Genomic DNA, 144,179 nt, shown 5'->3' on the forward strand with positions numbered 1-144,179 from the left:
AGAGTTTGTCACAAGCTTACAGTCTCAATTTGACAATTTTGAAAAGCAAGCATAAAAATTGGGAAGTGATGCTGGTGAGTCCTACCATGAAGAAATATCAAAATACTGTAAAGCAAAAATGTCCAGATGGCAAAAGTGACACTATACTTAGAGCAAGAAAGATATTCAAGATTGTGTGCTTTTTCCTCAACAAGCTAAGTTTGGAACTAAAAAGGAGAAGTGAATGTTATATTGAACTATCCATGAGGTTTGGCTTCCTTACATCCCTTGATCAAGTACAAAGTGGAGAGAAAATGAAAACATGCACTCAGAAATTACTTGATATTTACCCATATGATGTAAAGCCTGAGGGTTTTTTTTGTCAAAACGAATCAATTTTCAATATTTATAAGATATTGTGAAATGCATAATAAGAATGCTACTGAAATCATCAAATTTCTGCATGACAAAGATTTGAGTAATATGTTTAAAAATATTTTCACTGTGTTGAGACTGTATTTCAATATATACCCATTGTAAACTGTGAAGCAGAGAAACCTCTTATCTAAGCTTGCCTTAATAAAAAATTGTCTTTGGTCAACTATGGTAGGAAAAAAGCTTAATGCTCTTGCTATCATGTCAGTCGAATGGGATTTACTCTACATGCTTTCATTTAAGTAACTGAATTTGTGGCACTTAAAGCTCACAAGATGAAAATTTAAACTTGCAGCATTTCATTTGACTCACGCCTGGTCTACACTGACAAGCAAATTTGGCGGGACTTGACAAGAGTTACGCAAGCTACTCTGCGTAGCTTGCATAATTTACGTCGACTTCCTAAATTCCCTTCTGCGCGCCATCTCCACTATGCTGTGCCAACGGGAAATGCATACCCATCAACACAGCGCTACACTTTTTGGGGAGTTGGTTTTATTAAATCGACTTCTGGATCAATTGAGCAGATCTTCACTTCCACTCTATCAATCCGGATAAATTGATCTGACGGCAGCTAATTTGCCGCCATCAGTAAAGACATAACCTCAGTATTTTAATGTTTATACAGTCAGTATATAACTTGTTATCAGTTTTCTTTTTACATTTATTCAGTAATACACACGACTAGTTGATTGTCATAACCTGGGTACTTTTTCTGGCTTTCATTAATACCATGTTCATAAATAGAGGACCTCCAAAAAACATTTACCCTGGGCTTCTAATCTTATTAATCCACAGACAGATCTCAAAAGAATGTACAGCCTAAGAAAACTATATTCACCATATCATATCATTCTGCCATATCATAGATGTATAGGTCATATAGTCTTCATTCCTTGTCTCAAAGAAAGAAGAGATATAGAGCAACAATGAAGACTATCTGAACACCTCTAAGGTTTAGGGGAATGCACACATTCTTTTCTTCTTCACCTATCCAGATCTGGCAACTACTAATCTGTTACTCTTTCACATTTTACCAGGCAGAGGACTGATATTGTTCAACATATTTATGAGTGAACTGAGATGGAGAAAATGGAGGGTAGGTAATGTTTGCAGATGAGCCTTTGTTAGGACAGACAAGACAAGGAAAGAGTGATTCCAGAAGGACCCTGCTAAACTACCACAAATTCTTTGTAGCTGTGGCGACTTGTCACTGTTTAGGGTTACACACTTATATACGGCGCAGCCCTGTGTGTCACACAGATAAGTAGCTGGGACCAAAGCAGCTGGTGCTGGTCATGCAGAACCACTCTTCATTATCAGATTAATAATTTATTTCCACCATATGTTTCACGTCTGTGACATTACTGACCTGTGCTCCCTATTCAGCCAGTCATCTCATGCATTCATAAACAGTCATTGCCTTCTGAACAACACCAATTATCTCCATTGTTGCCCATAGCACCAGTTTTACTGAGATGAAAAAATGTAGACTGAGCATGTGACATACAAGTCCATGGGGATTAGCAATGATGTATATTATTTTCATGCTTCTGAGAGCACCGACATTGTGCCATTACTCACCGATAATCTATTTTTGTAGCATCTGAACCTCATTTGGGTGGAGAGTTTGTCCTCTAACCCAAACAATGAACTCCCCCACCCCCCATTTGCTCTCTTTATTTTCAAAGTTGTAGACATTTTTGAGATTTTTGAATTGATCTATCATTGTTCACCAGCTTCAACATATTGACCAATATTCCTCTTGCTTTAGATTTGCCGTATCACAGCTTTCATTTTACATTTGATGTGCTATGAGTCTCCCTCTGCATATGTGGCCATGTGGCATTTGATGATAGCACTTTACCAATTACTGCTCACAGCTGTAAGTCTTTCCCGATGGCATTTTCTTGATGTGTAGAACTTTACGTTCTTTTCCAGGGCATGCATCATATTGACTGTGTTATAAACAGGTTATTGAAATAATTAAATGACATGGCATCCCAATTTTGTCGACCATTTCTTGCAGATCTTTGCCACTTGCTTGACTTTTTTTTATAGCTGGGGAAGCATATGACGCTAAGATTAGAAAAATGAAGGCAAAATCCAAGAATGAACCACAGACAACAATTACTGATTGATTGTGAAGTAGCAAATATTGGCTTTGGGGTAAATGATCCCTGTAAGACATATGCCCCAGTATGCTGAAGTGGAGCACCTTTTACTGTAGCCCTTTATAGAGGTGGCAGATTTCTCCCCCCCTGCTCTTGCCCAGTACATATATACGGCAGAGCCATAACCCCCCTCCTACTTTTTTTGGATGCCAGATGTCCCCATTTGCTCTCCTGACCACAGGGACTGCACTTCTGCAGGGTCCTTACACAGGCCACAGGCAGGATGTGCACACCGTCTCTCACACAGCGCACATGTGAAATGGCCAAGTCAAATCTGTCTTTTTGTAGTCAAGAGGTGAGAAAGCATGAATGTGAGTCATGATGAGTTGGATGAGTTCATGCAGAATAAAAGGAAATCAGTGAAGATATGAATATCCAAAAATATAATTGTATCAAGAGACGATCAACTGATTATGTTATAAGGAAAATGCTTCACTACAGCAGTTAAAGTGGCATTATCTCAGATTTATCTAAATTAGTTTCTAACCCTATCATACATACTGTAATTGTTCTGTGTTTTTTATTATTATTCTGGTAGTTTTGAAAGACCAAGAAACAAGATTAAAAATACCTCTGTAAGGCAATTTTGTATAATCAGGGGGCCTAATTCCCTGTTGCTATGCTGGTGTAACAGAGGAGAGAATGAGGCCCAGTATACAAAGGCCGAAACTGAAGATGAATGCTATAGAAGGCTCCTACACTATAAGACAGTGTGATAGCCCTCATTACTGTGCTATCATAAGTACATCTCTCAATCTATAATATATTTTTTCCCACAACAACCCTGTGAGGAAGGGAAGTGCTATAATAACCATTTTAAATTACTTATCCATAGTCACACAGGACGTCTGAATAAGGGCATTTCTGGTTCGATTTCCAAATTCCAGGTTAATGCCCTAATTGTTACACCATCCTTCCTTTCCACAATGACCTTGTTCCAAAGCCCAAAGTGCTCAGTGGAATCTTTCCACTGATATCAATGGGCTTTGGCTCAGGACCAATGGTAGGAAGTGGAGTTGAAATGGAAAAAAAGTGTAAAAGGAAAGAGGGGAAAATGGTTCTTTAGAAAATTAGTAACACGATCAGTGCTGCAGCCTCTCCTACTACTAAATGTCTTCAAATGGTCTAGTGACAAATTTATTGCAAAGCACATCTCTTACCATGGAGCTAAGCACTACACCTATGGAAGAGGGCAGTGAGAATGAGTGGATGGTGGGAATGCAGTGAAGTAGCATTGTAATAGCTGGACCTACAAATTTACCCTAATTGTGAACTCAATTGTAAGAATTGTGAGTAACAGTACATAAAATGTCACAATAACCTATAGTAATAAATGATGATGGGAAAAGCTGCAAAGGGAGACAGCAAGACTGAAATAGTACAAACAAAAAGACGTACCTATATAATTCAAGGACTCTGTTAAGATCATGCCTCTAAACAAAAAATATAAGACTGGAAATCAATGGACCAAAATTGGTGTTTCAGAAATTAGGCCTAAATGGTGCACAAAATAATGAGGGGACAGGCTATTCCACCATCACTCCCTTTTGGGGTTCTGAAAAAGAAAAGACTTTGAGAGTAAAATCAACAAAAGAAGTAACTGTCTGCCAATAACTGCTTCAGTGAACTTTACCATTATGGCTGCTGCCACCCCCACCATCTCCTAGGACCCCAAGATCTACTCTAGCATGGTTGGACCTTCATCATGAGAAATGTCCTGACCAGAGTGAACCTCCAGCAGCTTCAGCTAAAGTCCACACACCACTTGGGATATTAGATTCTGTCCCACACACTGCTTTGGGTGTCCATTTTTCCCCCACCTTATGTCTTCTCTTTTCTATCCCTCTCCATTTTAATTCTGTCTAATATGAATCTGGCTTAGCTAGTTATGACAGCATCTTTTGCCCGTGACCAAAGAGGCAGCTCAAAGCAGTCCCCTAAGCAGCCCAATACTAGTACAAATTTGCCAGGTCTCGGAATGGCTAAGACCATGTGCCGTGCCTGTGTTTCTCCAGCAATGAGATTTCAAGTGAACATCAACACTAGAGACAGAAGCTGCATTTTTTTTCTTTGTTGTTCTTTTATTTCTCCTTTTGTGTGTGTTAGTCTGGTTTTGTCTTCTAGGAAATGGGATCAGACTTTAACAACAATAGCAACAATGGCAACTCCAGCCCATCTCAACTAACTTCTTTTCTTTTCCCTAAAAGGGACAGTAACCACCATCTCCAATACCATTTAAAGGACTGTCAAACAAGGGTTTGTTTGTTTTTCCTTCTGAAGACTCTACAGCTAAAGGGAAAGATAACAAGGGATGTTAAAATTAGTCTTATTTAATACTTTACATTTCAAATGTGTTAACTGTTTTTTACCTTCTTTTCTGTATTTTTAATAAATGGTTAAAAAGATTTTCAATTATGTGTTTTCTTTGGTGCTGATCAGGCTAATGTGTCTGTGTAGCAAACCCTGAACGCTGTTTAACACTGTTAACTGTAGAACAATGCCAAGTCCTGTTAACATATTTGGCTCTTTGGGCCCATTTATTTAATCTAAATTAATACAACAAGGTGGAGGCAGCAGTAAAGAGATGGGGGCAGGGAGGAAGCTGCTCCTTCCTCTCACTGCTCAAACTTCCCTTGGGCCCTAATTTTGTTGCTTTCTGAGCCATTATAGTATTCCTTTGCAATCTGCTTCCACAGTGTTCTCTACCTATTGGATATCACAGATCAAGTTAATTCCTTGGCCACTGTACTCATTATGGATCATATTAAGACCTGGTGTATCTACATGTAATTCTTCTAAATCTGACCCAATGGGATTGTTGTAAACTGCAACAGCAAGCAAAGCCTGTAGCCACAGTCTATCTGATTCACTTTCTCAGTAGTGTGCACCTTTAAATTATTACTGGTACTTAAGAAACTGGATGGGAAAATTAAAACTCCTGGCTGAGCTTTTAAAATGGAGTTAATGTTTAAAAACAGCCAAGATGCACCTGAGTAGTAAGCATGGTAGGTTGGGTAGAGCAAAAAAAGAGGTTTCCTCTGAAATTCGTCCACTTGCATTCAGGGAAGAAAATTGCAGTTTCAAGTTGCTTCCCTTGAACTTGGCTGCTTTTTCAGCAGCACTTTGTGTCCCTACACCGTTTTATGCTCCAAATTTAGTTTTTTACAAAAACTGAAATGAATTGAAAGTGGCTATTGGATGACAAACTGTTATTGGAAGGGCTGCCAAACTCAAGGGATAAAATGGAGATAAGAGTTTTAAAGAGTCCATCAAAATGGAACCTGTATTTAAATATTAAGATGGGGGAGTTCCTTTTTTCTCTTATCATTAGTAATCTTCTGAGAGTGGAGCAATTATTAGTCTCCTTTGTACTGCAATCTACGTGTAAAAGACATTGTACATTCTCTTCAAATAGGGAGCAGGTTACATTCAAAGGCCTATTTTTTTATAAGGCTAAGAACTTTGGGTGAAAATCATCAAGTTCACACTGAGACCTAAGGAAACCTATTGTGTCAAATTGGATTGGTTATGTTATTTTTTACTTATATATCATTAAAAACTATTCTGGTTTTATATTTGGGTCTACTCGCTCTGTGACCCTCATTTCTTTAGGTTCTTCTAGCTCAAAATGGTTTACTAGTATCATATGTAGCTAAAACACCTTTAAAAATCATTCATGGGCCAAGCTTGAAGAAAAAAATATTGTAACTAAACAAAGATACTAATGGATTAAGGTTCACTGTATCAAATTGTAAGGCTTAGAATGTTGCTTTCCTGAAAATACTTATGCACATCGCAATGAGCAATTTGCTCTTTGGCTGCTAGTTTCAGCTTAAAAACAACATAAGGAACATCCCATTTCAACAAATATTCCCCCCCCCCCCCCTAGTTCAAGAGCTGGAGGACAAGGGTTTTAATATCTGCTTTATATTATGTATATTACATATTACAAAAACAATCTTCGATATCACCAATAGTCCAAAAAGTCATTCCTTATCATCACTTATTACTTAATGTATTTCCATAAATTACCAGGAATGTATATTTCTTTGACGCACTATAACATTTCTTTTCCTCTTACATTTCTAGAACTGGAAAAATTGTATTTTGTTTAGCAAAGCAACTGAATTTATAATTATCTATCAAAACTCAGGTTGAAAGTTAGCTCACTTGCAGCGGTGCTATAGCTACATTAAACATGACCAAACAAGACATTCTCTTTTTAATGTGATAGTTCTCTATTAACATGCCATGAACTAGATGAATCACCGGTCTATAATTAAGCTATTGAAGGAATATATAAATGGATACATCAGATACATGTCTCAAAGCATTCTTTTCCAGAGTTTATTTTTGGAAACATAGCTGTTTAGAATTTAAGGATGATCATAAAAGCAGAGCATACTAGATTCAGAATAATCTCAATGAACAAATATTCTAGGATAGAAATAAGCAAACAACCAGAAGCAATTCCACACAGAATAGACTTCATACAATATTATTTGTAGGATTTTAAACCTGTCATTATGCTAGGTATTCTGTTTGGAAAAATAAATAGTCATGCAAAATCCCTTGAAGAAAGCTTTTAATTTCAATGGAAGATTATATCCAAATCACAAAGGAAGATAAGGCAACAAAATCTGTGCTCCCTGTTGAACACAAAATGCAAACACATCTAACAAGACCAGAAAAAATTTGTAGCTGATAATCACAGAATAAAGCTACAGTTCAGGAAAATTGCTTAAGTGTGTGCTTAAATCTCATTTGGAGTTAAGCACATACTTAAAATTAAACATATGTTTAAGTGGAGCTCTGAATTGGGACTTAATTAAGTTTAGTGTATTTTAAGAGGGTGAATACACAAGCAGAAAACAGACACTTTTAAACGAGAAAAAAAACTGCAAATAACACGGTAAAAATGGCTTCTCTAGCTGACCGAGATTTAATAAATAAATTAAGCCTTAGTTCATCATAGCACTTAAACTTGTGTTTAGAGTTAAACACAGACTTACATGTTTTGATGAACTAGAGCCTTAAATCTCAAAATGGATTTACATTTAAGAAAAGAGTGTAAGAGGGGAGAGATTGTACAGGAACAATCCTAAATTGTAGAGGGGATAACAGTACAATTATTTTGAGAAGTACTCATAACTACTTGGATCAAAAACCTCTTTGAAACTGACATGAACGCGTTCTTCACTTAACATATTTGAAAGGAACACCAAAGGGGCCAAACCTAAAGCAAGGTCTAATAGAATCTTCTCAGAAACTAGTGCCATGTGGGAGAAGGGTTCCATGGGATATAATAATCAGGTGGGTATGAGTGAGAGAGAGGGAAGGCAAGATACACAAACTGATAACACACAGAACAGAGACACAGAAGCAAAAAGTGAGAAAACCAAGCAGGACCCCGCGGATACACCATATGACCCTGGAAAAGCAAGTGAGTACATGCTTTTGGGTTTGGAGTTAACCAAAGATGCTTGGAGTTGTAAGCTAGAAACTGCTCTTTTTATTCTTGATTCCTCCTGCATTTGAAGAAACAGGACTTTTTACATTCTTCGTAAATAAACAAAATTGCATCAAAGAAAATACCAGACTCCATCAATTTGTGCTTCCAACTGAAACGTTCTGAGGGGCCCCAAAATTTATTTAGCTAACTCAGGTCAAAAAAGGGGCAACAATACTTTAAAATATAGGGTCTGATTCTCAGTTATACTAATGCCCCTTTACACCACTCTAGCAGCATTAAGGGGCCTTAGTATAAATGAGACTAAGCCCAGCAAAGGGGCTTAGTCTCAAAAAAATGCTGTCAGTTAAACAAATTACAGGAAATCAGAATCAGTCCTAAAAAAAAAAAAAACCAGCCAGGAGAAAAGATAAAATTTAATAAAAGGCCTTCACACACTGGGAAATGGAGAATAACTTATAACTCAGATAGGGTAAATCTCCAATATACTTTAAGATATTCTCTGTTAAGATATTCCTTAAGGTATATTGGGTATCTACCCTATCTGAGTTATAAGTTTTTATTAATGAAACAGGTTTCATTAAAAAAAATAGCACCAGAAAATTTTGTTAGTCCTAGACATGACACAGCTAAGAAATATATATTCTGTAGCAAGTAGTGTATAAATTCCTTAGGCTATCAAAGAATAAAGTCACAGGAACTTTCACATGAAAGATTTGGAACAGCTGCCTAGTCCATTTCAAGTTAAAATGCCGTCTCAGATGCCTCATTTTCTTACTCTCCCTCAGCAAAGCCTATTGTGCTATAAGACATCTTGCCCAAAAAGCTTTCTGAAAAAAATGTACGTTCTATCTAACCTGTATCTAATGTTGGGACCACTCACAAAAAGCACACAGTTGATCAGTCACCAAGATCTCAGTGTTAATCAACCATTCTAACCAGCAATCATTCTAAAAATGAATAATGTAGAATCACTAAGTTGGGAAATCCTTATGGAGAACCCGTTGTCCTGGTTAAGCAGCTGTCCGAGTTAAGAGGCTTTTCATTTTTTATGAAACCATGTATACATGAGACCAACTCAGACAAAAGAGATTATGCTCATTGCTGGCTCAGTTTTCCTGAAGTCTGTGTATGCATTTGTGTAACTAGCTTGGGCAGACAGTCAGAATGAGAGCCGCACAATCTCAAAGGTAGGAGGCTCTGTCTGGTTAAGCAGGAAGAAAGGAGTCATGTCTCCTTTATGGCTTCCCCCCTTCTTCCATTTGGGATGGAACAGTATTACCTGATCTGGGAATTAGCCAGAAGGGCTCAAGTAAGCCATTGGCTCCTGTGGACCAGGGAGAGAGTATATTCCTTGTCCTGCCACTAGAGGCCTCTTTCCCTCCTGGATCAGCAGTCCCGATCCTTGAGATCCAAGTGGGAGTGGATTTTGGGGGTCTGCTTTGGGCATTTAGCTAATCACTTTTTTGGCACCGATAAGGAATTTTTCCCTCCAGATTGATTAGGGCAGGGTGATTTATTTATTATTGTTATTGTTATTATTATTTTGCCTTCCTCACAGCAGCTCCCATAACCAGTGGAGTAGATCAGGAGGTAAGGGTCAAGTTGTTGCAACTTATCGTGACAGGTGTCCAGTGCAGATATTCATTTCAAATTGGGTCCAGTTCCCAGACAACCAGAGCTGGATGTGTACCTAGGGGGAAAGCATGCCCTTAAGAAGCTCGGGAACAGAGTTGGGGTTCTTAACCTCTGGTACAGTTAAAAAACTACCTCCTTTTCTCAGCCCCTAACCTTCATACTATAAGAGGATTGGGCAGTCCCAGAAATGGGCTGGGAGCAGTTTTGGTGGGATGGGAGGGAGCTGTTCGCAGCCCTCCCCAAATAGGTGGACACGACCTATAGAATTAGGGAATTAGAATAGGGGTGAAACCAACTGGCTTCTACAGAAAAAATATATTGGAATTGGAAAAGGTAGAGAAAAGGGCAACTAAAATTATTAGGGATATGGAAAAGCTTCCATATGAGAAGAGATTAATAAAACTGGGACTTTTCAGCTTGGAAAAGAGATGACTAAGGGAGGATATGATAGATGTCTATAAAATCATGACTGGTGTGAAGAAAGTAAATACGAAAGTGTTATTTACTCCTTCTCATAACACACAAACTAGGGGTCACCAAATAAAATTAATAGACAGCAGGTTTAAATCAAACAAAAGGAAGTATTTCTTCACACAACACACAGTCAACCTGTGGAACTCTTGGCCAGAGGATGTTGTGAAGACCAAGACTATAACAGGGTTCAAAAAAGAACTAGGTAAGTTCATGAAGGATAGGTCCATCAATGGCTATTAGCCAGGCTAGGCAGGGATTGCTGTTTGCCAGAGGCTGGGAATGGCCGATGGGATGGATCATTTGATGATTACCTGTTCTGTTCATTCCCTCTGAAGCACCTGGCATTGGCCACTGTCAGAAGACAGGATACAGGGCTAGCTGAACATTGGTCTGACCCACTATGGCTGTTCTTAAGTTCTTGTGCTCTGAAATCACTCTAAAAGCCTAATAGCAAACAAGAATCTTTCTGTGAGTATTTTTAACATTTCTATGTTAAATTCTATAGGAGGCTTAAAGATTCTATAAAGGTTATTTTCTATTAAATCATTAGGACTTTTGCACAAGGCTAGTGCTTTTCATTTGGTATCTCCTCAGCTGTTGGCTAACTCTGTCTTTATATATAGTCATAGAATCATAGAGTTGGAAGGGACCTCAGGAGGTCATCTAGTCCAACCCCCTGCTCAAAACAGGACTAACCTCAGCTAAATAATCCCAGCGAGGGTTTTGTCAAGCCGCAGCTTAAAAACCTCTAAAGATGGAGATTCCACCACCTCCCTAGGTAACCCATTCCACCACCCTCCTAGTGAAAAACGTTTTCCTAATGTCCTACCTAGATCTCCCCCACTTGTAGTCCAAACGATGTTGCCTGTTGAGGCACCATTTCTGCAAGCGGCTGCACACAAGGACTCTTCTACTTGCACGGAGGTCTTTAAAATCTTTGGTTCTCACATGGGTGCAAGAATTCAGTCTTATTGATCTCATTGAGCACATTCCAGTATGGGAGATTTATGTTTTTTCTCTGCATTCCTCAAAAATTCCAAGGAATGGAGGCCTAAACCCTTTAAGAACTTGAAGGATCAGTGCCTCTTTTGTCTGGACAATATTGGTAATTGTGACCCATCCGTGCCCAGGGTAGCCAACTGATAATGCCAAGGTCAGGGCAGGCTGCAAAAGGAGAGCAGATTCTCACCGCCCAGGTGGGTGACACTGAAGTCCGGCTTCCCAACCAGCCACAAACTGCTTCTGATTTCCCCACACTGGATATCAAGAAGCCAGTCCACAAATGCCCAGAGCCCCCTTTACTGCATTCCAGTTCCTGACTCCCAAATCAGCACTAGGTCCAGTAAAGAGACCAGTTACTAGAACTCTATGCTCTTTACTAAAAAGGTTCTCTCTGACCCCAAGGGGTCAGCCACAGCACTAGATCAATATAAGTTTAGATCTTACCTAAAATATCACGCTGCCAGCCAATCCTTTAGTATCTAAAACTAAAGGTTTATTGTAAAAAGAAAGAAAGAAACCATGAGAGAAATATTAAAGGGTTAAAGCAAATCACAGATATACAAATGATTAAAAGTCCATATACATCAGGTTTCTGGAAGAAATGTGGATTTGAAGGCTCGTATAGCTCCCTCTGGTTCATCTCCAGTACCTGGATGGGTCTAGGTCCTTCGGTTCAGTTGCAAGATGAATTGATCCAGAGGTTGGTGTGTGGCTGCAGATTGGACAGCAGCAAAGACAAAATGGATCCTGTGGTTTGATCTTATAAACCCCCTCCCCCGGCCATGCGGCCTGTGGACAGTCACAAGACCCAAACTGGAGTCCGGAGTCACATGGGCCAATCCTGGTGCCTCTTCAGGTGTGCCTGGGATCCATAGTCACATGGGCTGATCCTGATGACTCTTCAGGTGTGCTTGGGCCCTCCCATCTGTGAGTGCCTCAATGGGCCATTAAGCAGGCTACTGTCTTGCCACCTTTCTGTCTGGGGTGTGTCCCAGCCGTCCAAAATTGACATACAGAAATAGCAATACATCCATAACTTTCATTTTATATATAATACATGAACATAAGTATTAGTATCTTACTCAGCACGATATATTCTTTCTAACGGTACCTGACATGATGTATCTCACACGCATTATCATGATTCTGCCACACTGATGTCACACAATATACTAAATGCCCCCCCACGCAAGCCCGTGTGACAGTAATAACAAATATTTAACAAGAGTCATGATTTCTAACTGATTTTTGGTTTTTTTTGTTTGGTGACACAATTTGGCCAAGACTATTCTGCATAATTTAAATTAATATTGTCCATGTTTATGACTTAATTCATATATTTATATTAAGCAAGCTATAAAGGATTGGATGACAACATAAAACAAAAAAGCGCAGCATAAAACTGAAGTAGGAAGGAGGTTATGTTGCAAGCACTTTCAAGTCTGTTTGATTGGAAGGTCAACATGGCTATAGCGAATAGAAAGGACATATTGTGAGATATTACAGAGCAGGAGTGTTGTTATGTCAGTCTCTTTCATGCAGTTGAAGGGTCACTGATACCACTGTGGAAAAGAGCTAGTCATCTCTTACAATTTCTATATAAGACTGACTGACAGTATACACACTGCTGGACATCATGTCTGGTGTCAAAAGACTAGTGGAAATTCAAACTGCTTTTGCACTGTCATTTCAGAGATGGGGCAAGATAAAGCTACATGCAATTTTCATGAGGAACAGAAACTGGTACATATTGAATTGTAATAACATGCAATACTAACTAATAGCCATGTCTGAGGCTATAGGCAGGATTCTCCTCCCACACCAGTTTTATACCAGTGTAATTCCACAGATTTTATTGGAGTGACTGCTAATTTGCCCTGACATGCGTAGATGAGAGAAGAACCTAGGCCTATGAGAGTTGTGTACACAGGGCAACACAGGAAGAAACACTGTATATAAGCATTTTATCTAATTCACAGTGGGATATAGAACTTTGTTGTTGCCATCTTATTTCTATGTTATTTCAGCTCTGTATGGCACAACATTAGGATGAAGCTATTTTATTTAATTTATGGGCGCCTAGATGAGTTTTTTTCATTAATCCCCTTTCAACTACAAAGACACAGATTCTCCTCTCCACACACCAACATATAGATTCATAGACTTTAAGGCCAGAAGGGACCAACATGATCAGCTAGTCTGACCTTCTGTACATTACAGGCAACACAACCTCACTCACCTGCTCCTATAATAGACCCCTAACTTCTGGCTGAGTTACTGAAGTCTTCACATCATGGTTTAAAGACTTCAGGTTACAGAGAATCCATCATTTACACTGATTTAAATCTGCACGTGACATATGCTTCAAAGGAAGACAAAAAAATCCAGTGTCTCTGCCAATCTAATTCAGGGAAAAATTCCTTCCTGACCGCTTGTATGGCGGTCCTTTTGGCCTCTAACATTTCAGTAAGGCCCAACATCCAGGCAAGAATCCAGGAAAGAATATTCTGTAGTAACTCAGAGCCAGAGCCCCATCACCGGTCAGTGGAGATACTTGGTAGAACCAGTCGCATATTGGCAATGTAGTCTCACCATACCATCCCCTCCATAAAGTTATCAAACTCATAAGTAAATCCACTGGAGTTATATTGATGTAAGATTGGTGTGAGAGGAGAATTGGGCCCTACTCTTTCAGTTGTCCATAATACTTGATTGACTTTTAACTCTTAAGTCTTCTCATTTTGAAGTAGGAATTCATTTAAGAGTGATAATACATATGTATTTCAAATGGATCCAAGAGCAGATGAATATATATTTTGTATCTGACATGTTTCCGTTCCCTAATGTGGCTCAGAAACTCCATAGATTACTAATATAATGAGTATAGCTGGTTAGGAACCACATTAACATACCCCAAAATTTTGAAAGTTTTACTTTCTTTTTTTCCTATAAATATAGTAAGATATATAAACTGGCTTATGTACGTCAGAGAGAAACTTTTATACATAAAATATAAATACATAGATACATACACACACACACACACACACTTTGGGTGGTAACTTTTTTATTTGTTTCTGTAGGCAATTTGTAGCTGTTTTAAAGCTACTCAGATACTTGGAAAGTTACAAGAATGACTTGTAAAATGTATGTCAACTCTGAAGCTGCAAGTGTAAGATGTATACTCTATGTATTCTATCTAGCTCACAAAAACTATAAGTGAGGTTGCCATGTCACAGGCTTCAGCCCCGGTTGCATAGGACCCATGTTCCAGGTACATACTCGATTGGGCAGCCTGCACTGAAGCCCACACAAGGGTGTCCTCACTGCTGTCTTTAACACTGGTATGTCTTCATCAGCTGCAAATCTCACTTGTGGCACAAATGTGTGCACTGACGGATTCGTGGGTGGAGTGCAGGTGATGAGCTAAGCATATAAAATGAATGTATAAAAGAAATGTATGTTATGGTCATTGTGCCTGTGTATGCAATAGAACAAAATAGTCAAATATGTTCACTTCCATCCATTCATTAAAATAAAATTTAATACATAACGGATACATTATTCTCAAGTTTCCCTGCTGTAAAATAAAGCATTTTAAAAAATATTTCATGAGAATGAAATAATGCAAGGTTAATGCAAAACAGTGCTGCTTTATACTAAGTCAGCTAATTCCCATGAATGCATGCTTCTGAAAAAGGCAAAAAGAATGTCCAGGCAATCAATTGGCAATTACGTTGGCCCCATAATCAGCTGTATTTTGTACCTGCAATGTTTGTTCTGAGAGAATGCAGCTCCTCAAGGAACTGAATTCATAGTCACTGTAATCTAGTTATGTAGCCACTGGCAGTTTGGAAAGAAAAGGAATGAAGTTTATTCAAGAAATAAGAATATAAAATAAGAACATTTTTATGACTGCTTGATTTTATCATAGTCGCACTGGTGATAGCAAATGGCTTAACACAAGGAATGTTTAATTTAAAGAAACTTAGAATCATAGAAACTAGGGCAGAAAGGGACCTGGAGAGGTCATCAAGCCCAGCCCCCTGCACTGAGATAGGACCAAGTAAACTTAGACCATCCCTGACCATCCCTGGTGTTTGTCCTTCCTGTTCTTAGCACCTCCCCTGGCCCCCAAATGATGGGGATTCCATAACCTTCCCTCGGAATCCTATTCCAGGGTTTAATTGCCCTTATAGTTAGAATGTTCTCCCTAATATCTAACCTAAATCTCTCTTGTTGCACATTAAGCCTATTATTTCTTGTCCTCCCTCCAGAAGATGTGGAGAACAATTAATCATAGTCCTCTTTATAATACCTCTTAACTTATATGACAACTATCAGATTGCCCCCTTCAGTCTTCACTTTTCCAAAACTAAACATGCCCAGTTTTTTAAATCTTTCCTCATAAATCAACCTTTCTAAACCTTTTATCATTTTTGTTGCTCTCCTCTGGATTCTCTCCAGTTTATCCACATCTTTCTGAAAGTGCCCAGAATTGGACACAGTACTCCAAATGAAGCCTCACAAGTGCAGAGTAGAGTGGGACAATTGCCTCCTGTGCCTTATATACAATGATCTTGTTAATAAAAGTCCCAATATTATCCTTTTTTCACAATTTATATTAGTGTAAATATTAACAAGCACAAATTTAAACACATAGGTCCAAATTCTCTGCTGTCATCTCCATTTAAGTCAGTGGAGTTAGAGCAGGAGAAAATTTGGCCCCATTGGCCTGCTACCCAAGGTTTTCAGAACCCAAGCAATGATAACTTAACTGTTTCTCTCTAGGCAGTGTCAGGAATAAATCAATGGGAGCACAGCTCCTCCATCTGATAAATGATTGATACAAACAAGAGTGCTTTCACCTAAAACTACTTTTTATTATATCTGAAGCAGTAGGTTCACACCATTCCAAACCTCATAGTTACTCAAAAGTCCGAACTGGTTTAAAGGAATCAACAGCCAGGCTTCCATGGGCACTCCTTCAGTCTTGCTGCTGGGGAACTTAGGAGTCAAATCCTTGCCCAAAGAAAAACTCCCTCGGACTGCTCCAAAGTAAATACTTTTGCCTAATCTTTTTATACCTATCTTAAACAAAGCACATAACTCATAATAACGCTGCATGAATTAGAGTAGTCATCCCTAATGGGTCACCAATTCTCCTAATTTCAGAGAATCACTCATCTCTTATTATCAAAGGATTTCTAGTCATAACAAATCTAAAAAATTACATGTCACCTAAATCAAGGTCAACTGTCCAAACATTCCTTCTGTTTTCATGGAACATTAACTCCCTGTCCCAACACTTCTATTCTGAGTAGCAGAGCTGCAAACATGTAGCTACAAAGCCTTGCCTCTCAGGGCCTAAAATTATTTCTAGCTACAGTACATGAGATTTGGTTTTCAGCTGGCCGTGGCTGAACACACAAGATGGCTGACTGCAATATTGTCATATTCTGAAGTAAACGTGGGTTTGTCAAATTCAGAGACAATAGGCCCTAATTCTGCAGCTTCATACATTCAGGCAGACTCCTACATAAAGTAAAAAAAATGACAGAAGACAATTTGGTGCATAAAAGCCCTGAAACGCCTGCATCTGGATCTGTGTAGATGGATCCTTGTGCCTGCATGAAATGTCTTCTGAAGATTTTTTTTTTTATAGTTTGACTCTGTTTGACTTGAGCTCCGTGTGGTACATGGTCTCTTTGTTTAGAAGAGTTTGCAGGATTGGGGCCTAACTCAGGAAATGCAGGTTTTAGTAGGATCAGTGCCTTAGTAAAAACAGTAGGATCAGTCCTTAGCATAACTATTAGCCTTTTAGTGAAAGTCCTTTAAACAGTATCAACTCTAAAAGCAATATAATCATTTCATAATATACCAAGGCGATTTTTCAGCTATGTAGCCTTAACACTGTTATTTTTTAATTTCTACTCCTGTCCTGAAAATTTGCTTTCAGTGAGCCACTGCTGAAAACTTCACTCAATTTCAGCCATTTCAATTACATATGCAAAAATAAAACAGAACAAACCTCTTTTACAGAGAGAAACGTTTTTCCACTTTTCCTTAACTCAAAAATAGTGATTCTATTTTTTTCTGATTAAAAAAAAAAATCACCTCTGGTTTAACAGAAAAAGTAGGGAATATTTTGCCCACAAAGATTGTTTTTCAAAAAATTATGACTGTGTGAAAATAGAGGATTTTAATGATAACCATGTTGAGACTACATCATTATCTGCAAACACTTTAATAGAATTAAGATCGCAACTGTATAACAAAGTCTGGAAAGTTAAATTTAATGTTGCCATTCAACTCTTAACTTTTACTTGTGTGGAAAGGGAAGTAGACCACCATCTTTCTGACTAAGTTTTCCCATCTGAGTATAATACCTACTTACATCACAAAGGAAGGCTTAACTTCATTGGGATAGTAAATTAATGTTTAGACAAAGACTGATTCTAACTCGAATGAAGTTGAGGATAAAGCTCCCATTGACTTTAATAGGATAGGATCGGACTCACATTGCAGAAAACCTTCCAGTGGCCTCTGATCCCCAGTTTATTAAAATTATACCTTGAAGAAAGCTTTTTAAAAATATTGGTAACTCTGGCTGATCTCAAGAACAAGCATATGAGCTCCACTTTCCCATTAGTACTTCAGAAACCAAGAAATTGTTACAAATATACAGAGGTCTATTTATCTGAGACCATCCTCGGATTAAGTACGTACTTAAGTCACAGCATTTCATTTTGACCTAAACAGAAGCACTCGTTCAGAACTCCATTAACTTCTGTGAGATGCCACATATTGTAAGAGAATTCCTGTACAGATCAGATTGCATAGACATATGTTTAAAAAAACACAAAATGAGAGAAAAATAGACTGATTAGACCATTCATAAGTTGCTAAATAGTCTTTCTAGCATGCATAACAGCCAGCCAGTTTTTTGAGTTGTGAGATAACAAATAAAAAATTAGAAATATCTACTTTTATCTTAAACAGTTTTTTATATATATGTAAGAATGATTTTGTTTTCAGTAGAGACCTTCTATATCAAGTTGCAACTCTGCTTTTAACCTCCCCAAAATAGGGATTTATTAATAGAATGTGAACTATAACAGCAGGATCAGCTGTGTTGCTGCAATAATCAATAATGGGGTCTCTCATTCATTATTTTTTTATTCAGAAGCAGCAAATACCCTCCATTACATTTTTCAAATATATTTTGCTGACTCAGGCAACATACAGAAACAATCTTTTGTACAAAATTGATTAGTAGAATCCCTATAAGATGCTTCAGAGCCTGGGAAAAAGTCACCCTCACCAGTAAAATCTCATCATTTTGTCCTATTTTTAACCTCCATTCATGAGGACACCATGCTAGCTCTATTAACCCAATATCAGCTCTGTTATTTAACTTAGATCTATTTTATCATGAGCTCTAGGATGTAAAACTCAGCTATTTAACTAGCTTTTTATTACACTTGGCCTACTACTGCTTGCATGGAAGTAAATGAGAGTTTTTCCATTGCCTTTAATGAAGGCAGGACCGCACTAATTATAATTTTGCAATTTCCACATTAAAACAAAATAATAGTAACTCTATTAAAATGTATTACTTAACATTAGAACTCTTGCTGATAGGATTCCATAAAATAGAAGACTACATTTTCAAATAAGTAATGGACACATAATTGATAGTCAGATAAACCAACTTAAGCCATGCTTTCCCAGAACTATTAAAATCAGAATTCTCATAAGGTAAAACTAACCGCTTGGCAGACAGCCATCACCAGTTAAATCCCACTAATACCACAAACCTTTATTTTTGAAATGGTATATATCATCACAGTGTTATTGAGCATGTATGTATGTGCGTTTCTGTATGTGCATGTATACACAAGGTAGTATCTATTCTTTACTTCCTACTATTAAATTAAAAATGACAAGTGATTACACAAACTTCTCTGGGTAATTTTCCTAAACAAATAAAATGGTGTTGCTTAGCGATTCCAATTCATATGTTAAACAAAGGCATAAATTATCACTGTGTGTAGTGCTTTTAGACATCCATTCATCCGCTCCTCTATCTAGGCTCCAAACTGTTGCTTTTTAACCTTCTCTCTACCAGTGGGTTTAAAGCATTTGGCTATTAAAGGTATAACTCCAATTTAGTAAAGCACTTAAGCTTGGGCCTAACTTTAAGCTCATGCTTAAGTGCTTTGGTGAGTCAAGGTCTAAACATAATAGGTCCTCTCAGTATTTAGAATATATCCATCCATCCATCCCCGTGAGATACACCATGTTAAAGCTAAAGTTTTTAAATTTGGACGTCAAAAGTTGAATATCTAATTGGCTCAATTGTCATACATTATCTTCTCTCATTGTTGGCCTTACTTTTTAAATGATGCCCCATTGTTCATCTAGGGTTTGATCTAAAATGTACCGACATCAACTAGAGTCTTTCCATTTACTTCAGTGAGCCCATACTGATATTCCCTACTCGTGCAGAATTCTCAGAGTTTAACAGGAAAAGGAATGGAAGCAACCATCAACTTTTGCAGATGAATGTTTATTTAATAGGGACTGTGACTGGGTGACCCCACACTGACCCAGAAAGGGTTAAGCCCACACTATGGGTGGTGGAAGTCCTGCCCCACAGGCTATGCTGGGCATGCTCCAACTGCTGGCTCAGTATAAAAGAGAGCAGCCCAGCTCCTTCTTGGTGGATCAGCGAGGAGGAAGGATGCACGGTGGAGGCCCCAGCTAAAGAGTCACTGCAGCCCTTACCCAATGCTGCCCGAGACCCGAAGAACCAAGCAAGATCACCAGGGTATCCAGACCCCCACCAGAGTCAGAGTCTCAGGGAACTATGTGCACTAAGGAGCCCAGAAGCCCCAACGACCTGTGGACCTCCGTGCCAGGAGATGGAGTGGGAAGCAGTCCAAAAAGGGGGGGCAGCCGTGATGCCCAGAAAGAGTCAGCGTGTTGTGGGTGGATTGCCTGCCAACTCAGTGGAAAGCCATCTTGTCACTGCCAGGGCCCTGGGCTGGGACCCTGTGGAGTAGGGAGGGGCTGAGTTCCCTACCCCGGCCATAAAACACACACACACACACACACACACCCCAGTGGTGGCACCCCTGACTCTGGCCATTTGCCACACTGCCCTGAACCCCAGGTCAACCATACTGACTATGTCTGTTGGGCCCCGATCCCCAGGGCTACCATATTGACTCTGGCCATTGTGCCGCACAGCCCTTTTTCCCAGGGCTTCCATATGGACTCTGGCCATTGGGTTGCACTGCCCTATCCCCACGGCAGCCATATTGATTCAAGCCATTAAGCTATACTGTTTTGAGGTCAAGGACAGACAGAAGAACATGAACCATGGGGTTGCCACACTCCCTAATCTGCCCCCTATGGGGACTGGGTGGATGTACCCCATGACAGGGACAAATTAAGATCAGGAAAAACAGTTTAAACCCCTATTATTGTCTATTTTAATTTTTGTACAAACACTCTGCTATTATGCTATATGATATATACATAATAAATAAATAAATATTCATGCTGTCATAGTAATTAAAGAGTTACAGTCCTCCAATTCTACTATTTCACTTCCCCCATCAGGCTTCTAATGCCTTTTCACTATGGTATTTTTGAATCTTCTGTTTCAGAGGCCAGATTATTGCTGGAATGATTCCACCAAAGTCAACATGGCTATGTCAGCAAAGAATTTGATGGTAGGATTCTGGACACCAGGATATTCAGGTAGGGCAATTAGGTCGGTTTTATCCTTTGATTCAGAGAAAATACAACTAGTTTTAGATCTTTTTTGAGTTTCTAAAATTACCAGCCTTCTGCCATTTATCAAGTTCCATTTTACAAAATTTTTTACTAAAATGGATTCTTTAGAGATTATCAATAGATTGCACCATGCTATTCAGGCAGTCTATCTGCAGTGATGTATGTTCCATGTGGTTTTCCAAGAGCTGTTGCTTTGGAAGGAATAGATTTTGTTTTCATTTCCATACTCTGATACTCAGTCCAACTCATTAATTCATTAACTCTGGCATTTTTTGCATAGATTCCTTTGCTTCAGGGGAAATAGTGGCAATGGCAACTTTTGAATTTCCTCACTAGTGTGGATTTATCACTTGTAATCTTTCTTTTCAACATCATTGGACTATTTTAGAGAACAATAAATGCATTTTCTACTTTTTCCTGTTTACCTTCCAAACATTTCAGTCCACTGCTCTGATATTGGTCACAAATGAGGTCAACAAAGCTACATCAGAGATCTGTAAAAGTACAAATTCTATGGAGTTATGTTGATAGATATTGTACCTAGATGTCTGCTTGGCTCCCTCCAAATGGCTAAACTCCACCTGCCTTATCATTGTCCTCATTTTTGTTAAAGATTTCCATTGATGAGTTTTGTACTCTGGATATCATAGTTTGTGAATAAATACATATATATGCACACACAAAACACATATTGTCCTTTTGGGAGGGGTTAGCATTTACACGTGATGTCTGTATTTTTAAGTGGAAGAGGATGAACAAATCTGGAGGTGATCATTATAAGTATCTTATTCATATTCTGCTTTTGTTCAAGAAAAACAAATAGATTCAGGTAACTAAAAAAAATTATTTGAGAAGTACTAAAATGATAATTTTATCCAATATAATCACTCATATCCCCAGATTATCCTGAAGGAGCCCAAAAGCTTTATAATATTTACATCCTTCTTGCAGGATTCGAATTCAAAATGATCTTGACAAATTGCAGAATTGGTCTGAAATCAATAAAATGAAATTCAATAAAGATAACTGAAAATTACTTCACTTAGGAAGGATAAATCAAATGCACAATTATAAAATGAGGAATAACTAGCAAGGATGTAGTATTGCTGAAAAGGATCTGGGGGCTACAGTGGTTCACAAACTGAACGTGTCAACGTGATGCAGTTGCAAAAAAGACTAATATAATTTGGGTGTATTAACAGAAGTGTTGTATGTAAGACATGAGCAGTAATTGTCCACTCTACTCAGCATTGGTGAGGCTTCAGCTGGAATCCTGTGTCCAGTTCTGGGTGCCACACTTTAGGAAACATGTGGATACATTGGAGAGAGTCCAGAGGAAATAACAAACATGATAAAAGGTTTAAAAAGCCTGACCTATGAGGAAAGGTTAATAAAACTGGTAATTGTTTAGTCTTAAGAAAAGAAGACTGGGAGGGGGAGGACACCCCATAATGATCTTTAAATATAAAGACAATGGTAGTCAATTGTTCTCCAGGTCCACTGAATGTAGGACAAGAAGTGATGGGTTTCATCTGCAGCAAGGGAAATTTAGGTATATATTAGGAAAAAAATTCTAACTACGAGGATAGTTAAATTCTGAAATAGGCTTCCAAGGGAGGTTGTGGAATCATTGGATGTAAAAACAGGCAGGACAAACACCTGTCAGGGATGATCTAAGTTTACTTGGTCATGCCTCAGCACAGGGGGCTGGATTTGATGACTTCTCAAGGTTCCTTCATATTCAGTTTTGGGTCAAATATAACCCCCAGAACCTTTTCAGCAGTACTACCACCTAAACCGCTATTCCCATTTTGTAATTGTGCATTTGATTAATCCTTCCTAAGTGAAGTACTTTATACTGGTTTTTATTGAATTTCATCTTGTTGAATTCAAACTAATTCTCCAATTTGTCAAAGTCATTTTGAATTTTAAACCTGCCCCCAAAGTGCTTGCAACCCATCCCAGCCAGGTGCCATCTGCGAATTTTATAAGCATACTTTCTATTCCATTATCAAGTCAATTACAAAAATATTGAAGAGAACTGGACCCAGGACTTACTCTTGTGGGATCTCCCAATTTGACAGCAAACGATTGGTAACTACTTTTTGATTACAGTCTTTCAACCAGTTATGCACCCATCTTATAATAATTTTATTTAGACCACATTTCCCTAGTTTGCGTATAAGAATGTATGTATATATGTTTGTGTATATATAAAATACTATATATTATTGTATTTCAGGATGAAATTGACGCATTTAAACTAGTCATAAGCAAATGTTTTATTCAGTGTCCACTAATGCCCTTGCAAATACTGGAGACTTGGTTTTCACAGGGACAGGCCACCTGCAGCTCTCACTGAATTCAGACAGAATTGTTTATGCTTAACACCCTCTTAGATTCAATTCTTAGGTGTCTGAAATAGAAAAATTTAAGATTACCAAAATCAGTGGACTCTTCAGAAAATCTAGGCCTTAGTTATTTGGTCATTTGAACTTCAACTCTACATTTCCTGACTGTTAGTATTTAGGCCCCAAATCAGCAAAACTCTTAAGTATATACTTAACTCAGGTCCACTCCTATTCAGCAAAGAATCTCAATGTAAGAGCTTGTCTACAGGAGATGTTAGTCTGCAGCAAACCAAAATGTGACTCTACAGCGCACCAGCTTGCCATGCAGTAACGTTCTGGCTGGATCCTTTTACAGTGCAGTGAAAATCCCAAAGTATAGCTTGGCAACTACTATTTGAAAGTGTAGTAAGCCAAACTGCACTCTGACTCTTTCAAAGCACTGCAGTAATATCCACCTGGGATACCACTACTAAGTAAGCTGGTGCATTGTAGATTCACAGCATTGGCTTGTCATGCAGCATGTTCTATGCAGACAAGCCCCTACATGGTATCATTAATTTTATGACTCTCCATATATTTCTTTTTTTTTTCTAGTAGAGGAGATGTTTGTCCCATATCCCCTATACCTTCTTATGGTTATAAAGTAATCTTATGAGTATTATATTTCAGTAATGAACGAAGTAGATCTCATGTAACAGGTACAAATTAGAACTGCATTGATCTTGCCTACCATAACAGTTGCCATAAATCCTGATATTCACAATATGACACTACTTTGCAATTAATAAAATAATGCAGATTTTAAAGAAATATCAAAAGAGTAGAGTTGAGGTATAACAACATAATTCACCTAGAGCACTATTCACCAGCACACCCCAGGAAGGGTGTGAAGGAGACTAGAACAATTACAATATGAATCTGAGCACTGCAGAGAGCCAGTACAAGAATATCAGGTTTACTATGAAGATTTAATGATGCAAGAAATCATTATACTGAATAGCCATAATTTTTCATAAATATAAATATATTAACCAAATCATAATTATTGAGAAACTTACAAAATGCTTAGGAGCTCTGTTACAAAGAATGAATATATGGCCAGATGACATATTACTACATCTTGTTAAAATGTGGGATTCTGTCTGTTTTAAAAAGAAAAAAAAAATAAACATAGGCACACAGAGAACAAAGGAGGCAGTGGGATTATTGCCATTTAGGACTTTTTCAGTGTTCTCTTTAATTGTTGTGTTGAGCCTACATACCATATAGATAGACTTCTTACTAATAGCCAAGGTAGGATAGGCAAATAAGTATAGAGCAGACCACTTATTCTTTTTTTTTTTTCCCCAAGTGAGTTAGGTGCTAGGAAAAGATTAACAATGAGATAGCAGAACAACCTGTTAAGAGAGCCCAATGGAATTGCATTCACTGGTATTATTCAGTGCTGCTTTTAACACCCACCCCTCAGGAATTATTTAAGAATAACGAAATAAATTCTACTTTAATGCAACTGAGGTGTCTTGATGACCTTCAATAACACCCTTAGTAAGAAAATAAGTCTGTTACCCTAAGGCCCTGAGCCTGAAAAGACCTCCCATGTGTTTAGGGCTAGGCATCTGTATGCCTCCCACTGAATTTAATGGAGCTACACAAGTTCTTTAAGTTAAGCACATGCAGAAGCAGGGCCTGAGCAACTGGTCCTACAGACCACATGCATTCAAGTCCCTCTTCTAAAATCAACAGATTACTCATATGAGTAACAGTTCATGCTCTATGCTTGCTTATGCAATTATAATTTAGCTGTCATATAGTATTTGTTGAACCTTTAGAGGTTTGGTTGGTGTTTATATGCTTAATTATCTAACATACAATATTAATTGCATTTTTAAATAAATGCTACCGTAAGTAGAGAAGTTAATTTTAAATACCTTTTTTGTTATTCATTATCTCTCTGTGTGACTGTATCTGTATTTTTTGTAGCGGTTGTTAAATCTAAAATGTATAAGTCTTGAAAGGCAAATTTATATGTATTCATAATACTATGCAGTACATAATTAGATAAAAATAATGTGTCCAATAAAACATGTCTACTTTATCTGTCATTTTTGGATATTTATAACTGGAGCAACGAATTTAATACGGATCATTACTTTCCCAGAATTTTACCCATTAGCTACAGTTATTGTTTTATCCCAATACTTTCCCTTTTTGTCTTGTTTAAATTAAAAATATTTTCGAGTTAATAGAAGCACAGAAATGTAGATCTGAAAGAGTTCTCGAGAGGTAATCAAGCCCAATCCCTTGCACTCAGGCAGGATCAAATAAACATAGAGGACCCCTGACAGGTGTTTGTTCAGCCCATTCTTTACAATCTTCAGTTATGGGGATTCCACAGCCTTCCTTGGAACCTATTCCAGAACTTAACTGCCCTTATAGTTAGAAAGCTTTTCTCTAATATCTAACCTAAGTCTCCCTTGCTGCAGATAAAGCCCATTTCTTCTTGTCCTACCTTCAGTGGATATGGAGAACAAGTGATCACCATCCCCTTTATAACAGCCCTTTAACATATTTGAAGACTGTTATCAAATCCCCCCTCAGTCTTCTTTTCTCAAGACTAAATGTGCCCCGTTTTCTTAACCTTTTCTCATAGGTCAGGTTTTCTAAACCTTTTTATAATTTTTCTTGCTCTCCTCTAGACTCTCTCCAAAGTATCCACATCTTTCCAAAAGTGTGGCTTCCAGAACTGAACACAGTACTGCAGCTGAGGGCTCACCAGAGCTGAGTATACTGGACCGTTATCTCCTGTGTCTTACATACAACACACTTGTTAATAATTCTGGAATGACATTCACCTTTTTTTGTAGCTGCATCACATTGCTTACTCATATTCAGTTTGTGATCCACTATAACCCCAGATCCTTTTCAGCAGTACTACCACCTACCCAGTTATTTGATTTTTCTTTACTTTGCACTTACCTTTATTGAATTTCATTTTATTGATTTCAGTCCAATTTTCCAATTTGTCAGGGTCATTTTGAATTATAATATTGTCCTCCAAAGTGCTAGCAATCTCTCCCCTCTTGGTGTCATCTGCAGATTTTATAAGCATACTCCCCACTCCATTGTCTGAGCCATTAATGAAAATATTGAAAAGTACCAGAGTCAGGACTGACCTCCTGGGGACCGCCCTAGATACACTCTCCCAATCTGACAGTGAACCACTGATAACTACTCTCTGAGTACAGTCTTTCAACCAGTTGTGCACCTTGTAGTAATTTCACCTAGACCACATTTCCCTAATTCATTCAGATTATTCTAATATGTGCTCCGTGTATATTTTAAGATTATTCATTTTAACAGAAAAATACCAAATCCTAGAAAGCCAGAATGATGTATGAATCATTATATTGTCTTGCAGTATATTCCCATTACTATCAATGACAGACCATTTTTATTAAAAGCCAAGAGCATCTAAGTCTGTAAACATCTGCAAGTATCAATGGATTTTAAGAATTGGGGCATCTGTTTGTGTTACATTATAAGATTTCACATCACAATTTATTTAATCCCAGTCCTTAATTTGAACATAAAATTATTCTTCAACATAAATATACAAGCTAAAAAACTAGGCAAATGATACTAAGAGGGGCTGGTATATATTTAAATGTATAAAACAAAGTAAACAACAACTCAGTAATGAGAGGCCCCGGTACTTCTTTGTGTCTTTAAATAAATACATTATATTGGCCCATTTCAATCCGGAAATTTCCTTTTCCCTGCAATAATCCATCCTCTAGTTCAGAAAAAAATTCAAAACGCAGCAAAGCAAGCTCACACAACAGGACATTATTAATGAATTTATGCATTCTACACAGATTATGTTAAACTAATAGGCTATAGCTTTCTGACATTCTTATTTGATAGATGTTAGCACTATATGTGACTTGCATATTTTGGCCCTGATTCTACAAAACATACTCCTGTGCTTAACTTTACACATGTGAATAGTCTCAGTGAAATCAATGTAATTATTCATGTAGAGAAAGTTAAAGCACCTGCATATGTCTTTGCAGGATCATGGCCTTCATCAGGACAGATCACTACTAATATCTGGGCATAGACAACTTTTTTTATTTGAGGGTGTTACGACCCTGAGTCTCCTATGACCTGGTCTTGGTTACCTACTGCCACAACAAAGCGTGTCACTTCAAATTTTACCTCCTTTTGCTTCCTTGTTACAAGGACCCTGTCCCCAGAGTGGAAGGTCCCCTGAAAGGGACGATAGGTGTTCTTCAAAAGCTGCTAAAGAAACACCCCATTCACCACAGCTCCATTCCAGACTTAATTAAAGAACTCGTAATTTATAATTTACAATTCACACCTATGAATGAGTCCAGTACTCATCATCTGGAAGTGCCCATTGTCCTTTTCAAGCTCTGGACAGTCTTATTTCATACCCCTGTTTAAGCTACCTTTCATAAACCTTGGAGTCCAGTTGTTCTCCTAATCTAGTCTCACAGCCACCCTCTCAGCAGCCTGGACTTCTGCCCTTCCTGGCGGGGCAATCTGTGGAGACTAGAGAGACTTTTCTTGGCAAATTCAGCAAGACCAGACCAAACCATCTCCAGCTGGCAAGTCTGCACTCATTCCTTCAGCAGGCCTTCTTCCATTGCTGACTGTCAAGGCAACATTTTGGGGTGGGGCCAAGCAACCCAATGTGTGTTCACAGAATCCTTAGGTTTCAAACTCCTATTATTTCTGCCCACATATTGTACTACCCAGATACCATATACCTAAATTAATATAAATGCAACACATATCATGGCATTGCCCCTGGGGCAGGCAGGTAGAGTTAAAAATAATAATAGCTGCTGAATATCACTTCAACAAGTAGCTTTGTACCAAACTACATTATCTCACTTTTTTAAAAAAGTGGATGAAATGAACTTTTGTTCCAAACTCAAGTGTTTCCCTCATTTATTAATGCAATCTTTAAATCTGGAGGGAGGCAGTTGTCTAAAGCCATTCATATAGTCACAAAATACTAAAGTGGATGCAGACTAAATAGCACCATGACAAATTTACAATATATACATTTTGAAGTGTGGTTCGTAGTGTAGGGAATTATCTTAAAGGACTACATATTGTATCCTTTTTGCCTGAGATACATAGAATTGCCTTGTATAATCTCCCCAATTAACAAAAGGATTATTTTTATTTTATAAAGCTCAGTTGAGAAAATCCATCCTTGCCAGGAGAAGATCAGGATTTCACATTAATTAGGCTAGTTAGCAGCAAGTTTAACATTTTTCTTAATTATAACTACAAACACTTTGTGAAAACAAACACTAAAACTTCTGGTTAATACCATCCTAAATTAGCCTATTTTAAAAAAATACAAATAAGAAAACAGCATTCTTTCATGTTTTATTAAATAAGATATATTTATCTATGCTGTTTAATACTAAAATTTTGCAGAGTGAGATATTGAATCATGGAAGATTAGGGTTGGAAGGGACCTCAGGAGGTCATCTATTCCAATCCTCTGCTCAAAGCAGAACCAACCCCAACTAAATCATCCCAGCCAGGGCTTTGTCAAGCCACTTCTTAAAAATCTCTAAGGATGGAGATTCCACCACTTCCCTAGGTAACCCATTCCAGTGCTTCACCATCCTCCTAGCGAAAAACTTTTTCCTAATATCCAACCTAGACCACCCCCACTGCAACCTTGAGACCACTGCTCCTACTTCTGTCATCTACTACCATTGACAACAGCCTAGCTCCATCCTCCCTGGAACCCCCATTCAGGTAGTTAAAGGCTGCTATCAAATCCCCCTTCACTCTTCTCTTTTGCAGCCTAAATAAGCCCAGTTCTGTCAGCCTCTCCTCATAAGTCATGTGCTCCAGCCCCCTAATCATTTTTGTTGCCATCCGCTGAACTCTCTCCAATTTGTCCACAACCCTTCTGTAGCAGGGGGCCCAAAACTGGACACAATACTCCAAATGCGGCCTCACCAATGTGAATAGAGGGGAATAATCACTTCCCTCAATCTGCTGGCAATGCTCCTACTAATGCGGCCCAATATGCCGTTAGTCTTCTTGGCAATAAGGGCACACTGCTGACTCATATCCAGTTTCTTATCCACTGTAACCCCCAGGTCTTTTTCTGCAGAACTGCTGCCTAGGTCATTGGTCCCCAGTCTGTAGCTATGCATGGGATTCTTCCGTCCTAAATGGAGGACTCTGCACTTGTCCTTGTTGAACCTTATCAGATTTCTTTAGGTCACTCTGTATCCTATCCCTACCTTCCAGGATATCTACCACTCCCCCTAGTTTAGTGTCATCTGCAAACTTGCTGAGAATGCAATCCACCCCATCCTCCAGATCATTAATGAAGATGTTGAACAAAACCGGTCTCAGCACCAACCACTAGAGTACTCCCCTTATAACACTTGACAAAATTGTAAAAGCTTTATAATTAACATAGTTCTTTGGTTAAAAAAGCCCAGATATAATAATTATGCTAATATCGGGCATTGGGGAGGGGACATGTTCAAGTCTGGTCCCAACAGCACTATGTGGTGGCAGTACTCTGGGTTACATTGGCCAGCTGCGAGGGTCAATGGCCACCTCATCTAGAGGCTAGATACAATGGCTGGGGGAAAGGGAAAACCTTCTCCACCGTGTTCCAGCCCAGGGTCCAATGAAACAATCATTCAAAATGTGTGGCCTAGTGGGGGCAGGTGCCTGTAGCCTGCTCCCTGGACTATTTCCTACCCTGTCTTCTGTTCCTCTGGAAGTGTCACTGATTCACCTCTGAGACCCGCCTGGAGTTCTCGCTCTGTCTGTGCTACAAAGGGTCTCCCTCAGACAGTCGCTTTTCACCATCTTCGACCTCCGTGACTGAAAGACCTGGGGTGGCTTACCTGGGCACAGGTGCTCAGGGCCTCAGTGACTGCTCAACAGGAGCCTGCAACGCACAACTGCTCCCCTGCTCCATCCGCCCTGACTGAGCTAAGCTGCTCCCTTTTGAGCTCAGCCATCACTATGTGCATGCCCAGCAGGGGTGGCTGGGCAGGGTTTTCTGGGATCAGAGTTGCTCCTTAACCCTTTCCTCACCAGTGTGAGGTTTATACACCACATGACAGCCAGTATAATACCTAACTCCTACACTGCACTATTCATTAGTAGGTATCCAAGCACTTTACAAAAATAGGTCAGTACCATTATCCCTATTTTACAGATGTAAAATAAGCCCTTCTTTTATTTATATTGCCTGCAAACATCTTATATTTTGATATGGGCTTTACGATTAGGATTTGGTGTGATCAGTACTTGGATGGGAGACATAGAAGCAAAAGCCAAGGTCTGGTGATCCAGCAGCTCATATGCAACCCCTTTGAGCCACTGCTTTCAGTGCTACAGGATGGAAGTAGGTGGTCACATCCTGAAACAGGGTCTCTCTTGAAATTCTGAAATAGAACTGAGGCCTTGTCTACTTTTGGTCATTAAAGTCCCATAGCACTTTTCACAAGTTTGAGTATCAACACCTGGTCCTAACCAAATACCAACAGAAAAATTACATATTATATCCCAAAAACTCCTTGTGACTTGGTGCCTGGGATATATCACACTAGAATGCCACACTCAAGGCAGACAGCAAGAAACAGGGCAGACAATCCCCCAAAATTGGTGGTTTATTCTTTAATTAGATTCACCAAGCCAGTAACAAAAGAGCTTCTGTAGTACCACACTGGTTAACCAAAAGCCAAACACAGTCCCCTTTAGGCATTCCAGCCTTTGGCTCCCATCCAGGCATCCAAGTCTAACATAGTGAGAGGTTATTGACAACCCATTCACCATATGTGAGTTTCTTACTGATCCCAAAAGATCAGACACTAATCCCAAATTAATATGTATCTAAGAACTTACCCAGATATTGCCCTGTCAGCCAATCCTTAGTAAACTATCTAAAGATGTATTAATACAATAAGAGATTTATAAATGGTTAATAAATCATATACATAAAAATTATTGCAAAGTCCTTGTAGCAATGATGGAATAGATTGCTGGCTTGCAAAAGTCTCTGTGATCCCTTCTAAAAGATTGGAAGGTCTTTAGTCCATAGTTAGAGCAGAAAAGAGGCAAAATGGAGATGTCTTAGGTGTCTTTTATATCCTCTGCCACGTGCATGGAAATTTACTGTCCAAAACAAAGCCCACAGTCCAAGTCCATAGAAAGTTACTGGCTCAAAATGGAGTCCAGGATCACATATCTTAACACGTGCCCTTGCATGTTTACTGACCATGGTGGCAGTGGCCATTGGCTCCTCACTGCCTCAGGCATCCTCAAGAAGAGCTATCTGGAAGGAATAAGTTTTTTTCAATGGCCCATTGTGAGACTGGAGTGTTCTTGATGGGCCATCAACACATAGCTGTCTAGCCCTAAAGTAAATTCTATCTGTGGGTGTGTCACTCTGTCATATAACATATTTTTAAGATACTGGAGATAGCTAATATTCATAACTTTAGATATGAAAATGATACGATTTAACAAGGATAACCATACTTGATAGATTGTAACTTTTCCATTGATCCCTTACATGATGTACTTTGTACAAGATTTATTTTGCAATTGTGAAACAGTGGAAGCAACAATTATATAACAGATCGTCTTCCTTTTCATACCAGCATCACACTCCTTGTGTAGTTTCAGCTGGATACAGTGTTCTGCACTGTTGCATCACATTGCTTTTTAAAGGCTGTTGCATTTCACTTGTGGTTGAATAATCCTTATATAGAAAAAGTTTGGAATCTGTATGAAAGGTGCTATATAAATGTCAACTAGAATTTTATTGCATTTTTACAAATAAGGTCCTCGGGTAACAAGCATTGAGGCTTTTTCTTCTGATGTTAACAACCTTATCAAGCTAAGAAGTGAGAGAAATTAAGAATTAAGTACAGTCCCATCAGGAGCTCCCACACTACATCCTGCAAAATTTCATGGTTGATGAAAGTACAGTAAATTCTAATTTCCAATGGGAATAACAACATGTAGGTGTGCCACTGTACTTAACAAGGCTATAATCCCATCAAGGGCTTCTGGGGCATCATAAACTATAAGAGTGAAACTTGAGTGGTTTCTCATGCTACGACAGAATTCCAGCCTTAATTTATATTCATTTTGAAGGAGCCTTATTTAATATTACATATTGATCATGATTAATGCCCATGGAGCCATCGAAGCCTACTAGCTGTGTTCATTGCCTTTTAAAGACATTTTAAGTCAGTTATACAAATGACAGGCACCAGAAGTGCTCATGAAGGTTTTTTTGTTTGTTTTTTTTTTAAATATACGATGGTCCTGTATCACAACCAGTGGAACTGGAGACAGAGGGCCCATATTCCCTGTAGGGGCTGTTATTGATGAGACACCAATGGGAACACGTGGAGAAAAGCTAAAAGAAAATTGGTCATTTGAGCAGTCCATAACATTTAATAAAGTTCCACTTGTTCACCTTAAGCTGTATTCAGCTTCGCTCTTTGCTAATGAAACATGGTGGCAGCAGCTGAGCTGTGAGTTCTCTGAAATGCAGCAGCTGACAGTGTGAGCCATGGGCCTCAGGCTGAACCCCTCAGAGCCCTGGATTTTGCAAACACAAACTACACCAGAAATGGGCCCAGTGGAAGGAGGAGTTTGAGCTGTACACAGATGTGACCACACAGGAAGATGAAAACAGCAGGAAAGTAAAACTATTGTTTTATCTGACTGGAGAACAAGGTGGAGATGTCTTCAACCACTCTGAAACTCACCACTGCCTCAAGCCTCAGAGTGTCCTAAGAGGCCTGGGCACCTATTGCTCCCCAAAGCAAAATGAAACTGTGGAGCAACACAGGTTTTTCATTAGGGACCAATCCAAAGAGGAGGGCATAGACTCCTGTATTACCACTTTATGCACACCAAGGTCATACATGCAATTTTGTGGATTTGACAGATTCCCTGATTCAAGACAAATAGTACTTGGGATCACCATTGTGACAGCGGCTGTTCTAGGAAAGCAATCTCACGTTAGACAGATGCTTAGATATGAGGCTTGCAATTGCAGCCTCAAAAGAAATGATAAAGGCCGTAGGAGGCACAACACCCCCAGACCTACATGCAGTGGGAAATGAGATCAGGGTCTAGTGTTCCATATCCAAAGTAAGATGCTGTGGGTGACAGTGTATTTAGATAAAGGAAACTTGCTCCATACCACGATAGGATTGCAAGGAATATAAGAAGTTGAACCATTGTGCATTGCGTGCAAGCAGAAGATCCCAGAAAGATTCCTTCCGATTTGTACAAAAGGAGGATAGCACATCAGACAGCAGTGATGACATCATGGCTCCCTCCTTGAGTTCAAGATCATATCAGCTTCAAACTTCCGGGACAGAAAAGGAACAGGAGACAACCTCCATGTATGCAACCTCCATGTATGCAACAATGTTAACAGGAAAACACCCTATCTGATGTCAGATGGTTAGTGCAATCTCCTGCAATCTGATTCCTGAAGGTGAATTGGACTCAAACACACCCATTATAAAATCAGGCACAATCTAAGATTGTACAATAAGCATATAATGCAGCTTGTAGGAAAATGTGACCTAATAATAACTAATCTATAAAATAACAGAGGGGACCAATTGAAGTTTGTGATGGGGGATGGCAAGCACACAGACCCCTAATGGGAAATACAGACATACAAGCCATGGATAAGATCAGGGTGCAGCATCAGAATTGTATAGCTGCAGTGCAAGAAGCAAAAGGAGAAGTCCCATGGACAATGGAGATCATTTTAAAAGCATATGGGGATAGTTTGAAAGGCAACAGGTGCCTCAAAGGAAAGTTGCAATTGAAAGACTTCACAGCGAGACCTGGAAAATTTCAGTTTCACTATGTAATCCAGTATTCAAGGAGCTCAAAAGTCTGCAACACAGATGTATCATAGCACATGTAGAGGCCAGTACAGCCTAGGTAAGCAGCATGCTGGTGGTAAAGAAGCCACCAGGCAATTTACAAATCTGTATAGATCCAAAACCACTGTACAGGGCATTGAAAAGATGCCATTGTCCGATGCTCAGAATTGATGACATCTTGCCAGAACTTTCCAAAGCCAGAATCTTTACAGCCTGTGAAAATGATTAATGGGTTTTGGCATGTCAGCCTAGATAGAGTCCAGAATGCTGACAACCTTTGCAACCCCATTTGGTCACTATAGATCAGGGGTGTCCAAATGTGGCTCGCAAGTCACATGATGCTCTTTGACAGCTCAAGTAGAGCTCATGGAGAGCCCCCACACTCATCCCTCCCTTCTCCGCCTAACCAGCCTGGAAGGGAGTCAGAGCTTCTGCCCTGCAGTGACGAGGGAGGTCTTGGGGCTTCTACCCTGTGGTGGGGAGTGGGGTCTCAGGACTCAGGTTGTGCCTGCCAGAGCTTGAAGCCACCTGCCAGGGCTTGGAATCCCCAAGCCCCGGCAGGCGCCCCCATGGGATGGAAGCTATGAGCCACAGCAGGCAGCTCTGAGCCGCAGGGCAGAAGGCTCAAGACCCCACTCCCCCTCACAGGACAGAAGCCCTGGCAGGTGTCTCGACGTGCACAGGTGCAGGTGTGCAAGCACCAAGACCCCCCATAATCGCCACAACTCACACTCATCCCACCACTTCACTAGTCACTGCCAGCCTTGCTGCTGGGAGTAGGAGGTGAGAAGGGCAATCAGGTCTTGTCAGTGGTGGGAGGACAAAGCGCCAAGGGGAGGAGTCAATGGCTAGCTGCATGGAGAGGGGATGGGGCATGGGAGCTCATTTGGCTCTAAGGTCAAAGGTTCCTTCCCTCAGCCTACTTTGTTCTGCCCCAGCGCTGACTGTCTGAGTGTGACTGCAGAACCTGGATCGTGGGGAGGCAAGCCAAGTTTCAAACCCAGTCAGCAGGAGGGAAGCCAAGTGGCGAAAGAAAAGGGTGGGGAGGGAGGGAAGCCAAGCAGCAAAACGCAGCTGGCCATGGGGTAAAGGAGGGTGGGAATGGAAGCCCCAAGTGCCAGCGGGCACCTCCCAAGTGGCTGAAACCACAAGACACACACACACACACACCCTTCACCATATGGCAGAAGTCCCGAGATCCAGGATGGAGACCCACAAGGCCTCTAGCTCTAGCAGTAATTAGCTGTGAAATAGTAAGTAGGATGTTAATATTTTTAAAAATGCACATGTAAAAGTTGTGCGTCTTGCGGCTCTTGGACTTCACAAGATTATTGTATGCAGTGCCGAGGATCAGTAACTTTGGCCAGCCCTGCTATAGATGATTGTGCATGCCAATGAGAATAAGCCCAGTACCAGAAGTGTTCCAGAGAAGTCTCACCCAACTGCGGGAAGAACTGCCTGGGGTGAAAATAATTGCGGATGGTATCTCTTTGTAGGTGAAGTGAACAATGATACAGAAGCTGAACCAGACTATGACAGAGAACTGCAAGTTTTCTACAGTGATGCAGGGACAAGAACATAAAAATCAACCCAGAAAGCTTGAAATGACATACATTGAACATCTGGGCATTGACAGTGATCTTAGATGGCTTGAGAGTGCCCTTGTCTTAAGCGTGTGTTTATTGGCCGGGAATGAATATACAACTCTGCTTTCTGATAGAAGGGTATGACACCTGGCTGTTGTGTGATAACCGCCAAGAGACGGAGACTCTGTTACTATGTATCTGCCCATCGAACCATGAGAAAAAGTGGGAGCAGACTTATTCACCTTCAACGAAAAGCAATATTTGATTACTGTTCAAAATTTTGGGAAGTCAATGCCTACCTTATACAAGAAACAAGTCAGTGATTGACAAACTGAAGACTCACTTTTCAAGATGGTGAATATAAGATCCAGAATGCCCTAACAACAGACTCCAATTTGCATCAAAAAAATTCAAGGAATTTGCACATAAATAGGAGTTTGACCACCACACCTCTTCCCTGGCATACCTACAGAATAATGGTAAAGTGGAATCAGCTGTGAAACCAGCTAAGACAATCATACTAGGCTGTTTCTGCTGGTAAAGACTCCTTTCCAGCATTTTTGGCACTCAAGACTACCTCTAACAGGTGTATCAGAACAGTCCAGCCCAAGCACTGATGGGACAAAGAACCAAAACTTTGCTACCAATGAGGGAAAATCTGTTGCAGCCAGAAGGTATTGAGCGAAGGTATCATTTAAGAAAGCCTATGACACACTGGTGATTAATATAATTGAAAACTGTATGTATTAACACTACATAAGGAATTATGAATACTCGTTAACGTTATGTTTTATAATCTGTGGACCACAGAAAGGGAGAAACAGGTCTCTTCCCGACAGGAGGAAACATCGCAGCTATCTGCCAGTCACCAAAGAAATTAAGCAAGGTGTGACCAAAAACAATGGATGCCCCATTTACACAGAAATCAGCAGTAGGATAGGAAGACCACAGGAAGGGAAAACAACATAAGGTCATCCTACCTCCTGAAATAAAATCAATTTACTCTGAGATATATACTTTTCAAACGTTTACTGGACTATCAAAGGAGGGGCAGCTAACCTCTAAATTATCCATCGCTAGACAGACACAAGGGAACAGAGCTCTTGCAAGCTGAAACAGATGGGTCCTTCAGTCACAGCAAGGAGGGCTGAAGTCTCTGGAAACTGAATATAGATGAGAAACCATCTTGAACAAAGCCTATATCTTGCTAGATTAAGTTTCAGATTTTAGATGTATGTTTTTACTTCTATTTGCTTGTAGCCATTTCTAACTTGATCCATATTACTTAGCATCACTTAATCCATGTCCTATAGTTAACAAATTTGGTTTATTCTTGCTATAAACCAATTCCATACAGTGTTTCAATGGAAGCATAAATTTACCCTTGGTAAGTTAATAAGCTGTGATGTGCCTTTGTGTCTTTAGAGGAACAAATGAATCCTAGCATGTCTCTGAACAGTCCAGGAGAAAGCCGGACACTGCAGAGTAAACAGCTTTTGGAAAATTAGGAACTAGGATTGAGTGGGAAACACCTTGCTGGTGTAACCAAGGCTGGTGGAAGCCAGAGTGGGATTGGAGACAGGCTGCTGGGATCAGAGCTGCTGAACCAAGGCTGTTTAGCACACAGACACTTCAGGCCTGCTTGTAGGCTAGCTGTGAGCATCCCAGATTGGGAGCTTCAGCGGCAAAGCATTGTGAGGCACCCAGGGTTGCAAGGCAAGTGATGACATAACCCCTCAGTGGTCTGGATTGTACCTCATGATCTGTATTTCTGAGGTAACCCTTAACACCCTGTCCTCTGAAGCAACAGATGGAAGCATAACTGAAACTAGCAAGTCTGAAATATATTCACTTGTGTCCACAGAGGCAAGAGTACAGAATGTACAAAATGTGACTAATATTTCTGAGGTATCTTTCCTACAGAGCTGTCCTTTTTTTATTATTTGTGGGCTTAAGCAAGCAGCTTCATCTTTTTTAAGTTGTCAGGCTAAGAGACATACACTCTCATTGTTCTACTCATATACTGGGGTTCTGTTATTCTGAATAATTTTAAAAGCTAAGTCAGTGGCAGTTTTGATGAATTGTTGTCTTTTATCATGTAGCTCCTCTAAGATTTAAAGATTCTTATTTGATGGATGCAGGGTTTCTAGATTTCTCATTTCCAGCTGGATTTCTTTTATTTGATTTCTTTTACTTTTTTAGGTTTGTAAGTGTGAGAAAGGTGGAGTTGGTTGGTTGATGAACCTCAAATTATTTCCTAGTTCATGTTGTGAACTTTTTCTCTTCAATTTAAAAATCCATCTCCCGCCACCAACTAGAAAGATTCCAATTTTCAAGACAATGTTTTTTTCCCTATCTGAGAGAAAGGCAAATGTTTGCTATTACATAAAGCACTCTATTCCAAAATCTGGGTTGGCACAAACTGATGCCCTACAGCATGTATGCGTGTGCACACACACACAAAATTAATTTTCTTCTTTCCTCTCTTTGCACCTTATTTCACATTCTCTCCAAAATGGAATATGAATCTAACATTTCATTTATGATGTAAACCCAATATTTGAATTTCCCTAATAATTAAGCCTTTTAAAGTGTTTCCACTATCTCAGATGATGCTACTTTGCAGTCAATTTATTTTAATCTAGAGAGCATTATGGGGTTTTTTCATTGTAATTATTTGTTTCCTCAAGTTACTTGTATATATAGTGCCATTAAACAGAAACTTGTTGAAAAGGCAGATTCTTTTATGTTCCCTGGTGGGTTGCAGAATCAAGGGTGCTGATAACTAGAAAATAATCCAAGAGGTGAATTGAGATTATTTCACTGAGATAATGTGGAAACCCAATTTGCAGAGAAACAATATAAAGTGATATGAATATTGGTGTTATGTAGGAAAGAGTAAAATTAAAATCTCTCTTTTTTTTTCTTCCATCCTGACATCTATCAAAACATACAGCAAAACACCCTCTAGACTTTTCATGAAACTATTAAGTGATCTAATAGAAGGTAATGATATGGCACATTTGCCAGGCAGCAGTTAATAAAAGTAACTGGTTTTGTATAAGGGTTGAGATTCAGAAGGCTTTAGAATGAATTGATTGCAAAATCCAAAATTGTTAATATCTGGAACAAAGTACTGTACCAGGTTTGGGGTGAATGCTCCCCTATAAATTAGCAGAAGAAAATACTAGCAAATGGGAATTGGGCAGGAAGCATTGAATGAGAAACCAATAACTCTGTGGTACACTGTCCTCTTCCTCCAAGGAAACCCACAGTTTTGGACATCAGCAATCTGGGAAGTGTTAGCTGAAGTCCTATGTTATATAGTCCCCTCTGAGCATGTCAGATTCTCAGTATGAAATAATAGAGGTATTAAGACAGCTCCTCCACTAACTGATCCTCTGTCTTCTACTCACCACTTGTTATCTTGTTTTAAGGGAGTGGAAGAAGACCGTGAATTCAGGGAAGGAGAGCCAACAGCAGCACATCTGAAGCCATGCTCCCAAGAAGAGTGGAGGAAATAGAAGCACAGTCCCCCACGTGGTTGCCAGTGACTATAGTTACAGAGCCTGGTTTCTCCATAAAGACTAGAGTTTGCAGAGTTATCAGATGACATCTCCTCTCCACATGTGAGGATAGAAACCTTTCCTTGTGGAAGGGGAAGCTTTGCAAGGTAAATGTCACAGAACATCCAGTGCTGTTTTTCTTCTTCCATGGTTTTTAATTCACGAAGAGCTGATGAAGCCATTAGTTATAATTTTGATGTCAGTCCATTTCTGTTGTATTTTCAAGTAGTTTACATGATATTTATATGCTAGCTCCAAATTCCCGTCCGCTAATGGAGCCTTCCCTTTATTAGTTAGTCACCTTAATCAAGTGTATGTCTTGAAACATACAAACATCCAACCTAAATTTTGCTGAATTATTTTTTTTAACGTGGATTTCATCTTCTAACATTGTATATTATAACCTTAATTAGCTCTGTAAAAGTGTTATGTAGTACATTTTGCAATCCTGAATAATGGCGAGAGAAAGAATTAAATATTCTCTTGAGGTCAACAAAAGCTGAAAAATTCCTCATATGGTGCAGATGTGGCTGTGGAGAAACACAACAATATTTTGTGCCAGAGTCTCTATCTAATCAAATCAAAAGTAATTTCTTCATGAGCTACTCACCTCCCTCACTTTATTTTAGGACAGATTTTCACAATTGTATATATGCAACCATTGTATCCTCAACATGCAATTGCAGCAACTTCAGAGATATATAGTCATTGTGGATGTGCAACTGATCATTAACAAATGCGTTATCCATAATTGTATTTACCTTCATTGTAATTGTATGTGTTAATTGGGGTTCCAAACCAACATAATGCTTAAGGATGTGCTTAATTTCAAGACTATAGGTTAAGCACATGCTTAACTACTTTGCAGTATCAGGAACAAAGTGCACATTTACACAATCAAAAATGTGCAAGCATAGTTTTGAAAAGCTGGGCATATATGTCTCTTTTTAAGGTGATTTTTTTATTTCTTCTGGGAGTGGACAGCAAAAACCACTACCTAGCACTGATGATGAAATAAATATGGCATTTCAGTGTAGCTAGTGTTTGAAATTAGTTTGCCATACTGTGCCCTGAAAGACTATCTTAAAATACTCAGGTATAAAATTTATGCCATATTTTAGCATTGACTTTTTGATCAGAGCTTCTCCTTGATTTCAACGAGGTCTCATTAAACACAATTGGCATGAATTGGCCACCTGTATTAGATTTATTTTTAAAAAGCTAGCTAGTAAAAATTATTATTGTTATTAGCAACAAATTGTGTCCATATTGTGAGCAACAGAAGTAACAATTATCTAACCTATACAATAGAAGTAATTCCAATATGAAGACAGCATTTTAGATAAATATCAGTTCCTCAAGATCTAGAAGTATGCAGATTACACAGCATGAACCAGGATTATTTTCTGAAGAAGTAAAAAAAAAAAAATCTTTCAGAGCTCAGGATTTCTGCTGCGGGAGCCATCTTGTGGAGAAGAAATATTTTCCCTCTCTTCCCCCTAGGTAACTTAAAAAACAGATTTGCTTTCCCTGAATCAGGAAAATATTCACAGTATGTGGAGACAGCAGCCCTGAGTAATTCTCCATTTCACAGAGTCCTAAAAGAACAAACAAATTAGCCATATGTATCAGGCTCATTTTCTGTTTCTTTTTTTCCCCTAAATTAGTCCCTGGAGGTTTATTTCTTGGAGATCTCTAGTCAAGATCCCAGAACCATTGGTGGTGATCTGAAGTTTTGAAGTCAGTAAAAATTTCCCTCTTGGAAAAGATCTCAAGCACTGTTTAAAAATAAGTTTCCACTTGGGTAGGAATTGTAGGTAGGCTGTAGTACCAGCTTTTCTATCTGCCTAAGGAACTTGTATGGTTCCTATTACCGTTGTTTCTGAGTACATCATAATCTTTAAAGTACTTATCCTCACAACACACCTGCACTATGATCACACAGGAAATCTATGCCAGAGCATGAAACCAAACCCAGGTTTCCCAAGTCAGCACTCTAACTACTGGACCACACCTCTTTTCTAATATCAAGTTACACCATTTGACATTCTCGATACATTCCAGAAGTTTCAGCACAGAGAGCTGGGGAAAAATGTAGAACAATAGTTATAATAGATTTTTGATTTCCTCTCCCTGAAATTGTTTGTATAATTCTTTACCTATTTTAGAAATGTTACAATTTAGCTAGCTGCAGTTCTGGATCTTGGCCTGATATCAGTTGATGGTTTGGGCTGCGGGCCCCTATGCACTCACTTTATTTCAATAGGGTCTGGAGATGCTCCCTTTCTTCTAACAGGAAAGAAGTCATGTCAGTTCTTGCTGCCTTCCCTTAGGCCCATGCCTGATGCATACATTCTGTTCTTTTGTTCTTTCACTCTTGCCACTAAGTACCACTAAGTGCTCAGCTTTTGCAGTGAGCTTGTTCTAACCCCAGTTTCCATTAGTCATGTTGGGATTCAAAGTTGTTATTCAGTCTTCATATGCTGGGATCCACTCTTCTGAAAGAGTCAGTCTTATTGTCTAACTTCTATACTGCAGAGTTCATTTCTTTAATGATCTGAGCATTGTTAGCTTTCATTTCTGCCTTTACAAGCTGAACTGGTATCTCACTGCTGGCTGTCTGAGGACAGAACGATAGGCCTGCGGCTTCTCAAAGGAATTCAGCGAGGCTGGCAAGTCTTCCAGGAAATCAGTTTTCCTGTGCTCTAAGATTATTCTTTATTCCTAGCTTTTGTACTGGGTGTATCTACCCCATATTTCCTGCCTTTTGAAAATGGCAGAGACCAGTTTTTCATGGGAATTATTTCAAAAGAGGAAGCGGGTGACACCCTCCTCCATTAGTTAAAAGGAGCAGTTAACTTAGAAAATGTTTTTCTAGTTCCCTCAAAAAAATTATTATAAAGTATGTTTTCCATCAGATTTTCTCCAGACATATTATTTCTATAGGAAATAGTTACTTTATAGATACACAAATTACAAAAGGAATCAGAAATCAGCATAAAATCTAGAACCTATCTGACTTCCTTTTGTATCCCAGAAATTCCATTCTTTGGGATATCCAGATTTATGCATTCTAGGACACTGTAGCAAACCTGCAACTTACCAACAAGTTTTGAGAAACCTATGAAAAATGTTTTAATGATAAGTTTATTTACGTGCTGCTCCAAGTAACTTGACTGAAGAGGTAGAGAGCATTTGGCACATTTCTGTGTTCAATTCATCTTTTGTTTTTCTTTTTTGCAGTTCACTATGAAAGTTCAGATTGGTTCAGAAATGCATCACCAATCTTTGACTCCAATATCTTCTCCTGTATCTCTTCAACATGCCCACTCAGGTACCCCCATCTTTGATATCCTCATTCCATGGTCAACTCAAAGGCTTCAGTGCAAGGGGCAGCGATATATAATTCCCTCTAGGTGTCTCTGACCTACAAAACTAGAAGAGCAACCAATCTTCAAGAGCATTTATTGAGGCAGCAGAAAAAGAGCACAGATCTCAAGGCGACAATATCACCTCAGGCAAGGGGGCGTACTGAGGGTTAAAGGAGAAGGAAGACTTGAAAATATTAAGACAAGCATCCGAATTTTCAGGGACTTATATATATTCATTCTCAAAGCCATGTGAGGCTTATGCCTTTATTCTATGTTTCTTTTGTGACACTTTCATTGAATGTACCTTTCCAAACAAATCTAGCAAAAAGAGCTCTAAAGTACAGTAGAGGGGAATTCGGGCTTTCAAATCTAATGTTTAGTATTATAGTCATGTTACATTATAATTGATCAGCACTTAGTTCCTGTGACCTATGTATATACTGTAAAAAAAATAGTGTAGTTTGCCCGCACACAGGTCACTCTAAAGTACACTCTTGAATAGTTAAGGCTCAAAATTTGATCAGCTTTGCAATTATCTGGTGCACAAAGACCTCTGGATTATAAATATCTAGACTTCCTTTGTTGATGTTTTAAACTGAATAATTAAATGAAAACAATTATCACAGAAAATACATGGGGTCAAAGGGCCCGAATAGATTATTATTATACATGTAAACAAGCAATCACTTTCCAGTACTTATTATTTATATTGCAATGCTATCTAAAGGCACGGATGAGGATCAATACCCCAGTGTACGAGGCACTTTACAGACGCTCAGTAAAGACAATTCCTGCCCCAAAAGTTCACTCTCTCTCTCTCTCTGTCTATATCACATTCTGGACTTCCTCAGCCCAATTCACATGTTCCATGGTACTCATCACCATGGTAGGCCATCCACATTACAAAGATTTTCTCTTCTACTTAACTTCAGGACAAACTGACTCAGTCCCATCATTTATTCTAGTAAAAGAGCAACTAACTTTCCCTAACACTTTTCAGGTCCAGTTTCTGTTTGCCTTCTCACACTGTGTAGTACCTTATTCCACAACAAGTCCCACTGAAATAAACAGGAGCACTTTTCGGATAAGATGTTAGCTAATGTAAGCAAGAGTGTCAGAGTCCTGCTCTTATGCCAGTAGTTCCTTAACTTTCTATGTTTTATTTCAAAATCCTGATTTATACAAGTTAGCAAGATATAACAGGCCCACATATGCAGACATATAAATATACGTAGAAAGGATTTAAAAGACTATAAAAATAAAGTTCAGGGAGAAAAATTAAAATGAAAAACCCTCAGTCAGGCCCTAATTAAAAATATCAGCTAAATCATTTTTTTGGGTCCTGAGTTACAAGGGTCAGATCTTGAGGTGTTGTTAATGGAGCTACTTTGATTTACATTGCCTGAGCAACTGACCCTTGCTGTTTCCCCTCCATTGAGTTCACCTGCATAAAGGGCAGAATTGTAACCCCAGTTGTTTAATATGTTCTCATTTCTGATATGGGGGCAATCATCAATCAACCGTGCACGTTGTGATTGGGACAATTAGACCCACACCTGAACCATTGGTCCCCATGTTAAGCAACATCACCCCTCCATGCATCTGTTGTGAGGATGCTACAGCCAGAATGGTTGAGAAACCCATCACTCTACTAGACCTCTTCAACCACCTAAGAATGCGACTGTTGTTGAGGCCCCCATTGTGGGCCAATTTGTCCTGTCTAGATTGTTCTGCAACATCCATGTGGCATGAAGAAAGCTGCAGCTGACAACTGCAGAAACCAGTCTCTTCTAACTCACCTGGCCATGTGTGTAGCTGGCTTTGATATGGCACATTGCTCAAGGGTCCTTCTGAACTGATTTAGAATGGGCCAGGGTCAATAGGAAGCCAGCCTTCACACCTGGGATCAACAAAATCATCCCATCTGCCATTGTGGCCCAAGACAGACAATGCCACACATCACTGACGACTGCCTTGTAACCAGATTTGATAGTGGTCTAAGGGCTCTTCACTTTTCTGATGAGGCTGCCACAAACTGGCTTGGCCAGCTACACATCCGATGAGAAGGAGATTTCTGATATCTTTTCTTTCATAAATTTTCCACATTTGTTAGCTGAATTTGACTGTAGACACATATATAAATAGGTCAGTGTAAGGTGGCTTATTTCGACCTAACTTTGTAGCATAGACAAGGCCTGAGTCACCCCAATTTTAATTTAAAAAAAAAAATCTTTCCTGCACTGATTTAAGAGCAATATATATTAAAATATTAATCTGTTCTTTAAACTGAGCCCATAATTATCAGATAATGTTGCTGATTTTATTAAGACAAAGTTGTAATTTATGTAGGTCTCATTCAATAGCTTTTCACTGCTTAATAAAATCCTAGATCTCAATCTAGAAACTATTAACAGAATCACACTTGTACAACATATGAGCTGCAGTTACCCTGGGACCTATAGGACCAGTAAATGTCATTGCCATTAAGCCTGGCTCGATAGGACTACAGTGGAGTCTACCTAACATTATCGGGAATGAAGAGAGTTGAGTGATAGCAACAGATGAGGTGGCCTTCATGTTTCTAGACCAGATTTTATTCCATCAGGAGCAGATAGCTAAAATAAAGGGAGACTCTCATTTGCAAAGCCTGTAATCTACCCCATCACAATAAATAAAATAAGGACCGATGTAAAATAGAATTTTTCAGAATACTCTTCTAAGTGTATGATCCATGGTCAGATTGGCTGCTTTCCCCCACATTATGTTTAAACTACACCTAAATATTTTTTTTTCAGAAAGGACCGTAATAGAAGTGTAAGAAGGGGACATTAAGGACTGGAATTCAGACGTATACAAGATAATTGTTTAACTTGAAATGTTATGTCAATCAGAGAAAAAAGATGAATGGAGAAATATGGATTTGAAATATATAACAGGCAATGATCTCCAGTAGAGAGAAATCTTAGAAGATGAAGAATATCAAAATTCCTGAAATTGCAACAGTTTCCCAAATAACTTGGCTGAGTGTGCTAATGGACAAATGAGTGCCCCTGTTGTAAGCATAACTGAGTAGAGGCTTCATTTAACAATTAGCAGCATAGATCCTATTAACTGCCTTTGCAACCATAGGCAACAAGCTGCAATTGTCTCAGTTGCAGACCTTGAAAAGGATGAAGGGAATCACACTTTGATGGTTCCATTCTTTTTCCTTAGAGAGTGTGTGATGTTGGCTTATGTATCTTAAGGAGACTCACCTGGGTGGTGCCACTAGTTTCTCTTTAGTCATCTGTTTTAATCAGAATGTGTGTGAGGCTACTAGAAGAATGGTTTGGCCTGCAGCATCATCAGCTCCAACCATCAGCAGCCAGTCTGTCTGAGATTGGCTCAAACTCAATACTGTGAAAACTGAATTGATTCCCAGAAGGAGGAGAAATATCTTGATGATTTTGTTGAAATAGTACTCTAGTGAGGCAGGGTGCCAAACGTTATCAATGAGGGCTGCAACATAAGAATGCTCTTGACTCCCTAACTGATTCTGGATTTGCAAAGTGTCTTATCACTCACATTTGGTTAGACACTTTTGACCTTTATTACTATTATTATTTCTATTATTATGGTACTTCCTAGAGAGCCTAACTGAGATCAAGACCATATTGTCCATATACCTAGTAAAGACAGACTCTGTCTTGGAGATCTTTCAGTCTGAACAAATAAAACGGGCAAAGCATGCCAAAAGCTTTATCTTCTCCATTTTACAGATGAGGGATTGAGGCACAGAGAGGTGAAATGACTTGCCTAAGAACACACAAGAAATATGTGGCAGAGTCAGGACATAAATCCCAACCTGAGTTTTAATCCAGAGCCTTAACCACAAGACTACCCTTCCAAAAGAATTTCAGCTCCTTACCGTGGATCCAGTGTGGAGAGTACTAAGGAATGATTGATCACTGTAAAGTTTCCTACCACTTGAAGACTACTCAGAAACTACAGCTATTGCAGAAGGCCCCAGTGCTAGGAATAGCAAGCCACGTGAAGCATTTTTCAGTTGTTTCTCTCATGATTTCCCCATTTTCTTTCACTGTAATTCAAATGAATATGGAGTGCCTATGCTAACTGTAGGAGGTAGGAGTGCTGGAGGAAAAACATTCTTTGTGATGCTCCTTAAATCTAGGACTTGCTTCCATAGATAATCTGCCATAAGTCAAACAAACAATCTCTGTCACATTGCCACACTGAACAAATTCCAGGGTCACAGACCATCACTTAGAAAGATCTGCCCTAATATTGAAGTGAAGTGATTGGCTGATTTTTGTTTTTAGGTGAGAGCAGGAATTTATTTAATAGGCAATGGTTAATTTGTGACATTAAGAATGATTTTGTTGCTGTACGTGATTTCACAGTAGTGTGAGAGTCCTAGAAAAAGAAATGCTGCAATGTGCTCAGATATGCTAGAACCGGAAGTACTAAAGTGCTTCAAAACAGTGCCAGAAGAGTGTTCTGACACAACTCAAGCCCTGATTCAGAGGCATAGTTTCTACATAGGCTAATTAATTTAGATTAAAATGATTAAAAATCATCTTAAATCAGTCAAGTAGCTGGAGCTTTGCTTTGTAGTATGGTGATGTGCAATGAGTATGAAGGTTAGGGAAGAGGACAGAAAGAATATTAACAGGGAAATTAATAATTTTATGAGTGTCACAGAGGGGCTTGGGTGGTGATAATGACAGTGTGCATTTGTGAGATACAATGCCTGCTGAAAGTCATGGTTAATGGCTAATAGCAGATAATACCTAACACTTAAATAATGCTCTACAGCTTCAAAGCATTGTAGAAACATTAATTAATCAATCCTCAAGTTTTTAAGAATATCTATTTAGATAGGAAGATCCCTTGTGGCATGCGCTGGGCAGCAAAGGCTACACTGGCAGCTTTCAAAATATAACAAATTACAACAATACCACCCCCCTTATGAAGTAGATAACATATCTTAGAGGGGAAACTGAGGCACAGAGCAATTATGCGACTGTTAATTATGTGAATCACTGACAGAGCTATAATTAGATCTGAGGATTTCCTAGCTTCCAGTCCCATTTTCAGTTTGCTAGATCCAGCAGAGGGTCAATGTGATTTAGGGTCCTGAGGAAGAGAAGTATATCTAAAACATTCATGACTCTGATGTGTGTGTCATGGCAACATCATCAACAGAAGTGGTTAAATTGGGTGGGATTACTGAGTCATCATAAAATATTTTTTCCCTGTAATAGGGAATTGGAAAAGCCACCCTTGGCCTCCTGTGTACTGTGGCTAGATCATGAATAAGACGTTCTTTCACAGGATTCAGAAATAGCCAGTACATTTCTGAATGCCAGTTGGGTACTTTTCTGAAGATACCATCTGCTTCGTCAGATTCTCAGCCATCATTTAAATAAAAAGTAAGTTTCTAGTTGTTGTGGTTGTAAAGAAAATATTTAAATTCCTGAACTAAGGCCTTGTCTACACTGCAGAATTTTGTCGCCACAAGTTATGCCAGCATACAGCCACTGCTGTAATTAAACCCATGTTGCATGTCTTCACTATGCTCCTTGTATCAGTGGCATGCATTCACACTACCAGTTCTTGCATCGACACAGGGAGCAATGCACTGTGGGTAGCTATCCCACTGTGCAACTGCACACCGGGTGCTCTGGGAAGCAATGCCTCATGGGGCAGGCAGAGTGTCACACAGTGAAGGTTTCTGAATCCCATCATTCCCTGGGCATCCTGTCCGACTGACAGCTGCGTTTCAACTGCCCTGTCAGCCAAACTGACACTGCTGAACACAAACACGACAAGCCCACAGAAGTGTGTGAATGGGAGTGGGGGTAAGAGTGTGTGACAGGAAGGGAGTGAGTGAGTGAGAGAGAGACACAGAGACAGAATGTGCTGGGGGACAGTGAGTGTGTCCACATGCTGTCTCTTTAAGTTCAGATAGCAGCCGGAAGCAATCAATTCTGAGGCAGCAGCTGGTGCACAGACAGCTGGTGTCCCCCTGTTTCCCCATCCCATCTCAGTGGACACCTGTACACCAGTGGGAGAGTAAGGGACACCCTAACATCAGCCCCTGCCTCGCTCTGCACAGCACATCAGGAATCTCTTCCTCCTCCTCCCCCAGCAGCAGCCCACACTGCCTGCAGGCCTGCCATAGGAGAACAGGATTAATTCTCTCCTAGTTCTCCCACAGCCTCATCTCCCCACAGACCCAGGAGAATGATCCACCCCCTATGCTGTTGTCCAGGCAGGAGCCTGTTTGCTGCCAGGAGCCAGCCTGCTCAGCTGGGCAGTAGCAGTGTGAGCTTTCCAGGCTGAGCAATTTCAAAACTTCCTGGGGCTTTGAAAGGGGAGAGAGACTCATGACAGGGTTGTGAACTGCCCCTTTCATCTGAGGAAGGAATTAACTCAGATGTCCAGTGATGATCCTTAACAAGATCATCATTTAAACTATTTAATTACTCAAGTAAGAAAGGAAAGAGAGGGTCACAGTTCTGCACGATTTACTGTGAGTGACATCGAATTTTGGTGATTCAAGTGGATGCCATGTGGGAGATCGCAGCATTTTTCCCCCTCAGTCAAGGAGTCAAGCTAAAGGACCCCAGCAAAGCCTGTGATCATTTTCATGCCCCACTGATGGGAGTCAAGATCAAGGAACCCAGTGGAGCTCAGAGAGCACACACCTCCATATTTTAGGTTACTGCACAATCTGTTGTGAGCGACACCTCAATCTGGCATGTCCCATGGGTAGAGCTTGAAGAGAATCACTACCTTTTTTCCCATTCTGACCTCTGGTAATAAGATAAATGGCAATATCATATTTTAAGCATTAAGGTGTTCAAGTGGGATTTGAGCATATTAACATACTATACCAGTTACTGAGTACAGTCCAACTGGCAAGGTAAGCTGGGTGATATCATCTGCTGAATATATGTTTCATTATTTATATTAGAACTGGTTTCCCAGTGTTAGTAGTTGTGATGATGCTTTAGTTTTACACAGATTCTCTCAATATTCACTTACAACTTTATTACTGTGAACATTCCTGCCTTTAAAGTGGTTTGCTAGAACAATCATAGAAAGTAAGCACAAAAGGGGCACAAGCACAAATGAAATATGTTCATTTAAATGTCAGTGAATTTGTTATGCCATATTTGCCCCAATTTTAGTTCACATTAAAACTGAAGGATGGTCTTTTGATGAAGACACAAGGACTCAGAGTCAAGAGACCAGTGGTAAAACTCTGGCCCAAACTGGAGTCCATAGAAGTTCTAACACTGACTTCACTGGGGCCAGGATTTCACCTCTGGATTCTAGTCTCAATTTACTTGTACTATCTTGGCCAATTCGTTTTGCCTATCAGTGCCCCAGTTTCCTCATTTGTGACATGGGGATATTAATACAGAGCATACCTTCATCTCCCCTAAAGGCACTATTATATCAATTGCAAAGTATAACAACATTAGCTGTTAAATTAATTGAAATAGCATATAAATAACACTGAAGCAGTTTCTCCTAATTAAGATGAGTTCTGAGAATTTATTTGTGTGCTGACGGTCATTTACCCTTCCTCTTTGTATTTACTGATTTTTAAAATGTTCTCTTAAGTCCACCATCTGACTTCATACACAGAAATCTATAAAAACACAAAGCAATTGTATATTAATAAAATAAATAACTCTATTATATCCATGAGAGTTTAACTGAAATATTTTTCAAGGTGCCATTTCCCAGTCTTTAACAGAGATGCAAGGCATCCTTTCATGAATTCCAGGAGCAGAAACATTCTTTGCTATTGGAGCAACTGTTGCCTTTTCCACTGTCTCTTTCTGCGGCATTTGTTCACATGTTAAATAAGAAGAGTCTATCTTGAGTGCTCTTTCTGATTTGCCTTCAAATGGAGGAGGTGGAGAAAGATGCCATGATGTCTGTTACTTTGCATGCAAGAACCACTTTCATGTTAATAGTGCCTTGACCTGTGAAAGTAAGATGTGCATATTCCCTTTAAAAAGTGATTGCAGCAATCTTACTCACATGTATTCATCTCTGTTAAACATTCTGCATATTCTGGAGTCTATTCTCTAGGCAGCTTGAATGCCATTGAACAATGATTTTTTCTAATATATCATAATTATAGAAACACCTGTGCTAAATAACCTTATACTGAACCACTGTAAAATTTCCCAGAGTGTTCAACAGCCCTCCAAATTTTTCATCTCTGATGTGATGGGCACTGTGTTGTCATAGAGAACACAGAGGAGTTGTAGTTCAAGGCATTTTTTGAAAGAAAACTGTCCAGGTGTATCTGTACTATTTGACCGGTTTTGGTATAGTTAACCTTGTATTTAGAGAACACAATGGCAATTCTCAGACATGTGATAGAAGTGGCCAGGCCTGGTGGGTAGAGAAGGCAGGGGACCAGGTCTCTATGCCAACCAGAGTGCAGAAACAAGAGGTCAAATACCAGGAATCAGGCTGAGCCAGGAAGCCAGGAGGTCAGGGTCAGGAGACTAGCTGGAGATCAGGAACCACAGGATCCATTGTATCAAAGCAATGTGGTCAAGTTAGAGGAGGTCAAGTTAGTTTTGGATAAATTTGAGGGTGATAACCATAGCTGGCCAAAAAACAGCTTTCACCTGTGATGTGTGGTCTACAATATTATACACAAACTCTGCGTAGGATAAAAATCCCGGTGATAATTGATATAGCATTGCAAGTATTGTTCAAGAATTTGATTCACCCTCTGTCTGGCTGTTTGACTGGGGATGATAGGCAGATGAATGATGTGTGTGTGTGGACTCCCAGTAAGTGTTTGGTATCATGCCAGAACCGGGATATCATCACATGTTTGGGATGCCATGGAGATAGACTAAGTTTTATGCATAGGTGGGCGGTTTCCTCAACAAAAGGTAGACTGGTGGAAGGAATGAAGTGGACCATCTTGGTGAAGTGGTCTACCACAGTCAAAATTGTGATTCTGTTGGATGCTAATAGCTCCATGATTAAATCCAAGGTGATACCCACCCAGGGCCAAGATGGGATTTCCAGAAGTTGGAGAATACTCCAGGGTTTGTTGTGTGGTGTCTTGATGCAGGTGCACACACCATAGGAAGCAATGAATGCTGTGTACAGGGCTACCAGAAGAAATGGGATGCTAGTCTTTGGTAGGACATTTTGGGTGCTCTAAGACCTGAGGAGAGTCATGACATAACTGTAGTGCCACCACTCTTGCAGACCCTGTGGGAACATAAATATGGACTTTCACAAAGATAATTCCCTCCCGAGAGGCATGTGATTCTTTATGACAGCCAGTTCACTGGGTGGAATCCCTGAGTCAGAGGCAGAATAGATCAATGTGAGTAGATCCTGGTGGAGAGCTGCATTAAGGAAGTTTTTAGACTTGAGAACATATGCTGGTTCCTGGCTGAGGTCTTTTGTGTTAGTACCATATTCTCCCTTTTGGGGCAGAGCATTGGCTTTCCATTTTTCATCCCAGGTCGGTATGTAATGATACAGTTTAATCATAAGATGAACAAGGCCCACCGGAGCTGCCCTTGGTTCAGGGTTTCAGTCCTAAGCAACCACTTCAAGTTTTTATGGTCAGTAAACTCTTGGACCTGGGAATGAGCCCCTTTCTAAGTAATGTTGCCACTCCACAAAGCAGTCTTGATCACCAGAAGCTCTTTATCCAGAACCTTGTAGTACTGTTATGCGGGAGCAAGTTTTCAAGAGTAATAGGAGCACAGGTACAAAACTTTCTTGAACTTGTGTTTTTGAAGAGCAGGGCTGTAGAGAACCTTTCTGTTCCTCCCTCCATTCCCATAACCAATTATCCATGCAGCTAGCAAGGTTGATGAAGGCAGCCAGACCCTTGGGCATTTCCACAGAGGCCAGTTTATCTTTGTTCTCCTCCTGCAGACCCCATCAGAATTACTTCTCCTCATTCCACTCTGTGTCCACAGTGTGATGGTAGAAGTGCACCACATAAGAAGCAACAGTACCATGCCCCACCATAGTTTTCTTGAAGCATCTTCAACCCAAGGGGCACAATGTAGATTGTTGAAGATTGCTGATATAGATTGGAGGATGGCCAGACAGCACCAGTCTGTTACTCTTCAGCAAGGGAAAGATTCAGCCCAATGCCTCCCTGTCAGAAGAATGACCACCAAGCCCACCTTGGAGGTTTGGGGACACAACTGGAACAGCAGGTGGCATTGGCTCATGAAGCCCCAGAACCACTGGTAACTCCCATCAAATGATTCTGATAGGAGTATTGAGGATCCCCATTCAGGATAGGGCACTATGGGCTGTGTGTTCCAAGAGAAGCTGGCTTACTTGATCCTGCAGCAGTCAATTCTCTGAGGTCAGCTGCACCACTTGAACCTGCAGCACTCTGTGATCTGCCTGAAGGCGGATGGCTCATTTGAGTGAGTCTGGTACTTCTGGAGGCAGCTGTGGGCTGCTGGTCCCATACCTCTTGCACTGGGCCCACCTGTTTAGGGATTACCATATGGTCATTACAAAAAATTGTCAAGGCTGAGAAATAGGAAGCCAGGCCTAGTGGTATTCATAGGATGGGGTCCAGGTCCTCATGCTAGCGGGGATTCAGAACCAGTAAGTCAGGAGCTGAGTCACACAGAGAGAGTTAGATATCAGGAATCAGGCCAAGTCAGGAAACTAGGAGGTTAGAATCAGGAAGTAGTTAGCTCTGGGTGAGTGATCCAAAACAGGCACAGTTGTACAAATTACTTCCTGTTCCTCCTTCTGGCTTAAGTAGGGGAAGCAGGCCAATCAGAAGCCCCTGTGTTCTACCCATCAGGGTCCAGGGGTGGAGATTTCTATTGGAGCTGGGTTTCAAGGAGTCCCTGATTCTAGCTGATGCCAGTAAGGTGTCAGGAGGAAGATTGGAGTGTGATGAACCCCAGGCACCCTGTGGACCCAGGTTTTAGACCAAGGAGTCATGATAGCAATCACTTATAGCATCAAGTTGGTTCTACCCAAGCTAGGGACAAAATAGGTTTCACATCAACACTCAGTTGCGCAAGCTTCCAGTTCTTTTATGAGGCTTCACACATACTCTGTTCTTCACTGAGCTCTTGGATCCTGTATACATGGCAGCTCCTTCCTAAGTTGTATTATGTGCCAAAATTGCCTGCTAGAGTTTCTATTTCCTCTAGAAGGTTGACCAATGACTTTTGGGGCCTATCAAGTCCATTTCTAAGATTCTACTCATTTGAGGATTCCATTATATTTAAGAAAAATTCTGTGATAAACTTTCAGCCCAGTACTAGATCCACCTTTTCAGTGCTGCCTTCTGGATCAGAAAGGATGAGAAAAGGATACAGTAAAACCAAATCAAACCTAATAAACAAAAACCCACCATGCAAGCAAGCTAAGACTATCCCTGATCACTCCCTACATCCCCTGGTCCTCCTTACCAGCCATACACATCAGGGATAATTTCAGTTTGGTTGTGTGGTGGTTTTTTGTTGTTGCTGTTAGGTTGGTTTTTCTATGTGCTTTTCTAGTCCTTTTTTGTCTTGAAGGCAGCATTGAAAGAGTCAGTCTAGAACTAGGATTGAAAGTTTTTCACAGCAATTTTTCTTAGAACCTTAAGTTATCCACTATCCGTTCCACAGTCAGGCATAGCTGGTATTGGGACATATGAAACTTGCTCCCCATGCTCTGAACTTTCATATAAAATTAATCAGGTAAGATGAGGTCTGAGGATAAAGAATTTTCTCAATTATTTTCTCAAAACTCCTGACACTGATCCTCTGCCTAGTAGTGTGATCACAATGGAGAGAAACTGGGTCAGATTTGGAACAATGGGAGGGGAGAATTGTTTTGCAGGCCCATCCAAAATACTAATGCCAGCTCTGGAAGGTTAAAGGATAAACTGGCACAGACAGTTCCACTAACTCTGATTTATAGCTTTCTCAGGAGCACACTCAGAACTATTCCTGCGTCCCCAGCAAGGTTGCTCTGGCTTAGTTTTTCCTGCTAAGAGGGGTAACACAGCGTACAATACCGTCCTTCGAACCGCTTATTCATCGTAAAGACTAGTCCCAACATCAAGAAGGTTTATTCTGAAAACAGCATATAAAAACATGGGGTTACCTCCTGCTCCCTCTTCAAATTCAATGGCGAAAACTTCCGTTGGCTTCAACGTGTGCAGGATTTCACCCATGGACTACATGGTGCCTATAAGCAAATATGGGATTTTTATGACTCATAGAGCCTTCTCTGATTGCAAAAAACCACTGCCGAATGCCTCATATCAACTGATTGTGACTATTTTTCCTTCTTGGGGTGAGTGCCCACAACCCTTTAACATTTCTTTCTTTGTGGGTAAGAAATGAATCTGCATGAAATCAGGAGCCTTACTAAGAAGGTTCGCTTGCAGGGGCAGCAGGAACCAAAAATCTTAACTAGTGCCCAAATATGCTCTCCAGGACCACTTTGAGGCTATCACGTCTCGTCCTTTCTTGTCTTTTTGGAGACCACCTAGATGAAGGGAAATAGAACAGAAAGCTTCACTGTTAGTACCACTTGAAAATACATCTTGGGCTACTGTGGGATTCAGGAAGGGTTCAGAGGGCAGACTGTGTGGCGACAAGATGCAGCACTTCTATTAACCTCACAACCACTTAGCTCTATTCAGGCTTCTGAAAACATCTAGCCCATGCTTGGCCTGATCGGGAGCTTAATACAGCGGCAAAAAGCACTAGCCATTGTCAGATTCTTACGTAGCATCATTAGCATAGCCATTCTCATGCTAGTAATACAAAACCTACCTATGGAAGTGCCAGTCATAGGTCCATAGTTAAGATTGAATTTTGTGCTTAAAGCAGGGATTCAACAACTTTGTTACATGTGAATAAGCCTATCCTCTCCAAAAGTTAGAGCACTTACTCTTTAAATACAAAATTTTCTGTGAATTTACAACATATAAATCAGTTAATTAGTTTACAGGTGAAAATTAATTTTAAAATGGATCCTTTAAGAAACAGAGCACTCTGGGTCAGACCATTTAGCCCCTTTTCTTCCCATGCTGTCCTCCCGAATGATTTGGGTAACAGAATAAGACTCACTCTTCAAATTTCCCTTAGAGTTAAAATTCACTGATATCTAGTGTGTTGGCTATATAAATAACTGCACTGAATTCTGAGGCCCTTCTGCAAAATTTGAAAAAGTCCCACATTCCTTCAACGTGCATGAAACAGAAAACAGAAACGTCCCTGTCTTGGCTCTCAGTCATATTAAGGTTTATGCATGTGTTATGAGGTACGGAGTTGTTTTGACTTCATTTACTCAGTTTCAGTTCTGATGTGCTTTCTGTAATGATCATCTTATTAGGATGTGGGGGGAGCTGGTGGGGATATTTACATATATAAGGAAAGGAAGAGGCCCTATAAGGCTTTAATTCTACAAACCTCTCCCTAAAGGTCACTGAAGGTTTTGGCACTTTTGGATTAAAGAGTGATCTAGTGCCTGAACAACACTGCCTACAGAATGACATTCCCTACTCAAAAATCTTACTGTGGTACAAACCATAGTAGTTAGAGAAAGAGAGTACTGTGCTATGACAAAGCAGAGTTTCTTAAAACTGGATGTGTCATTTCTCCATTCTGTTTGCAGTCTTCTGAGAAAGCAACCTGAGGCTGACCCTAATCTGCACTGCAGCTTTTGCTTCACAGTCTCATGCTGCCCAGAAAAGCCAGAATCCACTTACTCAGTGGGCAGCCAGGAAAAGGTTGTTGCCCTGTATATCCTCTCTCACATTTCACTCAATTCAGGTATCCCCTTAAACATTTAGGTTTGCCCTATCCAGCATTTCCTTCAGTTTGTCAGTCTCTTTCCGGTACTAAGTTATCCACAGCTGTAGTCACTTTTTGAGGTTGACCATTCAAAAAAGAACTCTTACCTGCTTCATTCTTAATATAATGCTTTCTGTATAGTGTATGCCACCTAACCACTCCATCAACAGAGCTGGCTGAAATTTTTCCATTGTTTTGGGGGCGGTTTTTGACAGAAAATGGCTATGATAAAATGCAAACTTGGGGGGGGGGGGAATTGTTTTCATCAAAAACTTTTGGGATTTTTTGTTGGAAAAGAAACAACCACCCTATTTTTCCCAACAAAATAATTAAAAGAAAAAAAGAAAAGAAAAGTATCAATGAACTTTATGTTAAGTTTTCTCAAAAATATTTACAGAGAGAAAACCCTTCTTAATCAGGTTTACATATCATCTTTTCTGCTGTTATATCCTACTATGACCCATTCGCTTACCACAATCCCTAATACTATAGTTCTCTGAGCAAACCAAGTGTCTCCTTCCACTGAATCTTTGTTTCATTGAAAATAATGTATATATTTCCAGTCAATCTCATGTTATTTCCTGCCTACACAGCATGTTTCTGCTGTTTAGGTCCATTAGTATTTGTTCTCAGTCATCTATAATGTTTGCAACACTTCCAAATTTATTGCAGTGTTTGCTTCTTCTTCCAGATCATTAATAAAGATACTAAATAAAACTGCTCTTAACACCAATCCTTTAAGAAACCCATCGGGGGAAAAAAGCCCTACCATCACTTGAATTCCGTACCATGCTTTTGTTTACAGTCCTATGACAGTGCTCTGTGCCAATTGCACTATTTTTTTCAAATACGATTATAGAAAGCAATACTTGGCTGAGTTCTAGACATATTACCCTTGCACTCCCTTCAGGTACTAATTACATTATTTGATTAACAACAACAACAACAACAACAAAAGCTATCAAGTTTGTGTAGCCCAATTTATTATTTATAATTTCATTCTCTTCATTGCTGATGACTCCAGTCTGCTCTAGCTACTTAACAGAGTTTATCCTATCATATCTGTTCCATTTTCACAAGGGAATAAAGTAAAATTTGCTGGTTGATTATTTCCAGGATTCCGCTTGATTCTTTATTCCTCAAGAACTCTTGTGGTAGCAAACCTTAAAACCTTTTGCACTACCAATTTGCTGGTACTTGCTATGTTTGCAAATAGTTTTCAAAAGCAGTTACCAGTGACTTAGTATATCCAATATCTAATTCTCTTAACACTCTGGAACATAAAATAATATAATCTGGAACTGCTGATTTCTATGATCTATATCCAGTTTTTCCAAGGATTCCATTATCTGCTTTTTATCAACAGTTATGGTGACAAGTTCTTCATTGCTCCATAATTGCCTATATTCCTTTTCTCTTTCTTCTTAAAGATCAATTTTAAAAAAAGCAATTCTGTAGCTTAGCCACTTTAGAATAATCATTTATTTCATTTCCTTCCTCATTTATTAATGGAGCTACTACCTCACGCTTTTCCCCGACATATTTATAGAAGCCCCTTTTAAGCTCTTTACTGCTATGTTCAGCTTTAATTCATTCTGCTTTTTGTTACCCTTATCTCTTCCCTAGAAGCCTTAATTGACTCTATATACTTGTAAAGTTTACTTCCCCACTTCTCCATTTCCAATACCCTCAAATCTTTGAGCAGTCCCTCACAAAGCCAAATTGGCTGCCTCTACTAGTCATAATATATAACCTGCCTTGACTGTCTTACACAGGCACATATTCCAAAATGTTTGAATGAAGCCATAAAATGACTACACCTGGCAGAAATCAATAAGTATTTTATTTAGTAGAGCTCTACTGTGTATATAAATTGAGATCTTTTATTCTTGTTGGACAGTAATCTAAAAAAAATCTTTTTAAGAGTACTTTAAATGAATGGACATAATTTGATTCCTCATTTCCTTATTGTTCAATTTATGAGTTAGATTCTACAAGAAGAAAAACGTGTTTTCTTTGTGAAGCGAATTCAGACAATCCATTTCTACTTTCACACTACTCTGTATTCAGTTTTCTGCATTTGGCAACTGACCCTTCTACCAGTTTACAGATTCTTCATTGAGATCCACTTGCCCCAACAGACTCCAAATCTTTTTTTTAATATATTTTTCTTCACAGTTATTTTTCCATTCAGGTTATTAGGGATGTTAGGTGCCTTTCACACCTGATAAGTGATAATGTTTTGTGGGATCTGCATATGGTACATGAACTTATGTAGAAAGCAATTAATTCAGAAAACATCTGTGGACTTCAGAGACAAAAAAAGAATACTTCAGTTACACAACTGAATGGGAGATTTTCAATATCTTCAACTCATATGCTTTATTTATTTGACAAACAAGGTTTGGATAATGTGCATTTGTCTGCTGTGTGTACCACAGGGTTTTCTGTAGTGAGGGGAGACATTTCTGTGTGATATTACTGCATTTTAGTTGCAAATAACACTTTCAGAATATAGCTGAGTTCAAATAAGTTTAAGTGTCATAGAGAGAGATTTAATTTTGCAAGTTTTGTTCATTAACATGTCCTTGACAAAAAGATAATTAGCAAGATATATTTGTTTCTGTCATTGAGACAGATTGCTCACATACCTGTTCACATGTATACAAAAGACTTCAGCAAGAGAGGCAGATTTATGTAGGTTTTAGCCAGTCTAAGTCATGTTCCAGGTGCTATGCCCAGTTTGCTGTCAATTCTCTGGGTTTCTGGTGGAAATAACCTCTGTGTGTGTGTGTGTGTGTGTCTTGTTAATCCAGGGGAAGAAATATAATTACTTATTTATTAAGTGTGATGCCAGGCTGAAATTATGTTTAGAAGGCATTTCCAAGTGCCTGAAAGTAAGATATTGTAGAAATGTTACATTTTGATGTCGGTGAACTAAGTTTGTTTCTTTTTTTAAGGTTAAAATTATTAATGGTAATATGGTAATTTTGTTTTCATTATTTATCATTTCTGATTTTGCAAACAATAAAGAACCATAAGAAACAAGTTACTTTACAACAATTTCCACTGGCTTCCTTTTAAACCTTGACTATAAAGTAGCAATTGTGTTCAAACCATTAAAAATAGTCACAGGCCAAGATTTCTAAAAGATAGGTGCCTAAATAAAGATTCGAAAGCCTACAGAAATGGTCCTCTTTCAAAAAGTGCTGAGAGCAGGAGGGGTCAGGATCACATATTTAGGTGCCTAAACATGAATCTAGGAGCCTAACCTGAGGCACTCGTTTTTTAAATCTTTGTTCACAAAACTCCACATCACACAGCTACAGAGATTTGTAAATCATATGTGGCCTGATCAAATATACAATGAGAACAACAGAAAGACTTCCAGTAACTTCAGCTCGATGTCTAATTGGCAGCCAGTATCAGGTGAAGTGTCCCAGGGGTTGGGCTTGGCACCAGTTTTGTTCAACATCTTAATTAATGATCTGCAGGATGGGGCGGTTTGCACCCTCAGCAAATTCGCACGAACACTAAACTGGGAGTAGTGGTAGATAATCAGGAGGTTAGGGATAGGATACAGAGTGACCTAGACAAATTGGAAGATTGGGCCAAAAGAAATCTGATGAAGTTCAACAAGGACAAGTGCAGAGTCCTGCATTTAGGACAGAAGAATCCCATGCACTGCTTCAGGCTGGGGACCAACTGACTAAGCAGCAGTTCTGCAGACAAGGACCTTGGTGGACAAGAAGCTGGATATGAGTCAGCAGTGTGCCCTTGTTCCCGTGAAGGCTAACAGCATATTGGGCTTCATTAGTAGAAGCATTGCCAGCAGATTAAGGGAAGTGATTATTTCCCTCTATTTGGCACTGGTGAGGCCACACTTGGAGTATTGTGTCCAGTTTTGGGCCCCCCACTACAGAAAGGATGTGGACAAATTGGAGAGAGTCCAGCAGAGGGCAACAAAAATAATGAGGGAGCTGGGGCACACGACTTATGAGGAGAGGCTGACAGAACTGGGCTTATTTTGTCTGCAGAAGAGAAGAGTGAAGGGGGATATGATAGCAGCCTTCAACTACCTAAAAGGGAGAAGGAAGGAGCTAGGCTGTTCTCAGTGGTGGCAGATGGCAGAACAAGGAGTAATGGTCTCAAGTTGCAGTGGGGGAGGTCTAGGTTAGATATTAGGAAAAACTTTTTCACTAGGAGGGTGGTGAAGCACTGAAATGGGTTATCTAGGGAAGTGATAGAATCTCCATCCTTAGAAGTGTTTAAGGCCTGACTTGACAAAGCCCTGGATAGAATGATTTAGTTGGGGTTGGTCCTGCTTTGAGCAAGGGGTTGGACTAAATGACCTCTTGAGCTCCCTTCCAACCCTAATCTTCTATAATTTTATGAATGGGCATTGGATCAGTAGACTAACTTTTACAGCAGACAGGTAATCAAACCTGCAAAAGCCAGTTTTCTATGGTATGTGGGTCTTAAGTAAAGTTGGTTAAATAATGGATTTTTTTCAGAAGTTTTTATTTTTCTCTCAGGTTTGTTTGTTTGTTTGTGGGGGGGGGGGGTGGGGGGGCCGGGGACAGGGGGTTGCACTGTAACAATTCAGTGAATTTGACATAAATTCATTAAATGTTTTGCTTTTGTCAGATGGTTCCACCCCTCTCCCCTCCCCCCCCCCCCCCAAAAAGGCAAAATATTCTCCTTCTTCTAGTCCCAAGTGGATGAAGATCATGTTGATCCCCAGAGCCAGGAGATCATTTGTTATTATTCCTTGCACTGATATTCTATTGCAGGCATACAGGGAATACTTTATTCAAGGCCATGCATTATGTTTTTTAGTTAGATGAATGACAAGAAGGAGTAACTGCTCTGATATCTGAGAGCTAGAGGGTAAGGGGAGTTGGTCTGCTAGTGAATCTACAGATGTAAACAGAGAGATAAATGCTAAGGCTGTTACCTAATCACATACTCTCTAGCCATTAATATTTAAAACTTTAATTGAGCAAATTATACTGGCCCCCTAGCTACAGAGCAGACATGTACAACCTCATGCCAGTTCAAGTTCAGCAATGGAGAACTGGACACTATGGTTTTTAAATGTCTAGAAAATAAATTCTGTCCCTTAGAGGATTCATTTAGACACATGAGTTTAACAAACTTTGCTCCCCCCACCCTTTGGGAGAGTCCAGCATTATTCTTCACATAGCATGTGCCCACATCAGAATCACCAGTATCTTAAAATAGCTTGGCACACATTGGTCTCAACAAGAGCTATTCAAACTGAATTAAAATTCGTTGTTCATGGAAACATGCAAAGAACTAAATAACTGGCCTTTCCTGCCACCATGCCTCACAGACCAAATAAGGTTACATTATTAAATATGAAGTTGAAAATAGGTATCATTTGATCTGTCTTAATCACCTTTTTCTACAGCTAAAAGAAACATTAGCACCATATATTGAAAAAGTTGTATCAAAATTAATGAAATATTGCAACTCCCTTCTCTGTAGGAACACGCTTTCCAACTTTTATGCCATCTACTGAGATGCACCATTTCTGTTCAGAATACTCAGATTTACATCAGCTCAGCAGCCAATTTATAACCAGGTAGAACAAAAACTAGTAAGAGACATCATCTTATAGGATACATTGACAAGAATAAAAGGGAAACTGAAGAATTGTGGCAAACATCATGCACGTCTATCTAAGACAAAGAACAAGCAACTTTCTCATAGGAGAAATATTTAGCTGTGACAGGCACCAATTAACTTTAAATTCTCCACTCTGGCTAAATTGACTCTTTTATGAGTCTGCCGTCTTACAGATATTCCCATTGATTTAAATCCATTAATATTCATAACATAGGAAATAAATGGTTCAGTTGTCAAAAATATTTTATTGATCAAGTATTCAAAACCTTTGAAATGTATACACAAGAACTAGATTAAACAAATATAGCCTTCGTTCAGTATTTACAAATTGGCCATAGCAGCCATTAGATTTACTTTCTTATCACCAGAGGACGTAGTCAGACAGTGGGACAAATTCTGCCCTGTTACAATGACATCAGTGGTATTGTGTGGCTACAGTGGCTAGAAGAATTTAACTTATTAAATGCATACATTTGATAAACAATAGATGAATGCAACACATTACAGAACAAACAAAGAGGCAAATTTAAGGTTCTAAATGGGATAGAGAGATAGTGAGTGATGAAGAATTATATGGCAGCTGGTATATGGCAGCCAATGTATGGCTGGATCCCTTAATTTCCATATCTTTTTTAACATTTGGATTTTATGTGCAGAACATTTTTATGTGCAGAATCTTTGTATAGAAAACAATTTTTAGTGTGTGGAACCAGGAGTATTTAATGCATGGGAGCACTGGCATAGGCACCAGCAAACGGAGCTGTAAACAGAGGATTTTAAGTGGGAGCTTTTAAGGGGAGTTTGGGAGAGGGTTCTGTTTTGGAGTTTGTTTTTTCTTTTTCCTTGACAGGAGTTTAGGCGGGAAGGCTATGACAGATACAGAGGCTGCAGTGATAGTGACCCAAGGAATGGAAGAGACAATGAAGATGACTGTATGTAGAAGCTATGGGATATACATGATTCTGGAGCAGGTTCCTGAAAAAAGCTTCATTTGTATGAAATACCATCTGATAGAGCTGATGGAAGAGATGATCCGAGGTTTGGAGATGTAGGTGGAAATTAGGGTTGAGTCTCAAAGGGATTCTAGCAGATGATGGAGTGATGGCAAGAAGAGGCTGAAAGGAAAAGACAAGACTTGCAAATGCAAGTTGGACTGAAGAATTTTGAGAGGAGATGGCTGGGTGAGGAAAGTGGCCAGTGGAAGCACATGACTATGAGAACCAGGCAAAGGAAAAGGTTAGCTACTGAAGGAGAAATAGAGCACAGGAAGAGGTTCACTGAATTGGAAAATGAAGAAGAGGCACAGCAGGCAGTAACTGAAAGTGGGAGGGCAAAGAAGAAGAGAAGAGTGGCTAGTCCTATAAGAAGAGGGCAAGTTTATGGACAGGATGGTATGATGAGGCGCCACATTTCAGGAAAGATGTGGACAAACTGGAGAAAGTCTAGAGAAGAGCAATAAAAATGATTAACGATCTAGAAAACATGACCTCGGAGGCATGACTGAAAGAACTGGGTTTGTTTAGCCTAGAGAATAGAAGACTGAGAGGGGACATGATAACAGCTTTCAAGTACATAAAAGGTTTTTACAAGGAGGAGGAAGAAAAATTGTTCTTCTTAACCACTGAGGACAGGACAAGAAGCAATGGGCTTAAACTGCAACAAGGGAGGTTTAGGTTGAATATGAGGAAAAACTTTAACTGTCAGGGTGGTTAATCACTGGACTAAATTGCCTAAGGAGGTTGTGGAATCTCCATCATTGGAGATTTTTAAGAGCAGGTTAGACAAACACCTGCCAGGGATGATCTAGATATTACTTAGTTCTGCCATGAGTGAAAGGGACTGGACTAGACGACCTCTCGTGGGCCCTTCCAGCCCCATGATTCTATGAAACTGCCTACGATGGCATGTAGCCGATCTGTGACTGCTAGCAGCAAATATTTCCAATGGCCAGTGATGGGATGGGCTCTGAGTTACTACAAAGACTTCTTTCCCAGGTGTCCAGCTGGATTTGGCCACATGCTCAGCATTTAGCTGATCACCATATTTGGGGTCAGGAAGGAATTTTCCCCAGGTCACATTGGCAGAGACTCCAGGTAGTTTTCATCTTTCTCTGCAGCATGGAAAATGGGTCACTTGCATGTTTAAACTAATGTAAATGGTGGATTCTCTGTAACTTGAAGTCTTTAAATCGTGAAGAGGACATCAGTAACTCAGCTACAGTTTATGGATCTATTACAGGAATAGGTGGGTGAGAGTCTATGGCCTATGCAGGATGCCAAACTAGATGATCATGATGGTCCCTTCTAACGTTTGAGTTTATGAACTCCACTGAAAAACACTCTCACTCTTTATGCAAGGTTTGTTGCTTGGTAACAGCACAGCTGTCTGAATTTTATACTAGTGGGGTGCTAGTAGATTGGAACTTTCCATTATTTAAAAGGAGTTATAGAACAGTTCAAGTGGCTTCACTTTGGTCACAAGTCTGAAAAGTAATTAGAAACAAAACAAGAATTAACTGGCTACTTGACTGTATATCTGTAACTGTACCGAATGGATAGGGATATAATTTAAAGATGGTAATTAATGTCTTATAGTCATCATGCTGAAGTCCTCCCAGTAACCCAGAATGGATTATCAGTTACTAAGAACTAGCTGCTGCAAACATGCCCATGAGCAACTTTTTTAATGCAAGCAATTTTATTGTAGTCAGTGGAACTAACTTGCATGATTAAAGTTATTCACCTCAGTACTATTTGTAGGTTCAGGTATTCGGGCACCAAAGTCATATGCTTAAAATGCTTTGTTGAATTAAAGTCTAAATGACCTGTGCATGGCATAGTTCAGTATCTTCTGTTTATAAGTTCAAGAAAATGGTTGTAAGAAAAGATATTAGAAACTAAATTATATAATACAAGTAGCCTTATCTCTCCTTGTAACTGAGGACATCCATAATCCTCTCTCTTTAGTACATGAATGGTGTTTACCAGTCCTACATATTGCTATATCAAAATGTTGATTATTAATATACTGATGTGTTTTTTGTCCTGGCAGTAAATTTCATTTTGTCTGTGTAATAAAGACATCTTCTTGGGGAAAAAAGGTGTAAAGAAAGAAAGCTTATTTTTTGTGTGGATTACTGAACACCTTCCTTTTTAGGACCTAGTTTAGGAATAGTTGAAATATAACTTGGAACCTGAACATTAGTAGTATGTAGGGATAGGCCTTGCTATTTTCGTTTTCAACATTTCCCCTCATTGAATTTATTACAAGAAACAGATGGAATGAGACTATGAGAAGGTTTAAAACAAAATGATTGAAAGTAATTAAATTCCAGCTTGCTGTCTGTTCAATCTATTGAGTAGCCATAAATGGACATGTTTTATTTAAAAGGAAAATTTTAAATACATTTTGAAAAATAATGATTAATCAATACTACAAAGTTAACTTTAAGAACTCCCAATGTAATATTTCCAGTTAAATTGTTTGGCATGGATTAAAACAAATTCAACCAACTAGAAAAGTCCAGAGGAGAGCACCAAAAATTATTAAAGGTCTAGAAAACTTAACCTATAAGGAAAGATTGAAAAAACTGAGTTTTTTTAGTCTGGAGAAGAGAAGACTGGGGGGAGGCATGATTACAGTCTTCAAGTACATAAAAGATTGTTACAAGGAGGAGGGTGAAAATTTGTTTTCCTTAGCTCTGGGGATAGGACAAGAAGCAATAGGCTTAAATTGCAGCAAAGGAGGTTTCGACTGGACATTAGGAAAAGCTTCCTAACTGTCAGAGTAGTTAAGTACTGGAAAAAATTGCCAAGGGAGGTTGTGGAATCTCCGTCATCGGAGGTTTTTAAGAACTGGTTAGAATAACAGCTGTCAGGAATGGTCTAATTATTATTTAGTCCTGCCTTGAGTGTAGGGAACTGGACTAGATGACCTATTGAAATCCCTTCCATTCCTAGACTTCTATGATTATCCACTAAGCAATATTTGACTCAATTTAAAAACAAAAAACCTGAAGAACACAGTCACAGGATAAACATTTAAATCCACTATGTAGAGGGATTTTTTTAAAGAAGAAATCATACTATTGTATGAGCCAAAAATTAAATCACATTATTATAGAATTAATGTTGTGATTAGTCTACATAAATTAGAATTTGCACTATATGAAATGTTATAACGGTGAAAAATACCAAACATTTCATATTTAAATAGGACTGCGTAAATCAGCCCTTACTTGCAAACATATTCCTCACTCTCAGTGAAGACAAATTCCTGTGCATATAAATTACAGGATCAAGCTGCTAGTGATTGCTACAGTCCTGATTTACTGGAGCTTCCCTGTGTTCCAGTTCTTTAAAAATCTTGTCCTGTCCCACAGGCCAGCTACTGTTTAGCTAAAAATCAAAGCTGAATTTTCAAAGTAGTCAAGAAGATTTAGACACATATTCCATTGCAATTAATGTAAACCAAGTGTCTAACTCACTTAGAGTGCTTTGAAAAACTCAATCCAGGGTTTAGATAGTGAGAGCCAAATATTCAAATATGCCTCTAACATTATGCAGGCAAATTTTATACGTTTTCTAATTTGCATAACTAAAATACAGTTTTGGAGGCCAGTCTGTCATATATTTACACACTTGTGTGTATACAAGTGGATTTGTGCACAAAAATTCTGGTTGTAGTTTTAAAAATGTGGATTTTTTTTATAAAGGAATCAAAATCATTTAAAGATGTATGAGATTTATTCAATGCATCATACAATAAACTTATATATATTTGTATATATTGTATATAGTACAATTACTTTTAAACTAATTATTGGCATGATGCTGGAGAGAGGGAAGCATTAATGCTCCATTTGCAAGGGCTAGAAGGTCCAGCTTCTGATAAATTGAAACAAAGTGATATCGTCTGTATAAAACAGATGGGCTTGGGCTTGCAAAACCAGATATTGTTTTGTTTCTATATTCATGGCAGTTAGGATTTGGATACGAATAAATATGATTGCAGTTTAAAAAGTACTGATGGGTGTACTGCATTTATCAGATCATCAGCTCAGACTGGAGCTTAGTTATCACACTGACAAGGGGAAGTTGTAACAAAGTCAATAATATCACAGTGTATTTTTATTTTACATTAATTTTTTAAATATTTTCAGTGTCATGAAAGGCTGTTTAAATGGTGTAGTATCCACAAGACCCACCGTGAACAAAAAAGCAATTAGCCAGAGTCACAATGAACCAAAAAAAAAAAAAAAGAATGTATTTTACTCTTCAGCACTAGAGAGCAAGGAAGAACTAAATAGGGTAATCAGGGAATTATCATGTCTCTCTCCTGATACAGTTCTTTTTTCAAATGATTTTCTCAACCACATATTATACATATAAAAGAATGTCCTCTTCTTTCCAAGAGACATCTCTGTGAACATTAGCTATGATCTTATATACGTGGAATAGCACTTGTGCAAATGTTGTTATTTGAGTGAAGTTTCCAGAATCTGACCCTAAGGCTGTCCCTGTAACAAGCTTTGTGTGAATGGGCCATGATGCCCATGAAGAGCTCACTGCAAAATCAGGGCCTAAGGCCCCAATGTTACAGCAGATGATGGCCTCCTATTCCGATGCACGAGGTTCTCTGCTGCTTGGATGCCTTCTCCCATAGATATGCAGCCCAATCACTTATCACTGATCATCTGGACAGGCAGCCTGCCTGCCTTTGTTCTCCAAGACACTCTTCTCTTAGTGCTGTCTGTCTGCATTAGTCTCATTGGTGGCTCCAGCCCTTCAGGTCTGCTCCCAGTTTCCTCTTCACTTCTTATATCTCAGCAGCTCTTTTAAAGATCTTCCTCTTTCTTCCAAACTGCTTCTGTAAGCCTCCACGCTTTTCATTGCAAAGAAAGAGCCTGGAAGCTTGTAAAACCAGCTGGAAACAAGAAGGAAATCCAGCAATATTATTAGGAACTGAGGAACCTTTTGGAAAAGGAGGATCCTTCACAAGAAGGATGGGCTCCATCTAAACCAAAACAGAACTAGATTTCTGGGATGTAAAATTTTAAAAAATCATCGAGGGGGTTTCAACTAAGGGCTGAGGGAAAGCCAATAGGTGTGGAGGAACATACTGTTTAGGCAGTGGCATCCCTTAGAAGAGGATTTCTTAAAGGGAATACTCTATATCCTAGTAAAGAGGAGAGGATAGAAGTTGATAATGTACAGGTAGAAACTGAAGAAAAAAAGTCAGACAAGAGATTCCCATTCAATTATATCATATGAAAGCAGACAACTAAATATTGACAAACTGTAGAAATGCTTATTTACAAATACTAGAAGTTTATATACTAACATGGGTGAACTTGAGTGCCTGATATTAAAAAAGGATATTGTTATAATAGGCATCACAGAAATTTGGTGGAATGACGATAGTCAATGGAACAAAGTAATACCATATATAGAGGAATGACAGCATAGGTTGCACTGGTGGCGGGGGGGGGAGGGGGACACGACGACGGACGGACAGACGACGACGGACAACACACTATATGTGAAAGAAAGCATAGACTCAAATATAGTAAAAATCTTAAATGAATCAAACTGTACCATAAAATCTCTATGGATAGAAATTCCATGCTTGGAGTTATAAGAATATAGCAGTAGACATATACTACCAGCCACCTGACCAGGATGATGATGATGATGATTGTGAAATGTTCCTGGAGATTAGAGAGGCTATAATAAAAGGAAAACTCAATAATAATGGGGGATTTCAACTATCCCTATATTGACTGGGTATATGTCACCCCTTGATGGGATGCAGAGATAAAGTTACTAGACACTATTAACTTCAAAAAGGGGAACTACACAAAAATGAGAAAGCTAATTAAATGGAAATTTAAAGGTACCGTCACAAGACTGAAATGCTTGCAAGCTCCATGGAAACTATTTAAAAACACCATAAAAGAAGCTCAAAACTAAATGCGTACCCCTACTCCCAAAAAGCAAGCTGATCAAAAAAATGCTACCATAGCTAAAACAGCTGAGCAAAAGAACTGGTTAAAGGCAAAAAGGCAACCTTTAAAAATTGGATGTCAGATCCTACTGGGAAAAATAAAATGGCTCAAACTCAAGCAAGAAAAGCATAATTAAGCAGGCCAAAAAATAATTTCAAAGGCCATAACCAAAAGACACTAAAAATAAAAGCAAATTTTTTAAGTACATCAAAACCAGAAAGGCCACCATACAAGCAGTGGGTCCACTAGATGATCAATATGTTAAAGGAGTACTCAAGGAAGACAAGACCATTACAAAGAAACTAAACGAGTTCTTCTTCACTGTACACAATTGAGAGAGAGCCCCACAATTGAGCCATTCTTTTTAGGTGACAAATCTGAGGAAATGTCCCAGTTTGAGGTGTCAGTATAGGATATTTTGGATATATTTAACCATAATAAGTCATCAGGACCAGATGGTGTTCACCCAAGAGTTCTGAAGGAATTCATTCATGAATTAGCAGAACTACTTACTGTGGTATCTAACCTATCAGCCAATCAGCCTCTGTACAAGATGACTGAAAGACAGCTAATGTAACATCATATTTTAAAAGAGGCTGCAGAAGTGATCCTGGCAACTATAGTCTGATAAACCTAATTTCAGTACCTGGCATATTGGCTGAAACTACCATAAAGAACAAAATTATTAGACTCACAGATGAACACGATTTGCTGGGGAGAGTCAACCCTGCTTTTGTAAAGGAAAATCATGCCTCACCAATCTACTAGAATTCTTTGGGGGGTGGGGCGGTGTTCAACAAGCATGAGGTCAAGGATGATCCCGTTATTATTGTATATTAGAACTTTCTGAAAGACTTTGACAAGGTCCCTCAGCAAAGGCTCTCAAGCAAAGTAGGCAATCATGGGAGGAAAGGTCCACCCAGGAATTGTTGGGGGAAAATGTTAATGTACGTTTTATTATGTGAATAATTGTATAATTCCCCTGGGGCAGGATTGGGCCCGACTCCATCTCCATGATTCAAGATGAGGTCTAATCAGAACCTAAATGGCAAAGACTGGTTGGCAAGGTGCCATCAGGGCAGATTGTCCCAGCACCAGCTGAAAAAGGCAGGAAGTAACCTTGGTGCCGGGTGCACCACCTGAGAGGGTGGTGTGCAAAAGGTTTGGGGCCGGGTGCACAAGATTAGTGCCGTGTGCGCAACGTTGAGGCGGGAAAATCCCTAGCCTCTGATTGGTCCAGGACTGGAGGGACCAAAAGAAATAAAAGGACACTTAGCCCCTAAAGGCTTGCTGCCCAACCGAGTGGCAGCATGGGGAGGGTGCCTTTGCTTGTTGAATCCAGCTACAGACCAGGAAGAGAAGCCGCCAACTGCGGACCTGGGGCTGAAGCAGACGAGTTACGAACCAGGAGGAGAAGTAGACGTAGACCAGATCGAAAACCAACGGTCGGTGGTCTGAGCGAAGATCCAACAGTGAGCTTGAAAGAGACTTTTAGGGGAACCCAGGGTTGTTTTATTGGTCGTTGGGACCTGGGGTTTACCCCCATTAATATTCTTGAAGTTAGTGGTTTTACTTGTTTGTCACTCAATAAATTGTCACCTTTGTGTTTTGGAAAACCCTGAGAGTCTGTGATTCCTTGTAATCCACTCCGAACGGACATAGATATGGCAGGGTAAAGACCTTCAAATAGAAAGACCCTTTTTATTCTGTTTTACGGTAACAGGATCAGTAACTGGTTAAAAGACAGGAAACAAAGGGTAGGAATAAATGGTCAGTTTCACAATGGAAAGTGGAAAATAGGATCTGTACTGGGACCTGTGCTGTTCAACTTATTCATAAATGATTTGGAAAAAGGGGGTAAACAGTGAGGTGGCAAAGTTTCCAGACAATACCAAATTATTCAAGATATTTAAGTCCAAAGTGGACTGCAAAGAGTTACAAAGTGATCTTACAAAAGTGTAAAACTGGGCAACATAATGGAAGATGAATTTCAATGTTGATCAATACAAAGTAAGGCACATGGGAAAAAATAATCCCAAATATACAGATGAAATGATGAGGTCTAAATTAGCTGTTACCATACAAGAACAAGAAGTCAATGTGGGTAGTTTTCTGAAAATGTCTGTTCTATGTGCAGCAGGAGTCAAAAAAGCTAGCAGAATGTTAGGAATCATTAGGAAAGAGATAGATAAAAAAAATATCATAATGTTACTATACAAATCCATGGTAAGTCCACACCTTGAATACTGCACGCAGTTCTGGTCAACAAATCTTAAAAAAAAAGATATATTAGAATTGGAAACAGTACAGGGAAGGACAACAAAAATTATTAGGAGGTATGGAACAGCTTCCATGCAATGAGAGGTTAAAAAGACTGACTGTTCATTTTAGAAAAGAGATGACTAAGGGGACTGTGATAGAAGCCTATAAAAATCAGAAATGTTGTGAAGAAAATGAATGAGGAAGTATTATTTACCCCTTCACATAAGACAACTCAAAAACCAGGGGTCTCCCAATGAAAATAACAGGCAGCAAATTTAAAACAAACATAAAAGGAAGTAGTTCTTCACACAACACACGGTGAGCTTGTGGAACTCATTATATTCTTAACATGTGAACTTCCAGTTTTCTATAGACCACATGGTGACCTAAGGTAACCACTTGCTGAGGAAATAAACAAATGTTCCTCTGTATTTGCACTCGGTAAAGTAATTGGCAAGTCATTACTAGTTTCCGCTACAAATAATCTGTAAATAATAGGGCATACGAAAGTATGTGTAGACACATACTTGTATTCACTGTTCAATGATTGGGGCTTGACCTTGATAACTTCCATTGGGCAATACAAGTCAAGTCATGAATATCAGCTGAGAATATACACTAGGGGTATGTCTACACTGAAAATGTCTTGGGGATCGATGCTGTGGGATTGATTGAAGGGGCTGTGTAGACCCACTCAATCGATCCCAGAAGTGCTCTCCGGTCAACGTGATAAAACCACCTCCCCGAAAGGAGTAAGGCTGCGTCGACCGGAGGGCATCTCCAGTCGACGTAGAGCAGTGAAGACACTGCAGTACATCAACATAAGTACATTGACGGGAGATACGCAAGCTACGTCACGTAGCTTCTGTATCTTCCATAGACCACCACCACCAGTGTAGACCAGGCCTAGGCTTATTAATATTCTTAGCCATGTTTGTTCACTATCCTCATTCTATTTGGCAGGTTTAAAAAAAGAATCTCACTATATTTTGCATCTATTATTATTCTCTTTGATAGTATGCACTTCAGCTAAGTCACATGTGAGCAATTATGTTTTACCAAAGCCTTATTCAGTAAGGGCGTAACTGTGCAACCTTTGTTTGTATTGAAGAGTGCTTACTTGTATGAGTGGTTCTCAATGCATATAAAGATTGTACAACTCAGACCCTGAATTTTCCAAGCTCCTTTCATTTCCAGTTTCCTCTCTCTCTAATCAGACCTGCTGTATCCATTTGGTTTTTGTTTCTATATATTGCTGCTTTAGTAACATTTATAACTATTTCTGCATGTCAGCTCTTCTATACAAATTTAGGGCCAGATTCTGCCACCCTTACTCACACTGAGTAGTACCTCTATCCAGCAAAATTCCCACTTTCTTCAGTGAGATTCTGAGCAAGCCATGTACTGAAAATTAACACAAGCATCCTTTTTTCAAATACAAAAAAAATAAATTAAAAAAAATCATTTTTCCAGTGAGCAATGGTGTAAAACTGAAAAAGTTCTGTAGTTTTTAATGTTCTTTGTTAACAGATTGTAGTCCAGCCTCAATCAGTGGAAATTAAGTTTCAGTATTACCAGAAAACATCTACCTCATGTATTGCAGTAGTATAGAATTTATGCTGCATTTGCTCTAAAATACTGAACTTTTCAGTGGCCTGGAACAGATTTAGTAGCATAATAGATTGTCATATGTCAAATAGATCATTTTGTCTAGTAAAGTCACTATAGGTCAAGGTCACGGCAGCACATTTTCATTTCTCAGCAGTTCATCATGATAGGTTAAAGGAAACCTACGTATACTACACTTTTGGGAAATTGATTTACTGATTTCCCTCACTCTTCATTTGTCACGGGCATTATGAGATTGAGCTATGAAATTTTCACACAGATTGTAAAGAGAACTTTTGCACTTTGGTTTTACAAAGGGAAATCTTATGTAGGCAGAAACTGGGATGTGTTCAGCCTATATTTGTGTCTAGCACCTAAATAAGGGAATAAAGGAAATTCATCCTTGAAGAACAAAATATACTTACAGTAGCCATAGATGGGTTTGGAGAAGCAAACAATCCATGATGTAAGAGAGTTTCAAACTTACATTCTGCACTATAAATGAAAGATTTTAAATTACAAAAGTTAGGACAGCAAATAAGGTTTAGCTGTGCACAGCAGTCTATCAAATGTCTGTATTTTAAAGAAGCCTTATTGAGGGCACAGGAACAAACCATCTCAATGTGCAGAAAGGATAGCAAATACGGCAGGCGACCAGCTTGGCTTAAAGAAGTTTTCGGTGAGCTTAAACGCAAAAAGGAAGCTTACATGAAGTGGATGACCAGGGAGGAATATAAAAATACTACTCGAGCATGCAGGAGTGAAATCAGGAAAGCCAAAGCATAATTGGAGTTGCAGCTAGCAAGGGACGTATACGGTAACAGAAAGAGTTTCTAGAGGTATGTTAGCAACAAGAAGGTGGTCGGGGAAGTATGAGTCCCTTACTGAATGGGGGAGGCAATCTAGTGAAAGATGATGTTAAAAAAGCTGAAGTACTCAATGCTTTTTTTGCCTCTGTCTTCACAGACAAAGTCAGTTCTCAGATTACTGCACTGGTCAGCAAAGAATGGGGAGGAGATGAGCAGCCCTCAGTGCTGAAAGAACAGGTTTAGCACTATAAGCTGGACATGCACAAGTCCCTGGGGCCAGATGCAATGCTTCCGAGGGTGCTGAGGGAGTTGACTGATGTAATTGCAGAGCCATTAGCCATTATCTTTGAAAACTCATGGCGACTGGGGAGGTCCCAGATGACTGGAAAAAGGCAAATATAGTGCCCATCTTCAAAAAAGGGAAGGAGGAGGGTCTAGGGAACTACAGACCAGTCAGCCTCACCTCAGTCCCTGAAAAATTTATGGAGCAGTTCCTCAAGGAATCCATTCTGAGGAACTAGGAAGACAGGAAGGTGACCAGGAACAGTCAGCATGAATTCACCAAGGGCAAGTCATGTCTGACCAACCTGATTGCCTTCTGTGATGAGATGACTGGCTTTGTGCATGTGGGGAAAGCGGTGAACAAGAAATAGCTTGACTTTAGCAAAGTTTTTAATACAGTCTCCTACAGTATTCTTATCAGCAAGTTAAAGAAGTATGGTTGGTTGGATGAATGGCCTGTAAGATGGATAGAAAGTTGGCTAGATCATCAGGCTCAATGGGTAGTGATCAACAGCTCGATGTCTAGTTGGCAGCTAGTAACAAAAGGCGTGCTCCAGGGATCAGTCCTGGAGCCGGTTTTGTTCAACATCTTCATTAATGATCTGCAGGATGGAGTGGATTGCACCCTCAGCAAGTTTACAGATGACACTAAGCTGGGGGGAGTGGTAGATACCCTAGAAAGTAGGGATAGGATACAGAGTGAACTCGACAAATTGGAGGATTGATCCAAAAAAGATCTGATGAGGTTCAACAAGGACAAGTGCAGAGTTCTGCACTTAGGACAGAAGAATCCCACGCACTGTTACAGACTGGGGACTGATTGGCTAGACAGCAGTTCTGCAGAAAAGGACCTGGGGGTTACAGTGCACAAGAAGCTGGATGTGTGCCCTTATTGCCAAGAAGGCTAATGGCATATTGGGCTGCATTAGTAGGAGTATTGTCAGCAGATCGAAGGAAGTGATTATTTCCCTCTATTTGGCACTGGTGAGGCCACATTTTGAGTATTGTGTCCAGTTTTGGGCCCCCCACAACAGGAAGGATGTGGACAAATTGGAGAGAGTCCAGCAGAGGGCAACAAAAATGATTAAGGGACTGGAGCAGATGACTTATAAAAAAGGCTGAGGGAACTAGGATTGTTTAGTCTGCAGAAGAGAAGAATGAGGGGGGATTTGATAGTAGACTTTGACTACCTGAGAGGGGGGAATGGAGCTAGGCTGTTCTCACTGGTAGTAGATGAGACCATTGGTCCTCTGTCAAGTTGCATTGTGGGAGGTCTAGGTTAGATATTAGAAAAACTTTTTCATTAGGAGGGTGGTGAAGCACTGGAATGGGTTACCTAGAGAGGTGGTGGAATCTCCTCCTTAGAGGTTTTTATGGTGTGGCTTGACAAAGCCCTGGCAGGGATGATGTAGTTAAGCTTGGTCCTGCTTTGAGCAGGGATTTGGACTAGATGAATTTGTGATGTCCCTTCCAACCCTAATCTTCTATGATTCCTCCTCGCGCAATGAAGTCACTCTGTTATGTGTTGTATTCTTCAGATACATCATCGTTCGCAACCATCTGCAAAAACAATACATGCTTTTATTCTGGATTTGCTGAACAGTGCTATTTTGTGGAGTAGATAGAATATCAACAGTAGAGCTGGGTAAAATTTTTCAGAGAAGTGTGGTGGAGGTTTTTGTTAAAAAATGCAAATATGGGTCAACCAAAACATTTCATGGACTTGTGCCAAATTGTTTTCGTCCAACAACAACAAAAAAGAAGTCTGAAAAAACTGAAATATTGTCTTTTTCATTTTTAAAAAGAAATGATTCAATTTTTCAATTTGAAAAACTTCATTTTATTAATATCAGTCTATTTTATGCAAAATAGATCCTATTAAACTAACGTGGTTGTGGGTTTTTTTACAAGTTTAGTTGACAAAGATAATAGTGGTGATGTAATATGCTTAGACTTCTGTAAGGCATTTGATTTGGTACTACATGACATTTTGATTAAAAAACCAGAAAGATATAAAATTAAAATGGCACATATTAAATGGATTAAAAGCTGGCCAACTGATAGTTCTCAAAATGTAATTGTAAACCATGAATCATCATTGAGCTGGTATGTTTCCATACAGGGATTGGTTCTTGGCCCAACACTATAATATTTTTATCAGTGATCTGGAAGAAAATATAAAATCATCACTGATAAAGTTTGAAGATGACACAAAAAGAGGGGGAGCAGTAAATAATGGGGAACATAGGACCCTGATACAGAATGATCTGGATCGTTAGGTAAAGTGGTTGTAAGCAGACAAATATATTTGAATATAAATAAACATAAAAGTATACCTCTGAGAACAAAAAATGTAGGCCATATTAACAGGATGAGGGACCGTGTCCTGAAAAAGATTTGGGGGTGCTGAACATGAGCTCCCAATGTGACATGGGCAAAAGGGCTGATACAATAAAAGAAGAACCACAAGTAAGAGTAGAGAGGTTATTTTACCACTGTGTTTGGCACTGGTGTGACTGCTGCTGAAATACTCTGTCCAATTCATGAAGAATGCTGACAATTTGGAGAGGTTTCAGAGAAGAGCCACAAGAATGATTAAAGGATTAGCATGCCTTATAATGAGATTCAAGGAGGTCAATCTATTTAGCTCAACAAAGAAAATATTAAGGGTGACTTGTTTACAGTCAATAAGTACCTACATGAGGAACAAATGTTTAATAATGGGCTCTTCAGTCTAGCAGAGAAAGATAGAACATGACCCAAAGCTGGAAGTTGAAGCTAGACAAGTTCAGATTGGAAATAAGTCATACATTTTTAACATTGAACAATTAACCACTGGAATAATTTATCAAGGGTTCTGGTGGATTCTCTATCACTGATGATTTTTAAAATCAAGATTTGATTTTTTCTACAATATATCCTCTAGGAATTATTTTGAAGAAGTTGTGCTATCCAGGAGGTCAGACTAGATGATCTCAGTGCTCCCTTCTCTTTTGGAATCTATGAATTTTACTTCAGTTTATTTTTTTAAAAGTAGAAAAAACTCAGAAATGAAACATTTCATGTTGGGTCAAACACAATGGTTTGTTTGACTCAAAGCATCTCTCCTCCTCAATTTCTTGGTTCAATCAGTGAATCAAAAAAAAAGAGGTACCTGGACTATCTAGATGGAGCAACTACAAGGTGGGTGAATAACTGGTTTGGAAAACCATTCTCAGGGAGTTGTTATCAGTGGGTCAGTCAAGCTGGAAGGCATATTTGGTGGGCTCCCGCATGGATCAGTTCTGGGTCTGGATCTGTTCAATATCTTCATCAATAATTCAGATAATGACAGAGAGTACACTTATAGAGCTTGCAGATGATACTAAACTGGGATGGATTGTAAATTATTTGAAGGATTTTCCATCACCGATTAAAGGATTACAATTCAAAATGATCTGGACAAACTGGAGAAATGGGCTGAAGTAAATAGGATGAAATTCAATAAGGAAAAATAAAAAGTACTCCACTTAGGAAGGAACAATCAATTGCACACACACACAATGGGAAATGACTACTTAGGAAGGACTAATGCAGAAAGGGATCTGGGGGGTCATATCGGATCAGAAGGTAAATATGAGACAATAGTATAACACTGTTGCAAAAAAAAGCAAACATCATTCTGGGATATATTAGAGCAAGAGTGTTGTAAGCAAGACACAAGAAGTACTTCCACTGTACTCCACTCTGATAAGGCCCCAACTGGAGTACTGTGTCCAGTTTTGTGTGCCAGATTTCAGGAAAGATGCGGACAAATTGGAGAAAGTACAGAGAAGATCAACAAAAACAATGAAAGGTCTAGAAAACATGACTTATAAGAGAAGACTGAAAAAATTGGGTTTGTTTAGTCTGGAGAAGAGAAGTACATAAAACGTTCTTACGAGGAGGAGGGAAAAATTTTTCTTGTTAACATCTAAGAACAGGACAAGAGGAAATGGGCTTAAATTGCAGGCCTGGTGGTTCAGGTTGGACATTAGCAGAAGCTTCCTAATTGTCAGGATAGTTAAGCACTGAAATAAATTGCCTAGGAAGGTGGGGATTTTTAAGAGCAGGTTAGACAGACCCCTCTGAGGGATGGTCTAGATAATGCTTGGTCCTGCCTTTAGTGCAGGGGATTGGACAAGACGACCTCTCAAGGTCCCTTCCAGTCCTATGATTCTAGGCAACAGTTTTTGAATAGAGGTAGCGAAATACCCATAAGTAAACTTATAGTACCACTATCCCCATAACAATTTAATGGAACATTCAACATTGATGTCATATCATTGATAGATTGGTCATTTCAATTAGTAAAGTGAGGGAGGGAAGGGCAGATTATTTGAACTGAAATTAAATGGACAGAGATAGTATTTTACACAAATTCTTTAGCTGACTTTAAGAAGAGATCTTATTAATGGCCTTTTTATAAATCTATTCAGTGAAGGAATAGGTGGATGATAATATGCCCTTACTGTTCAGTAGCATTATTACCTGAGCTGGGTGCATTTTTGGGGGGGGGGAATGCATTTTAAGAGCAGTTTTGCTGTTAGCAGTCTCCTTTTTCCTGTCTTTCTTCCTCAACCAACCACCGTTCCTAGAAGAGGCATGTTAAGAAAAGGATCACATTACTGTAATCTCATTCTGACTGATGTGTTTTGTTTAGCCACTTTGTTTGATTAGTCCAGGAGATACTTTTGAACTTGGCATGAAGGGAAAAGCTTACAAGGGGAATAACAAACATATGATGAGTTATGAAGAACCTGTTTCCCTGATCCCTAAAAACAAATCTTCCACTCAAGTTCCAGACCATATGCATGGCTAAAATTCATACCAAAACCAGCTAATATTGCTGTGATAAGTGACAATGTAAGTTACTTATCCCATAATTTACAAAATCTGAGTACTTAAAAGCAGTGAAATGAGTAGGAAAGGACATAAAAGAAATCTTATACTGCCCACGTTTGTTAAACTTGCATATTATTATTATTGCATATATAAATTCATATTTCATCACAAAACACAAAACAAGAGCAATGTGATTTTCATGCAAATGTGGGTAACTCTGCTTCTCAGATATGACATCTAAAATGGACTTGTGGATATCCTTTTAGCCTATGAGGCATTGTAGTGCAAAATATAGGAGAAGTAATTTCAAAAGATTCCTATGTTTCTGTTCACTTTTAAAAGCAGCAATGTCTGGCTTGGGAGCTGCAGAAGTTATTCTCCATCAATACGTTTTGTCCATTTTATGCTTTTCAGATAACGGCAATTTCTTAAACTTTTTACTCTTCCTACCCTTTAAAATTGCCTCGTGCACTAGCTAGTTTCACTAGCTACTTATGGTTCACATTTTGTGGTGGAATATGATTTCACTGGGTGTTTACAGGAACACTAAAAATAGCTACTGACACTGCCAAGTGTCAAAGAGGATCCATTTTTAATTATTTCAGTCTCAAAAGGTGTTATTCAAATAATCAAGATAATCAGAACACATTCTAGCTGTCAGTAAGACTTAACGCTAAACATTTAAAAAAACCACGAAGATTTTTCTTTTCCAGGGGGTTCCAAATCATGTTCATAATAGTGTTTCAACCTTAAATATGGAGATGCTACCACTTTTTCATAAAACTCATGCCCACAGAGCTCGAAGCCATTGAAACTCTAGCTCCAAAAACACACGAGCTAAAGAAAGATCTGTCAGATACAGAAATACCTTCAATTCTTCCTAAGCCTGAATCTCTCTTTTATAAGGCAATATGGACACATGCATTTCTAGTGCTAAATCCCACTCCCACTGAGGTCAATGCCAAAATTTTCACTGACTTTAGCAAAAGCACAACTGCCCTTTCAAATCATGCATGGAGTTTAGAAGGCTTGTTTGTCTTGAAACAAGGAAGGAGGAAAAAGGAGACTGGTTACTTTGTTAATATATTATGCAACTCAGAAAGGTTCATGTTAAAAGTACCTTACCTTGTTTTTTGCTGCATATGAAGTCACACAAAGCTGTTTGCACAAGCAAGAAAGCTGCTGATACTGACCCTGGGTGTAATCATTGCACAATGGAGCTCCATGTAACAGTGGTAAGGCCAGAAGCAAGACCCTCTTATACTGGGTGGATAGTGGGAATTTAGTCTATAGGCCTATGGCCTTTTTTAATAACTGCTTGATTTCTCTCATTAACTGCACAGTTTGGGATTTGGGCTTGAGTTTGTTTACTAGGGGATTGAGTTTGTTGTTGCTTTCTGCCTTCATGATTCTTTTTTTTTTTTTTTTTTTTTTTTTTTTTTAAATAATTAGGAGTATGCATAGCTTCTGTACATCTAAATTGTCTCCATGCTAAGAATTTTCATTTTTAGTATGGACCCTCTAGAGGTCTACAGGATAGACAGAAGCCTGGATTTAGAAATAAAATTGAGTCTGGAAATGTTATTGCTTATTTGTGCTATAAATTACCAGCTAACTCATTGGTAACTAATTATCTACTTAGCAGCTAACTACTCAGGTTTTAGTGTTTAGTTTTACCTTTTTATTTGTAACTCATTATGAAGAAGAGGGCATTTGCTATTTTTCTAGTATCTCTTTCATGCTGAAGTATCCCTGAACAATATGGAATCAATGTGCTTCTTTACAAGAGGCAAAGGGGAATAGCAGATGAGAAAAGAAAAACTGTGACAACTCAGGTATTATTAAAAAGCAGGTCCAGAGCTGTAGTGTAATATAGATAAGTGGTTTTGCACTGGCAGATTTCCATCTCATTAGAAGGTCTTCTGAGAGACCCACAGAAAAATTATTTGAAAAGAGCAAGTGAGTTGGCATACAAGAAATGAAGTGCCCAAGCAGGGACCAATTTTGTAGAGCAATGCAATGAGCAAATGATGTGGTTAAGATGATCAGTGACTCATTTTAGCATCCATGTTAAGAAAAGTTGGAGGAGGCGTACTGAGTTAGCAATAGAAAGTTACAGTACATAGTCAACTAGTAAAAATAGTATGGATGAGAGCTTTTGTAATCTCTTGATGGATTCAAAATTCTTCATGGCGGAAAAAAGAATTTCCATTATAGAGTTCAAAAGATGATAAAGTGATATAGCTAAAAATACCATGCTTTCTCTCTAAAACCATCAGATATCTTCAGTGACAGTTATTGAAATAACAGAACCTAGACAACATTTTCAGATAACCAAAAGAACATTTGTTGTATCAGTATTAAACTTCCGCAAACTCTGGAACATTTCTTTTTGAACATCTGCCACAGAACTGGATATAGATAGTACCAATGTGGTAGGAATATGGACCAATGGGAAATCACTGGTGCACTGGAGTTCCTTAATCATAAATATAAACATTCAAATCATAACACTCTTTCAGGAAAGTCAAAAATGAGCCCCGGGGAACCTTAACCCAGGAAAAACATGGATGATTCAACCATACAAAGAAATTGAAATCATATATAGAGAGAAGGATTTCATCTAAGTGAGGACAGCGTAAAATAGCATTCCCTCTTTTATTTTCTGCATGGAAAACCATCAGGTGTTTCAGAAATAAAATAAAATGTTGGGGCTGTAAATATTGCCTTGAAACCATGCCTGCATGTCCCATTAAGATGAACAGAGAGAAATCCTGATTATGCAGAATCCAGCATGAATCTTCAAAACAACTCCTCCTAGATGCTGGGAGGAATTAAGTGTGAGTGTGTGATGAGGAGGGATGTAAATGCACTGCTCACTCCATCCCCAAAGTGCGGAGATAGCATCATACTAGTTTCCTGTCTCTCCTATTCATAGGGCGCAGAAGGGATGTAGCTTCCACACCATTGACTGGCACTGCACAATAAACAGTAGAGTGCTAGTGTGCTCTGCTATTGCTTACTTAACTGACACAAGGTGAACAAAGCTCTGATCTTAAGAGCTATCATCACTTCACAAACCGCCTGACCTCAGGCTGAATCTAAGTGAGACACCAGTTAGGAAGGTTGAGTCGACAGTTATACTTTATGTGGCCTCAGGCTCTTGGAATTATCTTTAGTTTGACATTTTCAGAGCTGCCCTAGGGATTCAGATACCCAATTCCTGTTAACCTGAATGGGAATTAAACATCCAAATCTTTTAGACAGTTTTGAAAATCTCAGACTTAATATGAATGAAAAAATACTTTGTGGAGTAGAGCCAGTATTGGTTTTGCATGGACCCACTTTCCATTACAGGCATTCTTCAAAAGGTACCCACTTTCTAGTGTTATAAAAGTTGCTGAGAAATAGCAAATGGGACCAGAAAAGAGAAAACTCTTTTGCTTGCTGAAAATTGACAATGAACTGCTGTAAAGCAGTCCCAAAAAAAGTATCCGTCTTTAAATCCAGATTGAATTTTTTGAAACCAAAGCAGCAAGCACCACCTAAAAAATAGAAATGAGTGTTCTGAAAAAGGTGATGATAGTTAACCATGATACTGAAAGACAAGAACTTCAGAATTAGAGAAAAAGTTGTAATTTTACAGAACCACTTTATCAGTATTTGAGGTGTGATAGAAGGGTAAAAAGTAGAAATAGGCATTCTGTCTAACCAGGAAGCTATTTGATCTAATACAGAGGTGGTGATCAGGTACAGCAGCAGAACAATCCTATTCATCCTACTAATAGAAACAGACTAGATTTTCATCCGTGTCTGTGTTAAGGGCATGAAATAGATGAAAGAGACATAGAAAAGGTCATAGTTATGAGCAGAGAATGAAGCAAAACAAGTCTTCTGATAGTTGAGGATTTTAGTAATAGCACAAAAAGGGGGCGGGAAAGACAGTTGGTCTAGTATTAGCAGAGACAAGAAATTTTGTGGGGGTGGGGGTGGAAGTGGGGAATAAAGGTCTGTAGCCAAGTCATCTATCCATGATTTACCTGACATGACTTCCTAACCAGGAATTTCTCCACTGTCACCTAAGCCTGTTATCTACCTACAAAATATTTAGATCATAAAAATCTTAAGTCACCACAGAGAATATTAATTCAAAGACACAATTATGAGGTAAAGCAGTAGCCAAATGATTTTTTTATATGACCAGCATATCTACCTACCTACAACAGAAACTTCAAGGAAGTGAGAGAAACATGCATTGCCATGAAGAGAATCTCTGACAGTGGTATTCAGAAGGCCACAGACAGAGTTTTATAGTGGGATGGTGGCCTCTTCAGGAGAATTAAAATCAGGATGGAAGCCCTTAAAAGAGAGCAGATTTGTGGATGGAGATTGAGCAGGTCAATATAAGAAGAGAGGATATGGTAACTGAGGAGAAACTAGAGAATACAATTAAACCCCATAAGATCTGACTCAACACTCTCTCAAATCAAAAGTGGCAAGAAACAGTGTTCATCTGTTTGCAATTGAGGTCAGGGGAGGGATAGCAACCCATGATGCACTGCTCTGTTCATTGATACAAACATGGCTGGTGGGGACACAATCCCCCGACACAATGAGCATGGTGTGATCCACCCGCCCGTCTTCATTAGTTTGGCAGCTGGATGTCGATTGAAATTAAATCGACTTCACTTCGCTAGACATACCCCTAGTGTGGTGAGAAAACAGGCAGGGGAAAGTGTGTAGCTGTTTTACTATTTTTGCCTAGATCCGTCTATAGTATGTACTATCTAAGTAAAGAGGAATAGGTTTTAGAATCCTATGCAAGTTTGTTATGGGTCTGTTCACTTCACTTTTACTTGACCCCAGAGAGAAACTGTAAACCAGAGCACCCACACAGTTGGAGTTCTGGAGGAATGTATGCCTAAACTAGTGGAGAGTCTGAGGTATCAGCACAGGCCCAAGTGCAGCTGGATTGCATGGTCCCATTTCATGTGAACAACCAACAGAGCAGCTGTGCCCAGGGAATGTGCCAGAGGGTATGTCTCCACAGCATTGTGGAGTCTGCAACAGCAAGCCTCCCAGCCTGGATCAACAGCGTCGAGCTAGCGGGTCTCACACTAGCTCTCTAAATATAGCTGTTTAAACAACACTTTGAAGCTGCAGCTTGGGCTCTGAAGCTTAGGGACAGGGGTGGGTTTCAGAGCCTGAGCTACAACTTCAAAGTACTGTCTACACAGCTATTTTTAGAGGACTGGCTGGAAGGTTTATTCCTGCAGGTTCCAAATCACTGTGTAGACATACGCGGATAGGCCAAGGGAAGAGATAGCACTGCAGTGTACTCAGATCAAGAGAAGCTTAAAGCACATGGGTTTAGTGGATTAATATCCCAACACAGCAGCCTGGGGAATTTCCAGTAGATGAGCTCTATTATGGCTTTACAACAGTTATTTGGAATATTTTTGTTCAGGTAGTTTACTCTTGGTTACTAGCTACACTGTCATCATTAACTCTACATAGGTCCATATTGGGGCAAGGAAAAAACTTATAAGTATTGGGTTCTTGCAGATGCTAAGAGGTAAAACCCAATGGCTTGCGATTATAAAAATCCCGTGATACACAGGAGGCTCCAATTCAATAAAGTAATTAAGCACATGCTTAGTTCTTTCCATCTCTATTCAGGAAAGAACTTAAGCCTTTCCTTAGGATAGCTCATTATCATTATGTAATGCACTTTCTGGCACACACCACAGAAGAAAGATGAATTCAAAATGGTACTTAGATGCCTAAGTGATTTGAGAATTTTTGAACATCGGATTTCAACTGCTAAAACACTTAGGCGCTTTTGAAATGTTTACCTTTAGAGATTCCAGTCATGGGTTCTTTAGAAGACCCCAGAATAGATAGAGTGATAAAGAGAGAACCAGCATAGCAATAGGAGAATTGCTGAAATCTCTTTTAGCTCATGCAACATGAACAGAATTGCTAGGTAAGTTCCAACTGCCCAGTCTTTGCTTCTGGTGGTGATTCATGAGCAACTTGACATTCAGATACCAGGTTGGGTTTTCAGGTATGCCTATTACAAAACCATTTTTTCCCCATTTCATGACAGGACATAAGCATAAGCATAAGCATAAGCGCTTTCCTGACACTGGACTTTTATTGGGGAAAAAAATGTTTTTGGGAAAGTGCAATAAATACAGAACCCAGCAGTCACCTTTTTGCAGAGCTGAAATATTTAGGTCAAATCACATCAGCATAAGAGCTTGGCCCAAAACATTGGATCTGGACACGGTGACTTCTGAAAACATGAATCTGCATCTGGAGCCAAGCTTTGTGACTCCCGGCTATCTGTAGCCACTATTAAAAGTGTCAAAGTTTTCCAACAAATACTACAATCATTTCCTTTCTAAATAAAGTATACTGTTATGGTATCTCCGATAACATTGTGTGGTATCTGTGTGCAAAGGGAGACTTTTTAATAGCAGTCTGTAGGCTGGTGGCACAGTCCAGCCGGGGGCATCACGACCCTTCCTTGGGCCCAGGTTCCGAGGAAGGCCACAGTGCATTTGTCAAGGGGAATAAACTCCCTGTTTATGAGTCTGTAGCCCCGGCCCCCAGGCAGGACGGGCTTCTCTGTCAGTCTGTAGCCCCGTGGCCCTCATGTAGGGCAGGGTTGGTAAGGGGTCCATGACCCCTGGCCTTCCAACAGGCAGGGTGGGCCAGCAGTCTATTGCCCCAGCCCTCAGGCAGGGCAGGGCAGGCAAAGGAGTCTTTAGGCCCCAGCTCACAAGCAAGGTTGGAAAGTACAAAGGTCCTATGGCCCCTGCCCTCAAACAGGGTGGGGGTGGTGAGAAGTCTGGTGCTCCCGGTCCTCAGGCGGGGCAGGGCAGATGAGCAGTCAGGTACAATCTACAGCCCCCAGCCCTCAATCCAGGCAGGGCTGGTGAAGGAGTCAATAGCCCCCGGCCCTCAAGCGGGAGGGCAGGCAAACAGGTTACAGCCCCCGGCCCTCAAGCTGGGCAGGGCTGGTGAGGCAATCAATAGCCCCCGGCCTGCAAGCAGGCAGGGCAGGTATGGTCTATAGCCCCCAGCCTTACAGTCAGGCAGGGCTGACAAAGCTCGGGGTCCTCTGGCCAGCAGCACTCCCAGGGTGGTTAGGGAAGGGGGGCCCTATCAGTGGCTCCAGCCGCAACACGCTGACTGACTCAGTCACAATAAGCCACTCTCTGGTCGACTGTCCCTGGGCTACTTCCTCCCACCCAATCCCCGGGTACCTGCATCCACGTATCTCCCCCTGGGTCACTGGGGGAGACAGCGAGCGGGCATCCTGCGAGTCCCTGTGGCAGGTCTGGAAACTCCTCAGGGTTTTCCGCAGAGGATAGCTCCTCCAGGTCTCAGAGCCCCAGGGGTTCCTCCAGTCCACAAGGTTCAGTCCACTCTGGTGGGTCCTCCATGTCAGGCAGCTCCTCCAGGTCAGGGCCAGCCTCAAGGGGTTTCTCCCATCAAGCGGGCTCGGGCAGCTGCTCCCAGTTCCCAGGATCCGGCGACCCTACCCAGTCACCAGGGTCCAGCGGCCCTCTCCAGTCACTTGGGGTCGGCGGCCCTCTCCAGTCACTGAGACCAGCAATTCAGGCAGGCTTTGGATGCTTCGGTTGGCAGGGCGGTTGCACCAAACAGCCGCAGGGTCTGGGTCACCTGACCACAGCCTCTGGGAAGACATGCCTGCCTCCAGCGGCAGCTACCCCCTGACTGAGCTGCTGGGCCTGCCTTTTATACTTCCCTCCCTGGCCCTGGCTCCGCCCCTCTGCTTCCAGGTGACTTGGCCTGCAAGGCCTGGTTATGTCCAGTGGGGACGTCGGGACCCTTCCTCGGGCCCAAGCTCTAAGGAAGGCCACATTGCCTTGTTACACAGTCCTTGTTGTTGTTCATCACTAGACTCCCTTAGAATAAAATGGCTCTGCTTTGATAAAATATAATTCTCAATACTAAGTGTGCTGATAACACTGCTCCTTTAGCTAATCATGTAGAGACTGTGATGGAATGTATGGGCTCCACATAGATGAGGAAGGGGCCAGAGAGACCCCTCCAGCCCTGTCAATCATATGTGATAGGGAGGAGACCTTTAAAAGGGAGAAAGCTACAGTCAGAAGCTGCAGCAGACTGAAGGAGCAACACCTGAAACTGTTGACAGAGTCCTAGGAGGAAACCTTCACCCCAACCCTCAGGAGAGAACAGCAGACTCCCAGGGTAAGACAGACAGACTGGGACTGTCACACAGACCCAGCCAGAGCAATTCCTCCAAACCCATTGCACTTGGGCTAGATTGTTGGCAGTACTATAGACTTGTCATTCCCCCCACCTCCTTTGCTGGGATCATAGGGAGGGAATATCCCTGAATGTGTGGGGGTTGTGACTTTCATGTGGGGAAGCGGGGTCTGGGTTGTGGCCACACATTATAGCCAACTGGGTGTGGTCAAGTTGACCCACACCCCTAATGGAGGAGCCACCAAGGGCTCTATTACAGAAATTAAGAATTTAAACAACCTACTTACCAGTGGGACCATTACTCAAGCACACAATTGCAGAAGGAATCAGGAAGACAAGTATCAGCTACTGTCAGGGAATCACCAGTGTAAAAACCAGTCTCCATTAAATATGCCAGGTCAAATTGTTTTTAAAAGTACTCATCAGAAGAGAGGTATAGATTATTAACTTAGTATTCAATAAGTGAAGAGGTTTCACTAACAGATGAAGGTTTATGAAAATGAGAAATGGAAAATAGATTAGATTAAATTTAATGTACAAAACAGACATAACTTTCTTAACTTTGTACAATATCTCCAGGCCTGGAAACTGGGGACAGACATATCACACAAATAGTAATGGGAAAAATTGTTTAGTTTATAAATATGTAGAAGTTCTGTCTGAGAATGTGGTGAGTAGTGGGGATTAGAGGGACACAGAGAATATAATATACAAGGAGTAAACTATGGAATAAATCAGTCAAAAATGACAAATTTTCATTGTAAAAGATAAATAATGATTCCTAAAATCAAATGTAATAAGTTAAATATTTGATCCAGGTACAGACATGAAACTAAATTGAGAATGCAAGACATTAACATTAGCAGTCAAAACCTAATCCTCCATAGAAAGCCTTGGATGAACATAAACCAGCCTCCAAAAAAAATGTCACTGCAGGACTTCTAAGACCATATTCAAAGATGGCATTCCAGGGCCTAACTGAGAAGTGGTTCAGACAATGTCCTCTAAAAGTTTAATCAACACCAATTCACAGTTTAGGACTCAGATGTATCTGTGATCTAAATCATTTTTACTTTTTAAATTACAAACCTGTATAAAACCAAATATAAACAGACCTGTTGAGGTGGAATAATCTCCCTCTTTCCCTGATAAGGAAAAGCAGTGTCATACAGATTAATACGTTTACTAAATTCATTTTATAATAATAATTACATGGTATATCAATAGTATATACTCTATATTTTCACCACCAATAATTTCAGTCACTATGTGTTACGTGATGTCAAATATTTACAAGTACAAGATCTCCTATATAGAGATTCCTTTAATATCTTTAATCGATTAAAGTTTTCATATAGCCTGCAAAAAAAGTGTTACCAATTTGGGCAAATATGATAAATGAATCACAAACATTTTTGGCAAGGTCTTCCACAGATCCATTAGAAAAGCTGCTGAGAGAAGGCAATAGCGTAATGCAGTTTGCCTTTCAAGTTTATCAGAACTTACAATCCATTCCTCTTTACTACAGAATCTCCTCTACAATGATGAGAATCTCATCCAGGAATTCTAAGTCCAACTTCCTTTTCCCCCAAAATGCATACTTGCCCGCCCCCACCATGCCCCAGATGAGCCTTTTCTCTATTCAAAAATACAATGATCTCTACCAAAATAGCTCCTTCAATTCCTCACACCTCATCACACAGTCTCTAGTATCTATTCAAGAAGCCAGAACTCAGCCATTTTTTGGGAACTTCCCAAACTAGCTGTGTTCTTTGAGGGTGTGGCCACTCAATATTACAAGTGAAAAGGTTAACAAAGACATAACTTCCGGTCCATTATCTAGTCTCCTGCACGCGCATGACAATCCAAACCCTACTCTTATGCAACTTCCTGAACTAAGCTTTCATCTTCTAACATTTGCTAGAATGTGCATTACATAACAATGGTGAGGTACAAAACATCCCAGTCTTAGTTCTCAGTTACACTAAGGCCCCTTTACACAATGTGACGAAAAAAAACCCCATACATAATGTAAAACAAATAATTAACCCCACACTAAGTCCCCTTTACACAGCCAGAGTGGTCTAAAGGGGTCTTACTGCAAATGAGAATTCAGGCCCCAACATTAACTCCTCCCAAAGTTATATCTTGGAGGAAAATTTCTATACCAGAATGAACTTGCTACACACATCTCCCTCACATTTTGTGTAAAATATAGATTAATCAATTTAATGAACAGAAGGAGTATTGTTATGTTCATTTGCGTCAGGAAGCTGTACTAACAAAAAGAATTATTAACTCCAACAATGTTACTTCAAGACTGTATGACAGCAATTATCCTGTATTAGAGTCCATACTCCGTTTCTGCCTGATTTTTTCCATCATAAGACTAGGGTTTCTGGTTTTCATTGATTAAAAAACAAAACAAAAAAAAAATTGCAAGCTACCCTGAAACAATTTTGCACAATTCCCACTCCCTTAAAAAATATAAAATAAAAGTTAATAAAAACCCAAACCCTCACAATGTTAGCTCTTTGGAAACATCAGCTTTTAGATTCTGTCCTCAGATTTGTTGTTAAAAAGTTAATACATCTTAAGACAGAGGAGTTGTCTAATGAAATTTTGCAGCTCAGAGCTGTTCTTGTGTTGAAGGAGTGCTAAGCTGAATTTCTGTCAGCGAGAAAATTTCTGACTAAGATGTCAAAACACCTTTGAAAATAAATGTTTAAGAAACAAAAGGTAAAGACTGAAACTTAGCTTCAAAATTACATATCAAATTTCAGGAAAAAAAATCAGCCACTGAAAAACAGAAATCTTACTTATGACCTGTTCTGCACTGTCTGAATGTGTAACATTTAATAACATTCAAGTAACTAAAATATTTGCAACTATGAGATCAAATAAAGAGCAGTATATCAAAATTCAATTATACTAATGTTAAAAGCCAAGATTCTGCAGTGGGAAATCACTGGTGATCCATGGTGCTAGTCACATGGCTGCCTCCACCTGCTAGGTTGCCTTTAAGAGCCAGCTAACAAAGTTTCAAATAATTTCCAAATATTGGGCCAGATCCTCAGCTGATGCAAATGTATGACTCCCATGAAGTCAACTGTGACACAATGCACCCTGTGTACACCCTTATGGTGTGATTGTGTATCATTCATGTTCATCCTTATAGTGTAAGCAGGTATTTTTTAATGCAAAGTGTGTCATGTAAGGTGTCTTTGAAATGCTCATGATATACTGAACAATATTGTTATGATGGTGTGCTTCTTGCAATGTCACACACATGACTCTGAAGCTCTGCTATGTAATATTCCCAAAGGTCTCTCACTCATGGCTTGAATAGATCCAGGCAAACACTAAGCATAGTGAGAGTTCATGCCTCTTTGAGGCATGCATACAGGAACAATGGACTGGCCTAAGCATCTGATAAGGTAATGCTCATTTGATTCAAGTGGAGGAAGCCATGAAGGACATTGCTGATCACCTGACCCCAGGTGGTGGCAAAGAAACAGGGGTTAAAGGCAGAGATATTTTGGTCTCTTGATCTCTCCCTTGTAATCCATCTACAAAGCAACATCAAGCAACTGAAAGACTGCCCACGGGGTACATGGGGGGGGAAGCCTGGATGGAGGCCGATCAACCAGCCTGTGGTAAGATAACATCAAAGACTGCAAGGTTACTGAAGTGTTAAGTTTAGTTTACAATGTGATTTACCTTTTTATTTCTTCCTGATCAAACCTGATTTATATTCTTCTGTCTTATAATCACTCAAAATCTTTTGGTACTTAATAAACTTATTTGTTTGTTTTATCTAAAGCAATGCATGTGGTTTAGGTGTTTGTAGAGACTTCATTTAGAGTGACAGAGCTGGTGCATATCAATTTCTTTGATAAACTGACTAACTAATGAGCTTGCAGAGTCCAGTGGGCAGCACTGAACTGTGTAAGACGGCAGTTCCTAGGGTTGAAACTGGGACTGGGGATATTGACTGTGGGTAGCACCGTTACATAATCCCATGCGTGACTAGCCAGAAGCACTCATTCATTAGGTCAGCGACCGTTTGCTGCAGGTGACTGGGCGTCAGCTGACCCAGGAGTGGGGGTTCACACAGTGAGGCAAGTGCAAGATGGTCCCAGGAGTCGGGGGATTGGGGTGACACAGTGATATACCAGTACAGATTGCAGAGGGGAATGTCACATCAACACATCTGTGCTGAATTACACCAGCTGCCAATCTGACCTATTAATTTTCCATGTACCAATTTCTGTAGTAGGAACCACAGGAATGTTATGAGATTCCAAATGTGAAAAGACATGGTCCACAGGACAGTTGTGCAATTGAGATTTAGTCCACAGTATGAACATGTTAGAGAACTCCTGTACTAGCAAATCAAATGGAACCCCTCCCATAAAATACCACGTTGTAGGCCACAGGCTGTGTTTTGGGGCTAGGGACCTCCATATCCAATTCCAATGTTTCAGCTTCATGATTCAGCTTGATGTACATTCAGAGAGTAGTAGGCAAAAAATCATCAAGGCATCAGACAGCAAGAATTGAGTTGCAGTCTCCCATTTTATCATTGTATCATTTATTCTGAAATAGGTTAAAATCTCAAACACATGATCTATCTCTGGTATTTTAAGTGCCTTTTATTTAGGTCTTCCAGTTTATTAGTATGAGTGGCTGTGGTCAGTTGAGCTTTAAAATATCAACATCCTGAAAAGTATCTTTAGAACCTCATAGATCCCCATCCATTCAAACATTCCCTCTCTAATATGGGCACACCAAGTGCTGAAGACTAAAAGCAATTTGGAATAATGCATTGTGCATAAAGCTGGCTCGAAAATAAAAATTCCATGTCATGAACAAATGTGAGGTTTGGAAATTCTTTGATCTGCATCAAAGATGTGTCATCTTGCTTCTGCTGAGTTGATTGTGCATCAGGCCCAAGCCTTATGAGGCCTAAGTGCTTCTGTACAGTGCCTAGCACAATCAGGATTTGATCTATAATGGGCCCTTAGGTACTACCCTAATGCAAATAAACAAACAATAACAACTACCGTACTCATATAGGTGCAGTGGAGTTAAATTATTGTAAAGCACTTTGAGAACCTCAAATGGAAGGTCAATGGTAGTGCAAAAATTTATTTACATTAACTCATGTTTTCCATGACAGTGGTCTATATACAGTTGCATTATATTCGTATACACCCTTCCCTTCACTGTTCTCTAAAATGTTTTGAGTTACAACCATTCTGAGCCCTTTGAGTTTTCAACATTTTCTTTTTGTTTTCCATTTGCCAGTCAGTCATCAAAACTACAACTTCCTCACTTGGAAATGACAAACATCAACATATTTTACCCACTATATTCAGGAATGCCACCATTCTCAGGGCTATGCATAGGGCTAGATTAATTGAACCAATCAGCCACCCAAAATTGACAAAATTAAGCCTAATTAGCAGTTCCTTTTACTCCTGAATTCTTGTTACCGTGTTGATCTAACCTTCAGGTATTTTGATGCAAGTGTTAAATGTCTCACATTCTTGGGGGAAACCAGTCCAATTTCCATTGTACTGCAGTATAAGGTAATTCACAGTGTCTTAAATGACTTCTCCTGGCAATGTTTTTTACACCTTTTCTAAATGTTTTATGCATGTAGTATTCATGAAAAATGTTGGCCTGACAACTTTCCTAGATGAGATCCTCTTTATTTTCAACATAATTATGGCAGTACAATTTTACCACCAACCCATCAGTATACTTCAGCCCACAGAAACATCTTCTGTAAATTTGTGGAGCTAGTTTCCTCTCTGTGACCCATTCAGTTGGCTCTCCTGAGATAGCCAACAACTGCCCTATTTAGTATCTGTTGTAGTGGTGGAAAATTTTGACATGAACAGCTATCTATTCAGCCTTTGACTGAAACTATAAACTCATTTCACCTATATGAGGTGCTAACACAAACATCAGGGATATCTATTGGATGGTAGCACCTTTCAGTCATTACCAACCTGAGCTGTATTTTAAAGAATTATTCAGAAAGTAGAGTCAAAGGGGAAGATTTCTAAAGGCAGAAATGGCAGTTAGGTGCCAAACTGTCATTATAAATCTAACAGACTACTAGTTCCCCTTAGGAAGGATTACTTCCATATCTGTCTAGTTTTAGTTTATTGGCACGGAGGCTAAGTCACTCTCCACAAACTATAGGCTAGAATGGGGTGACATTTTTGAGACTTTTTTGTGCCAAAAAATGTAGATTGAAATCAATGGAAACATTTTGCAAATGTATATCAATTTCAGATAATTATTTTGATAGTATCAAAATGGGACATTTTTTATTTATTTTTCATTTTGACACTATCAGAATATTTTGATTTTTTTAAGGCTAGATTGATTCACACAGAAATTTAAGTGCTATTCACATGAAGGTGGCAGTACCCCCTTACTACCTTTGCCCACAGGTTAGGGCACTCACTTGGGAGGATAAGATACAGGTTAGGATCTCCACTCTGGAATAGGGACCTGCTCATCCCATGTGAGCATTCTAACCACCGTGCTATAGGGTATTCTGGAGAAGGTACCTCACAATTTCTCCTGATAAAGCCCTTCCACTCTGTATAAATAACATTGGAGCAAGGACTAGAACGCAGCTCTCCCAGCTCCCAGACAAAGGATGCAAGGGTTGAGAAGGATTATCCAGTAGTTGCTGCTCCTGAAAGACAGGCACTGCTATGACAGTGGTTACAGGCACTGGAAATAAGAAGATTGTCTCTCTTGTGCTTTCAATGTGCCTCCTTGATGGTGCCCAGGAAGTGAGGAGGTGAATGCAGAGGGTGGAGGAGCCAGGCCAGAGGATTGGAACCTGAAACCAAAGAGAGTACAGGAGGGTATAATTTTATAATGCGTATGTTTAAGTGGGCCACACTAAAGTTGCATAGGCAACCTTAATTCAGACATTTGTTGCATATAACTCAGTGTTGAGTCCTTGACTTTCTTTTTTTTAAAATCTCGTCAATAATTCATTGTAGAACCTTCTCTAAAGTTGCTGCAGCCCTTCTAGCAAAAACCCTTCTCCAGCTCCTCAAATATCTCTCTGGGCCCTGCTTATCTCCTTAGGTTGAGAAGCTTCAAATGTCTTATTCTCCACTCTCTTACACTCTGTGTAGACATTTACACAGGCAGAGTCAATAAAAATGGGCTTAAAATACTGCCAAATCAGCGTGGTAATGCACTTAATACCCACTTTGCACAGGTGTGACTACACAAGATGCAAGGGAATGCAGAATCAGACCCTAAGTCTCCCCAGTACAGATCCTTTATAAAAAGCAATTGAACCTGGTGTCCCAACAGCAAGCACTCTCTTTCTAAATGTTTTTTTTTTTTTAATTCTCCTTTCTGTTTCTACTCGATGCTGATATTTCTAGGCTTAATAAATCCTTGACTAATGTTGAAAATGCCAGCAATTAGCCTCTGCACATTTTTTTCTTTTAATCCTCTGCTGACGCTTTTTATTTACTTATACACCGCCTAGCTAACTGATTGTTCCCCTCCCCACTTCTAGCTCTCTTTTTTAAATTAAGCTATTCTCCAAATGCAAGTGGGGAAAGGGTAATCTCAGCTGGGAAATCCATCCCTGCCAGGAGTCAGATTTTCACATCTGTTAGGCTAGTTGACTGTAGGTTAAACACATTTCTTAATTAAGAATGCAAACATTTTCTGACAATACCCCAAAATAGAAAATTTTCAAAAAACAGCTTTTAAAAAGACACATATGAAGAGGTAAACACTGTAAAGTGAAGGACAATTCAGTATCAGAAGATAAAATAGATTGATCAGTTTATTAAAATTCAGAATTTAGTAGAATTAACCAACAGGAATGCTGTTGATTCCTTAAAATTCTGGGGGAGAGAGGAATCTAATTTTTAATCTTTTCCATAAACCTGGAAATAGTTACTCATGTTTATGCTGAAACAAGACCACTTAAAGCAATGCAGCTATAGCAGCATTACATTTCATTTGAAAAGTCTTTACTTTCTCATTTTACAAAAGTTCTCAAAGAACATCTGCAAGTTATCTCTGAGGTTATTAAAATGGAAGCATCCTATGCTCTGAATTAACCTGAATGAATTGCACACAGGTGTGAACAATTAACCTTAACCTCAAAAATAAGATGAAGTATGTTATGCCTAAAATACCATTGCTTTACTTTTTCTAAAAGACCACAACAAAACACATCAGTTTACTTTAATCTTGATTATTTGAAGACCAGGTTAGTTGCTTTACCAGTACATCAAACTGGGTGTGGGGGAGATCTAGTTTTATTTCAATGAATTTCAATTAGCTTCTATGAATTTTGCTTATGCTTCACTGGAGTTTCAAAAATCTTGCTCAAGCTTGTGAAATTTTAGCACTGACCTTGATTTAAAAAAACAGCCAAGTCAGAAAGCAAAAATATATCTTTTTTTTTGTTAATGTGGGGATAGAGCAGATGGTTGGGCTCATATGACTTATTCTTTAGAGGATCATTAAATGCTTCAACAGAGAAGAACAAGCTTAAGTAGGTTGAAAACCTAAACAAGAGTAGCTCTGAGTCAGGTGGTTGGTCTCTTGATATTATTTATTAAAAAGAAAAAGCAGATGCCACTGGGACAAGTAATAACTTGATACTGAAGCTTCAATAATATATACGGCCTAGGGTTTCAAAAGTGACTTGTGGTTTTTAGGGGCCTGAGATGAGATTCTGATAACCAAACCCCTTCATTTAAAGTCATTGTTGAGCATCCACTCTCTGAAAATCAAGCTCTTAGGATGTAACAAGTTGGGCAACCAAATTCACTCTCTGCATTTGAAAAAGGATAAGCCATAAGTGAGAGCACAAGCAGTCTAAAACCAAAATAAAGAAATACATATTTGGGACCCCTCCTACCTACTTGTGCATAAATGCCAACCTTTAATAGCTCAGAGTAAATGCCATAATACTTACTGGCCCTCCTGGTTACTGATAACACATTTAGAGTCATCCTTCAAAATTTGTTTGTTACTGTATTATTTTCATAGAGTCATAGATTTTAAAATCCAGAAGGGACCATTATGATAATCTAATCCAACATTTCCCAAAGCACGGGAGGCATGCTTCCAGTGCAAGCAGAGGGGGTTGTGCTGAAGGTGTGAGAGAAATGCAGACAGATGTCTCAGTTTTTCTGAGACATCTCAGCCTTAAATTTTAAAAAGTAAGTATCTAGCTATTTAGGTTACAAAGAAAACCTTTGAAATAAGACTCAGGTGCAACTGATGCTGCAGTGTCTGCCTGAGCTTGCAGAGGACCTAAAACTTAGAACTCTGAGTAGCTGAATTAATTTCAAGGGAGCATGGCCACAATCTTGGTTGACACAGTTAGGAATACAGTAGGGACCGCTAGAGCTGAAAGCATGAGTCTCTGCAGCTTGATCTGTTGACCAAAGTTCTAAAGCTCAGAGCTGAAACACATCTCTATTCTCTGTGAAATTAATACAAAACATTCTCTGACCAGTATGACCATTGGATCTTGTTATGCTTTGTCTACTAAAGTGTCTCTCTAGTATCTGATATATTTTCTCTGTGCAAATACTTATAGGTACAGACCATGATCAAGTTGCTTGATATCTCTTAATCTACCATTTGAAAAGCTAAATGAATACAGTTCTTTAAGCACCACGTTGGAAGGCATTTTTTCCCGTCCACAAACCATTTCTATATCTCATATCTGAATGCTCTCTACTTTTGCAAAACACTTGTTAAAAATTCAAACACCAGAACTAGACAGTAATCCAGCAGCGGTCTCACAAGTTTGCAGTGCAAGTTACCTTAACTAACTAAGCAATCATACACACATTCTTCTTAACAAAACCAAAATAACCACTAGAGCTGATTAGCATTTTTCACTGAAAAAAATTAAAACAAATATTTTTGTGAATTGTTTTTAAGTTTTTCAGTTTTCTTTTTTTAAAATCTTTCTGTTCTGCATTCCTCTTTTCTTTTCTTTTTCGGTTCTTCACCCTCACTTTCAGTGGCAAAGTAAATAAGTACAAGAAAGAAGGAAATGGAAAGAGGGAGCCGAATAATTTTTTTTTAAACCTGAAAATTGTTGCTAAAGATTTAATGAAAAATGTTGAAAAACTAAAACTCATTCCCTTTTGAAAACTACAGAACAAATTATTGCAATTTTTTTCAGTTGAAAAATGCAAAGGTTTTTTTGTGAACAGCTCTAAGCCTAGGGTGACCAGATGTCCCAATTTTATAGGAACAGTCCCGATATTCGGGGCTTTTTCTTATATAGGTGCCTATTTTGCACCACCCCTCTGCTGATTTTTCTCATTCCCTATTTGGTCACCCTCTCTAAGCCACACATTATTCAGCTAATATATCCCTTTGTCTTCCCTGATGTTGACAAGGGTTTCTGTTCTCAGCTGCACCTGTGTCTTGTTTTCAAAATAAGTAGGACCAAAAAGGTTCACATATTTAAAAAAAAAAACAAAGATGAAGTATTAAGTGACTTTTTCCCCCAGTTTTGCAGTAGAAACACCTGCCATACAGAAGTTCATTTTTTATTTTGCTCCTTGAATTGCAAGGACTACCTGTATTGTGCTTGTGGAACCAGTGTTATCTCCTTAATTAGTCTTATGTCAGCAGTAGCATGATTCTGAGATATCACTGCATAAGCTAAGTTAACTGTTCAGGAAACCAACCCTCCCTAACTTTAACTACACAGGAAGAAATTATCGATACTATTGACCTTATGGGGAGATTTGTTTGTTTCCAGTAATACAGCCACAAATACAGAAGACTATTAGAAGAAAGGGGTGCCTTATTAGCTGATGGTGGGTTTCTGGAAGAGGCATTAAATCCAGGAAATTAGATGCTACTCTTGCTTCTGGCTCTAGTTAATGGCCTGCAGAGGGAATGAAATGATGCATCACCAATTACTGCTGCATCTTTTGCCATTCCTGTTCTCATTCCTGACTTCAGTTGTGCCATTACTACCCTACTTGCCATTCTCTGAACAGCAAATGCATAGATTCTGTCTTTTGCTCAAGACATTGTCTAGACAATATTTTGTTCTGAACTTTCTTTCCAGCATTTCTGCTAGTACAATTGCTTACATTACCCAACCATGTTTTGCCCACTTTTCCCTCCATTTAGTTAGTGCTGGGAGTAGTTCATATTGTCATACTCACCGCCATCCTCCTTGAGGCCTTTTCCTAAGCAGAACAGTATTATTGTTTTGAAATTCTCATTCAATTTATTTGAACCAACTCAAATCCCCTTAAAAAATATTTTTAAACCATTGCTGTGTGTACACCACTAGAGATGTAGACACTAATTATGACTCTTCAATGCAAATTTAAGCATCTCAAAATGCCTGTAAGACCCTATCTTACCCATTTGATTCTTCCAGTTGTAAAGCTGAATGCAATTAATCATGTGATTAAAGACTGATTCTGAAAGTAACCTTCCATGGCAGGTGATATTGCCCTTGTGACCTGACAGAGGTGGGTATCTTTCATTTCCATTGGCAAAACTGGCCAAAGCTAAAAACAGTGTGTGCTATTTTTTTTAAAAAAAGTCTTTGTGAATGAGGATCAAATCAGTTGCTGATTTTCAAATTCATGAGAATCTTTTCACGTATGCCAAAGAGTCAGGGGGAAATAAAATAAAGTTATGCATGAAATCTAATGAGACCAGAGAATGCAAATGTTCTCAAACAAATTCAATTAAGCAAAACACAGAAAATCATCTAAAAATAAACTTTTACTCTTAAGTGTCTGGTTTACATCTGTCTTCAATGGAAACACAACTTTAAATCACTACTCCAAAACGTGTTTTGTAAAGTTATACATAGGCCTGTTTACATTAAAAACCTTCATTCTCTAAATGAAAATCAGGTTGTTTGTGAATTGTATAAAGTGTAATTGTAACCATATTGGTCCTAGGATATTAGAGAAACAAGGTAGATGAGTTAATATCTTTTATTGGACTAACATCTGTTGGTGAGAGAGACAAGCTTTCAAACCTCACAGAGCTCTTCTTCAGGTCTGGGAAAGATACTCCCAATGTTAAAACAAAATGCAAGGTGGAACAGATTGTTGGCAGTCACCACCACCTACTGTAAAGAACTCAAAGTAGACCCCCTCCCTCCCACCCACCTCGTCTCGCCCTGTTGTTCAGTAAAGCAGCTAGAATTTGATCCGAAGTCCAACAAAATCAGTGGACTCCCATAGACTTAAATAGGCTTCAGGTCCAGCTAGCATACTTCCTGGAGTCTCAGGAAACAGCAAATACAGGTATAAACAAATTCCTCAGCAGCCTGTTATCACTCAGTAGAAATTGCTAGAAAAGCTACTTATTTTTCTCCACTTGTTTTGTTTGGTTGATGGGTTTTATTGTTCTCTATGCCGACATCTGTAGTCTAGGATTTCAACAAATATTTAGATCCGGCTATTGTGCATAATTAATAAATATGAGTATTGTTTACATGCATATATTGTATACTTTCATTACAATGTAAACCATAGCTACTGCTATAGTTAAGGCTCAAGAATAGCTACTGCTATAGTTAAGGCTTCTGTTATATAATTGCATATAAAGTGAATGTTTGTAGTGAGAACAAAAAAGAAGCTCCAACTTCTTGTCCTGGCTTCGTTCCAGCTTGTATCACAGACATAGCTCACTTTGCCTGTCACGGCATACACCCACACATAATCATACTCTAATATAAGTCTTTTAACTCCCTGAGTTGATGTACTGTAAAGTTATCTTTTGTTACTCAGACATACCCACTCTCCAGCTTCCGGACTTCTGACATGCAAAGCCCAAGCAAGTCATTTTCTCAGCAGTTTGGATCTCACAAGCATTTGTTACCATGGGCCTTGATTCCTGAGTTTCAACTTTTAGTTTATCAAGATACTACACTTTTTCCACACAGGGAAGGGAAAGAGGGAGGGAGGGAGAGAGAGTGCAGTGGGGATGTATAAAAGGTTTATTCTGGAAGTATTACCAGCTCCAGAAACATTCCCCATTTTAAGTATAGGGAATATTGCTGGAAATGGTAATATCTGTGTAGTAGAAGCCCCAGGAGGCCTATTGACAAGCACACCCAGTTTCCCATCTTGCACCTCCGTGGCAAGGGAGATAGAGATGTCTGACCCCTATCCCTAAGCTGGAGGTGTCACAAGGTGTTTCTCTCAACAGCGCTGGATACAGGGACTCAGACCCTCCCTCTCCACTTGGTCCTGGCCCAGGGATCTCTTGAGGAGCAGTGCTGGCAGAGTTCTCCATGCAGGGGCTCCTAGTCTGCCATGGGCTACTTCCTACTTCAGCTCTCTTTCAGTTTGGGGCTTGCCATGCTACTGTCTGAACAATCAGGAACTTAACAGAGTTCAAAATAAGTAAAGCCCTGCAGGGCCTGTCAGTTTTCAAAGGGGGTGGGGGAAAGCACTCCCATTGGGCCTTACTAGCACTGTGATCCTATTTCACGTTCAGCTTTCCATCTGGCTTCCAGAAGATGGGTTTGTCTTCCTTCCAACCAGTTCACCTTCCTTCCCTTAGCCTTGGCTTCAAAGTGCCTTCTAGTCTGCTCCTCCAGCCAGAATACACTCTTCATGCCTGGAATGGCAGGACTACCTGGGCCCAGTATTGTCTTGTAACCCCTCCAGGCCCAATGTGGGGTTCATATACCCCATCACCACCTCTGAAACCAGAATTAACTTTTTAAGTACACCCACAGTATTGAGCAATTTGGGAGCAAGTGAAGAAGAATGGAGTCTGTATGATGGACCTGGATATGGAAGGAGTGGTTTCTTTGTGTGCACTTGTCTTATATAAAATACCTAATATTCACTGTAAAGCAGTTACAATGACTAATGGCAAATCTCCTAACTCCTATGTGTCAGGCAGTTGTTGAGAAGTTATGTTAGATTTTGGTTTAAGATGCATAGGTAACTAATCTGCATTACAATATGGTATCTTCCTGCAATGCCCTACTGTAGTTAGAGAAAGCTTTTAAAAAGTCTCTGGGGCAAGTATTTTATTGAGTACCCACATGGAAAGAGGTTAGTTCCTTGATAAAATACAAGTTGAAAATCAAGAATTGGAGCCTAAACTGAGGTCTGAGTAATGACTTGCTTAGACATCTGTTTTAAGTCAGAAAACTGCAGAGTGGGTACATCAAAAAATAACAGAAGATAAACTTTACAGAAAATGGATAAAGATATAAAAATACAATTGTGTTCAGAGAGAGAAATACAGTTGTGTTAGGAGCTGTGTGTGGGAGGAGGGAGGTATTATGCAGTGGCAGGCAAAGAAAGTGGTGTCTGGGATATATGCGCACCTGCAGGGCAGACGGTGCCATTTAGGCACAGATCTGCACTAAATGGCATGAAGCATCACTATCCATGGCCAACTCAGGGAACAATCATATTTTAGAGGAGCACAGTCCGCTCCATGTGGGGGGGGGTATGCAGGCTGCACCATCCACTTCACTTAGCCAACTCTACGAGCCAGCCTGCAGAAGGCTTTTCCGATGGCCACGTTAGCCTGGGAGCAGCCCCTTAGTGATAAGCCTGTTCTAGATGATACAAGGCAGAGAAAGTGCTTTGAATGCTTCCCTTTCCTCCCAAGACCTGCACACTCACCATCTGTCCCTGTGTATGTTTGTATATATAAACAAAATTTAAATTAATCCTACCTACCTACCCTTCTTGTCACTCTAATCTTTTAGACTGTAAACTTCTCCGGGCAGCAACTGTCTTAACTGTGGTTGTTGGGGTTTTTTGTGTTTGTTTGCTTGTGTGTGTGTTTTTGGGTTTTTTTTAAGGCATCCAGCAAATTGTCAGAGCTTAATAAATAAATTAAAGAAGACTTCAGATAACAGTGACATCTGGACAGATGTCAGAGTTCGGACAAGAAAACCATTGACGTGAGGAGCGATGATTTCATAGGCAAAAGAGAATACAATACAGGGGTTTTGCACCAAGAACAATTCATACCATATGCTGACCGATGAAATTTCAGAAGCTTCTTACTACAGTTAGGCATTTTTGTGAAAAACCAATAAAACAATACACCAACCCTCTGGGATCTCTCTGTCCTGCTGCTCTGTCCAACCTAGGATAGCTTACAATGCACTGAATTCAGAGATACCTATAACAATATCACCTCCGAATAAAAGTCTTACCTTAGTGGTGGAGTCTATCAGTACTGTTTAATTATCAGTTAGCAAGAGTACCAGGCATGTGGCATGGTAATTCTCAGAGCAAAAGAAGAATATTTTAAACTCTGCAGGCCTAGGGGAGTGAAAAACACAGATCTGTCAACTGGTGAAACCTAGCAGCACCACTACTACACAAAGCAGGCCCACAAAATCCTTTCATCAATTGTCTTTTGTCTCACCATAATACATCAGAAGATGTAGTCTGAAATATTGCTACATAACTTAACTTAAAATAGTGATGCAAGAGAAACAATTGCTTTTCTGGCATCACAGATGCAGGATGAGTATCTCTGGGAGACAGATATATCAGACATATGCTGTTTAGTTATATTTATGTGTGTTTCTATGACTATGAATTTTTAATTTACCATTTGTATAGGAATATATTCAATGTAGGAAATATAACCTCTGGGCTCTTCATGCACTATTAACAAATCATATTTCACATGAGTAGGAATACCTTTTATTAGAGCTTTCCAAATTGATGATACTTAAGATGTTTGATTTTTTTCTTTAAAAAAACAACTTAAGCCATACATGCCAAATAAGCAAGAAACAAGGCATTATTTTTCTGTAAATCACATCTTTTTGATGTATTGGTTCAACAACTTTCTTCATAATGCATGAACTGAAATCTCTCTTTATGCATTTTGATGTTGTCGGATTCTATTTTATTGACAACAGATTCTACTGTACTACAATAATGCATCAATAAAATCAATACATTCAACAATAAAAATTATGCTTCACAATCTGTGTTCAAACCAACTTTATGGCAGATTTAATGCCTAGAATCTGGTTTGAGGGTTTATTTCTGATGCTTTGACCATTACATTTTTGCTCTTAAGAGAGAAACTGTCATTTTCACTTTCTTTTTATGAATATAATCACTGAAGCCTCAAGAAATTAGTGTTCTTGATGTCTTAAATTCTTTGTGTTTGCTCAGTGGATAGAACATATCCATTACGAAAGTAATATCCCCTAAAGTGACCCATTGCACGTATCAGGTTTAGAAAAATATTTTAGTATTATAAATCTTCTCTGTAAATACAGAAAAAATGTTTACATAATAAGTAAAGTAACAAGTTAAAGTACTTTCCACCTTTTTAATCCCATTCAAGTTCATCTTTCACTGCTAAGTGAAATTAATGGTCTCAGCTTGGTGCCCCATATACAAAAACTGCCATTCATGAGGCATGTTGCTTTGAAGTTAATGTTGTTACTCATGAGATCTCTCCATAGACTGAAGGAGCCAGAACACACAATAGACCATAAATGGATGTATTTAGAATGCAGCTTTATATACTGTACCTATTTTCCCAAATACTGAAAGGTAACTTAGACATCCATACCCACTGTTTCCTGTGCAGGGACTTTAATAGCCATGATGGTTATAGAAATCTTATCACCTCATCTCTCCAGCAGAAATTTTGGCTAGTATTTTCAAAATTGTTTAGCAACTTGCCTAATTTTATTATTTTTTTCTGTGGCCTTGGATCACATCTTTTCCTAGAAATGTCCACTAATGTCTCATGCCCTTCTCTTGTCTGAGAATGTGACCTAAATGTTGTGCCCTAGGCACACACATACTGAGATGAGTTTTTAAAATTTCATTTCTATCCAAACAGATGCACTTGAGTGGTACCCTCCCCATAATCCCTACACATTAGCATAACATTGTAGCCTCTGATCTGTAGACTGACTTTGGGTGGCATTCTGGGTTCATGTGATTATTTTGTTAGTTATTTAAAAAAAAAAAAAAAAAAAGTTCATGAAAACTGTACTCTTATGCTTATGTACCCTTAATGGACAGAAACAAGATTTATGCTGACCAGGATCCTGTATAAAGTATTAGCTACTGGTTTGTGGGAAAAATCAGGCTATCAATGAAAGTTCAGATGATTCAGTGGCAAAGACACCAAGTTTCACATTGACCAGGGTCCTCTACAATGTAGCTCCTGGTTCTCAAAGACTAGGCACGCCATGAAACTGTTCAGCAGGTTCTGGAGCAGACCCATACATGAGCGAGTGTGATTTTCCAGCAGTGTGCAAATAGAATGGGGGAGGGAGATAGCGTGCGTGTTCATGATGGTGGGGAGTTTGGGGAAGGAGGTTGTGGAAGACTGCCATCCCTACTAGCACCAAGTGAAAGTTGTAGTATATTGCATGGTGTGGTTGCTCTATCAGTGGTGGGGGTGTCTCTGGACGCAGAAGTAAGAAGTATATAACATTAGATGCATTCACTTTCCATTTATTTACTTTTAAGACATTGTGATAACTAATGTTATGTATAGTTTAGCATTAACCCACAGGCAGCATAGCATTTGTGTGTGTAAATACAATAGATGGCTTGAAAAGTTAGGCCCTAATTCAGGAAAGCATTTAGCACATGCTTAACTTTAAGTACACACTTAAGTGCTCTTTCTGAATAAGGATGGCTTTGTGAATTGGGGCTAATAGAAAAAATATGAGAAAGGTCACAACAGAAAACAAAGCTGTCTAGTGGAAAATCAACTACAGCATTACATAGAATGTCATCTCTAGTTTTAAGAAGACAGGACAGTTTCCATGCCATTTAATTTTGGGCCTCTCTGCTAAGACTGCCAACCAAAGCACCTGTTGTGATATACACACTTGACACCTAAACAACTGTCATTTGACAACAATATTTGGTCACTACCTACCTGCTCTGGATTTAAACTAATTATCCAGAAATTAATGAGGGTTGGACTAGATGACCTCCTGAGGTCCCTTCTAACCCTAATATTCTGTGATTCTATGATCCCTATCCCATAATTCGCACCTTGAGCGATCTGGTCTCTGGCAATGCCTCTCTTACATTCAAAACTCTGAGTTTAGCAGGATGAAGGGTAAATCATTCTCCTAAAAAACTATAGCCAAATTTACTTTCACACATGTTGGCCTTAACCTCTTCATGATTGTGAAGCCCACATGTTTAAGATGCCCTGTGTAAAAAAGGTTTTCAATTAAGTGAGGTCAGAGTTCACGCTTTCTTAAGGTGAAAAGTTATATTTACTTTGTTTCACAAAAAATACAAAAATAAGTATTCACCAAAAGATCCTTTTCCTCTTGCTTGCCATAATCAAGCCTGCCTACAGTTTCTGAAACACTCTTATCTCTTTTGAAACTGCATGGTGGTAGTCAAAATTTGTGAAGATTTTATACTTGTACTATATCAGACAAACAATAAGTGATTAAAATAGACAACCAGTGCCAACTCGGAAAAAAAAAAAAAGGAATTCAGTATGGATCTGTCGTTGAATACAAAATCTTGTATAGTGACCGTCACGCTGGCTGGATGGGGGGGGGGGTGCTCGAGGTATATTCAGGAGCTCTGATTACTCCCTTCTACACCAATCTCGCATTGGAGGTGCCACGCTGGCTGAATTGGGAGGGTGGAGGGGGGCATTTATTATATTGTTTGACATCAGTATGTCAAAATCATAGGAATTCATGTAAGATATGCCATGTCAGGTACTGTTAGAAAGGCTATAATGTGCTTAGTAAGATGATGTTTATGTTCATGTATTATATATATAATGGAAGTTATGGATATGTTTGATATATCTGTATTTCAAATTGTGCTGTCTGGGTCACACCCCAGACAGGTTGGCTGCAGAACAAAAGCCTGCTTGAAGGCCCATTAAGAAATGCACAGGTGCAAGGGGCCCAATGGGAGAAGCCAGGGATATACCTGATGAGTCACCGGACTTGCTCATGTGACTCTGGACTCCATTTTGGTCCCTGTGAAATTCCACAAGCAGCATAGCAAGGGCAAGAGGACAAAAAAGGCAGGGGCACGGAATCCATTTTGTCTTCAATCCTGTTCAGCTTCAACCACCTATCTACCTCTGGATCAAGTCATCTGCAACTGAAGCAGTGAAACAAAGGACTGAGACCCATCCAGGTACTGGATGTATACCAGAGGGACTATACAAGCTTGCAAACTCCACAATTCTTCTAGAAACCTGATGTATATAGACTTTCAAATCATTTGTATGTATCTGATTGCTTTAATCCTTTAACATTTCTCTTATTGTTTGTTTCTTTCTTTTTATAATAAACCTTTAGTTTTAGTTACTAAAGTATTGGCTGGTAGTGTGGTATTTTGGGTAAGATCCAAACTTATATTGATCTGGTAATGTGGCTGACCCTTTGGGGTCAGGGGGAACCTTTTTGGTAAAGAGCATAGAGTTTAAATAACTGGTCTCTTTACTGGACCTAGTGGCTGATTGGGAGCCAGAGACTGAAATGCAGTGAACAGGGCTATGTATATTTGTGTACTGGTTTCTTGATAACTGGTGTGGGGAATCAGAAGCACTGTTTGTGGCTGGTTGGGAAGCCTGATTTCAGTGTCACCCACCAGTGCTGGGAGAATCTGCTCCCCTTTTACAGCCTACTCTGACCTTGGCATTTTCAGGTGGCTGCCCTAGGCACAGAAGGGTCATAGTGACTGCCCAGTATTAGATAATATAAAATGATTATGCATAATATTACCAGCAGTAAGTCAGATCACAGGTAAGTCTTAATAAAACTGTATTCAGTTGACCCAGTAGTTCTTACAAGTTATTTTCCATAGCCTGCACAGAGACAATTATGATCAAACAGATGTGCACTGCTAATTTTGGGAATGTTTTGTCCACATAAAAAGATAATTAAGACTCACGTGAGCAGAAGGTCAAGACAAGCCTTTTTTTTTTTTGGTACTGTCTCATCTCACATAAATTAATATTTTGCCAACCAGAGAGTCAAAGTGAAAGTGCTTTCAACACGTGATTCACAACATGTCCATTATGTTTGTACAACTCCCTGTCCAGAGTTTTGATGCTTTCCATCATGGAATACATGACATATTCACTACCTTGTGCCTATCTCAGAAACCTCCAGTCTAGATTGTCTTACAATAGGTGTAATAAGATTTCCATGTATTGCCCAGGAGATCCTCTCTTTGTTGGAAAAGTCCCCCCACTTCAAAAAGGCAACTACTGCAGGTGATGCACGAGGCAGTATTTTATGACATTTTCTCAGAAGATGGAATTGGATCAATCCACATTCTAAGAAGCTGATTTATACGAGGTTTTTTTTTTGTTTTTTTTTTGCTAAAGTTCATAATGATGATGATATAGGGGACTTTTCTATAAATATATATTTATTTTTTACAATAAAGAGACATCATTTTCTTAACCTTTTTGCTTCTAAGTATATGTAAAAGTTTCTGTGGTAGTGGAATTCTGTGTTTTGGATGTTATTCTAATTAACGCCTCTGATTATAGTTCACCCTAGAATGCCTCAAAATATTAGTAAGTTGACTACTAAATATTAAATTAATATATCTTTAAAATGTTAACACATGCCAAGGTATTTCACTGCTGAGCTACTATTTTAGGTTGGGTGTAAGCCAACAAGAATTGAAGTGAACAGCTACTCCAAGTAACTTGGATATTGTATCTGTAAACATTTATGTGATTACTGGGTACTTGACTTCAGCTTCTTCAAGAACTCTAACAACATTAATGTGAACACTGTCTTCAATACTGACTACCCTGGGGTTAGATTCTTTGCTGTTGACTTTACAAGAGCTACACAGAGTTAAGCCAACTAAGGATCTGGTCTAAAATCATTTTACAATCTCTACTCTCCTGTCTGTCCTGACTCGTGAATTTTGATAAGCTGAGATCTTCATGGAGATCAGATTGTACTCTCTATACTGCAGTGCATATGTCACGGAAACTTAAAATAGGAAATATCTCAGAGGACGTCCTCAGCACAATGCCTTCATGCTGATGTAGCTGATTATCAGGAATCTGAAATAAAACCTGTGGAAGACATTTAGGATGAGATTTGCAAAGGAGCCTAAAGGAGTTAGGCGTCCAACTGTCATTCAATTTCAATGGAATCTGGATGCCTTACACCCTTAGCCTGCTTTGGAAATCCCAGCCTTCAAGGTCATACTTTCTATGATGATATGAAGATAATCTCACTCACTTCTCAAATACCCACAACTAATCATAGAATCATAGAGTTGGAAGGGACCTCAGGAGGTCATCTAGTCCAACCCCCTGCTCAGAGCAGGACTAAAATTAGCTAAATAATCCCAGTGAGGGTTTGTCAAGCCGCAGCTTAAAAACCTCTAAAGATGCAGATTCCACCACCTCCCTAGGTAACCCATTCCAGTGCTTCACCACCCTCCTGGTGAAAAACTTTTTCCTAATGTCCAACCTAGACCTCCCCCCCTGCAACTTGAGACCATTACTCCTAGTTCTGTCATCTGCCACCACTGAAGACAGCCTAGCTCCATCTTCCCTGGAACCCCTTTTCAGGTAGTTGAAGACTGCTATCAAATATCCCCTCATTCTTCTCTTCTGCAGATTAAACAAACCTAGTTCCCTCAGTCTTTCCTCATAAGTCTTCTGCTCCAGCCCCCTAATCATTTTTGTTGCCCTCCGCTGGACTCTCTCTAACTTCTCCACATCCTTGTTGTAGTGGGGGGGCCCAAAACTGAACACAATACTCCAAATGCGGCCTCACCAATGCCAAATGGAGGGGAATGATTACTTCCCGTGATCTGCTGGCAATGCTCTTACTAATGCAGCCCAATATGCTATTAGCCTTCTTGGCAACCAGGGCACACTGCTGACTCATATCCAGCTTCTTATCCATTGTTACCCCCAGGTCCTTTTCTGCAGAACTGCTGCCTTGCTCGTCGGTCCCCAGTCTGTAGCTATGCATGGGATTCTTCCATCCTAGATGCAGGACTCTGCACTTGTCCTTGTTGAACCTCATCAGATTTCCTTTGGCCCAATCCTCCAGTTTGTCTAGGTCATTCTGTATCCTATCCCTACCCTCCAGGGATATACCACTCCCCCAGCTTAGTGTCATCTGCAAACTTGCTGAGGGTGCAGTCTACCCCATCCTACAGATCACTGATGAAGATGCTGAACAAAACCAGCCCCAAGACCGACCCCTGGGGCACACCGCTTGTGACCGGCTGCCAGCTAGACATGGAGCCATTGATCACTACTCATTGAGCCCTATGATCTAACCAGTTCTCTGTCCATTTTGTAGTCCATTCATCCAACCCATACTTCCTTAACTTGCTGCTAAGAAAACTGTGAGAGACAGTATCAAAAGCTTTGCTAAAGTCAAGGTATATCACATCCACCGCTTTCCCCACATCCACAGAGCCAATCACCTCTTCATAGAAGGCAATCAGGTTGGTCAGGCATGACTTGCCATTGGTGAATCCATGGTGACTATTCTTGATCACCTTCCTCTCTTCCAAGTGCCTTAAAATGGATTCCTTGAGGACCTGCTCCATGATTTTTCCAGGGATTGAGGTGAGGCTGACTGGTCTGTAGTTCCCCGGATCCTCTTTCCTCCCTTTCTTGAAGATGGGCACTATATTTGCTTTTTTCCCAGTCATCAGGGACCTCCCCCAATTGCCACGAGCTTTCAAAGATAATAGCCAATGGCTCTGAAATTACATCAGCCAACTCCCTCAGCACCCTCGGCTGCATTGCATCCGGCCCCATGGACTTGTGTATGTCTAATCTTTCTAAATAGTCTTGGACCTGTTCCTTCAGCACTGTGGGATGTTCACCTCCTTCCATTCTGTGCCACCCAGTGCAGCAGTCTGGGAGCTGATCTTGTCTGGGAAGACAGAGGCAAAAAAGGCATTGAGTACCTCAGCTTTCTCCACATCCTCTGTCACTAGGTTGCCTCCCCCATTCTGTAAGGGGCCCACACTTTCCCTATCTTCCTCTTGTTGGTAACATACCTGTAGAAATCTTTCTTGTTCCCCTTCATGTCCCTTGCTAGCTGCAACTCTAATTGTGCTTTGGTCTTCCTGATTTCATTCCTGCACGTTCGAGCAGTATTTTTATACTTCTCCCTAGTCATCTGACCAAGCTTCTTGTAAGCTTCTTACTTGTGTTTAAGTTCACCAAAGACTTCTTTGTTAAGCCAAGCTGGACGCCAACCTGCACATCGGGATGGTTTGTTCCTGTGCCCTCTATAAGGTTTCTTTAAAATACAGCCAGCTCTCTTGGATTCCTTTCCCCCTCATATTAGCCTCCCAAGGGATCCTGCCCATCAGCTCCCTGAGGGAGTTGGGTCCATATCCTGCTGTTCTCCTTTCTTCCTTTTGTCAGGATCCTGAACTCGACCATCTCATGGTCACTGCTGCTTAGGTTGCCACCCACTTCTATTTTCCCTACCAAATCTTCCCTGTTTGTGAGAAGCAGGTCAAGAGAAGCACGGCCCCTAGTTGGCTGCTCCAGCACTTGCACCAGGAAATTGTCTGCAACACTCTCCAAAAACTTCCTGGATTGTTTGTGCTCTGCTGTATTGCTCTTCCAGCAGATGTCAGGGTGATTGAAGTCCCCCATGAGAATCAGGTTCTGTGAACTGGAAACTTTCCCTAGTTGACCGAAGAAAGCCTCATCTACCTCGTCCTCCTGGTCTGGTGGTCTATAACAGACACCCACCATCACATCACCCTTAATGTTCTTGCTTCTAAGCTTAACCCAGAGACTCTCAACTGGCTTATCTCCAGTTTCATACTGGAGCTCAGAGCAATCATAGTGCTCTCTTACATACAGTGCAACTCCTCCACCCTTTCGCCCCTGCCTGTCCTTCCTGAACAGTTTATATCCATCCATGACAGTGCTCCAGTCATGTGAGTTACTCCACCAAGTCTCAGTTATTCCAATCATGTCATAGTTTCTTGACTGTGCCAGGACTTCCAATTCCTCCTGCTTGTTTCCCAGGCTTCTTGCATTTGTGTATAGGCACTTGAGATAACTAGCCGATTGCCCTACTTTCTCAGTGCAATTCAGGAGGCCTCCCCTGTTGCACCCTCCTCCTTCTGCTTCCTTGTGATGTCCCACTTCCCCACTTACCTTTGGGCTTAGGTCTCCATCCCCCCATCGAACCTAGTTTAAAGCCCTCCTCACTAAGTTAGCCAGCTTATCTGCGAAGATACTCTTTCTTCTCTTCATTAAGTGAATCCCGTCTCTTCCTAGTAATCCTTCTTCCTGGAACAACATCCCATGATTGAAAAATCCAAAGCCCTCTCTCTGACACCATCTACATAACCATGTATTTACTTCCGCAATGCAACGGTCTCTACCTGGGAGACCTCTGGGAGGGGAGCAAACGTTGCCTATATCCCCAAAACAATGAATGGGATGAAAGATGATCAAGGTCATGATCAACCTGAAACATTAAAGTGGGAATTTCCTTTCATTGTCAAAAGAATAGGAATGCTGGGTTAATGATTGGTAAGAAGAGTAGACATACAGTGTTTTTCTTTAGCAATCAAGTATGTATGTGCCGAATACAATACATGGGTGGAGTTGCTCTAGAACAACTCATTCAACTGAAAATGTGACTTGTATGATACTGTCATGGTAAGCGAAATATAGAATGAGCTTCTTGGCACACTACTAGTGACATAAGCGATATTAGGTATTTTATAATTCCATATATTGCACATCTACTTTTAACAGCAGAGACTTTTATTTACTATATTGTATAAACAGTGTCAAGCATAATGGGACCCAGCCTGTTTAAGCCTCTAGGTGCTGCCACAATATAAATAAGTGATGGCAAACTAATATTCCAAAGGATAGATGCAGTTGTGGTTGTTAGCCATTGTCCTTTTCTCTGGGTCAATGAGGAGTTGCAGCATCCCCATGTGGGGATAAAGTGGTACTATCCTTCTTGGCACTTCCAGTTGCACATGGAGAGCAGACAGAATGCACCACCCCTTAGGGAGGGAGAGTACTCTACCCTCCACACCCAGCCAGCTCTGTTTGTGGAGAAGAATCTTCAAGATGCCTAGCACCCATCCATCATGCACCTGAACATTACCTGACCCCAACTGTTTCAAGGCTCAATCTTCCTTCATTTGAAGTTAATGGCAAACTCCCATTGACTTCAATTGCCCCTTCATGCTAGCTCCTGAGCATTACTGGCTGCAATGGGAGTTGAATGCATGAAGCATGTCTGAGTAGTGCTGAACAGTGTGCAGAACTGGCTCCTCGGAGAGCAAACCATGTGTAGTTTGCTTGATTGGGAAACTACCTCCCCTTTTCTCTTTTCTATTCTGCCTTTAGTCACATACATCCCAGCCCCACATCTATATCTCCACCAAAGAGTGTATCACAATTTCCAGAAGATAAAAATGGCAAATACTCACACTATAATATTACTGGGATACAAGATTTATTTTTTATCCTTAAAAGATCACTGAATTTGGGTTTATGGAAGTGTGTGTAATCTTTTCTATGCAAAAAAACAAAAACTCCAGAATTAAAGCCCCAGGTCTTAATTGACTCTTGTTTTTATTGCGGCTAATAGGGCATAATTGCTGTCTTTCCAGAGCCATGATAAGCAAAAGAAAAACATTGAAATAAGGATGATTTTCAAATCAAGAATTATCCTTGAGTGATTGTTCCCATAACAATTATATATTACATCTGGCATGGTAGGGATTTTCATAAAAACAATGTACCAAGAATTATTTCTCCACATTTTATTTGTGCTGCTCTATACACTTGACAGACTATATCCCAAATACTTTGTCCAAATCACACAGAAGTTAGCAGACGGCAGACAACATAGCCATGTACTATAACTCCAACATGACAACAAAGAAACAATCCGGTAGCGATAATCAATACCTTTAAATGATCCTACTATAATGCAATTCCGCTAAAACATTAGAAGTTTATTATGTGTTAAATCTAAGTCAGTTTCAACAATGCATTTGATTTCTTTAGCAATTAACTTTATCAGGTCTTAAAATATTTATTCTGTCTTAAAGTCACAACTGACAACAATCGCTCTAAAACAGAAAAATACAAGAAGCTGCCTTGGTGACTTCACACAACACTGTTTAACTATATGAAGGTGAAAAAAAAGAACCTTTACTAGAAATGGCAGAAGAGGAAACTAAATGTGAATATAAAGAATCAGCTGAAGTTTGTAGAAAAGGTTAAAGATAGCAACAACTAAATAGTTAATCAGAATAAAACAATATTTTAAAAATGTTTTGGAGGAAAAGAGAAACATTAGAAAATATAATAACTGAGGGACATAAAATCAGCCATGGCTTTAAAGTGCTCAGATGTTGCCCAGGTTGTTTGTTTTTTAAAATCCATTTTTAAACAATAAAAATAAGAAAGAGATTTGAATAACTAGATAGTAATGAAGGCCATCACTCAGCGACTCCTTTTTTATGCCTATACCTGATCCCTTTTTATTCATCTCTAAATTAAAGAGTCCAATCTTTTCAATCTCTCCTTGCATGGAGAAACCTTTTCAGGTTTCTAATAATTTTGTCACCCAGCTCTGTACCCCTCCTATTTCTGCTATATCTTTTTTTTTGTGTTTGATAGAGTGACTAGAAATGAACACAGTATTCCAGGTGAGGGTAGAACATCAGTGTATATAATAGCATTAATATTACAATATTATCTTCTATCCTATTCATTAAGAATTTTAATGTTTATTTTGTTCTTTTATATACATATATATTAAAATTCTTATACACACACACACACACACACACACACACACACAGTCTGTACACACAGAAGAGGTTTTTACTAGACTGAACACAATGATGATCTTTTTCCTTAATGGTTATAATTATGTTTGGAATCTAGCAATGTGTATGAATAGCTTAAATTATTCCTTCTGGTGAGTATTACCTTGCATTTATCAACAATGCATTTCATCTGCCATTTTACTGGCCATTCAGCTAACATTGTTAATAGGACCTCTGAAGTTTCTCACTATTGTCTCTAGTCTTGACTAACCAAAATAATTTTGAGAATTCTACAAATGTTGGCACCTTTCCTGTTCACTCTCTTCCAGATTATATAATATAATAAAGACCTTCCAGTATAAAACATTGGGGCACCTACCAGTTAACCCTGTGCCACCTCAGAAAATTACCGTTTAGTCTTAGTCTTTGTTTTTTGCTTTTTAGCCAGTTTCTAATACCTGCTAGTGATTTACCTCTCATGCTAGGTAAATTTAGGCCCTGATCCTGCAAAGATTTGTGCAAATGCATAACTTAATGCACTGTTCCTCATTGACATCAACAGGACTATTTACAGTGAAAAAAGGTAAACACATGCCCTTGTCTTTGCAGGAGTGGGGGAGTATACTGGTAGGTGAACTCAGCTTTTTATTTCTTTGGCTGTCTGTCAGTTATTTCACACTTATTTCACAACCACTTTATTCCCCTTCATATGAACGGTGGCACACTGCTAATCCAGGGTAAATTCATCCTAAAATATGAATTGTTATGTTTTATGGCCTGATTTTCTACTGCCTTGCTTCTGATGTGGCCATTTATATCTACACAAGATAGGTGTAAAATGCTACCCAATCAAACTTCTCCACTTACACAAATGATAGCACTTTGCATCCTGCTTGCAAAGTAATTAACGACTCCACAAGGCAGTGGAGGATCAGATACTGCCCTAAGTAAATGTCAACTGTCCATAAACCTAATATTCATTTCTATATTCATCACCCCAAAGAATGTCAAATTGCTTCAAATTCACTGGTTCCACTGATCCTAAGTTATTTTTGCTCGTGCAAAAAAGGGGTAAAGAGCCCTTTCACAAAATCCAAGCAGTTTTTAATTCCCAAAGGTCACAATTTCTAAGGCTAGCACCTGACTTTTGATATTGACTATTGCTTCAGTAGTGCCTCCCTAGAATGATCTGAGATGACAGCGGCATTAGGACTTTTTTTTTTTAAAGACATTTGGAATAGATATGTTCCTTGTTTTGCTATGTTACCTTGCAAGAAAAAGAGGCTTATGATGCTCTTTGACTGAAATTGCCAACTACTGCACTAAATATTTCATTAACACTGTGACCTCATTTGTTGGATGTGATTGCAACCTTTTTGTGTCATGTTTTTCCCACCAGATATATTCCATTTCAGAGAAATGAAATAAAAACAAGGAGAAAAATGAGATGGAGGAATTAAATTATATCAATGAAAGGCTGAATGCTTGAGCTAAAGCCATTAAAACCTTGAAGATAAAAAGTGACATTAAGTTCCTAATTTTATTGTTGTTTAGCTAACCAAATGATTAGGTTTCCCTTGGAACTTTTAAATTTTTTCTTCATTCACTATAGCAAAAACTAGATGGAAAGGTCAGCCAAAGAATGAATTATAGGGGTAATGCTGCAAAATATTTGCAGAAAATTAATTTTTAATTTCCAACAGAAACTTGAGCCCAAGTGTTTCAGTTCCCAAACTACAATGTGACATCACATACCCTGTGTTGTTGAACAAAATAACCTGAAAATACAATATTTGCAATGAAGGGGGAAAAGCCTATAGACTAAGAAAGGTCATAGAAGTTGTTCAGCAGACAATTCTGAATTCCAAATATATTTGAGAAAAGCATGATCTGATTTCAGGTAAGTTGCAAATTTGAATAAAAGATTAAATTTTTCAAATAAATGTTTTGTAATTTATTAACTCAACTCTAGTTATCAGGAAGCATCAAGAGCAGAGTAAAACCCAGGAATGGTCTGGACTACATTTGGGTAGTCCCAGTACTGTGTTCATTTCTAACTTAGTGAAGCAGCAGTAGTGTTCTCTATCCCCTACACTTCACCTAGCTCATTAGCTGGCATGGTTACATACAATGCAGCTCACTTTTTGTGCAGCAAATTTTATATGAAAGACTTAGTACAACTGAATGCAGCCATAGTCTCATAGATGATAAAGAAGGAAAACCTAGGTTATGTACTTTCTCTACATGCCACCAAGGTATAAAGCATGGAGATGCCAGAGACTGAATATCATTCCTTATACATATGAAACTCTTTCAGTGAGCTACATCTCCTGCTATGCATGCATGCAAATAAAAGAAGCCTATAATAAAGTGCTGAGGAGAAGTTCAAGCTACAGGGAGACTGCAGACAATTTTCTGTGAAGCAATCATGAGCTATTCCCATGGTATCCCACTCCTCCCTAGCCCCACCACCTTACAAAGGAAAAAAGGGAGCTGCTCTTGCTGCCAGACATCTCTTTAAACAGTTAGCAGGAACAGATACTGCCCTTTCCTGACCACCATGCAGATCCTCTCCTGGAACCTCAGTTAATGGAAGAAGGATGCTCCTGGGACCTCCCTCAAGAGGAATTGAAGCCATTCATCACCTTCCTTACCAGGATAGGTTCAGAAAATGCTGCCAGACCTGGACCACAGTTCCTATGGTGCCACCTCAATGACAGCACTACTATGCACTAAGCATTAATATGATGTTTGCTGATTGCATTTCAGTGCTATGGGTGACATGGAGTACAAGCTGCTTCATGCTCAATTAGACCTTTCCGGCAAGAAACTTAACTCTCTGGGAATTTAGGATTTCTCCCTGTTTATCACTGCCCCGACTAAAGCAAGTCTCAGATTCCACACTTCCCCCAGGCCTTCCCTTAGGGAAACCTTCTTCCATTATTCCCCTAACTCTCCCCAGAAACACACACACAATTCCATGCTTACTTTTGCCCATCTGTGCAGGACTTGCATGACAAAGGAGTTTAGGGCAGGCCAGCGGGATGTGGGAGCTTGGGATACTTTGACACACTTGTAGCTGGGAAAATCAATCTAATGCCTTTTGCAAGGAGGCTCAGATTTGCTTGAACCTGTTTCATGCCTCCTCCCACTACCAGGAGCTTTCTGTCTAACGGGGACTGGAAAACTATAAAGAGTGAACTGGCACCTCAGACTCACAGCTGAGTAAAAAAGGTAGATGGGTCTTCAATACACAGACTTAGTGCAGCTCCTTCTAGTGGCTGAGCCCTAAAAAAAAAGCCAAGCTTCTTGAAAGAGAATTGAACAAAAAAGAAGAAATACAAGTCAGACATTCAGGAACTCTGGGTTTCCCTAAAGCCACATTTCAAAGTAAGATAGACAGGAAAGTGAGGAGGCTGGGGTCCTTCCAGACAGCATTTAGGGCCTGGTACTGCCTCGTGAATCTACACCCAAAAGAGACTGGATTCCTAAAGAGTCCATCCTGCCTCTACAGCGAAGAGAAATGGTGTGCTAGGGGTATTTTCACCTGTCCAAAGCAAGTGCTCTGTCAGGGCACCTGCTGAGGCAGCCTGATGCAATGGCTTAGTGCACACACAGGAAGTGTGGATTCAGTTCCATTGCAGTGCCCTTCTCCTATCCTTGATCTTTCAAGGAGAGATCCCTTTGTTCTTCACTAACAATGGAAGGTACCATTTGTCATTCCCTATGCTGCTGTTCCTACTATTCTAACTGGTGACTCCCTCCCCTCTATCAACAAAGGCAGCGTTGATATCTGTCTCGACCAGGATGCAAAGCTGTATGAACTGTGTAGGACAGTAAAGAGTTAAAGCTGGACAAGTGGTCAGGCCTAAGCTACAGGGAACGGGGTCAAGGCACAGACAAACCTTGTTTGTTAATTGGCGTGAATTTTAGTTAGAGTCTGTTATCTTTTTCTTCTTCTCCTCCCTTCCTGGCCATCTCTGCTGGGAATGAGGCTTATAAAATCATTATCACCCACTTGTCAGTAAGGCCTTGGTGGGAAGAAAGCATTATCTTCCTTCTCCCCCCGGCATGCCTTTACTTCAAAGAATGTTAGTGTAAAATTTATAGGTTTTAAGGTGATGTGCCTGACCTCTGTATGGTAATCCTGTAAACAACAAACAAGGGTGGGTATAATTATATTCATTATGTAGTTGTTAATATTCATTTTATAGGTGTCAATGTAACCAAATAAGGGTCTATGCGGAGTTGCTGGAAATGTATATATTTACATACTGTTATGGATACAAGGATTGTAAGGTAACCCCTTCGTTGCTCACTCACGGCCTCGAGGTGGAATGAGCAGGCAATAAAGGGTTCCGTCTCCCCAATCCAACCCCGGGACTATCTGTTTGATTATTTCTAACACACTGAACTTCCTTGGGGATTTCTATTTTAATGCATAGTGGATTAAAATGTGTGTCTCTGGGAAAGCCGGAAACTTCTTCTATAGGGTTATACTGGGATAGAAGTGCAGGAATAACATATCTGGAGGCGTCAGCAAAGTGGATCAGATTTTAACAATATACTTTGGGGGCAGGGGATAGTGTTCCACCCCACTGAGTTACTCAAAACTCCCATTTTAGAACAGATGGCAAATCCAGAAGCATTAGTAGTAACTAGATCAAATCCTAATGTCATTGCAGTAACTCTAAGGGCACATCCAATTCTTTAAACTGTTTTATTTACCAGCCTCTGAACAAGTAGATAAAACAAAGAAGGGGATTCTGCATTCAAGGCAACAAGAACAAAAGGAAGAGAACAATGTCATCTCAGGGAGTATTACTAATACTAATCTAATGGGAATATTCTAAAATCCCATTAAGGAACAGCTCCCCGTGCTGTTCCACACCATGAAAGAGCTTAGTGCCAAGGACATGGCCTTGGGGCAGTGACACCTGGAAGCAAAGTTTGAACCACCACCTTGTTTTTTTCAAAATCTGCAGTCAGACTTACTAAGAATCCTGGATTTTCAAGAAATAGCTGTTAGGGAAAGATAGTGGTCTTCAGAGTGAGAGCCTTGTGGAGATCCAGGGAAGAAATAATTTATATGCTGATCCCAATACCTGTACCAGTTTAGATACAGGTTACAGATATTCAGGAGCAGCTGAGAAGATGAGTCACACTATTAGTCCAAGGGCTGGAATGCTGCTAGCTGTAGAGATACCCAGACCATTTGTTTACTGAAAGAGGGTTCCCCCCCTTCTGAAGCTATGAAGAACCCAGGTGTTCAGAAATAGCTGTTCCTAAAAGGAGAGTTATGTTGCTCACCCAAGGGGAGATAGCAGGAAGTGGTAGCAGCAGCTGGGCATGAAGACAGAAGAGGACTTGCCAGGATGAAGATAGGAAGTGATTCTTGGTCAGGGCTAGAGGCAGACCACAGAGGGCGTGGATACATAGAGGAGTGCAGTCTGAAGCCACAAGAGATGTAGGAAGCAGTGAAGGGGATATGTTGGGGTGTATGAAGGAAGGTAGGCCTGCTGGGTGCACAGAAGAAAAATGGAGAGAAAAAGATTAAAAGAAAAGTGTTTCACACACGCCATCAAAAGATCTAAATATATGTACACCTAAAGTGAACAACAGTGTAATCTGTCACCTGTTGCCTTTTCTGTGTGTTGTTATATCCTCACTTGTCCACGACCCAGACTAATATATTTGAAGGAGGAAACTATTTTCCATGTTGTCTGTGAAGTGCCTAGCACACTTATGAGCATTACAGACAACTACTACATAACAACAATGAGACTCTGAGAGGGGCAAAAAAGGGAAGAGGGAAAATGATGGGGAATAAGAAAGATGGGGCCCTAATTTATTTTCCCTTTGGAGAAGGAGATGGAAAAGAGATTTTTCTTACATGAATAATGGGGTAGGGGAATGCTGGGGCAACGTTATGTATAACAGTTACACTACCCCTTTCTCTGCACCTCATCTAAACCATCTGCTGAAGCACAGGTCAGAGTATTGACTTTTCAGAATTCCAGAAAGCATTACACGTAGTTAAACCTCAGGGCTATTGTATGTAACACCTACTTAGCAGGGTTTATAGTTCCTAGTCAATTTCAAAGAGAGAGTATTGTGCAGATTATTAGTAAAATAAATATTTCATGCACAGAGAAAACATTGTAAATAGTATTTTGAATATTATGAATAACTTTTCCACAAAAGCTATTAGACAATAAGTCTAGTGGTGTTCTTTATACAGACTTCCTCACTTTGTTGCTGTTCCATATATTCAAATAATAAGTTTCAACAAGACACCTACACTTCTATACTTTAACAGACATATACACGCAGTCCCCTCTGAACTTCTTCCAGAGATGACCTCAGTCTTCATAGTGTGACCTGTTACCAGATTTGCCCTTCTCCTTGGGGTATGCTCATTTATTAGGGTTACCTTCCTGGAAGGGGTGTGTTATGTACTGCTTGGGTGTGTCAATGTACTGCTTGTGTTACTTGTGTGTTCATAGGGCTACAGCCCCCTCCCAATGGAGGTATCCTGCAGGACCTAAGGTTTTCAGGGCTGGGTTCTCCAGCACAACCCCCCACAGATTGCACACACACACATACACAGTTCAGCTCAACTTAGTGCGTCTGAGCAGACCGGGCTATCAGCACTCTCAGCTGACCCCTTATATGTCCCTGAACTCAGCAGGTTGGGTGACACCACACTCTCAGTGGCTACCCTTATATGCCTTTGCAACACACCAGAATAGAGCAGGCTGGGTCCAAACAGCACCTTTTTGGCTACTCCCCTTAATTGCCCCTTGGAATCAATCAGGCTGGGTCAAACAGCACTTGAGCTGCACCCTCAGACCCCATAGGCTAGGCTGAGTAGCACTTCCTGGCTGTCCCCTTCACACACCACAATTGTTCTAGCAATAACCCCTTGATGAGCAAACCCCATAGGATTTTTGGGCACTCAGCTTAGATAGCGTTGCTACAGAGCAAGATAGGGACCAAGAACACAAAGGAAGAAAATAAAGTTTGGAGAGATAGAGAGAGAAAGTGGCAACCAGCTTGATTATAACAGTTATTTTATTGCTAGGTATATAAAACTTATGATACTAATAGTAATACCATACAAGGAGAGAAAAACAATCAAACACTTACAGTACTACACAATTACAGTTGGGGTATTGCTATCCCAGGTTTGATTACAAAAGTAGAAAGTTATACCTGGACTAAGAAGGGGGCAGGGAGGGGGGGAGAGAGAGACCAGTTGTGTTGGGGGAAGAAGAAGGGGGGGAAGCGGTTGATCTCACCACTCCATGCAGTTCAGAGGTTCCCAGGAACAGGTTTGTCAGTTCAGGGTAGGGCTTTGAGGCTGGCAGAGCCCCCAACACGATCAGTCAGGAAGAGAAGACAGGTTACAGTGGAACTGATGCAGAGTTTGGATCCAAGCATCAGAACAGAGGTTTGAGCTTTGATAGGGAATTTGTAGATGCCAGGTTTGTTTATGGATAAACAATGTCTGGACTGATCATTCCTGGAAGGGCGTCCTTTCTTGAGAGAGGGCTCACAATGCAACCAGGTTTCAGTGTTTTGCATACCAATAACTAGAATGGTCTGATAACTGCGGAGCTGGGTGTGTACAGGTGTGAGTTCAGTTACATCGAGAGCAGAGATTTCCCAAAATGCAGTGCTTCCCTGCTTCAGCAATCCCAGAGTTCAGTGCGTGTTCCATCTTCGATGTAGATGAGGCTTCTGTTCTTCATTCATGTGCTAACTGAGATGCTTATGAGGCATGGGGAGTTGTCTCACCCTTGATGGGAGGGTTCCAATTGTGTCCTGGGGAGTTGTCTCACCTTTGATGGGAGGGTTCCAATTGTGTCTTTTGTATGAGGCATGGGGAGTTGCCTCACCCTTGATGGGAGGGTTTCAGTTGTGTCCCCTGCCTTTTCATATTGAAATGCCTTTGGTTTCTGGTTCAAGCAGCCTTTGGTTTCTGGTTCAAGCATGGGCTGGTGGGGGGGGTAATTCAGGTGAGCCAGAGAGAGAGAGTTGGGGTTTTGCGCCCTGGTTCCCCAAGAACACAGAGCTGCTAGGTAACAGACCATAATATGTAGTTTGTGTCACCTGGGTTCTTCAGAGCTTCAGAAGGGGGAGAACCCCCTTTCAGTAAACAAATGGTCTGGATAGCCCTACAGCTAGCAGCATTCCAGCCCTTGGACTAATAGTGTGATTCATCCTCTCAGCTGCTCCTGAATATCTGTAACCTGTATCCAACCAAAATTGGTACAGGTATTGGGATCAGCATATAAATTATTTCTTCCCTGGATCTCCACAAGACTCTCACTCTGAAGACCACTATCTTTCCCCTAATAGCCTATCTTTTTAAAGATACTATAATAGACCCTCACCCAAATTTAAAAAATATAGTAAGAGGACTAAAGAAAAGTGCCACCGTAGCTAAACAACAAAGTAAAAGAAGCAGTTAGAGGCAAAAAGGCATCCTTTAAAATGGGAAAACTAAAATTAAATCCTATTGAAAGTAGAAAGGAGCATAAAGTCTGGAAAGTGAAGTGTAAAAATATAATTAGGAAGGCCAAAAAAGAATTTGAAGAACAGCAAGCCAAAGACTCAAAAAGTAACAGCAAAAATTTTTTAACTATATCGGAAGCAAGAAGTTTGGGACCACTGGACAATAGAGATGCTAAAGGAGCACTCAAGAAAGATAAGGCTATTGTGGAGAAACTAAATAAATTCTTTGCATCGGTCTTCATGGCTGAGGGTGTGAGGTAGATTCACAAACCTGAGCCACTTTCCCAGATTGAGGTGTCATTAGAAGAGGTTTTGGAACAAATCAATAAATTAAAACAGTAATAACTCACCAGGACCAGTTGGTATCCACACAAGAGTTCTGAAGGAACTCAAATGTGAAATTGCAGAACTAATAACTGTGGTATGTAACCTATCATTTAAATCATCATCTGTATCAGATGGCTAGAGGTTCCAGAGGTGATCCTGGCAATTATAAACTGGCAAGCCTAATTTCAGAACCTGGCAAATTGGCTGAAACTACCATAAAGTACAAAATTATCAGGCATATAGATGATCATGATTTGTTGGGGAGAGTCAACACTGCTTTTGTAAAGGGAAATAATGCCTGATCAACTATTAGAATTCTCTGAGGAGAGTCAACAAGCATGTGGACAAGGGTGATTCAGTGGATATAGTGTATTTAGATTTTCAGAACGTCTCAACAAGGTCACTCACCAAAGACTCTTAGCAAAGTAAGATGTCATAGGATAAGAGGGAAGGTCCTCTCTTGGATCAATTACTGGTTAAAGGATAGGAAACAAAGGGTATGAATACATGGTCAGTTTTCAGAATGGAGAGAGGTAAATAGTGGTATCCCTCAGGGGTCTGTATTGGGTTCAGTACTGCTAAACATATTAAAAAATGCTCTTGAAAAGGAGCAAACAATGAGGTGGCAAAATTTGCAGATGATACAAACTATTTAAGATAGTTAAGTCCAAAGCAGACTGCAAAGAGTTACAAAGGGATCTCACAAAACTGGGTGACTGTGCAAGAAAATGGCAGATGAAACTCAATGTTGATAAATGCAAAGTAATGCATATTGGAAAACAGAATACCAACTATACGTATAAAATGATGGGATCTAAATTTTCCGTCACTGTGGATAGTTCTCTGAAAACATTCACTCAATGTGCAGCGGCAGTCAAAAAAGCTAACAATGTTGGGAATCATTAGGAAAGAGATAGATAATAAAACAGAAAATATCATATTGCCTCTTTATACATCCATGGTACACCCACATCTTGAATATTGCATGCAGATCAGGTTGCCCCATCTCAAAAAAAAAAAAAAAAAGGGAATTGGAAAAGGTACAGAAAAGGACAACTAAAATGATAAGGGGTATTGAACAGCTTCCATATGAGAAAATATTAATAAAACTGGGATTTGTCAGTTTGGAAAAGAGACGACTAAGGGGGATATGATAGCAGTTTATAAAATCATGACTGGTGTGGAGAAAGTAAATAAGGAAGTGTTATTTATTCCTTCTCATTATACAAAAACTAAATGTCCAGTTTAAATACATTGCCAAATGAAATTAATAGGCAGTAGGTTTAAAACAAACAAAAGGAAGTATTTTTTCACACAATGCACAGTCAACCAGTGAAACTCTTTGCCATAGGATGTTGTGAAGGCTAAGACTATGATAGGGTTAAAAAAAAAAAAACCTAGATAAATTCATAGAGGATAGGTCCATCAATGGCTATCAGCCTGGATTAGCCAGGATGCAAAACCATGCTCTGACATGTCCCTAGCCTCTGTTTGCCAGAAGCTGGGATTGAGCGACAGGGGATGGATCACTTGATTATCTGTTCTGTTCATTCCCTCTGAAGCACCTGGCAATGGTCTCTGTCAGAAGACAGGATATTGGACTAGATGGACCATTGGTCTGACCCACTATGGACGTTTTATGTTCTTAGCTCAGTAGGGTAGCATTCTTTTTAATGGAGACAGAATCCCAGTTTAAAAGCAGTTAATTTATAGATTATTGTAAACCCCATAGGCTGTGTAGTCTCCAGGGGTGACAAATGCTCTTTCCTAGTTCTCCCCCAGGTCCAAAAAACATACCATGGAAGACTAATCATTATTCTAATGGAGAGCTTTCCTAGTAAATAAAGCTGGAATTACTCTCATCTGCAACTAAAATGATACAGAGATTCGGACCCAGCTCTCACATCAGACACTGAGTCCACAGGCTGTCTGTAATTTATATTTATCATCTTTCCTTCACTTCCCTGCCAGGCCCGATTGGTTCAGCTCTGAAAGGGTGTAACCTGCCAGATGAATTGCCCACGATGAAAGCTTCCTCAACAGCTTCAGAAACTATTGAGCATGTCTAGATACTGCTCATCCTCTTTCTGGATGTTTCTAACCCTGCTAGCTGGGTTGCCAAGACCTGCATGTGTGCAGAGACAATATTAAACTAAAATCCAAGCTTCCTCCTGGCTGCATGTCTCCTTTTGTTTTGGGCCAAACAAACTCAGATGCTGCAGTATAAGTCATGTAGGTTGTACATGCACAAGATGATATCAGAAGGAAGAGAAGAAACATAAGGTAAATGAATTATAGTAAAGATACAGGGAAATACATATTAGAACAGCTATTTAGAATGTTCAAAGAGAATCAGAAATAAATAAGAACAATGAAATGGACAAGACAAATGTTCCATCTTCATAAACTGGGTCTTCGAAAAACGTAAAGATTTTAGAAACAGGGACTGATCCAAAGCCCACTGAAATGAGTGGAAAGACTCCCATTTTCAATTGGCTTGGGATCAGACTCCTTGGTAAGAAAGTAGAATGAAAGAAAGAGGGAAGGGAAAAGAAAAACGGGAGCCACAATTTACAGTAGATTTTTGTCTGATTGTTTTACGCCAATTACATCATCATTTTCAATCTAGTTTGTGAAAGGCAATATCATTTACTTGATACTGGAAGAAGTGGTTTTATTTTGGACAATTTTCCATAGTCTCTCTCACTAGTTGGTTAGAATAGGGAGAGGCCTGACAGCATAGTGTATTTTAGAGGACATTAATTTACCTTCATTTGATTTGGGTAGCATGGCAGTGGTGCAAAGAAAGGTGGAGCCTCAAACCGTCTCTGTGATGCATCTGAAATGATGCTTTATGCTAATTTGTCCAGAGCTGTTCTAATGGGACCCTGTACATTCATTTAATTCAGGACATACATTTGCACAGAGCAGAACTACTGAGCTTCTGCCTCTTATACCAATGGCTCCCTCCCTAGAGCCTCATACTTTTTTGCAGATTGAGACTCTTCTTGTTTTCACTTCTTTTAATAATGGGATTTCAATAGCTGATTAAAAAGGTATAATTCAGCCTCCTCCTTCAAGTAGTACTATTATGATCTATTTTGACATTGTATATCGTAAGTCTGTTAAGACCTTATATGATTTACATTAAATTTGTAGCTTTAAACCTACTGCTGGCTTCACTTCAACTCTTTGATCTTCTGCCAGTTTCCACAATTTAAGATGATCAGTTACATCTAGTTTTGAGAGATTTGGATGACAGGGTTAAAGGAGCGTTGACTTTTATTCAGTCATGTGGAAGCCTCAAAGCATGAATCAGGAAAGCATTTAAGCATATCCCTATTCAGGGCAACATTTTAGCATATCCTTAATATAAGAATATGCTTTGTGTTGTTCTGAATAAGTATGCTTTCAGGAATCTGTACCCAAGCCCTTTATCCATAAGGGGTGTATGTTATATAAGAGATGAGACCAAGACTCAGATTTAGGATATGTCTGCAGTTCAAGCTGGGGATTCAATTCCCAGCTCAAGGAGATATACTCGGGCTAGCTCTCACCAGGGTAGCCTACCAACAATATAAGTGTAGCTGCAGCAGTGCTAGGAGCTAGCTGTAGACAACTGGGTCATGGGCAGTCAGGCCTAGTGGTTGAAACAAGCATTCAGACTGGTCAGGGTGAACACAGTCCAGGAATGAACTGACAGTCCGTACTGGAGGAACAGAAGCCAAATGCCAGAGGGTCAAGCAGAGTCGCAAGCAAGAGAAGGAGCCAAGGATCAAAGCCAGAAGCTAGAGGAGAGCAGGGGTTGGAGCAGAGCAGGACACTGGAAACAGGCTGGAATGGAGCAGAGACCGGAATAAGGGTAAGTACAACTGCATGATACCCACTGATCTGCTGTGGAGGCCAAGCTTAGAAGCAGAGCTGCTAAACCAACAACCAGTCAGGTGCTGTGGATACCCCCTTAGTTCCAAGTCAGTGCATCTGAGTTTATTCATTGCCTAACAGCAAATCCACTCAGGGAGCTGGCCAGCAACTGGTCCGGCCCCGATACTAGCGGTCAAAAGCACGTATTTAGCATATTGGACAACTATCTACTCAGCGTGGATACACTCTATTTTCATTGTGCTAGTTCAATGAGAATTTGTGCAGTGTTCTCTCGAGCTAGAGATTACACCTTCCAGCTAGAAGTGTAGGCACACCCTCAGAGAGAAACACTAAGTTGCCTGGAGATAGGCCTTCCCCTCAGGAGCTGCAACAAAGATGAAGTCAATGATAAAAGAGTATATAGGGCCAGATTTTTGCCCTTTTACTCACTCTGAGTAGCATCTTCCTCTGTAAATAGTTCCACTGACATCAGGGCTTCTAAGGGCGAAGCCATGTCTCACCCACAGTTTAATTTAAGTCACAGAATATAGAGGGTTAAGTTAAGGGTCAGCTTCTGCCACCCTTAATCATATAGAGCAGTATCTCATTCTAAAAATAGTGCCAATAAAATGTAGCTCCTTGTTTAAACTTGCTTCAAGAGGATGGGGATTCATCCATCTCCAGACAAGGAGGTAAATGAGAAATCTACGTCCCGCTATAAGAACATTGAAATAGAAAATTTTGTGGCTATTCAGGTGATCTTTTTTATGTATTAAATAACATATAGCATCATAGGTACGCATGTTGTTTACAAAAAGGATGAAGATCTTGCTCTGGACCCCAAGGACCTGATCCTGCAACATGAGCAGAACCTGCACCCATGCTAAGGCACATGGAAGTTGCAGGGATCCATCCATTTTGCAGACTCAAGGCTTAAGACAACAGGAGGATACAGCACAAATAGTTGCAAGGAGAAGGAGAAGGACAAAGACAGTATAAACAGGTAGTGACATGAAAAATATTTGCATACATCTTAAAGGTTAAAAAAACCTTAAAATTGTTAGTTTATTTCCATGTATAACTATAATTTACAGGCCTCTTTGAAAAAAGTGATTTTACCCTTTTATTCATGCTCTGCTTATGGAACCAAGACATCTGCAGATTCTTATTTCCTTTCTCATCAGTAGTGCCTAATATGGCTTCCTTCCCTTCGCCTAGGGATTATTTAGGAAACTAATCTTTTTCACATGTGGATTCACTAGGTGGTAATAAGACAATCAGTCTGAATGGAAGAATTCTATCCCCTCACTTTCTTGTCTATCTATATTACTTTGTAATTTGGCTTATAAAAGAAATCCAAGGTCCCATGAATGTCTGATTCAGATTTTTTCTTTGCATTTAATCTTCCTTCATGAAACGGCTTTTTTCCTGGTGGCCAATTTGCAGCTGGTGACTACAGTATCAGTTCTACACTGAAATTCAGAGAAGGTTTGGTTAAACAGGCTGTGATGGGGCAGAGGGCTGTACTCACCGCTGGATGGTACCTCCTCCTGGCAGTCCAGGAAATTAGTTCTGCCAGGCTGAAACTCCTTCACTCCTTCCAGCAGTTGCACTCCATCCCTGTTTCTCACTCTCTCCGCAGCTCCTCTCTAATTCCAGGAACAGCAGCCTCCTCTTTGTGACTCAGCCTTCTGGTCAGGTCACTCAGTGGTTTCCAATGCCAAAGTCTTCCTTCAGCTATGCCGGGCATTCTTCCCATTCATTGCCACGTAGTGCCACTTCCTTAGTGGCTGGCAGGGGAACCCAGGCCCACCCTCTGTTCTGGGTTCTGACTCAAGGACCCTCTAGTCAAACATCAAGGTCTGTTCCTTTATTGCCTTTCCCTAAACCCTTTCCTTACCATCTGCCATTGCCCCCTCTCTGAGTTTACCAGCTTTACCCCTCCCTTCTCCCAGGAGTGACTGCAGACTTTCCAAGCACAGCCTCTGCTTCCAGTTTCCCATCTTTATATATTCAGCACAACTTCTTCCTCCCTAGCTGGGCTCCCTCCCTGCCTCAGGGGATTGCTTATCCACCTGATTCCCCTCAGCTGTGCCTGTTGGTTAATTAGCCTCCCTTCTCAATCTACATTAACCCTTTCACAGCCAATAAGGGGTGATCAGCCCATCACATAGCCGCACTTCTTAATGTTATCCCAACTGAAAAACAACGTCTCTAAAACTTCTGAAATTCATCCCTCACTAGTCACTGCTAACAAATTATCCAATCTGTTAGAAAATTGGATTTGTGTAACTTAAACAACATTAAATCCCTGATCCATTAAAACATTTTCACATAGGTTATCACTGTGCATTCATTGTAGCCATTTTTAAAAGTTAATTTATCTGTGACTGCACATTAGGAGAACATTATTACTCTGCAGCATTTAACCATGTTTAGTTTGTTACATGAACTGTTCATATTACAACATCTAGTTATAGTTAGCAAAAAACTGCTAAGCTATAGGTCCACGTTTGGTAACACACATTCTTTATTACTCCTGAGTAGCCAACATGTAAGTTATCTACTGTTAAAGACCAACGGAAGAAGAGAAGTCGCTACATGATAGTGCACTGATAGTCAGGACATCCACCAAATTCTAATACTGATGCTGCTTTGGAATTGTTATATGGCTTAGGACAAGTAACTACCTCAGTGAGTGTTTGGTTGCCCATCAGTAAAATAGATAACATATACTTACTTACATCCCAGAAATGGCCTCAGCATTAATTAGTATTGTTTTAGATATACATACTTATATCAATAAATGAACATATGAAGACTAACATTTTCAGACTCGAATAAATACATATTAAGGCACTTATATAAAAATGGTTTAATTATCAGAGTTATTGAGCACCCATAGCTCTCATTGACTTCTGTGAGTCTCTAGACTAAGTGGATCCCAAAGCAGAATTGGGGTTTAAGGCATTTAAGCACCCACAATCTTCTCTGAGGTAACTCAAGTACCAGATTTCATTCCCTAAAGGTAAAACTGAGCACACCAACTTCAGCAATCAACATTGGAAATAGAGCTTCCCGCATATCTAGTCACATCAGGCCAGTCTTTCTTTTTTTAAATATGTTTGAACAATTATTCTCCATTTTAATCTGTTCCCCCACCCCCATTTAAATTTAGTCTCTGCCACACATCTGTCATGAAAAAAATCCAAGGAAAATGCAACTCAGCACTTTCAAAACCCATGAGGGAAGAATACCAAATATTATGTAGTGTATGGGGTCAGGAGGTATAACAGTCTCTGCATTGTTATGTTTTATACTCATAGTAAATAGGTTTTCATTTTGATTTAGCACTTTGGACTAGATTCAACCCTGCTGGTTCAGGGAGACACAAATTCCACAACCCTCCCGCTAAGATTTCACCAGAGCTCCTTAGGTATCCTAACTGCATCCCCTTCCAAACCTGCACCACTCTGTAATAGGTGAAGATCCTGGTGCCTTGAATACCCCTTCCCCTTATAGGTGAACTTTCTGCCTCCAGGAATCCTCCAGCAGTGTCTGCCCTGAAGGAAGTTATTCTGATCCCTTAGCTTCACTTACAACTACTTACTTATCAGTCTTAAAAGCCATGTATTGTGGCTATGCTACAAAGCAATAGAGAATATCCTTTAAGTAATGTGCTTATGCTATTGAAGCTATAGTCATTTATTTTGCAGTCTGCAGAAGGGCACTTATGTTACATTTTTAACCAACATAAATTAGGAAAATATGAATATTGGTTAAATTTAAAAGTTGACTGTTATTCTGACATGAATGGCGCCATAACAATTTTATAATTAGTCGATAAAGGGTAGACAAGACATCAGAAATATTGTTTGTTTAAATTTAATACGGCTTTCAAATACTGAATTTGGAGATGTATTTGGATATAGATCAGGCGCTTACAGTAAGTGCTTTCAAGATCTGGGCTCATCAGCACTCCTCTCCACCTCTCCCACATGAAAAAATATCTTGAGAGATTTATAGCTTGATGTTTTGAAGATTTTTTTTAATTGGGAAAGTCAGTTGTTCACACATTCTGTATTTATTCATCATAAATGCCTAATGGTGAGCAGGTCAAATACATTACAGCCAATTTTGCAAATACCAGCCACAACCTCTTCCTTTTCTTTTCCTAATTAGCTGATCTTATCTTGCATCTTTAAGTTTGTTATAATGCAATAATTCTTCTTCCATTTAGCAGCAAACTGTCTCTCTAGAGTAGATGTCCAGTACCTCTGGAGACATAAGGGCTCAAAACTATCCAGATGTTCTAGTAATGTGTTTGCTCTTTTAACATGTAGCATGGGAGGATTTGTGTTCATCTAAGCATTACAGTTCCTGAGTCTGCAGTCCTTATGAAAGCCAAATTTCCACATACATTCTGTATATACACAGGTCAAGAAAGTACTTAAACATGTTTACAATGATCCTTATTCAGGACAGCCCTTAAATTTGTACTTAAATCCTGTTGACTTCTGCAGGATTTAACATGGGCTTAAGTGTTTTCCTGAACCAGAGTCTAAAGGACCAGATATGCTTTCTATATCATAGAAATCATAGAAATGTATGGTTGGAAGGGACCTCAAGAGGTCCGCAGATCCATCTATCTGCATTGAGGCAAGACCAAGTACATCTCGACTATTCCTGACAGACGTTTGTGTAGCTTGGTTTTAAAAACCTCCAATGATGGGGATACCACAACCTCCCTTGGAAGACTATTCCAGAGCTTACTACCCTTATAGTTATAGAGCTTTTCCTAATATTTAACCTAAATCTCCTTTGATGAATGTTAAGACCATTACTTCTTATGCTGCCTGTGACACTGACAGACCAGCTCAGGCCAAAGCCATAGCCCAATTCATTTGTGTGTGAATATCAAAGGAGTTAAATATATTAGTATGTATTCAAGCCAATTCACTTGTGTATTAATAGAGACCAAAGGAGATGTTAATTGTATTGCTTTCGCCCATCTAGATCCTGTTGTTGACTATTGCATTATATTTACATTATGCATGCCCGGTAATTAAATAATCCTAGGTCAAAGTGTGTGTTAATATAAAAGTATATTCAGGTGTTAGAACGTCATGAAAACAAATGGAATGTCACTTGTATTGTTTGCACTTATCTTTTCCTATTATAATGTAATGGCAGGCATTTACATTATGTATATCCCTGTAACTGGAAATGCTAATTCAAAGCAATTGGTCATTGTGTGAGTAAAAACACCTATCAGATTGTTGTCTGGAGAAGAAACTATAAATACTTATTCAAAGGAAGACCCTTTTTCTCAGGACTGTTTGGATTCTATCAGGGAAGAATAACTGAACAAAAAGACTGAAATTCCCAGAATTATTCTGGGTAGCCCTGAAAAAACTTTTAAAAACTGGCAGATTATTACATCTCTGCTATCATTTTGCACTTACAAACTTTGACTCACCTGTTGTTATATTTTACCTGCTTTAACCTCTCCATAACTCATTCTCTTTTCTTAGCTAATGAACCTATATTTAATTTACTATAGAATTGACTGCCAGCGTTGTCTTTGGTGTACCAGTTGATTTGGGGTAAGTGACTGATCTCTTGGGACTGGGAGAAACCTGATGTGGTGTGATTTTCAGTTTTAATAATCTTTTATCACAAAGTTCAGTTTGTCTGGGTGGCAAGATGGGCTGGAGAGGCTAAGGGGACTGTCTGTGACTCCAGGGTAAGACTGGTATGGTGATCCAAGAGTTCACATTTGTTTCTGGCTTGGTGACATCTAATAATAGAATACACCAGTAGTTTGGGGTGTCTGCCCTTGTTTTCTGACAGTCTGCCTTGAGATAGTCACTCACAGTGGTGAGCAACTCCAGACAGCGTGACACTGTCTTCAGCAGAATTGGAGGAAGAATTGATCACCATTCTTTTTATAACAGCCCTTAACATATTTGAAGACTTATCAGGTTGCCCCTCAGCCTTCTTTTCTCAAGATCAAACATGCCCAGTTTTTTTAACCTTTCCTCATAAGTCAGGTATGAAGTATTCAGACTCCATGGTTCATTATATACCATCAATAATTTGCTGAGGATCTGGTTTACAATCAGACCTGAGTGTTTTTTATGTATTTTTGTTGTTCTTGTTTTTTAGCATTGTACTGTGCTTTAGGAGCACGAAAAGAATAACACTGAATCTGATTTATGCACAAGGCCAATTCCTGTTTTCAGTGCACAAACTCAATGAATGCATGGGTGTAAATTTGTATAGCAATGTATTAGAAAAGCATGTGCAGGAATCCCATTATTATTTTAACACCCACACATCTTGTTAACTAATAATGGGATTTGTGTTGAATCTTCTGTACACTGTTCAGAAAATGTACCCTACAGCTTCTAGTTTACTCTTTAAAATCTTAATCAAGCAGCTGTCATTTCATATCCTTCTCTATACATTTTATTTTGCTTCAAGCGGGCCAAATTACTCCAAGATGTAAGTCCTCTGAAGATAAATGAGTTTCATCATAGATTAGTTTGGCCCATGATGAAACTAAAACTACTGCATTATCATACTTTGGGATGAAAGAGCCTATGCATGTGTGTACACCCACACACACAAAATATGTATGTCCTCATAACTGATGTCAAGGCCTGTACAAAAGCTAATTGCCTGAAGTCTTGCTATAGCAGGAATTTTGTTTTAATTTTTACCTTTGTGTGGTTCTCCTTTTTGCATTTTTATTTAGAAAATGTAAAAGGAGAGCACTACAGGAAGGATTTTCCATGCTAAAGATATAGTGGTAAATACAAAAAGCAGTCCCAGTATGCCACGGATATAAGGCTAACAAAATGCTTGTGGGAACAAACATTTGGAATCCAACAGACCTGCATACTTAGTACAGTCACATGTCCTGCCATTGCCAACACGCTCCTGCTACAGACGCAGTCCTGCAGCACTTACTTCTATGAACAGCCCTAAGTCACATGAGTAATTGTATTGAAGATAATGGGACTAGTCACATAATTAAGGCTGTGCAGAATTGGGCATCCACTTTTCTGCATACCACATATAGGATAGGGAGATTTAATGAGGGTTTATAAGTCAGTGGGACTTCAGTACATGCTTAAAATTAAGTATGTGTGTCACAGAGCACTTCAACTACCCAATGAGCAACACTGCCTAGCCTGTTTTAATGACATCCCTGTCACAACACACACAGTGTTTCTCTTCCACCATGTGTACAGTTCATCTTCTGTTTCCAGACAGGATAGGTCAAAGTACAGTTATACAGCAGGCAAAGCCTTTCACGCAGTTTCTCACCACCCAGTTCACTCTCTGAACTCCCCATGATTACCTGTTCCTCCCAAATATATATACACCCAGTTGCTGAGCCAATTGTCTCATTAGCCCAGCAATTACCACCCATGTGTCAGTAATCCCTCTAACAGAAACTGCTTAATTGCTTCCAATTAAGCCTGCAGCCTTCCCTCTGCTGCAGCAACTTCTGTGACCAGGGTGGTACAGCTAGCTCTCTGTCACAACCTGCTTAAGTTCTTTTCTTGAAATATTCTTGAATTTTTTTCTAGATGGTCTTAAGTAAACAGTTATGCAGTGGCTTGCCTCAGGGTCTCAGTGAACCGATCTGTTGACTAAGAAGATGCCATTTTACACTCACTTTTCAGTGTAGATCTCTTCTCGCTATTAAAGATCCCCAGTACTCTTTGAGAGTGCAGTGATGCGAGACTTGGTGTCATTGCCACATTTCAACTTGGGTGATTTTATTCCCCCTTCAGTTTAAGTCAGACATCATACTCTATCACTTCCTGTCCTAAATCATTGTGCAGTATTGTGGGTGGTTACGCATTTGCTGTGCTTCATCCCAGAGACAGCTGTATTTCAACGGCAGGTAACATGATTGAGATAAATAGAACAACTAACATCTGCTCCCCATCTCACAACACAGAATGAGGCTTAGTTAATGTTGACATGAACTTTTAGATCCTCTGAAGAAAAGGGCTATGAAAATACAAAATATTATTATACTCACCATTATCTTTATTATTGTTATGAGACGATATATGAAAGCACAAGAAAGCACAAGTCTGGGAAAACATGTGGTGTTATTAGAAGGTACAGCATATAACTATATTGGAGTTCCTATGAAAAGATATCACTATTCTCCACAGTTTCACTTTTTCCCATTTCAGTAAGAGTTTAGCAATATTTGATCAGGTTATCAGATAATTCAAGTCTTGTCATACGTTGGTAGGTCAAGTTACCTGGTAGCTCATGACTCATGCAGACCATTTTCTAGAAACTATGTAATAACCATTTCAAAAGTATTCCCTGTTAACTCAATCTGCTTTCTCAAAATGCAATATAAATACCTGTGTACTGGAGAAGAGGTACCTGAGCCTGAGTTTGTGAGCAGTCTAGACAGCCAACAGTGATATATTCTTTTTGCAGGGGAATCCACCACTATTATCTCTCACATGGAAAGTAGTCCACCCACTGTACGTAAATTTGGTCATTTCCACAGTCTACCCACTATCCTCCAATTAGAAGACCAGATACATTATTATGTATTTAAATCTTGCTGTTGGCACAAGCTGGGTCGACACATAGTACAGTTCCCCTGTAATACTGTTACACTAGTTGTAATACACAGGATCTTTGTTTCTGAAATAATGCAATACAAGCCACGTAATGGACAATTCAGGTAGAGAAAAGCAGTGTGGGGGGGGAAGGGGAGAGGTATTTCCCAATGCTGAGCTCAACTGAATTTTCTGTGGTCAGCAATAAAAAGTGTTTTTCCCAGACACGTATAGACCTTTAAAATGAAAATAACCTTATATTAATAATGCTCCAAAGTATCTTGCACTAAGCCACAATGTCCCCAAATTGGGATATATGTGAGTAGAGATAGAAAGCGGTATTTTCTGTGAAATTTTTCAAAAGAAATGAACATATTTTTCAAAACTTTTCACAGAAGTTTTCCTCCCTTTACATGTAAACTAAGAAATGTTTCAGTTTTTGAAATATGAAAACTACATATGGACTATCTTTCTCTTTTCAAAAACAAAAACATTTTTATTTTTTGTTTAAAAACAAAAAGCCAGAACATTTCAAACATAAAAAATCCAGTGAAAATATGCATTTCCAAATGTTTATATGGAAAAAGATTGACCAGGACTAATACAAAGAATAACAAGTGAAACAGCCAAACCAGACCCTGAATAACTACAGATGAACTGAGCTGAAAGTAGTTGAAGTATTTTGTTTCCATAATGAGACAAACTGGAGTTACCTTGGAGAACACGGCATTATTTTTTCAACACAGAAGATTGTCTCAATCTCATATAAATGTGCAATATTGATACTATTTCATGGAATTGGCAGATTTTGATTTGCTATTATTAATCAAATATGTATTATGTTGAAATTTTACCTCACTTCATACTGGGGAATCTGAGATTGGTGGTCTCCTTGTTGATGACAGGAAGCATAGTCCAATAGTTAGGGTGCTGGCTTTGTACTTGGGAGACCAAGGTACAATTCCTTGCTTTCCCAGACACTTCTTGTGTGACTTCCCACAAGTCACTTAGTCCCTCTGCCTCTCTCAGGTAAAATGTGAATAGTAGTAGTTTACAGGGGTGTTGCAAGGATAAATACACCAATGCTATGCCTACACTACAAGCTAGTGGTATGATTCCCTTGCTGGTGTTCACATGCTTGTACTAGCTGTCATTGATCTAGCATGAGTATAAACAGTGTAGCCATGGCAGTGGAAGCACAGCCAAACCATGCTGAGTATCTACCCACCAGTTTCAGGGGGGGTTGTACTTGGTATAGCTCATCTGCTTGTGCTCTCACTGCTATTTACAGTGGCTCTAGCACAAAGAGTGTACACGTCCATAGCTTATCGTGTAGACATAGCCTTATCATTTGAATAGAGCTTGGTGAAGTTTTGTGGACGAATAATTTATTCACTGAAAAATGCAGTTTCAGTCCACCCAAACTATTCATAAATTCAACATTTTCAGCTGGGGAAAGGTTTTTCAGGACCAACTTCAAAAATCTGTGGATGGTATCCATCTGTCCTTTATAATCTTTAGCCCAGTGGTAAGAGTACTTGCTTTGGATGTGAGAAATCCAGGTTTGAATCCCCCCTGTAGAGCAAGTACTTGAACTCATGTCGTCCCCTTGCCAAGTGAATGCCCTAATCACCAGGCTATATAAGCTTTCCCGTTAAAGCTGTGTCACTTTGTATAAATACATAAATATTAAATGAGCCAACGAGAAAGAGAGAGAGAGAATGTCAGTATAGGCTGGTGATTAAGGTACTCACCTGGGAGGTAGGAAATATGGATTCAAATCTTCTCTGTCCCTAATTCAGAGAAGGAAATTGAATCCACATCTCCTTCCTCCCAGGTGAGTGCCTTAATCACCAGGCCTATACTGTCATTTTTCTCTTTAGCCTAATGAGTATTTAAGTATTCATACAAAGTGGAACAGCTTCAACAGGAAAGAATGAGTGAGTGAGAAGGATACACACACACACACACACACACACACACACACTCTTACTTCCAAATGGCCTATAGCCTGGTTAAGATGTTCACTTAGAAGAGGGGAGATATGAGTTCAAGTTTCTGCTCCAGAATGAGTTTTCAAACCTGTGTCTCAACATTCCAGGCATGTATCCTAACCGCTGAGCTAAAGTTGACATGATGGTGGTCTTCAAATACTTGAAAGGCTGCCATAAAAATATGGAGAAAAATTGTTCTCTCTTGCCATAGAGGGCAGGATAAGAGGCAATGAGTTCAAACTATAACATAGCACATTTAAATTAAAGCTCAGGAAAGACTTCCTAACTGTAAGAACAGTGTAACAAACTGCCTAGGGAAGTTGTGGAATCTCCTTCACTGAAGGTTTTCAAAATGAGGCTGGATAGCCATCTGACCTGGATATTTTAGACACGACAAATCTCACCTCTTGGCAGGGGGTTAGACTAGATGACCCTAGTGGTCCCTTCTGACTGTATGAGTCTATACATATATAAAGGAGACGTACATTCAGTTTTCTGAAGCTGCCCCTTTATAAATGACCAAAATTATTTGTCTGATTTGCCGACAAACTCCCAACATTTTCAGACCTGAACTGAATATTTTCTCTGATGTTTCAGTTTACTGGCCAAACCAAAAAAAAAAAAAATCATCTATTCACCCAGCTTTAATTGTGATGCGCTCAGATATTGATGGTAATGGGGCCACAAATACCTAACATAAAATGCCTCCCCATATCATAAAAACCATCACACAGTTTAGTGCTGCAGGAGAACTGTTTGATGAGAACTGTTGTGGCATTACAGGTGAAGATATTGGCAGAACTGTTTGAAGAAGTTCCCATGTTTGGCCATAGCCCATGCTATCATTCCTCTCAAATGTTTACACCAAAAAAATTATTTTCAGAGTAATATTCTAGAACTTTCCAAGTGTCTGTTTTAAAAAGATATTAAACAGAAAATTGAAACAAGCACCTTGTGTAAAAGTAGTAACATATATACAAAAGATTAGTTTATTGTGATAATGTTTTCAGCAGTAATACATTTCTGGCATTTTCAACAATTAAGAACACTTCATAATTCATGTTTACTTTTCTAATTACATAATTATTTAAAAATAAATTAACAGCTGATTGCAGGTAATTATTTAAACTCTTAATTACTGCACCTACATTTTGTTAGCAACTGAAGACTAGACAGAAACAAATATTAGATGGGAATTTTACATGCTATACTAAAATTATGCTATTTTACACAGTGTTAACAATTCCTAATAAGAATAATCTACAATACTATCCATTAATCCACATAGACAAGAGGACAGCAGCCCAATACTAATTGCTCAAAATTCATTAGACTACAAATGAGGACTAGATTCATGTTTCAAAGTGAAAGAAAAATTATTAGCAACATGTTGACCGTTCTTCAAGAATGGTTGGGAATAAGCATAGTTTGCTAAAACCCCATGTTTCTATAACTCACTATAGTCTTCATTTCTTGAAGGACATATGGAAAAATATATGTACTGTTTTGGATAGCACAAGAACATAAATTAAGGAAAAATGATAGGCTGTTATAAATCAGTTATAGCAACACTTCCATTGCTTTCAGGGCAAGTACCTTTGTACCGATATTGCAGAGAGTGGTCTAGATTGTGCCTAGCCCTACTGTGGTATGGGGAATTGGAGGAAGTAAGGATTGTCCTATTATGGCTGTGTTAAGGGCAAGCATTGCCTGGCGCTTGATGGAGTGTTGGGATTCACAGGAGATGCATCAGGAGCAGGAAGTCAGAAGCAAGTGTAGCCAGGGCTCCACTCTCTCTACGTGCAGTGTACTTCATAAATGGGTGTCTCAGATTCTTCTGTGCTTCACCTACTGGTGGGAAGGTTCTGAGCCCCATAAACTCCCCAGCCAGGTTCCTTCTGGTGCTCCCACTACAGATTCTCTGCCTGATGAAGCCTCATTTAACCAGCCAGCAAAGAGACAGGAGAAGGTGATTCTCTGAGGAAAATGAGCTATCCCAACCCAGAGAAGAGAGTGAATGGGAAACTGTCCATCTTCTTTTACCAGAGGAAAGAAAACTACACTCATTTAGAGAGTCAGAGTTAAGGCCAGAAAGGAGCATCAGATAGTCTAGTCTGACCTCCTCTATATCACAGGCTACCAACACCCTCACACTAACCCTAACACTCAAAACTAGACTCAGGTATTACAGCCCTCAAGAAACTAAACTGTTATGTGCCCCATGCAGACAATGGCAGGGACTGAGGTGCACCAGTGCCTGAGGCCCCTGCAATGGCAGGGAACGGATTAATTGTGGTCACTATTATTTTAATCTTTGATCTCAATGCTTGAAATTTGTCTTGAATCTTTGTCATCTACTTTCAGTAATTCAAATGATCTGAGAGCTGTAGTGTGAGCGCTCTTTCATCATTCTAGTGCTTTTTTTGATCCCTAGAGCAGTGTTTGCTTTTTTAGGGTAAATTCTACTGCACTTACCCCCACTAAGTAGTACCTCACTTCAAGTATTCCCATTTAAATTAACAGGACGACATGTGCAGTAAACTCCTTCATGAATTTGGGAGAAATCTGATCATTAGTAAGCAGACCCATCTATTTATGCTTTAAACATATTACATTAAACACATTGAACATTTCTGAGTGACTATTTTCTTATTTCTTTTCTAGTTCCTACTCATGAAGAAATACTCTTTTGTGTTTTTAGTTTTTAACCCCCACACACTGGAACTTCCACAATTATCCCAGAATAAGCAAGAATCATGCACTGAAATTTCATTAGGACTTAAAAAAAGGTTCAATCTTATTTCTGAGGAACATTTTTTTAAAAAATAGGTCCTGTAGTATAAAATTAAACAGCCTTGGCTGCCCATGAATTATCCAGATGTCAAAACTAATCTAGAAAAAGCAGTCTGTAATCCAGCAAAAACAATAAAACTAATCCAGGCTGGGAATGCTGAACCCAATATGTCACTAGAAGTGAAAAATAATCAAAGCTAGTTGCCACCAGAGTTGATGACAAAGTAATGGCTCTTACTTCTATTTTAATGAAAACTAATAGTTCTCACTATCAGCAACATCTAGATCCACAGCTTTGGTCATCCAGTCTTGCCACATTTTAAACATCCTGGTTGAGATTTTTGAAGTTGACTAATTTTAGTGGCAGTTGTGTGGTTAAATCCTCTATCTGTCTTTGTAAATCTCATCCTCTTTTTTTTAAATGCACTCACTACCAGCTACACTTCTGGGAAAGAGTTTCTAAACCACTCTTCTGAGAATTAAAAAATTTAAACAAAAGTCTACCTCAACCTTTTGAACATTTTTTTTTGTATGTGTTCAACTGAATATCCTACAGAAAGACAAAGAAAACTATTATTTTTAAGAGAAATTCAATTCTTATTTCTTTTCATTGGTTGTTAATCCTTTCCCTTTTCAGAAATAAAGGATAACTTTATCAGTCCTTGTGGACCTTAATTTTAGATAAATGAGGAAAAAGAAATACCAACTAAACTACATTATATTATCACCATGACTTCTTTTACCCACTACTGTTTCCTAAACTGATTTTTTTCAGGTAAATATTTTCAACTATAATTAAAAAAAACTCTTTGAGAAATGAAATGTGCAAAAATGCATTATTCCTTTCCATGCTACTCCAAGTGTAGGAGATGCTATGAGCTAACTGAATACTTCAGCTATAATGATAAAAGTAACATCTAATGTGTTCTACCACAGAGCACTACAGGAATGTGTCTTGGGAGGAAAGAAATTCTTATTCTTAGTGGCCTGTGTTCCTTACTTCATCCCTGGTGAAATAGCATAAAACTTGATAAGAGAATTCCAGCAGCTCAAATTGAAGTTCCTGAATATGAATTATTTGACTTTATGTAAATTTAACTCTGTTATTCTATTTAACCTCAGACATATTTAAACTGAAAATTAAGACTGCAATATAATATTACCATTACAAAAACTACATACCAAGAAAAATCCCATTAATAAAGCTTTAGCATTATAAAGTATAGAAATAGTCAGTTCAGGTAATGGGGATAAAGACTGCAATACCCTTATAGTTCATGTATTTCCTTCCAAGTATCTACACACGAAAATTCACCTAACAGATGAAGGAGAACCAGACTTAATCCCTATTGCAGAGGAACTAGTGAATGCAGTTCTAAAACTAAATATTAAAGATGACTGTGACCTTAGGCCATTTTAATTCAGTTTTAATCTGTGATGATTAGGTGTTTGACATCTTGTTTGTCAGAGTGTGGCCCTGGAAATCATAAACATTATGGGATAGGCCTGCTTACTCTATACTGTATAAATGGCTAAATTTATTCTTTTCCCCTCTTCAGTCCACCACAATCACAGAACAGAGAGGACTTGAACAGGAGAACTTTGCAGGTACTGGAGCGCTAAGGACCCTCTATTCTGTTCTCAGGGAAGCTGTGCATCATGCATGTGGGTGAGAGATACATGTTTTGGGATACTGATTATACAAAGTGCTTGCTGCTGTTTAGACAAAGTGCTTGCAAAGCAACAGAGCCTCAGAGCTACAGAACTGTGAATATTTCACTCTTAATACTTATACGATATTACCTAAATGTTGTCATTGGGAGTGTCTCAGGAAGCATTGATAGACTTCTTAGTTGGTGCATTTGAATAGTTTGAAAAGGGAAAACTTTGATTACTTAAGTTCTGTGAGTGAAATTCATCTATAGTACAGAGGCCCACTGAAAGGCACTTACCACTTGCACAGGAGGGAGGAGGGGATAATGTGGGCAAAGTGGCCCACAAGGGTGTCTGTGTTTATGTGCAATGGGAAAGGCCACTGAACCAGGCCCATTTAGGACAGCACCTGTGTAGGGTCTAGGTAGATTCTGGCCCTAAGAGACCCTCTTTAAGTAATGTTACCTGGCCAAATTCTGCTCTCAGGCCAATGTAAATCCGAAGTAACTCCACAAAATGGAGTTATACCAGTATAAAATCTGGAGGAAGGGCTGTGTCATGTCCATGTTTTAACAAAGAGATTATTTCATTTCACTCTTTATGAAAGGACTCCAATTCCTTGAGCATCATGTCAGCATCAGGCACAAGGTAACGCAAGATTGTTTTCACTAAGGAAAGTATTCAGATCTCCACCTCCTCCTATCCCTATCACATCTGCACCCAGAAAATTCACCTACTGCTCCTCCCTTCAGTACCTCACTAGGAAATGCCCAGAACAGAAAAAGGCTGAATGCTTTAAAATAGAATATCCTAATTCCCTCTTAACAATTTTGTAAAGGCTTGTCACGTCAGTTGATTTCCACTCCCAAAAAACACCCCCCATAACCAGTGATGCTAATTTCTACGCCCTGATGCTGCCATCTTTATTCTCTGATTAGCTCCTTCTGAGTAGTCCTTTTGTCTTTGTAGAGCAGATACAAATCAGTGTGAATAAGTGTATCAGAATGTGGTTCTAAGAATTCTGTTCAGCAAAAAATACATCCAGCTTCCCACAGAAGTCACTGCAATGCAGGCTACTACAACACAAGAGTTAGATATTTCCCTGTTTGCTGAACACAAATGAGATACACAGATGATATTCTTAGTGGCGCCAGAAAAAAGGGAAGCATCGTATGACACCCAAGTTTATTGGGAAAAAAAAAAAAAAGTGATGAACCTAAACAGTGGGAGATTTACAAAGAAAAGGGAATTTGTGTTTACCCATCTATCAAAGGGTGCTCTACTCACCACTGGAGCACCTCCTTCTGGCCACATCTGGGGATTAGCTCTGCCAGGCCAACACCCCTTCCTGGAGTTGCATTGCATCACTCTCTTGGGACTCAATAGCTCCCTCTTTACTGCTTGGCCCTCCAGCCACGGCACTGTAATTTTTCCGTTCTGGGTGCGGAGGGGTGTGCATATCAAAGCCTTTTGGGACCCACTGTCCTAAACAGTCATCTCTTTCACTGCCCCTTAACAGTGCCACTGATAGGATCAAGGCCATAGTTTGGAAGTCAAAATGTATCTTTAAACATGCACTTAATTTTTTAAAAAATATTACTTTAAAAAAAAGTAAAAAAAAGACCTTGCATGTGAATGCATTGACTTCAATGGAGTTATCCATTTTTAAATGGAGCTCAGGAATCATCTCTGTTTATAGTCTTCTACCCTTTGTAGAATCATTTTGTCTAAAAAGGATAGAGTTAAATACACCAGAATCCTATTGTGAAAGGTAATAGAATGATCATTTTAAACAAAGAATAAATAAATATATTGATATTCCTGTTCATTATAGCTATGATCTGAATCAGGCATCACAGACAGAGCAGAGTTCTATCACTAGCTCAAGCACAGTATTTCTGGGGTCACTTCAACCAGACTAGATATGTACTGGAGTGCTTTCCATTTTATGGGATGAAATCATAAGAACAAGGGAACTTAAAGTGCCTCAGTAGTGCTAAGATAATTATTTCTGCTAGAATCACAGCTGGCATTAGCAAAGTACTGCTATGAAGAAAAATAAAGGATAAAATAAAAGCAAGTTTACCATAAACCTAAATCATGTTGAAATGTTTTTCTAACCCCTGTGCCCCAGTGAAAAGTTACATTTGATAGATTTACTACAGAAAGCTCACACATTTTCTCGT

This window comes from Emydura macquarii, unplaced genomic scaffold (genome assembly GCF_026122565.2).
Source record: "Emydura macquarii macquarii isolate MOO-44397 ecotype Brisbane River unplaced genomic scaffold, CSIRO-AGI_Emac_v2 contig_75, whole genome shotgun sequence".
Lineage (NCBI taxonomy): Eukaryota > Metazoa > Chordata > Testudines > Chelidae > Emydura > Emydura macquarii.